Source organism: Gouania willdenowi, chromosome 21, assembly GCF_900634775.1.
Source record: "Gouania willdenowi chromosome 21, fGouWil2.1, whole genome shotgun sequence".
Classification (NCBI taxonomy): domain Eukaryota; kingdom Metazoa; phylum Chordata; class Actinopteri; order Blenniiformes; family Gobiesocidae; genus Gouania; species Gouania willdenowi.
In genome coordinates, this window is record NC_041064.1 from 26,713,594 (window position 1) to 26,837,133 (window position 123,540).

The following is a 123,540-nucleotide window of genomic DNA, read 5'->3' on the forward strand; positions in this document are numbered from 1 at the left end:
ATATAAATATCGAGTAATGGTCAATGAACATAATCAGATATAGCTGTAATTAACACCTCACACTTTAAAATTTGATGCAACCTTGAAATGGATTTTTCTTAAAGAGTAACTAAACCCACTTTTGTCAGCTGAAAACATATGTATTTGGGTATTAAGTAGTGCTGTTTATTCATCCTAGTCTCACTCTTCACATTTCAGTAAAAATATTTTCATTTTGCATATTTAGTTGTGAAATGTCAGAGTTACTGGCCTATAAGCTATTACAGTTGAATTTTGCTATTGGCTGAAACTGATTCTTTGAATTGCCTTGCGTCATCCACTTTCAACTGCTTCTATAAAGAGCAGTTCCCTTTCAGTCAATTCACTCGGTACAACACATAGTATGGGATATCACGCCCCCGCGTGGCCTACTGAAGAAAAACCTCTAATCACGCCTTTTAAGGCACATGATCTGTGATGATGTAAGCGAGGCTCCGCCTGCCTCATAAATACGCTGTCCTCACAGTCATCCTTCAGTTCTTACACTCTTCACCTCGCTAAGAACACCTCTACCGAGTGGAGCAAACAAGCTGCTGCTAGTTAGCTCTGTCTCTGCCTTGGCTACTGCCTACCCCTAGAATTAGTTTAACTGCCCCTGTTGGTGTTAGCAGCTACTGCTGCTGCCCGCGGAGCGCTAATTCTATTAACGAGTTTCAGTGTTTCATAATGAGCACGGAGGCTAAAGTAAAGAAGAAGTCTTCTGTTCGCCCCTGTCCTCAGGGGTGCGGCTTCTCCTTACACAATATGGACCAGCACGAAGCATGTCCCATCTGCCTGGGAATAGTCCACGCCATGAGAGCGTTGACACAGCCCGAGTCCTGTGCGTTTTGTCGAGGACGATGGCGTACTAGACATCGGTCTGGACGTTCATGGTTTGTCGGAGGATGAGCTGGATGCATTGTCACCTGGAGAATGTGCCGCCGCTGCTGCGCCGGTTAACCAGGATGACACGTCTTTCTACTCTCTGTGCCGCCGTGCAGCTGAGAGACTGGAAGTGGAATGGCCCTCTCCTCCCCCGGTTCAAAAACCGTCACGGTTTTAGGGATTTTTTTCTCCCTCCCGAGCCTAGGGCGGTTAAAAATAGCCTGCCCATGTTCCCGGATTTTATATCGGAGTTAACATCGACATGAAATAAACCACTGTCTACCCGCGTCACGGTGCCCGGCTATGGACAGTTTTTGGATTTGGATGGAGCGGAAAACGCTGGCTTAGTCAACCCTCCACCTATGGAGCCTTCTCTGGCTGCGTATCTGGCCCCTTCTCACAACCATCGCTTCCTTCTTAGCACTGTAGATTTTCCTCCTCGCAGCTGGATAAAATCTACAGAGCGCAGGCAGGCCCCGCTCATGCACTGAGCTCTGTCACCATGCTGCAGACCAATCAGGCTATGCGGCTGGCTGAGCTCACTTCGCTGCTTCCCCCCGACAGCTCTTTGGCTCCTCTCCTTAACGAGGTGAGGATCGCCACAGATTATATTATCCGGGTGTCCCGCTGTGCAGCGCTCTCCCTCAGCAGAGGAATGGCGTCTACCGTGGTGTCACAGAGACACCTGTGGCTGACTATCGGATGTTCCAGAGAGAGACCGGGCCGATTATTTGGACGAGCCGGTATCTCCCATGGGTTTGTTCGGGCAATCTCTTGATGCCATTCAGGCACGTTTTGAGTTGGGGAAGAAACAAGCTGAAGCCCTGCGCAGCATCATTCCCAGGCGTGACGCTAAACCCAAACAATCTGCAGGTGCACGCAAAGCCACACACCTCCTAGCAGTGGGACTGAGTGGAGAGGAACTTCAGCAGCAGGGAGACATTTCTGTCCCTATTTTGTTGCCGCTAAAAAGGCGCCGGCCAGGTTCTGTTCAGGGGCCCAATCCCAAAAGGCATTGTTCTCTCCTAACACAGTCTCCCAACCACAAACCCCCCATGCACACAAATGCACATCTGTTACCTCTGTTTATAAACCCCAGTTTGGGTGTGTTGAATGTTTCTCAGGTAACTGTAAAGTTTTGCAATGTTCGTCACTTTCTCGGTGCCCCTTTAAAGGTTCACTCTGTGCCTATTGCAAATGTGCCCATGTGGTACTCAATAAAAAGTGCATTTTGTTTAATAAAACAAAGAAAAACAAAACAAACTCCAACTCATATAAACCTGGTCGGTCAGGTGAGGCCGCTACCCCCCAGCACGCTAGAGGGCAGCAGCACTCCACCCACGGTGCTACAGGTCAGTCCGCTCGCTGCCCACCTTCTCAGGTGGCGCGCATGCGCACTCACCCCTTGAGTAGAGAGGACCGTTGCTATGGGCTACCGGTTACAGTTCCAGGTCAGACCTCCACACTTCATTTTTGTGATAAACACAGTGGTAAAGAAAGAGGCTGCAGCTGTAATGAGGGAGGAAATACACACGCTTTTGAACAAGAAAACAGTGAGAGTGGTGCCCGCTTCGGAGATGAAAAGAGGTTGGTACAGCAGTTATTTCATTATTCCGAAGAAAGGGGGGGGACTCCGTCCTACATTAGATCTGCGAGTGTTGAACAGGTATCTGTGGACGTACAGGTTCAAGATGCTAACACAGACAGCTACTGAGCGCTATCAATCTGGGGGATTGGTTTACAACTATCGATCTCACGGACTCTTATTTTCATGTGGCAATACACCCGGACCACAGGCAGTTTCTATGGTTTGCATTCGAAGGTGTAGCCTACCAATACCTTGTGCTTCCGTTCGGTTTGTCGCTCGCCCCTCGCACCTTTACCAAATGTGTCGAGGTGGCGTTAGGTCCTATACGGGAGAAAGGCGTGCGTGTCTTAGCCTATCTGGATGACTGGGCTCTGATAGCGGGTTCGAGAGAGCAGTCAGCAGCAGATCTGTCTCTTGTTCTGTCCCATATCCAAGCTCTGGGCTTTTCAGTGACCATGAAAAAGAGCTCGCTGACCCCGAGTCAGCAGTTTTCTTTCCTCGGTCTGGAGATATGCTCTCTTTTTTTTTTTTTTTTTTTCACCTTGTCTGCACATGCTGTTGAAGGTTAACACTACAAGAAGTTTAATCTTTTAACAGCAATGCATATTTTATTATTGCAATTAAATAAATGAATTTATTTCATTGCATAAATTTGACCATCACCTGCCCTCCCTAGGGAAGGGTAAATACTTTATTAAAGGGAGGATGTAAAAAAGAGAGGGCAGTGTTACACCAGGGTGAGGGGGGTGGGTGGGGGGGGGAGTTAACAGGGAGGAGGGATACAAGATAGGAAAACGAATGGGTGGGGAATAGTCAATAAGTTTCAAGTGATGTGATGTGAAATTGTGGTTGTGTATATTGTGCTTATTGTTGTGTTATCAAGCCAGTCTGGTGACCAGTGTGCGGCTTAGGAATAATGGTGGTGGCTGTGAGCAGAGGAGGAAGTGAGTGGAAGTTACATAAAACAGGTATTTGGGAACAACGTGTCTATGGTTGAGCCCAGTATGAGTGTTATCCCACAGCCCGAGGCCAGTGCGTCCATGACAAATGTGATTCCAAGAGCCGCTACTGCAAAACCCATGAGCCGCCCCCGGGCCCGATGAAGCAGTCGGGCCAGCAGAAAGAGCGAGAGATCTAGGGGCCCCCGGCGACCACCCCACGGCCAAGCAGCCCCCCGAACGCCCCCAAGGTCCCAAGCCGAGAGGCTGCCATTGCCCCCCCCATACACACCCGAAAAGCCCCCAAGGAGCCAAGGACCCAGCGCACCACGCCACCGACTCCAACCCCCAACCCCACACCCCCCCTCCACCACCCACACCCCCCCGCCCAGCCCCCCCGAGGGGAGGGCCCAGAGAGCCCCCCGCCCGAGACCCCAGCGGAGGAGCCAAAGCCCACGCCCAGCAGACGACCAGAGCCACGCCAAACGGGCAGCCGGCGGGCACCCGCCGGTGAGCCCAGAGCCAGCAGGGACCCGACTCCAGGCCAGGAGGACCCGGAACGGATGCAGCACCAGGAGCAGCCCGCCCAGGGCGAACGACCACACCCCAAGCCGCATAAGGCACCAGGGGGCCGCTGGGGGTCCCCCCGCCGGTCCCCAGGCACCCCAACCTAGCCCCCCCGGGCGCCCCAGATGCTGATGCCGCCCGCGCCACGAGCTTCAGTTCTTTAAAGCCAGGGCCCCCTCCAGAGGCCAAGCCAGACCGCCCCGCCGGGATGTGGCCCCCTAATTTGGCCCCGACACCCTGCCTCACGGGGGATTGCCCAAGCAGGGGCCGCACCAGAAGGTATGCAAGGGCGCGGCACGCGCCACCCGCCCCAGAAGACCCCCGCCAGGACCGGCCCAGCCAGCCGGTCAAGCACCCCGGGCCCCAGGAGCAACCCCAGGGACCAGGACCCCCCAAGGGCAAGCCCCCGGGCCAGGCCCCCCGGGACGCGCCCCCCACCCCAGCCCAGGTCCCGGCCACAGCCCAGCAGGACCGCACAGCCCCAGACGGCACAAGGCCAGCAGCCCAGGGCCCGCCACCCCCCGGACAGCGCAAGCCACGGGGCAGCGCCCCCCGCCGGCCCGCGAGCAACCGGCGACCCCCACCGCGGGGACGGAGGCACCCCAACGGCACACATCCAGCGCGGGACAGCAGCCCCCAGCCAAAGATGCCCCGGACCCACCCACCAGTCCGCAGATGGCAGGACATACCCACCAGGCGGCCGAAAGCAACCTCAACCACCGGAACAGCTAACGCCGCCCCCCCCAGTAAACAGCATCATCCCGAGGCGCCAAACAACCCTGCCCCAACCCCGGTGAGGACACCAGCACCCCCCCAGCACACCCACCCCCCAAACCGGCGAGGCAGGCCGCCCCGGGCCCGCACACCGCGGGGCCCGCCCCCAAGGCCACCAGGAGACAAAGCAAGCACCAAGCCACACCCAAGGGGGAGAGGCACCCCCGCGCCCCACCCGGCCGACACAGCCCGGAAAGACCCCGCAAGGAGAGACCCCGGCAAAGCCCCCCCGAGACCCACCGCCACGCCCGACCGCACCATCTTGATGTACTTTTACTCTATGCAGTGGCCCAGCCACCAACAGAGGGGCCGGGCCCCCACCGGAGAGGCCCAAATATGTGTACCAACCCACCACCCTGTTATGGTGCCTCTCCATTCCCCAATGGAGAGGCACTTCCCGATCCCCTGTGTGAATGTGTGTGTTTGGTGAATGTATGGGGTGTAATTAAAAGAAGGGGGATGGAGGGGAGCGGTGCTCCCCCTCCAGCCTCAGTGGATTTATGTGTATGTGGTGTAATAGGCCGGAGGGTGTAAATGATGATACACCCTCCGGGGGGTGGCATGTTGAGATGCGATTAAAATTGGAGGGATTAGTAGGGCAACTAGAGGTGTGAGGGCCGCCCTCACGCCGCTACATAGTAACACAGGTGGCGGCCCCCTCCACCCCCAGCCCCACCATCCAGCCCCCCAAGGGTTGGGTATCGGTGTGTGGTGCATTTTGTGAGTGAGCCAGACCAGCTGGGAGTGGGGTGAAGTGAACATGTAGGAGGCCTGTCCAGTGTGAGCCGGGCCCGTCCGCGTGGCGGGCCACGCGAGAGGGTAGATGGCGCAGACGGGCAAGTGGCACTGCGGGCCCCGGAACAGCACAGTCGGAGACCCCCCCCCACGGCACCCCCCAGACCGCGCCGGCCCCGCGGAGCACGGCGACACCCCCCATCCCCCGGCGCCCCAGGGGGCGACCCCCGCCGCCCGCCGGCCCGGAGCAACGCCACCCCGCCACCAAGGGGAGCGGCCGAGCAGGGGGGAGGCCCATGCCCGCACCAGGGCCAGCACAGGCCCACCCGGCGCCACGATACAACACTCTCCACCGGGAGGCGGCCCCGGCCCCCCCCGACGAGAGAGGACGCCATCCACCGCCAAGCAGGGCCATCCCGCCAGCCACGGACCGGCAAGCCAGAGTACCGAAGCACCCCCAGCCCGGAACCGCCCCCCCCACACCAACGGCGCCAATAGAGCCCCCCCCACGGAGGCAATCCCCGACGACCCACGCACCGGCACGAGACACCCCCCCGACGCCAGCACACCCCGAACAACAGCGGGCCCGAGGCCACCAGCCCCGCCCCGCCCAAGGCTGCGCAGCGCCGCCACGAGCCGCGGCCGGTCCCCGGGCAGATGGCCGGAGAGCTCCTCCCCGGACACGTAGCCCAAGGATCCGCCCCCGGGGCACCCCCGCCCCGGAATCGCGCCCACGGCGCCCGGTGCACCCAGCCAGCAGACCAGCCAATCCCAACGCGGATCCACCGGGCCAGGAACCACGCGCCGCGCCCCCGCACACCCGCCCAATACGACCCCCGGGGAGGCCCCATAGCACCCCCCACCCCACCCCTCTAGCCATAACGTCCACACCCCGGCCATTGCGGTCGTACAAAAAGCCCCCGAGGGGGCCCCGCCTGGCTCGTCGCGCAAGCGACATCCCTGGCAAAGGTGCGCCCCAGGGAGCCTAGCCAAGGACCCGCAAGGGCCGACGGAGCAACCCACAGCCACACCCCGCCACCCAGCAACCCAGGAGGCAATCGCCGACCCCGGGCCGCAGCCACCCCCAAAGCTACCCCCACCCCGGATCCCCCCGGACCGGAGCCAAGGACCCCACCACCCCAAGCCCCCCAATGAGACCACCCCCCAGCCAACCCACCCGGCACGGCACCGCCCGTCCCCCAGGCGGGAGCCATAGCCCCCCCACCAGTGCCCCAGGCCAACGGGAGCCCCCCAAACCCAACCCCACAGGATGGCGGGCGCAAGAGCAAAGGAGGAGGAGGGGGGGAGGACGAGACAGGGGGACAGGGAGCAAGGGGAAGGAGCGGCAGGGGAGCACGCAGGGCCCCAGCCCCAGAGACCAACCAGATGCGCATGCAAGGGGCAACGGCGCCAAATCAAACAGCCCCGGGACCCCGTGAACACCCAGAAGGAATGCACACCCGTGCTGAGGCAACAAGGCACCCCGGCAACCCACCCCAGCCATCCTGACCAAGACCACCCCAGAGGCCCAAGGCGGCCCCGGCCTACAGTTGGGCTAGTGCGTTAGTAAAGAGTGGTGCTGGCAGTCGCTTGCAGGCTAGATCATCAGGCTTTTAAAAATTTAGATTTAATGCAATTAAAAAAGGAGTCCAACGCTCCTCAAAGCACGTTATTTTTTTTTGTTTTCTGAGAGCAGACATCTTTTCCATGGAAATAAATTCTGTGAGGAGATTTTGCCATTGGTTTATGTTTAAGGATTTTTTGTCTTTCCAATTTAGTAATATTGTTTTTTTTGCTATGGCTAGTGCCGCAAGGATTGATTGTGATTGGTTTGCTGGAGGTTGAAGCATTGTCAGGTCTCCAATCAAACAAAGATTTGGAGATAAAGGAATCCTGTAGTCCAAAATGGAGGACAGTTTTTCAGTGATTAAGATCCAAAAGTGTTGAACTGGGGAGCAAAGCCATAAGGCATGTAAATAGGAATCCGCTGTATTCTGGGTGTACTGAGAGCAGATGTCTGTTGCTGAGAAGCCCATTTTATGCATTTTCTGTTGGGTAATGTGGGATCTGTGGAGGACCTTGTATTGAATTAGCTGAAGGTTTGTGTTTTTTGTCATCTTAAAAGTATTACAACAAATTTCTGCCCAGAAATCAGTGCTCGGGGTGATTGAGAGTTCGGCCTCCCACTTCGCGATTGGTAAGTAATTACAGTTAGTGTTCGAAAGCGCTCTGTATATTTTTGAGAGTTTTTTTGATTTTGTTGAGATTTTTTTCATATATATAGCCAGTTCTGGAGGTTGTAACGTAGTTAAGTCTAGTGGAGTGGTTTTCTTTATTGTCTCTGTTACTTGTAAGTACTGTAGAAAGTTACTTTTATTTATATCGAATGCTTGGGTTAGATTGTTATATGACCTGATCTTGTCATTTTCAAAAAGGTCTTGGAGATGAGTGATTCCACTCTCTTCCCATGTCTTCAGATAGAGTGGTGTTTTTTTATTTTTAAAGTCGGGGTTGTGCCAGATTGGAGACAGTATACTAGTTTTTAATTGGCCATTTGTGATGCCCAGGGCTTTCCACCATGCAGTCAGTGTGGAGGCAATTAGTGGGTTTTTAAAGCAGTTGTGATGTTTGAGGGTCGCAGTGATAAAAGGGAGATCAGATAGTTTAATGTGTTTGCAGTCTAACTGTTCTATTTCTAGCCAGGTGTTGTAGTATTCTTTTGGATTTAGCCATTCTGTTAAATATAGTATTTGGTTTGCTAAGTAATAATGCATGAAATTAGGGGCTTCTAAACCACCCTCGTCTTTGTTTTTTTGAAGGGTAGAAAGGCTTATTTTAGGTTTTTTATTTCTAGTATAGAATTTTGTAGTTGTAGAATCTAATCTTTGAAACCATTGTTTTGGTGGTTTCAGTGGTATCATTGAGAACAAGTAGTTTATTTTTGGTAAGATTTTCATTTTAACTGAGGCTATCCTGCCAAGTAGTGAGATGGGGAGATTGTTCCATCTCCGCAGATCTTCTGTGACTTTGTCCAACATCGGATCATGATTTAGTTTAATTAATTCATTTAAGTTTGGTGATATATTTAAGCCTAGATATTTAATTGTATTTGTGGTGGAGGGGTGTTGTGGATTTTGGTGTGCAGGATTCCAAGAGTTTTTTGTCAAAGGGAGGATTGATGATTTTGTCCAGTTAATGGAATAGTCTGATAATTTAGAGAAGCTGTTTATTAGATTAAATACTTCCTCTAAAGAGGATTGCGGTTCTTCCAAATAGAGTAAAATGTCATCCGCGTAAAGATTAATTTTGTGTTCTGAGATGGATGAGTGGATTCCTTTAATAACAGAGTTCTGACGTACAGCTGCTGCGAGAGGTTCAACGAATATTGCAAAAAGCAAAGGTGAGAGTGGACAGCCTTGTCTGGTTCCCCTCTGCAGTGTGAAGCTTTGGGATGTTATTTTGTTTGTGGTTACTGAGGCCTTAGGTTTATTGTACAGGGTGGAGATCCATTGTATGAATGATTCTCCGAAGCCAAATTTGCCAAGGACAGTTAGGAGGAATGACCAGTTTACTCTATCAAATGCTTTTTCTGCATCGAGTGACAAGATTATTTTTTTCTTTTTAGAGTTCTGTGCCATGTTGATCACATTAAACAGTCTTCTCACATTGTCTGTGGAGTGTCTATTTTTAATAAAACCTGTCTGGTCTTGGTGTATAATTGACTGTACTACTTTCTCTAACCTGGATGTGAGTGCTTTGGAAATAATTTTTAAGTCTGTGTTAATAAGTGAGATGGGACGATAGCTTGAGGGTAATATGGGGTTTTTGTCTGGTTTAAGTAACAATTTAATGTTCGCTGTATTCATGTGACCTCCTACATGCCCTTTATTTTTGATCTCTGTTACTACTCTGAAAAATAGTGGAGCCAGCATTGACCAGAAATGTTTAAGGAATTCAGCAGGGAACCCATCTGGACCTGGTGCTTTGCCTGTTGACATGCTATCTAAAGCATATGGAGATATGCTCTCTAACCGGCCGAGCGCGTCTGTCGGAGGGCAGGGTAGCCGTGTTTCACCGCTGCCTCGCTCAATTTCAACTGGGATGCAAACTACGTTTCCGATTGGTCCTGCAGCTTTTGGGCATGATGGCGTCTATGATTGCTGTAGTGCCGCTCGGGCTGTTAAAGATGTGCGCTTTTCAGCGCTGGTCTCGCTCACACCGGCTGTGTCCACAGCGCCACCTCCAGTGGATGTTGATAATAACTCCGTCTTGTATGATGGCTCTCCACCCTTGGAGGGATCCCAGGTTACTAAGCCAGGGCTCCCCGGTAGGGAGGGTGTGCTTTCGCAAAGTGGTGACCACAAATGCCTCCCTGATGGGATGGGGGCTCCGTGCAACGGAGCAGCAGTGAGAGGACTCTCTGGACCTCAGTGCAGAGCAGGCTTCACATAAATTATCTGGAACTGCTGGCAGCTTTTTTGGCCCTGAAGTATTTTCGCTCTGTGCTAACAGACCAACATGTTCTGATCAGGACGGACAACACTACAGTGGTCTCTTACATAAACAGGCAAGGGGGTACACAATCACTTCCCCTGCTAAAACTGACTCACTCTCTGTTGATGTGGGGCAGTGTTCATTTTCTGTCTCTGAGAGCCACTCATGTTCCAGGACGCCTGAACCTGGGGGCAGACCTTCTCTCCAGAGGGGGTCCCCTTGTGAGAGGTGGAGATTACACCCTTTGGTAGTGGCTCAGATATGGATTCGGTTTGGGAGGGCGGAGGTGGACCTATTTGCTTCCAGGGCAAACGCCCACTGCCCTCTGTTCTTTTCCATAACAGATCACAGTGCACCTCTGGGGATGGATGCGCTAGCGCACCCATGGCCCAACACACTCCTGTAATGCGTTTCCCCCAGTGGAAATGATACTGCCTGTGTTGGAGAGAGTGCGTCGTCAGGGTCTGTCCCTGAATCTGGTGGCCCCTCGGTGGCCTGCGAAATCATGGTATGCCGAGATAATCAATCTGCTTGTAGCAGAGCCGTGGCAGCTTCCTCTACGCAGGGACCTCCTTTTGCAGCCAGGGGGTGAAGTGGTTCATCCACGTCCGGAATTGTGGCAGCTACATGCCTACCTGTTGAAAGGTCAAATTTAATGGCTCAAGGTCTGCCCCCAAGTGTGGTGGCAACAATCCAGAGTGCTAGGGCATCATCCACTCGTGGCTTATATGCTTATAAATGGCGAGCATTCGAACAATGGTGTCAGGACCGAGATGTACTCCCATTTCAGTGTTCAATTGTGGAGGTTTTGACTTTTCTTCAGGAATTGTTGGATAAAGGTCTATCCTTTTCTACTATTAAAGTTTATTTGGCGGCTATATCTGCCTGCCATGTTGGTTTCAATGGAGTGACGCCGGGTGCGCATCCACTGGCCATGCGTCTTTTAAAGGGAATTCGCTGGCTGAGGCCTGTGGTGAAATCCATTATCCCCTCATGGGATTTAACTGTAGTGCTGGATGCTCTCTGTGGCCCCCCTTTGAGCCTAAGGAGTCAGCAGATATCAAATTTGTGACCTCCGCTAAGCGAGTGGGCGACCTTCATGCTTTATCAGTGCATCCTTCTTGTACCCTGTTCACTTCAGATGGTTCCAAGGTCACATTACGCCCGAATATGACGTATGTGCCTAAGATTATCCCTTCAGCTCATAGCTCTATGATTTTTGAGCTCATGAGTTTTTGCCCTCCTCCTTTTGCATCTCAGGAGCAAAGGAGGTTACATTCCTTGTGTCCTGTACGTGCTCTACGTGAATACTTAGACCGCACTAGAAGTATGCGTTTATGTGACCAGCTGTTTGTTTGTTGTGCTAATCCAGCTAAGGGTAAAGCCCTGTCTAAACAGCGGCTTTCTCACTTGATTGTGGAGGCCTACAACCCTGGCCTACAACAGCAGGGGTCTTCAGTTACCTCAGAGTGTGAGAGCACATTCGACCAGGGGCATATGTACATCGTGGGCTTTGTTTAGGGGGGTATCTTTAAGTGACATCTGTCGTGCTGCCAGTCGGTCATCACCACACACTTTTGTTCAGTTTTACTGTCTGGGTGACTTCGGTGGCCCATTCGGTTCTTTCCACTCGGTCTAGCATGCACTAGAGGTGCTGGAGGTTGGTTTCCGGTTTATAGCTGCTCTGCGGGGCGTGTATACATGTCCCATACTATATGTGTTGTACCGAGTGAATCAACTGAAAGGGAACGAAATGTTATGTCTATAACTTCTGTTCCCTGAAGGAGAGGAACGAGGTACAACACTTCGTTGCCCCGCTACACAGCTGGGCTCGGTGAAGAGCGGCTACTGAACTGAAGGATGACTGTGATGACAGCATATTTATGAGGCAGGTGGAGCCTCGCTTACATCATCACAGATCATCTGCCTTAAAAGGCGTGATTAGAGGTTTTTCTTCAGTAGGCCACGCGGGGGCCTGATATCCCATACTATATGTGTTGTACCTCGTTCCTCTCCTTCAGGGAACAGAAGTTATAGACAACATTTCAATTCTGGTCTAATCAGAGGGTTCATCAAGCTGTGTGTATTTACAGACACATCTATGCTATGTGTGTGTATTCCCATCTGTCTCTGCGTGTGCGCGGACGTGCATGTATGTTTCATCGCTATGTGCGTGAGAAGGTGGGAGACCAGCTCCTGAGTGCTGTCTGTAAGGCTGTGTGTGTCGTCATTGTGTGTGCCTGTGGTTGAAGTGACACATCTCAGCTTATTAATTTGCAATGTGCGTGTATGTGTACAGACACATCATTGTGTGTATTACCGTCTGTCTCTGCGCACAGCACAGCACTGCCTGAGTGGGCGTGTCTTACTGCTACAGCACTAACGCCCATAATCAAAGCATTTTTTTAATCTCCCTCCTAGTGGCAGCTCATCAGAAATCAGGGGTTTATTCACTTTAAATAGAAGAATATTTCATGTGTGTTTTGGGGTGGAATCTGCTTCAACTTAAAGGAGACATATCATGCATTTAAGTCCTTCCTTTTTTACATATAAATCATACAGTTGCGGTCTATATAAAGCGGAACTGCAATGCCTGGGTCTGAATTCCTCATTATTATAGCGCCACAGGCCCCTTTTCTACCCCTTTTCTGATGTGCTTCTGAGAGCAACTCGTTTTGGTGCGGTCTCTTTAAATGCAAATGAGACACCCCGCCCCCTCTCCAGGTTGCAGAGGTGACACTCGGTTCAACTCCACCCTGTTCGGCCATTTTTATAGTTTGATAGAAGAGATACGATTATTTAGCGGTGCAGAAAATGTTTATTCACGCTTTATTTACAAAATGTCAACAACGGAAGACTTGTCCATCCAGCCTTACATGTTCGAGCCAGAGTCTGACCCGGCGGAGCAAGATGAAAATGAAGATGATGAACCTGCAGAACCCTGTGAGCTAACAAGCACCGAGCTAAAGCTAGCGCCGAGCTAACGCTAGCGCCGAGCTAACGTCACGAAATGCAGTTTAATACAGTCTTTTCAGAGACAAAAACGGCAAAATGAAATGACTAATGAAAACTTTAGACTTAAATTAAATCACGTAGGCCATATCATCAAGGATCTAAAACGAGCACACAGCGCTAACATATGAAGACGGTGCAACTGCTAATGCTAACAATATTATTTACAGCTTACCGAAGTGCTCTGTTCGTCGTCCCTCAATCAGACGAAGTCTTTCAGCAAATCCTTCTTTATACTGGCGGAGGTTGCTGAAGCAGTCATCCTTGAAGTGCTTCGCACACACAAAAATGGCCTTACCCACAGATGTGGGTACATTTCCGTGAAAAATAAAACTCAACCAGGCACTTTGAAAAGGTTCTGATGCTGGGAGACGGTGTAATGAAGCGTGTGGGTTACTACATCCAACAACCGAACATTTTTGACTTATCCTCTCGTAACTTCGGCATCCTTGAGCTTGGACTACAGAATAAAAGCGAGAAATAAAAACGGATTGCTCAAAGTGTTGGGCCTGGAGTCGATGTCCTAATTTGGCAGTTCTGCTGCAAATACTGTGACGTCTGTGTTCAAAAAACGTAATAGAGAATAGAAAAATCGAAACAGATTGAAAAATATGACCAAAGCAGAATATAAAGATATCTACGGAGCACCTGAAGAGACTAATTTGAACTTTTCTGTACTTCTAAACACTCTAAATATAAACCAAAATGCATTTAAGGGCGAAAAAAGTGGATTTAGCATGATATGTCCCCTTTAAGACTGGTAAAGTGATCCCTGATTAATAGCATCCACATGACTCCAAGGATTTTTCCATCTGGAAGTTGAGTGTAAGATGGAACTCATTCTCCTCTCTTGTTGCTCTCCTGAGACTTTGGATGGTGAGTTAGCATCCTTTAGTAGGGAACGCCAAAAGAGCTCTGTTGGGAAATCCACCTGATGTTTTCTGTGTTTCAACACTCAGTCCAGCATTACATAACTGAGGCAATATGGACTTGGCAGGGAGGATTGTATTGTATTACATCTCAGACTTACACTTTGGACTGGTCACTTTTACCATTCCTCACTGATGGTGGCTGAACAGCTTCAAATATTAGGATTGTGAAAGCAAGGCACAGCAATTTACTTTTATCTGCTTCATATATACTTGAATGGGAATCTGAACTATATTTTTTTGCTAAAAGCAGAAAAAAGCAGTTGGTGACACTGGGGTTTCTAGCGACACTATTAATAATTTTATCAGGTGATGTTTCACTTTGTTGGCATGGCACAAAAAGGGTCAGTTGCAGTTGTTACCTGAACTTTTTGTTTAGTTGCACTGCTCCACCACCAAAGTTTGGATGAAAGCTATGCATTTTTCTTATCCATCTTTTGGTAAATTAAGCAGTGTAGTCAAAGTAGTCATAACTGATGATCAACAGCTGAACCAGAACTCAAGAGTACGACTGCTTGTTTCTAATGCAGGGCTCTACACAGACTTTTCCAGTGGTGGCACTGGTGCGACCAACTTTCTCCTTTGGTCGCACTAGCACAGAATTAACTTTGTAGGAAGTAAAGATTGACAGTGACTCAAAATATGATATTTGCAAAATGTTTTAATGTTTTACGTGTGTTTTTAACAGCTATTTTTAAATAACAAAATTTGGTTGGTTGAATTCGGAAAAAAATGTGGGTCCCACGTCCCAGGGTGAGACCCATAGAAAACCCCTGATTTAGGTCATCCCTGCTCTTCCTCCTCCGTGTGTGTGTGTACTCTCTCTGCCCCTCTGTCTCTCTTGTACAGGAAGCAGCTCTATGCTGCTGGCTCTCCCGAACCACCAGCCTCCTCCTCTCTCTCCTCATTTTGTCTTTTAAAATAATCGATGATGGACCGATTCATTTTAAAATAGCGAAGCTTGTTTTTATGAAGTTTGCCCGGCTTTGGTGTGGAATCGTGAATGCGCTGCGCTTGTACGCTCTCCGCTCGGCACGTTCTTTCCGCCCCCCCGCCCCAGGTCCGATAAGCGCGCCCCACATGCGCTCTGTCGCTACGGGTGCCTGTACGCCTCAAAGCTGCAAAAATTACGTCATTTGCACAGAGCCGCACGGACCTCGCAGATGCGTCAAGCATAAAACAGCCTTAACTCCCTGTTTCCTCCTTTTGGATTTTCAAAATAAGGTCACCCTACGCACTCGCACAGATGCAACCAGATGAAATTTTCACTCGCACACGCTGAAAAAATACTCGCATATGTGACCAATTTGGTCGCTGTCTCGAGCCCTGCAATGTTCAAAAAAGGAACTGTTTGAATCATTCAAGGATTTTGGCTTGGTGTTTTGATATGTGTACAGTATGCAGATGTCCTGTAAACCAGTGAGGAGTCAAATGTGTTTTGGTTAAATTAGCACATAGCAGCTGGTGAAGCAAGGTCCAAGATTAAAAGTTATGTCATCTGGTAATTTATCGGTTTGAATTGACTGATTTGGCTGCTAAAATCAAATGAAAAAAAAAGTATGCCGTTATTCTATCAATAAATATCAGGCATAATCAAAATAAGTATATACATGTTAACCTATATGGTTTAACTGTAACTTGTGGAGATATTAACCTTTTCTAATGAGTAAGGTTAAATTATCATATTATGAAAGACTATTATTATCGAGACAAAAACACTTAACATACCGCAGACCACAGGATAATCTTATAGGATTTTCTTATAAGAGTCAAGAAAATTTGGAATTTCCCATCCTTGGTGTGGAAACTAAACTATTTCCTCATGTGGATTCATCTCTTAGAGTAGTCTTGCTTCCCCTACAATTCCCAAAACACATACATTAGGCTAATTGGATTTTCTAAATTGACCTTAGGAGTGAATGGTTGTTTTTCTACATGTGGCCCTTCAACAGACTGGCATCCTATACCTGAAATATCACAGACCCAATGCAAGCTATGCACAAGCATAGTAAAGGAAGAATCATTCAAAGAAAATGGACAGATGGAAGATTCATCACTAAATCAGACAAATAATTATTTTTGGGAAAAGGCAATTGAATTGGCTTGAGATGTAGAAAATGTTACGACTTCACTGAGAACAAATGTCCCATTTGTCCAGAGTATGATAGTGCTTATTGAGATATACTAACATAACTGTAGTAAAAGAAGACTCTTCAGAGTTGACTCACCTGGTCACAGCCCGCATTCACCAGCTCCTGCAGCATCTGCCGGTTCACCTCTGCAGGGTGGCCTGACCCCGATGAAGGCCCTGACTCATTGGCAAAGGGCATGAGGGACTTACGGATTTCCCGAAGTGCGTTCTGGTAGTTGTTGAACTTCTGTGGTGGTCTGTGTTGCTGTTGTCGGCTAGCTGGGTCCTTGCCGTTCTTGCAATCGCCCCCCCGGCCCTCGGACCTGGAGCTGCTGCCATGCAGAGCCTGGCTAACCAGCTTAGCTGGCTGCTTCAGGCCTTCTTTGATCTCCTGAAGCCTCTGACGCGTGTTGCCCACATACGGGGCGGCAGGGAATGTCTTAGGCCTCATGGCCTCAGTACCCAGGGCAGACACCTACTCTACGAACACAGTCACTTGCTATTAACCCTCACTCTAAGATCCTTCTCAAACAAAAGCAAATACTACTACTCCTAGTCCTTCTCCTTTGTCCTTTATTTATGTCTCACTTGAACACCTGCTGAAGGTGAACTGATAACCAAAATAAAAGACAGACACTATAGGTCTATAGGTGTGCATGATAGGATTTTCAAGGCTGGGGTTCCAGCTTATTCCAGGATATGTAGCAGATCTTCGGTGCACGGTGAGGCCACAGCATGATAATACCAATCTGTGCCTGTGGAGAAAAAGATGGGGTTAATGTTTGCGTCAGCAGACACGCATGTAGTTAAAAAAAAGAAATCAATGTGAACATAATCAGTAATTGAATATAAAGCCAAAAGAACAAGCAATAATAAATTCAGCAGTTCTGAATATGATTACGCAGAGCATCTGCTTCTCTTAGGATGGTCCACTTTTCAAAACACCAATAATCTCTGTTAAAAAGGCATGGGTATTACCTTATTTAATTATTTTAGAGCATCTATGCGTAAGTGTATGTGTGTGTTGTAATGTTTTGTTTTTCCAGTAAAGAACCATCTGCAACATTGCACTGTATGATTGATTATTTGTGATTATGAATTAACGCTGCAGTATGTGCATTCTTTTGGTTTCATTTGGTCAAAAATCCATAACAAACTTTCAGCATTTTGTAATTGCAAGTGTTCTGAGAGGACACTGGACCTCTGCTGCTTCTGTTTGCTCTGTAATCAACGTGACGCTCTTTTACAGCCAATCAGAGATTTTTTTTCATACAAATTGCTCCATGAGCTGTTATGGGCGTTACTACTGGCTGCTTAACAATAGTTGATGCACGTTCACGTCTTGTAGGCAGTAAAAGAGCAATGGTGGATGCTCCAGCAGGAAAAGTTCCCATTGTGGCATTATGCACAATGACTTACATGGCAAAGCAAGCCAAAAAAGGAAGACTGAAGTGGAGAAGTGACTCTCACTTGTTTGTCAGCAGCTCACACTCAACCCCGCCAAGTAACATATATGCCACAATAATTTAACCAATCAGATCACTGGAAAAAATATGATTGACAGATTGGCATCCAATCAGAGACAGTAAAGGAGACGATTAAATCAATGTATTTGATAACTAGAAAAGCACTCGGAGAGCACAGATCTCCGCCAAGCAGCTCATTTCCACCCATATTTTGATCTCCACCCAATGTTGTAGTCCTACATTGATTCTATATACACAATTAGATTCATTGATAATCAAAACATATCTTTAGCATTTGAAATGACAATGATGTTATTAATTGTCAAATAGTTATTAAAATATTTCAACCTTGTTACAAATCATGCTCTGTGAGGGCCAGTTATATTTTTGTTCTTTTTCTAATAGACCCTTTGATTGTTTGTAAACATTGTGACCTATTTTGTTGGGGTGGGGTTTAGCCTGGAGGGTATAACATGACCTTACCGCTCTGCGCTTGTCGGGCAGGAAACTGTAAAAAGATGAAAAATGTTTTTTTCTATAAATTAATTGGAGTAGCAAAAGTCTTTATTGCTTGTACTTGCTCTAACTGTTTGAAACTTTTTGTTTTCACTGTCACAGAATTTGTGAAATTATGGTGCAAATATAACGCCTTAAACTCCTGACACTGCACCCCATCAGTGCACACTGCATAGCTGCGATTTTACAGGTCAGCTGCAGAGTCCTCGTGGGTTCAGGTTGGCTGTGAAACTCTGCAGGCCTGAGCTCCAAGCATCGTTAGAGCTCTGAACCTACGACACTCCCTTGTAAACAGCCATCCAACACCACCTAACAGAAGTGTCTGGAGGCACATACTCCACATTCTACCACGGCAGCGTTACTTCTTAAGGACGGATGGGATGACGCATCAAATAAATAGACACTTCTGTCAGTGGCCTCACATGCTGACCAACGTGAGACATGAAGCAATGCATTGACATTTGGTCTTTATAAAGCTTCTACCAACTTTGTGAAATTGTCATAGTTGGTTGGAATTGTGAGGCTTGAGCAGATGAGATGAAAAAAGTTGATGTTAGCGAGTTTTGTTAGTGATTTTTCATCCCAAAATGTTTTTTTACACTCTTCCTCCTAGAGATTAAAAAAAATTTTTAAACTGCTAAATCTGATATATCCTTTACAAAGTCCTGTCTCATCTGATATGTACCTGCTTATTCTGCACAGCAGAATTATTTAGCTCCATCTTTTGTTGGACCTCATTTCAAAATAAGCAACTTAAGTTGAGCAGCATTTTTTTTTTTACATGCACCAAACAAATTTTTTAACCAGTGCAAATGCAAATGGCGTATAGTATATACACATATGTATAGTATAAACAGCCTATTTGGGGTGTATACACTAATAACTTAATCAAACAAACTTTGATGAATTTGTTGTAAGTGTAGCTGGTTTAGTGTTTTGGTTGTTGAAGAGTTTAAATGGGATATTGAGTTATTCAACGACAGTTTGTGCCAAAACCCCCACCCCACTTTTTTCAAAACCAAATAAAAAAAAAAAACGAATAACCAGTGTGGTTATTGTGTTTTGCAGATAAGCAGTGTTTTTCTGTTTTGAAATTGAACATTATTAATGAAATCCTGTTCTGTTTGTGTTACTTGGATATTTACGGGGAAATTAGGGCAAGAGCTTCATGTTGTTTAAAGTATGACACACACACACAGCTGACTAGTAGACAGACTTTTTGCCCAGTACAAAAAAGGAGCAACGCATAAAGTCACATGACTAATCTACTGGTGCATTGAAATGTTTTTATGAATATACAAATAAGTCAAAACAACAATTTGGAGGTTACAACACACACTTGACTTGCACATGATATCTGTTTAAAGAAACCAGAGATGGCATTCTGGCATTTTTTTAATTCCAGCCTAGACTCATGTCAGCCAAAACCTGGGGTTAAATTACATGTTAAAACATGTAGCTCCCGCCCTAATTTTCTCATAAATATCCAAATATCACACAAACAGAACAAGATTTTGCCAGCACTATTTTAAATTAAAACAGAAAAATGCGGCACATCTGTTATTTGCATTTTTTTATATTTCCTTTTTGGTTTTAAATCAGTAAAATAAAAAAAAAAAAAAAAATACTTTATTTGGTTGATCTTTACTTTAAAAAAAAAAACAAAAAAAAAACTGAATATCCAAAGAACGAAAGATACATGAATTTTTTGCTTTGCCTGATTTAAATTAGCAGAGTATAATTTTTTATATTTTTTTTATTTTTACTGTATATCCAAAATCAAAAATTGAGTTTGGTAATAAAGTGACATCATGCAGCCATACTGCACACTTTGTTTATAATTTCATTTGGTTTCAAATAATTAAATATTCACTGAGCTGACTCATACCTGCAGATAGAATCGGACAGGCAGCTTTGTTCACTGTTTAACTGATTTAAGCACTCACAGGCATTGAAAGTGCTTAAATCAGATTCGATCTTGGCATAGAGGTGATGTCCTGCCTCCAAAATGCAGAAAAAGTTAGAAACAATCATCTTCTGTCAGGTTTCATCAAAGCCTGTTTATTGAGGTCTGTCTGCTTCTCCAAACTTGGTACTATTGATTTGTTTCAAAAAGTCTGGACAGGTGGATTCGGAGAGGATACGATTTACAATAAATAATTTAGAAAAACCGTTTAACACATTTCAATAGTCTTTCCAAAAATGAACAAATCTTAAAAGTATTTGAGTAAATCATGTGTTTCACAATATTTTCTCAGGTATTTAGCTTTTTTATGATGTTATTTTTAAAAGCTACATTTCTTGTACAACTACTGTACTTTCATTTATATATATATTACAACCATTTAAATTTAGCATTTCAGTTGTTTTTTATTTAAATATTTAACTTATAAACAGTTATTAAAATATTTTGCTGTTTTTTAATACATTTGACTTTAATAGTAAGCCTTGGGTAAGATCCAACTTGGTTATATCGAGATCCGTACGCATAGAAGAGGTTTTAATAACTGTCATTTGATTTAAAATGCTAAATTTTTTACTACACTAATTAAAACGGGCCATTCTTTGAGGCCTGGAATGAATAGGCCTTGGGCGGTCACCAAATTTTTATACCGTCAAACCTCTTCCCTAGTTTACCACGGTATATGGTATTACTGTGACTAGTTAAAAATTATGATGTAATGCTCAGACAGTGTCACCCAACTTTTGACTTGTGCCTTCACCGTTCAGTAACTGAATACCAAACACAGATCCGATTTTTTGTTTGTCCGTTCCCATTACTATTTAAAATGTGACTTGGATCAGACTCCAGTGTGAATAGTTTGTGGCTCCAATCTGACACGTATGCACATTGTCAAGTTTGTCTCAGATTTTTTGTGCAGTGGAGCCAGAGAATGAATGAGCAGGTGCAGAGGAGAATGAGGAGAAAGAAAAAGAGAGACAATTATTTTGTTTTGACGTTTTGTGGTGCCGATTCGTTTTTAAACACAGACCATTTATGATATGAACCTTATTCAAGCTTTGACCAGAACCCGACAAAGCAAAACTGAAACCTACAGGTCCAACAGACACTGACAACTAAAAATGTTTTTTTTCCTCATACAAATGACATATTTATGTTTGTTTTAGTGGTAAGCTTGCTTTTATTAAAAAACAACTGTTAATGTCAACATCAGATCAGCGTAATCCACGTATCAAATATAAGGATGATCCATAGTGCAGAAAAAGGATTGATTTATTAGTGGAATGCATGCTTGTGCTTCAAGCCTGTCTTAATTCATTCCCTCTCTGCTCTGATGAGAGCAGTCACTGACGGCAACACTTTTTTATTTTTTTTCGCAGCCAGCACTCACTCACACAGCTGTTGCTGGACATAGGATCATGTTTAGGCATTAAATAAATTATATTTGATATTTAATTCTTATCACCTAAATAAGTGCATTACATTTTTTAAATGGTATTGAAACTTTGCTATTTTATTACACTGTGGTATACGGTATTACAGTATTAAGGCCCAATCCTAGTCATGAAAAAATCAGGAACTATTTAGTATTTACTTCAAGAGTCACATTTTTGTGTGTATGTTAGCTGAAAAACAACAATTTTTTTGTGGATAACAAAAACTTTAATTTGTTTGCTCAATTTCAGTTTGAGGCCTCAAACTCAACAACTAAAACAACTAACTAGAAACATTTCTTGCTACTTATAGTTTGTGCTTAATTCATTTTATTTAATATTTTATAAAAATGAAATGTTATTTACATTAGGTGCTAAGCAAATCCAGACAGTTATGAACATTTTTAAACCATACGTTGACATGAATTTGCAGTAAAGAATGAGCAGCTACACAGACAGCCCTTCACTTCCAGCTCTCCTCTCCTTTGGCCGTTTTTTGGAAAGACACAGCTTTCACTGTTGCAGACACACACTTTTGTACTGACAAAACCATTTTATGGCTGGGTGGTGGGGTGGTTTTAGGTCATAGGGTGTCAAACTACACAAATGTTGGCCCATCTCTAAAATCTCTTGCCTCCATTCCTGTGATGCTTTAGGCGCCATGTCCAACTGATGAGCATACCACTCTACAAGTAACTACAAGTAGAATACCACACATCAATCATAGGACAGTGGATGCAGGCTGAAATAAACAAAACAATTTAGTTAGGTGGCTGATCTCTGGTGGAGTTTTAATGTTTAAAGTTGTTAGGACTGTAGAAATCCTGTAAGCTTATCACATGCTACACAGAGTAAAAACAACTGCCATTTTCCACCCTCATAATATCTCTAAAATCAGGAAAATCTTGGCTTAAAGCGGTGTTTAAAAATAATCAATGCATTTGTCATCAATCAGGATGTCCCAGCAACTTGTTAAAAAAATCTTCAGTTGTTCCGGAATGCTGCAGACAGCATATTAACAGGTACAAGCACGAGAGAGCACAATTCTCCAGAACTAGCTTCCCTTCATAGGCTTCCTGTAAAATCTAGAATAAAATTTAAATTCCTCCTGTTAGCATACAAAGCTCTTTACGATGAAGTTCCATTATATCTTAAAGTGAGTTCACACTGGGTTTGCTGCATAGTTTGCCATTGATTTAGGGTTTCTGAACAAAGTCTAGAGCGGATCAATCAGGCAAAGTCTAAGTGGATTGACCGGACTCCGAGCACTTCCAATCAAAGTTTAGAGCAATTCAAGTGGGCTCTGAACACAAACGCTCTGGGCTCAGACCCAAAACAGGAAGTGTCGAAGATGACGAAGATGCCCAGGCACAACGGCATTGCGGCTAAGGTACCAAACAAAACATCAAAACAACCAAAAGCACGGCAACTTGTTGCTGTTCCATTGCTGAATGTTGTGGAAGAACAGATAGAGAAGCTGTGAATACAAACAAAGCCAAATCAAAATGATAAAATTGTCAACTGTTTTCCGCCCATTCTGCCCTGGTTTTCGACTATACCTGTGAGAAAGCACTCTAAGACCTGTTAGTATTTTCCAGGTAGAATGAGTTCACCTTAGTCTGCATGTTTATTGGATGTTCCTCCTAACCTAACCAATCGAATGGAAGGCAGAATGTTTATGGTCTATGGTCAGAACACAAGTGTCCTCGGTATATAAAAAGCTCTTCACTTAGGACTCTTGCACTTCATCGGCATTCCCTTCTGTCATTACTGGCTATTACTTTCCAAAATTATGTCAAACATGCTTAATACAGTTAATTGAAATAAGTATTGTTATCAATTTCATACTGTACTGTAGAAAGGTGCCAAAAGCACATGCTAAAATCACACAAGATTACGTAGTGCTAGATATGACATGTCCGTTTGTTTTTGCTTCCCTCGCAAGACATTCAGCCACCTTTTTTACAGCAAAAAATATTGTGGAAATGGCTGATACCGTCTCAAAACATGCATGTATGGGTATATTCCGTGTCATAATGAATTAAGGAACAGATTTCTGTACTTGCTGTCCTAATTTCAGCCCAACTCACTACTGGATTCTGTAGGATGAGCTTCTGTCACTGTCCAGGTCTTCTCCTCCACTTTCGATTAATCTGTCTATAGTTTCATTATTAGGCAGACCAAAGTACATTAATAAAGTGTATAATGCTGTTATTTCATCCCTCTCTCGTCCTGACTCCATCTTCTCCCTCTTGGGCTGGTGTGAGGGCATGGTACCACACCTCGCTCTGAGTCCGGTTCTGCTGCAAGGTCTCTTCTTCTTAAAGGGGACACATCATGGTTTTAAATCCTTCCTTTTTTAGATATGTCATACAGTTGTGATCTATATAAAGCGGAACTGCAATGCTTGGGTCTGAATTCCTCATTATTATTGCTCCACAGGCCCCTTTTATGCCCCTTTTCTGATGTGCTTCTGAGAGCAACTCGTTTTGGTGCGGTCTCTTTAAATGCAAATGAGACACTCCATACCCCGCCCCCTCTCCAGGTTGCAGAGGTGACACTCGGTTCAACTCCACCCTGCTCGGCCATTTTTGTAGTTTGATAGAAGAGATGCGGTTATGTAGCGGTGTATAAACTTTTTATTCACACGTTATTTACAAAATGTCAACAACGGAAGACTTGTCCATCCAGCCTTACATGTTCGAGACAGAGTCGGACCCGGCAGAGCGAGATGAAAATGAAGATGATGAACCTGCAGAACCTTAACAAGTGAGCTAACACAAGCACCGAGCTAACGCTAGCGCCAAGCTAACGTCACAAAATGCATTTTAATACAGTCTTTTCGGAGACAAAAACGGCAAAATGAAATGACTAATGAAAACTTTAGACTTAAATTAAACCACGTAGGCCATATCATCAAGGATCTAAAACGAGCACACAGCGCTAACATATGAAGTCTGAAGACGGTGCAACTGCTAATGCTAACAAAACAATGACAGGGACATCTTATCATCACACTTTTTAGCGTTATTTACAGCTTACCGAAGTGCTCTGTTCGTCGTCTCCAAAGATAGAAGGAATTGAATCCTCAATCAGACAAAGTGTTTCGGTAAATCCTTCTTTATACTGGCGGATGTTGCTGAAGCAGTCATCCTTGAAGTGCTTCGCGCACACAAAAATGACCTTACCCACAGATGTGGGTACATATCCGTGAAAAATAAAACTCAACCAGGCACTTCGAAAAGGTTCTGATGCTGGGAGATGGTGTAATGAAGCGTGTGGGTTACTACATCCAGCAACCAAATATTTTGATTTATCCTCTCGTAACTTCGGCATCCTTGAGCTTGGACTACAAAATAAAAGCGAGAAATAAAAATGGCGGATTGCTCAAAATGTTGGGCCTGGAGTTGATGTCCTAATTTGGCAGTTCCGCTGCAAATACTGTGACGTCATTGTTCAAAAAACGTAATAGAGAATCGAAAAATCGAAACAGATTGAAAAATATGACCATAACAGAATATAAAGATATCAACGGAGCACCTGAAGAGACTAATTTGAACTTTTCTGTACTTCTAAACACTCTAAATATACATCAAAATGCATTTAAGGGCTAAAAAAGTGGATTTAGCATGATATGTCCCCTTTAAAGGGCGTTTTTTCCTTTCCATCATCACTGATGCTTTCTCATCTGGAAATTTGAGGGGTTTCCCATTAAAACAACTTTGTATTTAGTGCTGAGTGCTTCGAGATGACTTATTACGTATTTGGCGCAACATAAATAAAGTGAAATTGTATTAAGATGGGATGGTAAGACATCAGAGTGGCGTGCAACAATATAACTTTTTCCAGGCAAACTGATAATGGTTTACTTTGACTTCTCAATCAAATGTAGGAAAAGCAATTTGTAAAACTTTTTTTTAATCATAAAAACATAAAAATGTGTATATATTATATTAGGTTCACTCGTGATTTATAGAATTTTTAAACATAAAATGTCTTCATGTGGACTATTTTTTGTATATGTATATATTACCACATATGGACAGTACAATTTTTACCATAACAAGACAATGATCAATAAGGCACATTGGCATGGGGCTGTTTAACTGAGAGGAAAATTATTGCAATTAATGGTGTTTCTGGGGAAAAAAAAAACATCTCCTCCATATCTACTGACATCTTTTTTGACACGTTTCATATTCCATCCAAACAGCACCGGTTGAAGCACTGTAGCATTCGTTAGTGTGTGAACGCACCCTAAAATCCAACATTTACCCATCTTGTTTTTTTATTTTGGAGGTTATTCATGTATTTACTTTTTGCATTTATGTACTTTTAGCAATAGGTGACAGTTACAGGTGCATCTCAATGACCTAGGATTTAAAAGTTAATTTATTTAACTAATTAAATCCAAAAGGGAAATTTTATTTATCGTAGATCACATGAGGGTTTGTGGGCTGATCAAGCGAAGTGAATGATGCCATGCTGCTGGTGCTTTTAGCAGTGTGGGCAGGTGCTAAGGCCGTGCGTCTGTGTATGTGTGTTTGTGGAGCAAATATCTCCCCGACACGGTGTCTCAAGTCTCATGCATTGGGCGTGTGACATGCATTTCAACCTGATGTGAGTCACGTGCGCGCGGCGGAAGCGCGTGTATGTGTGTGAGCCCACGGAGGAGTACATGTACACATGTACAAACACACACACACAAATATGAAAACGATTCAAAATACACTAAATATTTAAACAAAAAAAAAATACACAAAACGACAACAGAAATGCACAAAAATATACAAAAAGGCTCCAAAAACACACAGTGACTCCAAAAAACATACATTACAGAAAAATACACCAAACAACAACAAAAATATGAAAATGACTCAAAATACACAAAACTAAATATTTATACAAAAAATGCACAAAATGACAACAGAAATGCACAAAACTACACTAAAAAAATACAAAATGACCCCAGAATCACACTACAATGGCAACAAAAAACAATAATTATACAAAAAATGCACAAAAAGATACAAAAATACACATAATGAAAGAAAAAAATATAAAAATGAGTAATAAAAACAAACATTTATCATGCACATGTCCCATAGATTTAAACCAGGGAAATTGCACACACTATTTTACTTTGCACCCACAAATAAACCCCTTTATAACACTATAGAGTACAGAATATGTACACCTCTTTGTACATCCAACCTTCAAACACATACTCATTTGGTCATAATTAACACTACTTAAGCTCCCACTATATGAATACATACTTCCAACGGGCACTGTACTAGGCTCTATAAAGCTCATCAACATAGCCAGTGCTCAGAAATGTTCTGGTAGGCAGTTGCATTGACAATGGACTTCAATAAAACAAAGTGGACCAACACAAGCAGACAACAACAACATGGCTCCTCAGCAGCTTTGATGCTGTGCTTCTCCACTCTTCCACCAGACTCTAGAACAATGATTTCTAAATCAAAAGCAAACTTTAATTTTTTCTGAAACAAGGACTTTGAACCACTGACCAAAAGTCCAGTACATTTCCGGGAATGATTTTATCCTTATGATACAAGTAAAAAATGCTTTGATCTTTAGAGTAAAACACTATATAAAAAGGAAAATGCATTTTATTTGAGTATAGATTATACTGTTGGATTATATAGTTTTCAGGCATATAAATATAAAATCAATGGTTGGAAAAACATCATTAAGTCTTGTGGTTCCCAACTACGGGTAGGGCTGAACGATTTTGGAAAATAATCTAATTGTGATTTTTTTCCCTCAATATTGTGATTTAATATGCAATTATTTTTTCAAAGGCCTCTTGTCATGTATTTTTCAATGAACACAATCAATAAATCAATCTGTTTCATAATAAACCATTTCAGATTTATTTAAACTTTAAATAAATATAAAATATGAATTTTAAAGCACAGATCACAACAATAAAGCAAACCAATCAGTGGCTTTACCTCTTCAACATATCTAACTAACTTCACGTTTCAATAAACATGTGGACTGCACTGCTTAAACACTGTGAACTTAACAGGACAGGACAAGAAATAATATCGCAAATGCAATTAATCGTTCAGCCCTAACTAGGGGTACTTGAACAAACTCAGTGGGGACAATGGGGTCAATTTAATTTCTAAAATTATAGGACACATTTTTACACGCATTTTCAACATCCATCAATAATAAATTGTGGCACAACACTTTAAAATACACCAAAAGGTGAAGTTCAAAATCTAAAACGGCCAAAACATCAGAAAAAGATGGTGGAAAAGGCTTAAATCAGTGGTGTGCCAGATGACCCTGCTTACACAAATAAACTATGTATAACATGAAGTAATAGCGTTAACACAGAAAGGATGAGGAGTACATTGGGTATAAAAGGTTGGGAACACTGGCTGTAAATGCATTCTCCATTCACATTAAGCTGTAATGACTCAGTAGTAGCACCAGGGGATGATGTTAACAGAGACATTGATGTTAAAACAGACTTTTGGTGCATTTAAAACTCCACTTTGGTCTCGAATCCATTGAAACGAGTTAGAATCGTATGTGTGAAGTTTTAGCATTGAGTTTGGAGCATCTGGAGAGAAAACAAGTTGGAAAAAGTCTGGTTTGAAACTTTCCTGGCCTTCCCAGTGTATTTCTAGCGGAGCGCATTCCTGTGCAGGAAACACTGGAGAACCAGGAATGTGAGGGCCACAAAGAACAACGTTTAACACACACACACACACACACACACACACACACACACACACACACACACACACACACACACACACACACACACACACACACACACACACACGGAGGACGTTTTCCTTTCATTAAACTCTGTGTAAATGTTTAAGAGCAACAGAACAATATAACTTTACTCACCATGTGAGGAAATTAATCCCAATAACTCCGGACTGGAACGTAAATCCTATCACAGTAGACAAAGTTTAGATTCCTGTTCTCAACAGAGCTGGACACAGAACCAGGGCAGCAGAGAAGGACCGAGCCTCCATTTTCTCAGCAGAAACAGCACAAAGTTGGACACTCACTGCATTGTTAACATTCCTCAGGTCACGTGACTGCGCCGACGCACGTCAGCAGAGAGCCGAAGATCGTCAGGTAGGAAGTCTCACTCTGTGCAATGAGTTAGTCATGTGGACCGGACCAGTAGATCCATAGTATCATAACCTATAGATAAAAACAGTTCCAACCTACTCTATTTTCTTTAGTGCAAATAAGTTAAAAAAAAATATTCTGAAAATGTTCACATTGAGACATTTTTATGTAAAATATTTGAACAATATGAAATGTACAACCAGGTCATTTCGGGGCCCTAAGTAAAATCAGTGAGAAGCCCCTGACTGCAGCCTGCAATTCGGGGCGACACTCAACTTTCGGGGTGGTGCTCAACGTTCAATAAACCAATCGCGTTCAGACTTACTCGAACCCTAACCCATATCTATTCTGTATGCCTATAGAATTATGTAACATATGAAATTATTTGTCAGGAACGATTTCTTTATTTTGAGGTTGATTATTTTTAACTGTATAAGTATCACACGGTACAATATCATGCTGCGTTGAGCTCCGCCCCGAACTGCGGACTGCAGTCAGGGGTTCTTCAAATCAGAGGCATGCGCAAATTTTTTTTTTGGTAAAACAAAAACATTTTGGTGCTTATACACCTATATTTTGTCATTCCTGTTGATTGAAACTTACACTAGATGGTTTCAAACTTCAATTTAAACTGAAAAGACAAAGAAATTCTACAATTCTTGGTTTTATTTTTTGTAACATGCAATCATTACTTGTCAATAGTCAAGTAAAATAGTAAAGTGCTTTTAAATTCAAGTAAAGCAAACAGAGAACACAGGTGAACACTCCAAATGTAAGTATTGAAAAAAAGTTAACTGAAATATTTTAATTTTACTGCAGACCAAACACACCCGAGTCATTTAGCAAACAAACACGATGTCTGTTTCGTGCATACGAAGTCAAACACCAGTGGTGGTAGAGAAGCCCACCGGCGGCCCACCGTGTTTTTGTAAAAAATGTAAAAAGTTGACAGGAATTTTGAAATTATAACTATTATGTGTTATTATAAGCTATTTATTAATTATACTTAAATGTTGAGTCTAACTAAAAGGCACAATCTTGAAATACGGTTTTAACAAAAAATAAATAATATCAATTGTTTTTACTTAAGTTAAATCCTAGTGAATCTTAAAACAAGCCATTGCTGGTCACATTGAAAAGTAAAATAAATGTACATAAATAAGAAAGTGAACACATGGCCATGGGGTAAAACCAGTGAACTCAGAGGCTTCAGTGACTGACAAGCCTACAACATGAAAGCTATTAGTTATTTCACAATAGATATTCCATTTTAGTCAGTGTACTGTATTTACATCAGATATTTGTTTCGACCAGCAGAGGGCGCTAGTAACCCAGTGGTCGGTTGGCATGCAGCTATTCTAGCAGTGAAGAAGAAATTCTACGCTAGCAGACAGAGTTAACGTGGCTGTGTACAACTCCCAGATCACCGCAGATTTACAGGAACAAAACGTTTAATGCCAGGTATCTGGAAGTGAACAATATAGTATTTTACTTAATGATTATGTCAACTTGTCATGATGTAGTTAATTTTTTTTAAACACAATTGATTTTTATTGTTTTGCATCTGTGGAAAATCTCTTGTGCTATTCAGATTTGCTGTTTTCTTTTGTGTTGTCTGTTATTGTTACCAGAGCTGTAGATAAAGATCTATGTAATAAACAAGCGCAGTCAAAGAGCACCAACCGACCAAATATCCTCTTTGCTAGATAATGATCAATTTTTCAAACTGATCCACAATAAGTATATTCATCAGCATCATCCCCAAAATCTAATCACTTGTTCCTTATCCCAATTTAGATATTTCCTAAAAATTGATTCAATATCTGCCCTTTAGTTTTTTACTAGACTGTTTAAAGACAAATACATATAATAAATAACACTGACAAAAACAGTGGAGGTAATAAACAATCTTCAAGGCGGAGGTAATAATATAAATTATGTGGTTGATGGGTTCAATAGTTTCTTTTGTTAATGTAAGCCCATAATTGGTGGAAAGATTCAACAACGTTAATCAAGCAGAGGCTGTCCCGTCTGCAGAAACCTTGATTCAATTTTGCTCGATGCAGAACATGAACAAATATATATCAACATTGTCAGTAATTGTAACGGTAAAACATTCACAGACTAAAATGGGTACACAGACTGATGGAGAATGACGATGAGTCTATAAGGTAGACTTAGTAGTTGTAATGTAATCATTTTATATATTGAAGAGGTACAGTAGTGACTAATGAATACAGTATGTCAGATTTGGTGTTGTTCCAAATGCAGAATGTGAAGGAGAGCAGGCGGGAATGTGCTCAAACATGAAGTTCATTATAAATTGAACACAAAAACAAAATATGAAGCGCAAACCAAAAATTAAATAACTGACTTACAGACTGATGGACTATTACAAAGGCAGACCTGGTAAGGGAAACATTCTGACGACAATGTACCAACTCGCACACAGTGTCCAAACAGTTCTTTAAACAGTGAGGAAGGACAAACGGTAGAGGCACGCCTGATTAAAAACAGAAGGGAGCCGAATTACTCCCACAACACATGCATACTAAGAAGGGGTGTGATGACACAAGCAGGGAATCCTAAAACTACATCACTTCCAGTTCACAGTAAATGTGTGACTCCAGATTGCAGTGACAATGGTCTGTGTGACATGTATTTCAGCAGAAAATACACACCAACATATTAACACTTCCACTGCTTTATTGAAGTGAAAACAACACGGTAGCAACTAAAAATTGGCCTCGTCCTGATCCATTACTATAGCAACTAGCTGCACTGAAGGAAGTCAGTCGCCATTTAAAACAGTTATCACTTACAACCTAATACCCCTGAGATTTCATATTGCATTCTATCACTGAAAAATATTGTCTGAACTCTTTATTTCAACCACAGGCACTAACTGCTGATTCAGAGCTACAACTGTGTTGTTCTGTTATTTCACCATCTGAGGTTTTTTCTTAGTGCTGCAGTGTTTTTGCTCCTGTTTCAAAACTCTAATTCACACTCTCCTTGAAGTAATTGCAAAGAGATAGCTCATTTCTTCTCCAACTTTATTCAAAACAAAAACTAACGTATTTACAAAGCTACAGAAATTGCTCTTTTTTTTGCCACCAAACTGCCCAATAGATGAAATCCAATTAGTTGAGGCTCTGTGATATTTGACTGTGGATCCACAGCATTTTTAACAATAGACACCTCAGTGTAGGACTGATACCAGTATGGGTATTGTCCCTATTAATAAACGTTATAATTACAATTCATAGTAAAAAATGTGTATCCAAAAAACTAAGAGCCAAGACACATCACTGTGAGCTGTACTCTCGGGTGGGATGGCCATCCCTGTACACTAGGAGGCAGTGTCATTGGTTTACTTTTATTTATAAGGCTCTTCTTGGATTACTGCCCTCTTACATCTGTACATTACTTACTAAGAGAAGCACGAACACTTATGCACTGAGATCCAATGATCAGCTGTTGCTCACAGTTCCTTTTGCCCGCACAGAGCTGGGGAAAAAAGCCTTTGCACATGCAGCTCCTTGTGCTTGGAACACACTGCAAAGAGACTGGAAGTTGACTGAATTGTTATCCTTGAATGCTTTTAAAATGAAACTGAGAGAATTTGAGACTGCCTCAGTTGTCTGTAATTGTTTTATTTGATTCTTATGTTATCCTGTCATTTTAATGTAATGTAAATGTATTTCTGTTCAGTGTTGTAACTTTGCTGCCTCTTGGCCAGGACTCCCTTGAAAAAGAGGTTTTTAATCTCAATGGGATTTTTTTTTTTCCTGGTTAAATAAAGGTTAAAAAAAAAAAAAAAAAAAGATACAAGGCAATTTGTGTAAAAAATGTTAAAAGGTAAAGGTTATTACATACAAAGTTTGGTGAAGTTGAAAAGTTCATATTAAATAAAATATCCTTCAATGAACAGGAGAGGACGTATGGATGAGTTATGTATTGTTGTCATAAGTTTCATTTTGCCTGGTAATCAAATTTATGGAGACTGAATGTGATCTCATTGCTTTATTTGCTACTGTCACCGATGACTTGGATTGAACAATCAGGAAAACAGACAAGAGTAGACAGAGACAAAAAACATTCTTCATGACTTAAAATACTTTTTGTTAAATCAAACCAACATTGAAAAAGAAAGACCATATATGATTCATATAAATTGCATCAAACTTTCTACTTTGCTCGTGGGCGAACATTTGCAGTGACATTTCAAACAACAAAAGACTTACAATACCAAATAAACCACATGTCCCTCACTGTATTGTTTTTGCTCCTTTTACACTTCACTCCTCACGCCAGTTTAGAAACTTCATCTACCTTTCTGGAAATGTGGAAAACAACTGAGGTTTTCAACAAGAAATCAACCAGACAGTTTCCTACTGTGAAAACTAAACAACCAACATGGTGTTAAGATACAATGTGACTGACAACAGCAAGATTAGAGTTAGAGTGTAAATGGCCACATGGACATGCTGCCTTTTCTTTAACTGATGAAGGATAAATCATGGAGTCAGCATCAAACTTGGAGATGAAAATCACCTGCCTGCATCAAACAAACTGCAGTCCATGACCTTAGGATTTGAACAACAAATAAAACAAACATGTTGTTCACATACACTGACTAAGAACAGCACATTTAGAATCAGGGTGTAAAGGGCTACATTGTTATACTGTGAACGTGGAGTCACTAATAGCAGGCGTTTTACTCGAGAGGAGCAGCAGAGATGCACAGGTTGTTTAAGGCACAGGCAACTTGCACAATCTTATCAAAAGTGGAGAGGTTGGATGTTCGCTCCGAGGCAGACGTAAACGGGCTCTCGATGGGTCCTGTGAGCATTGCGTACCTCTGCTTCACCATGGAGATCACCCGCTCCACGTGCCTCTGCACAATCACTGTCTCAGCGGAAGAGTCAATCAGCGAGGAATTCTCAGACGCCGCTTCTTGGCAACTGCCAGCGATTCTGAAAAGAGCACCACGGGCGGCCACAGATTCGCGGATGTCAAGGTTGCGGTTCGCCAGCACAACATCTCCTGGTAGAAGCTTGCACATGAACCCACAGCCCTCAGCCAGGCTCTTGTCGCTAACATTTCCCAAAACACCTCTGGAGACAAAGGTGACCACACCCTGCGGAGCGACACCAATGAGATACTTGAGGACGTTGTGAGTGGTTCCTGGATGAAAGCTCTGCTGAAGCTGGTTGTTTCTGGACAGCGGCTCTTCAAAAGGCACAGAGAAACAGTCTATGATGACCACACAGTCAGGGTGAGAGTTGCAAAGAGCCGCCGGCAAGTTTTTCCGGAGCTCTGCTCTTGACGGCCAGAAGACGGCGGTGGGAACCAAAGTGGAAGACATGATGTTGACCATTCGGTGCACTGTTTTTGTCACTGTCCCGACTTTTACCCCAAAGCGATATGCCAGGTCTTGGTTGCGAAGGTCGAGCCGGAGACGCATTAAAGTCAACAACAGCTGCTGGAACTTTGAGAGCTTTATGTTCTTCATCCCATCCATGTGAGGCACCAGCAGCCACATGACTGTCTCCAGGACAAAGTAGTTTGGCAGACCGGTGTAAAACTTCACTTTCTCTGCATCGTTTCTTAAAGAGTTTTCAGAGAGTGATATTTTCTCCACAGACTCCCTGAGAGCCTGATTCTCTCTCTTTAAAGCTTTAAGGACATCTTCAAAGTTCACCTGAGGTTCCGACTTGCCAGTAAACTTCCCTTTCTTAATGTCACTCACTGACTCAACATCATCGTCTTCATCAGTGCTGAGGGAAGACGACACGCTCTCCTCCACAGTGGCCTCCTGCTCCCTCTCCTCTCGTCTGCCCTGCCCCTGCAGGAACAGCAGAGCGTTGGCTGCCTCCACACGAGCCTCCTGCTTGTCTGGGATCTCTGTGGCGCCGGGCTCCTTCATCTCTGGAGATAACGGAGCTGTCGTGAAAACAGATGGAACATAATCCGGTGAACGTGGATTCTTCACCTGTTTACCTGCATGAGAACAGAAGCAAAAATAAACATTAAAGGTGCAGTATTATGCTATTTTTCACCCATCTCCATTTGTTCTAAGAACCCCAAAACAAACATCTTTTGGATTGCAAAAGAAAAAAACTACAGGATTCAGGATTGGCAAATGAAAATTACGTTTTGTTGAGATTTGTCTGCTGTCATTTATAACTGTCATCTGTTATAAAATGTTATAACTGATAACATCATCACTGTAGATCTAGGACTGATGACATCATCACTGAGTCCATCTCCTCAGGAGGTGGGGTGTAGCGTCCGAACAAATCTGACATTGAACCAAGCAGCAGCCATGTTGAAAGTCTCAGCTCTGTCTGTCCCTGAACCGCAGAGATATTTGACACACACACACACACACACACACACACACACACACACACACACACACACACACACACACACACACACACACACACACACAGCTTTATGGATAGATACTGGATTATCTATATACTGAACAAAAATATATTAACTGTCATTAACTGTAATATCAACCTGCCTTCGCTATGTTTGTTTTACCTGTGAGGTAGTTTGAGGGGGAGGAGCTCACGTTCTTATGTAGGGTAGGTGGAGTGAGAATTGTCAGGAGGGGGAGTTTCTGCATTGTGAAGTCACAACGCAGAAAAATCCAACTCATCGTTTGGAGGTTTTTACAAAATGTGGAATAACAAGGGAGGAAACAGAACTTTTTCAACTTCAGCCCTCTGAATGAGGCTAAGGGGATATATATCACTGTAGCAAAACCATTATAAAGTTAATTTTATACACCTTTAAGGTGCAGTATAAGGAACCTGAGTTTTATATCAAATTTCCACAAGAACATCAAGTCTGTATTTAGCATAGCAGTCATTTATTAGGACAATAGCTTCCAAGTAGCTACAGTTTACAAGTCATGGAAGGAAGATGTTATGCACATAATTCTGTCCAATCTGGTAATATCTGCTATTACACAGGATTCTGTGCCCATAACTATTAAGTTTTTCTAAAATAACAATGATACACAAACATCTAGACATAATTCCTTAAATATTACGTAATTAATACGTTTGATTACTTTGCAAAGAGCCAAATGACTACTGTAATTGTAATGTTGACTACTAAAGCTGACAATATACTTATGTATTTGTAAGAAATCCATTGTCTTAACTCACCGTAGACCAGAAAACTGCCAACTATGTCAACTAATATAAAATAATGTATATGAATCCACCGTGTTTGTCTATGAACGACTAAATATCAACACTAATCCACCTGAGATTAAGCGTGTCAACAGCTGCTACACAGCACTGCTATTTCTGCTATCACGCATAAAGTTGTGTACAGATTATTAGTACTTTTAGAATAAGATCAACACATTCATGATGAACTACTACCGAAATATCAATTCTACGGGTTTATCTCTCGATGCTGATACTGAACTCTCTTTAGTCACAGTAGACACTTTGACTTTTATGGGAGTCTATGAGTGTGAACGGATTAACCTGGGATGAAGTGAGTATGATCGGATCCACCTGGGATGAAGTGAGTGATCGGATCCACCTGAGATGAAGTGAGTGCTGCACAGTCGGCTGCCGTCGTTTGGCTCCCAGCCCTCCCGGTTGACGGCTGCCACCCACCGCTGCTTTCGCTCCGGGTCACGGGGGAAGCGATAAAATGATAAACTGGTTCCAGGAGTCCGTCGGTTTCTACAGCCGGACACCACGCAGGTGTGAACCATAGTAAGACACGGAGAAGGGCGGACTCACAGCGTTTGACTCCCAAAATGGCGGCCGACGAGAGGGAGGTGGAAAAAATACAGACGCGTCGACGGTCACGTTAAAAATGAATGACGTCATTACGCAGCTGCGTCAGCAACAGTGGCCAACGCGACTATTTCAATGTTTGTTTTCCATAAAAGCATTATTCTTAAATCACACCCCACATTTTATAGCCTTTTACAACTGAAACTCAGATCTAGTTGGAATAAAAATAGCATGTTATTTTGAATATTTGTAGTTGTGTTAATAAAAAAAAACCTCAAGATCCTGACGGAACATGTAAATAAATCTATTTACCATTTTTAAAAAATGATTATAAATTAAGCACTAACTCTTCAATACATAGTGCATATATCTGTCAGAAATCATGTTTTTCGTATTTAAACTTTTACATAAAAAAATCTAATCCCATTTTATGTAGTAGACTTCATTAACCGCATTTTCCCTTTCAGATATTCATATTTATTTCCCTTCATTACTTAGTTTATCTCATGCTAGTTGGGATGTCCCAATACCAGTTCCCCAGGAGTATGAGTACTGTGACACCTTGTACTGCTACGACTATTTGATGCTTTTCAGAAAAGCTTTTAGTTAACTGGATTTAAAATTTTATTATCCTTTTATGATGCTGCTCCTATGACGTAAATGCACCCATGTTTTATGTTTTTCATTTATGATGTTGCACCTGTTATATTTCTCCACTGTTCTGTACAGTACTTTGTGAATTTATCTGCAAAAAGTGCTTTATAAATAAATTACTAAATATGGCATCTATGATTCTCTAGAAAAACCAAACTACTTTAGTTGATTTATGTTTGTCTTTATTTAGAACATTAAAAATATATATATTCAAAGCTGCTTTAGTTGCTAATCCACAATTAAATTGTATAATTAATAGATACCATAGCTTATAGTCAAAGCTCAAATCTCATCTGTGGTATCAGACAACAGTAGAGAAACGTATACACATTTCTAAATCAGACCATCTGCTTTTATTCATGTCATTTGTGTAATGCATTTTCTTTATATACCAACATTGCTATTGATCTTAAACCATGTGCAGATAACAAATTATACATTGTTTAATTTAAAAATGCAAATTCCTTTCTTTCCTTTAAGTCATACACATACAGACACAAAAAAAACCCCACAAGTGACAGATTATCAGGCATTCCTCATTATAAAATAAACTACCCTTATGTTCCATATTTCCAGAGATGTTAATGTAAACTGGATTTTTACAGCAATTATTTTGAAATAGAAAAGCATCAGTGCCTTTAATGTTCATGGGGTTATTAAATACAGTTGTTCACTTCAACTGAGCCCTTTCTTATTTGCAACATCTGTAAAAAGAGCAAGTCAAAAGACACAAACATGGCTGGAATGCTTCATTGTATTGTACATCTTCTGTCAGTGGTCATAAATAGGTTGGTGACTGTAGTTATTACATATATATAATCATTAGTGTACATACAAAAGAACTAACAAATATGCACAACCTGGTGAATACAGAGGATAGCAAGAACTGTACCATCTATGTGAGGGAGTGATATTTGAGACGGTGCTTAGCCATGTGTGATCAGTTTGACCACAGACATGTTTGTGACTCCGCCCTCATGTTGGAGTCTGTTCAGCTCGGCCAGACAGAGGACGTAAATGGGTGCTTTAGCTCCGACTTTGATTATCCTCTTCAACTCTTCCATCTGAAGTTCTGTCACATTGCCTGCAGAGGAAAAACATGTTTTATTTTTTAAAGTCTTGTCTATTAACTCAGAGTTTGTGAAATAAATGCAGTTAACATCAGGGATATTTAAGTACAATTTCATTTGGGCTACATTTTAAATGATTTGGGAAAAACAATTTCCATTGACATTCAGTTTAATTAAAATGCAAATGCCATTGAAAGTTGTTTAGAAAATAGAATTAAAAAAAGCTTGATAATGGGTATGCAAGCCATAGATATTAATAACCCTTTCTCACTGTACTCGGTTCTCTTCCTCACATTCCAAAGCACCCTGTAGAACACTAATCTGTCACAGAGTCACTCAACAGACCAATAACGCACTCATTTACTTTTACAGGAAATTTCAGCAACTCAAATCAGCCCCGCCCACAGCACGGAGTGAACATGCAAACTCCACACAACAAGGTCTCAGGAAGGTGTTCTGCCTTTTTGCAGTGAGGCAGAAGTGCTAATCACGACTGCCTGAGAATGTGCCTTTATGATCAATACATACGTCAATACAAATAGTTAATTTAATTTTTAACAGAAGATAAAGATGGTGGTTTTACCAAAGAGGGTTTAAGAGGTTTCCCCAAATATTTTCTCCAGTATTAAATGTTTGTGGTAAATGTTTTTTATGCACAAAATTATTGAAAGCTTATTTTGGTCCTTAAAGTAATTTAAACAGTTAAAACTAACAATGAAACATTAATTTACAGTTAAAAAGCCTACTTCTGTATATATTTGACATTTCAGAATGCTCAAAAGATTTGCACACCCATCCATTTTCTGACAAGCTGTCTCCTTTTCAGGAGTGCTAGGGGGGGTATACGATGGACAACACACTGACAGACAACCACTCACTCTCCCATTCATTCCAACAGGCAACCTAGAGACTCCAATCAACCTAACAGTCATTTTCTGGGTGGTGTGAGGAAACCAGAGATGCAAGCATGGGGAGAACATGAAAACTCTACAGAGAAAGGAACCAAGTGTCCACTACAGGACCTTCTTGCTGGGAGGCAGACGTGGTTAGCACGTCTGCATTCCAATGCTAATGTCCGAGCATTGGAATGTTTTCAAAGCAGTTGTCATGAATACATATTTTTAAATAATGAGGTAATGTGATGTATTTTTCTTATTTTGTACAAGGAATGATTGCTGATGTTACATCATTTTCAGTACCATCTTATGTATGAAGAATAATGTTTGTTAATTCCACAACAGAAACGAGATGATCTCTGCAATTACCGGTAGGTGTGAGGGAAAAAATCATCAGTATCAACATTGGTTATCGGCCAAAAGAGCAGTAAAATATCAGCATATTGGCCAAAAATCCAATATTGTGTATCTCTAACTGGCATAGCAGAGTTCATTCCTGTACACAACAGTAGCTCACATAATACCAACAGCACACACTATTCCTTCGTAGTACTGTCCTCCCTAACCCCTTTCCCTTCGTATTTCCCCCTCACTCAGGAGTAATACTGCCTTCTCTATTTAAACATTTCCCCCTAATGAAGTCTAGCTTAGCCTTACTTGGGGAAGGCTGGTGGCAGTCACAGCTGTGCAAATTAATGAAGGTATTATTTCATTTTTTTGCATTAATAAAAGATGCATAGTTGTCAGGAAAGATTGCCCTACATGTGGTGTTCCTATGATGACAAATGTAGACATTGGGGGTGGGTGTGGGGGACATGAGTTGAGCCACTCACTGGTTAGAGTTGTGACATACAACACGAGCAGTTAGGTTTACAGGATTTGCTCAACATCCCACAGTGATGGCCCAGGTTGGATTCAAACTACTGACCCTGAGATTACAAGCCCACTTCCTAAACCATTATACCACTACTGCCCTTCAGAAGGCACACTTTAATACTACAAGAATAACCTGACACATTGAATTTAGGTACTACTGGTCTAAGTATATCGAAGCACGTACCGCTATGGCCGTCTGTGAACTTGTTGATGCTGTGGACAGCTTCGTTTAGACTGTGCAAAGTCATCTGCCTTAGGTGGTTTGGTAAACTCTGAAATTCACTTTCTGACACAATGAGCAGGTGCGGAACTCTGTTAAAAGGCCAGAAAGGGAGAAACGCATTAGGATTGGTTTAACAAACTGAAACACATTAAATATTATTGATATATATATATCAACACCAGAAAACCACCACAATTTACCCGGGTGCAGTTTCCTCTGTGAAGTTTGGTTTATCTGCTGTAGTGGACATCGCCCTCTTCAGGTGAGTCTGTGGTACAAGCTAGAAAATATAAAAAGACATTTTAACCATTTCAGTTAAAATTTGAACAATATATTTTCTATGAGTTTCTTTTAAAGGTGCAGTCTGCAACTCTTATAAAAGTGACTTTTTGTCATATTTGCTAAAGCTGTCAGTATGTAAGGACAGCTTTACATGAAACCAGTAGTTTGTGTGAAAAGAAAAACAGGCTTATTGAGTCCCTCCTGCTGCTTCTGCTGGCTTTGGCAGATTGCCAGAATGCACCGCGAATTAGCAAAAAGAACCAATCAGAGCCAGGATTGTGTTTGATGGGCTGACTGACAGCTGTTGCTCACAGTCCCCGCCCCCTTCCCTGGGCTGAAGCGCTGTCTTTTTTTACAGTGTATGGTCTGGAGGAGTAGAAGATGGAATTGGCAACTTTTCCGCTTGAAAGGTAACTACTGCTGCTTGATTTACATTATGTTTGATTTGTAATTGTTACACTAGAACTCTGTGGTTCACGTGTTGTTCATGTGTGCAAGAGCCTCCGTGTGTGCTGCTGCTGCTGAGGTTTGTGCACATAGAGAGAGAAAGAAGCGCTGCAGTAATATGCTTTTAACAGCGCATGTTATATTACTGGGATGTTGCTGTCGGACTAACGTTAGCCTGTTAGCTCCTATGAGAGAGGGACTTTGGAAAGTTTGGAAGCAGGGCAAGAGAGCAGCGGGGAGGGAGGGGGAAAGAAGGATCTGAGAGTCGCAGACTGCACCTTTAAAGGTGCCTCAGAGGAGCTAAATTGGACAACTGCTCGGATAGTGTTGTCTGAATTGCTTCACCTTTAAAGCTACAGTGCTCGACTTTCAGATTCCTCTCTCCTCCTCCCTCCCCGCTGCTCTCTTGCCCTGCCTCCAAACTTTTTAAAGTCAGTTATTTATTAACCATAACTTTATGTAACTCATAAGATGAATGAAACAAGATTCAGCAACAGTAAAAACACTTTTTTTTTAGAAAATAATTTCATTTTAAGTGAGGAAAGAAATGAATTACATACAATAACACTAATAGTGATCCACATGCACTAATATATTCCATAAAATATCAGCTCATGAACTCTGAGTCAGCAGCAATTGTACCTTTTTTTAATGTGTCTATTGTTGATGTATTCAGATTTATTTGTGTTTGCAAAGAACCTGCTTACGTTAAGTTGGGAATTGTTTTATTTATTTATAGTTTTGTATTTATTGTGATGTTGATCGTTATCGTGATAATACCAGAAATTATCGGGATTTTTTTTTTAGTCCATATCGCCCATCTCTAATGAACAGTGACACTATTTTAGTGCAACAGTTCTGTAAATGTTAACATACCAATGTAAACGAATAAGTATCTCCAATAGTGCTTTCTGTAAACAAAAAATAGGGTCTTTCTTACAGTGACATCATGATAGTGCAATATTCCTTCAACAAACAGTGACAAAATTTCTGTGAAGTCATACCTGCACATTTCAGTGAAAAAGCAGAAAAGCTTTTGAAAAAAAAAAAAAAAAAAAAAAAAAAAATCGAGACTGAGCGGGAGCATATCGATAATCGATCGTGCGGAAAAATATCGTGATATATCGCCGTATCGAGATATTGTCACTCTTATTAGAATGTGTATACAATCAATTTACAATCAGAAACTTTATGCATTGCAACCTGGCTTAACACATGATTTATTAATCCTAAGGTTGAAAACAGACAGCAGGCACGCATTGCATGCTTAAACAACCCTCATAGTGTGCACATTAAAGCTTCAATGTGAACTACAGTGACTGGATTTACTTGTTTGGTGGAATTGAGACGTACAAAGTGCTGTACTTGGGTGTCCTTGACTCACTAAGGTCAAACAAAGTCTTTACCGGCTTTGCTTAACTGAGCAGAGGTGAGAACTACTTTTTTTGTGTGGAGAAACATACCTTACAGATGTCCATCGTGACAGCGCTTAAGTCAGGCATCTCTGGTGTGCTGGGCTCCCAGTAAGTGTTCCTGATGCGTGGAGTTCCCAAACCAAACTCCTTGGTTGGTCCATCCAACTCCAGACTGCAGGCTGGAGCACAACTTCCCTTCTCGTGCTTGTTGATCCACTGGGCTTTAGTATTTGTCTGGAGGAAAATGGAACATAATATAGAAGCTACACCTACTACACAGATCTAGGGCATTGTATTATCCCTAATAGCAGGTAATGAATGGAAATTACAAAATTATATTATTTTTGAAAATTAATTTTTAACGTGCTTTCAGCTATTGGTAAAATATTAGAAGTTTATTAGCCAATGATGGCATTCATTTAAGGAAAGAAGATTAAAAGGGAACAAAACGAAAATGGCTAAACTTAAGCAAAAATGACAGAAACGAGTATATTGTGAAACGGAGTTGGGGGAATTTTGAAATGGAAACTCAGAGGCTGTACAGGTCTGAATGATGAGTTCCAGTATGCAAAGGCTAGTCCTAAACTGTAGGGTGCACTGCTGTTAAATCACGTCATCCTTCTCCACATCAAATATTTCAGGCATGTGACAGCATTATTCAGTCTACAAAATGCTTTTCAAAATATGTGTAAAACTTGACTCCGCCTCAATCACTCAAAACCGCCACAACAAGCACTATATTATGGAATCAGAACAGTATCATAATGAATGAACTCTTGCAGGTTTTTAACAAATGCACATTCTTTGTTTCACAGTTGTATTTCAGATTCACAAATTCCCACCATCTGTTTCCCAAATACACACACTCTGGTTCACAAATATATATTTGTTTTGCAGTTGTATTTCAAATTCACAAATGCACACGATCTGTTTCGCAAATATATATTTTATGCAAACTTGTAACATAAATTCTGAAATGCACACGCTCTACTTCACAAATATTATTTTGAGGCACACTTGTAATATGAATCCACAGATAATGCAAAATGCTGAATGTGCGTTTACAAACTGCTTCTGTGCTGTGAAACCTCTGTGTATTTGTGAGAGAAATGTGTGCGGTGAATTTTGAGACTGCCCTGAAGTCGCGGGTCAACGAATGTCACCATTGGCTGATAAAACTGATTGACAGATTCATCAGCCAATCAGGTGTGTTTGCTTTCAGCCAATCATATGGCTTCTTACATTTTCTCCACACTCTTGTTTGAACACTGCTATGCGCACATATCAGTAGCTCTGCAATTGGTTTAAAAGTGTGGATCTTTTATTTTAATGCTAAGTGTAGCCCTATAGTGTTTGATTAAAGGTTTTTTTTTTTAATTAAAATAGATAACTAATGGTCCAGTATTGGTTGCGCTGCCTTCTCTCGTTAAGCGCACGCACACACACGTAAAGGCTGAGAACAAATCACTGCACAACTCCACAAACAGGCCAAGTCTTACACTCAGCAGAGAACTCCCCAAAGCAGACTCCAGGAATGGCATGGCTGGTATCTGCCCGTCCTCTGCTTCAATGACGGAAAAATCCGGCACATCGCACTTCCAGGTGTGTTTGGAGCCATGGCTGTCCTGGTCAAACTTCTCACCTTCAGGTTTAAGATGCAGAGCACTCTGCAGATCCCACAAGAACACATAGAAAATCTGAGACCTGAGGTGCTTCTTCAGAGATTAGAGCCCTTATGTCATCAAAAGAAACTCCCACAATTACCTTCTCATTGCCAACCAGCCGGTTCATGTACGGCGCTTGAAACACTGGGACTTTGGGAGTGGCAGGTATGTTGTCATAGCAACAGGGAGATTGTACTCCCTCTGAGTTTTGTTCTAGTGAAGGACAATGAACTGTGTTTTTTTTAATTTTCAAACCCGGGGTGCAAAAAACGGGCGGGTCGGGGGAATCCAATTCATCAGCTGCAGAGAAACACATGATAGAAAATCAACGTGTGTAAACAGGGGTCACTTCACATATGGAGGCATTTAGACATCAGCAGTGTGTAAATGAGTGCTGAAAGCATAATTCTTTATTGCTCTTTTCAAATATTAGGTTATTAAATATTTGGTGATAAAATGTCCGAGTTCAGTGTTATTCAAACACGAGTTGCACTGCAGTCTCTGTGGGGGCGGGGCTTCATTGAATTTACATAGGCCAAAGATCCTTCATTCACATATGAAACAATTCAGCTCACTCACACCTATTGTTGTGCGGTGAGTGTTGGTCGGAGGTAGAGATGTAACGATTAATCGCAAGGCAGTTAAAAATCGATTAATAGGTATCACGGTTGATATCGATTTTCTGAAAATTGAATCGCAGTACTTTTTTTAATCCACAAGTGTAGGCGGCGGGCGGAGTCTGCTAATACTTTCTTTCTGGCCGCCTTCTACTCTTAAATATGTTAATAAATGATTCCTTACCCCTTTAGCACCGAAAGAATATCTGTAATATTACTTGAATATCTGTAAAAGTCACGTTTTTCTATTAGCTCTGTCTGCTAGCATAGCTTCTCTTCTTCACTGCAAGATACTGTATCTGCATGCCAACCGACCACTGGGTTACCAGCGCCCTCTGCTGGTCCAAACAAATATGACGTACATCAGTGCAATCACGGTTTTTTTTTTTTTTAAGTCCAATTGTTAAGGCACAAAATACATTTTCAGTTGCACTTTTAAAAGAAAAAGAACTATTATGCAGTTTTGCATTGTGTATTATAGAACCAGAATTTAAATTAATAGGCTTCATTTTCATTTGTATTATTCCTTTATTTCATTCAAGATTTATTTTTAGTTAAATTGCATTGTTTTGAATAGTTTATCAAGGAATTCTTTTGACAATGAAAAATAAAAGGAAAATAGTACAGTATTTTCTAGTTTCCCCCCCCCCAAAAAAAAATTTGTCTACAGTCCCATTTTGTAAAATAAATCGTGAGAGAATCGTATCGTGAACCCAGTATTGTGAATCGAATCGTATCGGGAGTTGAGTGAATCGTTACATCCCTAGTCGGAGGGGCCGATGGCGCACTATGGCAGCCTCGCTTCCGTCAGTCTGCCCCAGGGCAGCTGTGGCAACAATAGCAGCTTACCACCACTAAGTGTGGCGTGAAAGAATAATGTCTTCATTCTGTAAAGTGCTTTGAGTGTCTATGATAAAGCACTATATAAAATCCAATACATTATTATTATAACTAAAGAAACAAAAATAATGTTTTTTCAGTATATGGCAATTCGTTTTTTCTCCAAGCACGACTCTGCATTAACTATGTTTTCAAATGATTTAGAGCAGGTGTCCCCAACCCCCAGGCCATGGACTGATACTGGTCCATGGACCATTTGCTAGTGTGTTTTATTCTGCAAAATTCCTAGGTCCATTTTAACATTCATCACTCCTGCACTTGATTGATCTGTGCCTCTACCACAGACACACAGCTAGCCAACCACTATGCATCCTTCAAACACACTGACAGACCCAGAGTAGTCGGGCATCACAAACTACCATGTTTAATTACAACTCACTTATGATTATGGTGACGGGCATTTTTTTCAATTACAATTAAAATTACAATTATTTTTTCTCCCGTCAAAGTAAAAGATCAAATTCATATAATCACAATTACTGAGCCTTTAATAAATAAGCTCATAAAACATAACCTTCCCCTTGTGTTAGCTTTCTGTTGTCATCTCTTATGATAACGGGTCAGTTTGACCCATGTCTTAAATCAGCTGTAAAATACACTAAAAAATATTATCCATCCTTTGTTACCTTGTTAGGATTCCTAATCAATCAAAAAATATTGGTATTAATGTTTTTGGTCTGAGCCTTTTTTCTGTCTGTATACCCCTTGATTTAAATGTTTCTAAAAAAAAAAAAGGTAAAATGATCCTCAAGAGAACTGACATGAAATATTAAATATTGGTTAACTACGTATCTGTAAGCCATAGAACTGTAACATGGCTCCCAAGGTTTGCATTTAAATAAATTGTAAATTACTATTTATTCATAGAATTTCCATGGCAATTACAATTACAAAGTCAATTATCTGAACTCAAATACACAAGTACAGTGCCTGTCGAAAGTATGTATTCATATAATGGGGGCTTAAGTAAAGTTGTCAATTATGGCCAAATTAGTATGTGTTTGAAGGTTGGATGTACAAAGAGGTGTAAATACTCTGTAGTCTGTAGTGTTATAAAGGGTTTATTAGCGGGTGCATAGCGTGTGCGATTTCCCTGGTTTAATTCCATGGGACATGCGCATGATAAATGTGTTTGTTGTTTTTTTTACTCATCTTTATAATTTTTTCATTTGGTGTATTTTTCTGTAATGTTTGCTTTTAGGAGTCATGTGTATTTTTATACCTTTCTGTTGTCTTTTGTGTATTTTTTTGTATAAATATTTAGTTTTGTGTATTTTGAGTCATTTTCATATTTTTGTTGTCTTTTGGTTTTGGGGTGTGTGTGTGGAAATCCATTCTAAATTTATGTGCACCAGTCCATCCATGTGTACCTGCCGCTATTTTCAGTAGTTAGGTGTAGTGGCAGGTGTGACGTAAGTGAAGCTGCAGTAATCAGGTGACCTTCACGATGTAGCACCTTCAGAGCGTAACACTACAATCTTACATACCTGTACAAGTCTGCACGCATGTCACGTAGATAGTGAGGCGCAACTGATCGGCGTGTGTGTGAGAAACTACCTGGGACTCAAATCTTCTCCGTTGGTTCTCTCTCACACCCACGCGCTGCTGAGAAATTAACAGCTTTCAACACAGCAGCCATTGCTGTCAATAACTTCCGGGTGAGGTCTCTCCGGTCTAAACAGCGAACCGTCAAACTCGCATAAAAATAAACGTTTTGAAATGTCAACACCAAATAAGGAAAAGTAAAAATGGATGTTTCCTCAAAAAAGAAGTCCACAGGAGCTCTGACACGCACCGGAAGCGAGCTGTGTAGTGAAATAGATATCGATGGTACGCTAGCGGCTGAATAGGTTTCATTTCTGGGCCGTTCAGAAGTGCAATAAAATAAAAATAAACATTTGGAAATGACCAAATTACTCCAAAATAACGGATGCACACACTCGGGGTATTTGGAAGCCGTTGACTAAGTTTCAGGTCGAACTCATACTGCGTCGGGGAGATATTTGCTCCACACACACAGACTGTTTTTGCTTTTATAGATAGACTAGTACAGTGCCCATTGGAAGTATGCATTTATGTGGGAGCATAAGTAGAGTTGTCAATTATGGCCAAATGAGTATGTGTTTGAAGGTTGGATGTAAAAGAGGTGTACATACTCTGTAGTGTTATAAAGGGGTGCAATTTTCCTGGTTTAATTCTATGGGACATGTGCATGATAAATGTGTTTGTGGTTGGGTTTTTTTTACTCACTTTTATATTTTTTTGTTTGGTGTATTTTTCTGTAATGTGTTGTTTTTTTTCATTTAAATGTTTTTTTTTGGTTATTTGGAGTCATGAGTGTTTTTGTATCTTTCTGTTGTGTTTTTGTGCATTTTTTTTAATAATTATTGTTTTTGTTGACATTGTAGTGTGATTCTGGAGTCATTTTGTGTATTTTTTGTATAAATATTTAGTTTTGTGTATTTTGAGCCATTTTCCTATTTTGTTGTATTTTTCTGTAATGTATGTAGTTTGGAGTCATCATTATGTGTATTTTTTTTTTCTTCTTTCAGTTGTCTTTTTGTGCATTTTTGTATAATTGTTTTGTAGTGTGATTCTGGAGTCATTTTGTGTACTTTTTGTATATATATTGTTTAGTTTTTTGTTTTATTTTACTCATTTAGTATATTTTTATTATAAATAAATACCGTGTATGTTCCCGTGAAATGTTTGAGACGCTGATAACAAAACTGCATAGGCATTGTAGCGCCAATCAGAAAAACAACAAAACTGCGCAAAAAAAAATCTAAAGCTCCAAACTACATGAGTGAGTAAGTAAATTAAAGTATTATCTACAATTCGGCTGTCTTTTTTTAAAAACAAAAATCATTGTTTACCTTTGAGCCGAGTAGTCAGAGCTTAACTTCAATGCGCGGCACCACCGAGAATAGGCAGTTTTCCAGATGGAGTACTGAACGGGTTGAGTTCAATACCGACTATAGTGAAACAGCGCGTTAGTGAGCAATTACACGAACAGTTATATGGTTTAAACAATGGGAAACTTGTCGGTAAAAGACTCATCAGTGGCTGACGATTTCAAATGACTTATTCATAGCTCCCGTTTTTGAGACGCGACGACAGCATGGCAGGCACAGAGATGGAGATGGAAATTTTTATTTTTAGAGGAAGTGGACTCCGTGACCCGCGACTTAAAGGAAGTTTGGGATCACAGGGATAATTTTAAATAACCGTGAAATATTAACTTAAATAACTTTTATCAGTACAAAAACGTTTTTAATATAATTATATTTTTTTTTTAACCCAAACAAACTGCGACACAGTGACGTCATGAACCTGGAACAAAAAGTAGCAATACCGCGCTCATTATTGAGACAGCTGTAATCTTAAAATTAGCGTTTTGAGAGTTTTGCTTCACCAAATTACTCCAAAATAACAGGTGCACACACTTTGGTATTTGGAACCCGTTGACCAAGTTTCAGGTCAAACTCAACCGGGGAGATATTCGCTCCACACACACACCTTTTTTGATTTTATAGATAGATTTCAATTACGATAACAACTGCAAGAGGTTTTTTCAATCACAATTACGTCAATCAATTACATGATTGCAGCTATAATAGACCCCAACCCTGCAAACCACACATCCACAGACACTGAAGTGCCTCATGTACGTCGACAGCTGCAGGTTGTTTACATTAAACCATCAGGAAAGTTTCAGAGATGCTCCTCTTCACCATTGTGCTGAACATTCTGCTTTAATGCTCTGTAACTAGTACAAAGAGAGTTATTTGAAAGCCTAAAAGGAAGCCCCTATGCCAGTAAGCCGAGCCTGGATCAGATATCTTACCTTTTGTCTGCAAACTCTTGATCGCTGGAGGTTCAGGTGTGTCTTCAGACAGTCTGTAAATTCAGAGAACATTCATCATAGTATCTACAATTAGAAGTGAGTTAAGATGCAGTTTACAGCCATTTCACCTGGACGTAGTGAGACTTAAGAAAGATCCTAAAGTTTAGGAGTCCTCAGCCCAAATTACAAAGACAGCTCAACTGAAAGACTATTTCATGTAGCATTTACTGGTATAAATGAGAGGCTGCATATTTATTAAAAGCCACTTAAACACATGCTTGTGGAGGTCGACATGTTTGACCATCTATGACGTCGCCGTTACTGCAGAAGTTTGCCATTCACGTAACTCCAGACTGGTTTTATGCTGATTGGCTGAAAGCTTTAAATTGGCAATGCCCACATATTGAGAAATATTACATGCGTTTCAAGGCTACAAATTGATATAAATGACTCCAAAGTAATTTCTGACACATTAAGAAAAAGGTTTTAATTATTTATTATTTAGATCAACCATCTAAAGTGCATTAATGTTGCATGTCGCTTTCGATGGCGTTAAAATAAATTAAATCTTTTTTTTTTAAAACAATACAAAGAAATCTTTCTCATTGAAATATGAATCTCTCACTTGATTTTTGGCTGCAATGGAATTATAATCTATTCTTTTGTTTGAGTATTCTATTTTCTATACTAAGAGGGATGTAAAGGCAGGGTTTGAATCTAGCAGACAGTGATGTCAGTGATGAACATCCGCAATGACGCAGCCCATTTACCTACAGTAGGTCTCTCCTAGAGCAAACTTATATCATGGCGGAGTCAGCAAAAAAAAAGGACCTTTGTCCGAGGAACGGAGGAACTCCATGCAGTGACAGCTCAGCAGCAGTACACACTGTCGTCACGGTGTGTGATTGCACAACAGGCACGCACACACGCAACCCAGCGCTCCATCAGGCAGCACACACACAAAAATCCATCTATCCATCCATCTTCAGAGCCACTTTGTCGGCACGCAAACAAACACATCACACACGCATGTCCAAACTCCCTTCCTTATTACTCCCACATCATTCATTTATTTTACTTGTCCCTCTTCCTCATACTGTTCACATGGGACTATATGTGTGAAAGCACCCTTAGTGTAACTGTTGTATTAGGATTTTTCAGTGATCGGTTGCTACCGTCTTGGGAGAGCAAAGGTGCACATGTAGTTGTGGGTGGGGCAGGCGGCGGTCGGGGTGCGGAGTGTTTACGACAGTGACATAACCACAAGGAACCTTTAGGGATAGCGCTAAGCTCAAGTTACTTAGTTCTGCTTTAATTATGATCTATGTTAAAATTGATTGACCTTTTCAAAATTATATATTTTCTAAATCTAAAGTACAATAAGTATAAAGTAACTACATTTGAGATGAATTACGCTAGTTTACCAAAGGTTATGTAAAAAAGTTTTGAAAAGTAGTTTAGATCTGTTTTTTTGGTTACTGAAAGAAGTTTAAAAGATAATTTATAAGAGTTAGCATCAGTAATTTCATATTATCGTTGCATCCTTACATTGTGTGCAGGCTTCATACAGCAAAGATTTGTTAACTTCTACCATTTTTTTACCTTATTTTTTTCTGGAACAGATTCATTGTGAAGTCATTGTTCAGACACACTGTGCGCTCTGAGATACCAAAGTCGTGCATCTGTGGTGTCTGCAGCTCTTCGTCGTCCATTCGCAGAGCACATTTCGGAGTTATAATCATGGGCAGAGCAGGTGTTTGGAACGACGGCTGCAAGAGGATCAGCTCAGGCATCGGCGGGGCTTCGACACACCAATCCATTCCAGCGAACGCTCTCTTCATCCTAAGCTCAGACAAGCCAAAGTCAGACAGTTGTGGAGTACGCATCACATCATTGCCTGGCGGCTGTTCTTTTGGAGATGTGGATGTTCGATTCTCTCCATCGTCCTGATCTTCTTCTTTCTCTCTGTCAACTCTGTTGTTCTCATCCACTCCTTCCTCACATGTTTTGCCTGTGGAGTAAAGCAGAATGTGGTTTACACTTTAGACTATTCAGGGATAGGATGTATTAGAATACAAATACCTTGTTTCTGTTTTTATGCTTTTCAGATATAAAGTTTAAAAATCATATAATTTCATCCAAGCTTTTAGTGTAAGATACACACACATACGTGTGTGGAACAAGTGACTGAGCAAGAAATTCTATGTCTGTTTAAGGTGTTTGCAATGCTAAATGAACATACCGGTTTATTAACAATATTAATATACATGCTAACATGTGTACTTCTACACCTCTGCTTACAGTTACAAACGAGTAACCCAAAGCTGGTACTTACTGGGTTGTTTCTCTGTGTTGCTGGGAGCTTTGTAGCCATATTTTTCCCAGTGAGCTCTGAGCATCTGGATGTTGTGTGTGAACCGTTGCTCCATCACTCCACAGGCATTAATGAAGCTGCCCACCTCTCTTTCTTGAGTTTTCTGCTGAGCCAACTCATTCTGAACCTGCCTCTGCATTAGAACAGACAAAAGCCCTTATGTACACATCACTTTAAATGGCACTTATATTTTGTATGCTAACAATTAGCAAGCTTTACCCCTGCGTAGATATGCCTGTTGATGGAATTACCAAATTATTTAGCACTTTTGTTATCTCTTTAGTGATTTGCAATTAGTTATATACAGTATGTTAATGTGGTTGATTTGGTGGGAGAGCAAGTATGTGGGTGAATTGAACTACTACTTTTTTAAAATGTATTTTCCCCTTGTCTATTATTCCTAACCCTCTGTGTACATTTGCAAGTTTAAAAAAAAAAAAAAAAAAAAGGAATTTAAAGGCGAGTCTTAGAAATGAGTGTAGGACTTAATTTTCAGTGTACAGGTGCTGGTCATATAATTAGAATATTAGTGGTGTTGAAAAAAATCGATTCGGCAATATATCGCGATATTACATCACGCAATTCTTGAGACATTGTAACTGCACAAAGTGCGCTGAAACCTGGACATGTTGAGAAGCTTGTGTTTGTTGAATAAAATCGAAAAAGAAAGTACTAACTTTCTGTATTTATTTGTTGTTCTTGGCATATACAGTACCTCAGTTAAGCTGCACTAAACATGTTGCACTAAAGTCAAAGTTGGTTTAAAAGCCACAGGCAGATTGTATATTATTTTATTTAAAGTTGTTGGCACATGTAAAATATATTTCATACATAATATTCTCATGAAGGTGTACATATTTACAGATTAGTTGTTTTTTTTTTTAAAGATTTTTTTGGCTCTAGTGGCCTTTATATGACAGTTGCTTGACAGGAAAGGGATCAGAGAGAGCAGGGAATGACATGCAGCAAAGGGTCCCAGGCCGGGAATCGAACCTGGACCGGCTGCAGGTGAGGAACTACAGCCTCCGTTCGTGGGGCGGGCGCTCAACCCACTGAGCTAAACACCACCCCCCAGATTAGTTGTTTTTGATTTATTTCAGTAATTCCATTCAAAAAGTGAAACTTGTATATTATATTAATTCATTACACACAGACTGATATATTTCAAATGTTTATTTCTTTTCATTTTGATGATTTGATGTCTCTGAGAATTAGAATATTACTTAAGACCGATACAAAAAAATCATTTCTAGAAATGTTGGCCAACTGAAAAGTATGAACATGAAAAGTATGAGCATGTACAGCACTCAATACTTAGTTGGCGCTCCTTTTGCCTGAATGACTGCAGCAATGCGCTGACATGGAGTCGATCAGTCTGTGGCACTGCTCAGGTGTTATGAAAGCAAAAGTTGCTCTGATAGTGGCCTTCAGCTTTTCTGCATTGTTGGGTCTGACATCTTGAATCTTGCTCTTCACAATACCACATAGATTTTCTATGGGGTTAAGGTCAGGCCAGTTTTTCGGCCAATCAAGAACAGGGATACCATGGTCTTTAAACCAGGTACTGGTGGCTTTGGCACTGTGTGCAGGTGCCAAGTCCTGTTGGAAAATGAAATCTGCATCTCCATAAAGTTGGTCAGCAGCAGGAAGCATAAAGTGCTCTAAAACTTCTTGGTAGACGGCTGTGTTGACCAAGGAAACACAGTGGACCAACACCAGCACATGACATGAAACCCCAAACCATCACTGACTGTGGAAACTTTACACTTGACCTCAAGCAACATGGATTCTGTGCCTCTCCTCTCTTTCTCCAGACTCTGAGACGTTGATTTCCAAAGGACGTGCATCCAGATGTCTTCAGTATTGAACCTCTCAACAATATTCTAATTTTCTGAGATACTCAATTTGGGATTGTCCTTAGTTGTCAGTCATAATTATCAACATTAAAAGAAATAAACAATTGAAATATGTCACTGTGTGAAATGAATGTATACATTATACAAGTTTCACTCTTTGAATGGAATTACTGAAATAACTATTTTTTCATGATATTCTAATTATATGACCAGCACCTGTATAAGCATCTTATTCTGAGTGTTTTCTGTATAAACAACAGTTTGAAAATCACAACCAATTTAAAGTAAAAAAGTTATTTGTGTCAATATTGGTAGTCTCTTCACCGTATTGTGGAGGTAAGGGAAACAAAATGAATTCCAAGTACTTGTACAGTAGTCTACTGTATCGCTCTTTGTTACCTTCAGAGTCCCAGCATCACTGTTCATCTCATGGAAGACTTGCATCGCTCTTGCCGTGCTTTCTGAAATCATAAATGGCTCATTGTGAACAGAAAAAAAGACTCAGCTTTCAGGCCATCAAATGTATTTTTTAAAAATGAATAAGAAATAATGAAAAAAGAATAATAATAAAAAAGAATAATTAGAGTCTAGAAAATGATTCATTTGAACATGATTGAAAAAACAAAAGCAAAAAAAGAAAAAAAAAAAAAAAACGAATAGGAAACAATTGAAGAATAAAAAATAATAATTAGAAAGTCTAGAAAAAGATTAAATATAATTTAAAGAAAATTTGCATTTGGCAATTTCCATTCAAACCAACTACCTTGTTTACATGGGATTGAATTGTAGAAAATCCATCAAACTTTAAATCAAAGTTTATCTCCACAAAATACATCATGTAAAATTCACAAATCTATCTGCAGAGCACGTTTTCTCCAAAGAGTTATCAACTCCTATTTACTGTAATAATGATGACATGTAAAGTGGCTATTTTAAGTCTAAATTAGTGATTCTGCAGCTGGAGGAAAAGGCTTCAGACCCATTTATTTTCAATTAGTTTTCATGATGGATTAAATTTTTGGTTGAAGTGATGGCTCTATGTTGCGAGTCATAATAATAAAATGCTTACTTTTAACTTAAATGTGGTTGAATTTGTGTCCAATGACCTTATTTGAGCGTTTTCTCATTTATTAGCATTACACTTAATGTATGTGTCCCGCCGAAGTTGTGTGATTTTTTATAAGACAGAAAACGGTTTGCAAACTAATTCAACAAAACACATTTATTTTATTGGACAAAAAGAGGGTTTCTGTAAGTAACAACAGCGTAGCGGTCATTAGTTAAATCGGTAACCAGTTATACCATGACATCGCTCACTTACTGCAGTCAGCCTCGCTATTGTTGCGGTTTTCAAAGGCTTGCTGAAGCTTTGTGGTTTCAGTCTCCAGTGACACGGCCACTTTCTTCAGCTTTATGAAGAATTGCGATGTCGTATCCATGATGAGACAAACACGAACAACGTATAAAGTACTTTTTACCACGACCGGAATCAAACCATTTGATTTTGGCGGCCTGCAGTGACGCACATTCTTTTTCCGGGTTTTCCAACGAGTTTTTAAAGCGCTACTGCCACCATCTGTCCAGATAGAGCAACACAACTTTAGACCTGTGTGTTTCTCATCTCCTGTTCCTACAGTTAACCATTTATTTGATCCCTTGGATACCAGAGTTGGATTAATTTATCTTAAATAATCTAAAAACAATAATAAAATACTACAGATCTTATTCCAGAGCAATTGTTTCACATGTAATTGTATTGTGAAATTGCTGTAAAGTACATTTCCAGGCAAAAGCTTAACATGATTGGCTAATGATAAGTCTAACTTTTATCAGGAGAAAATTAAAGCCTGTTCTTTTAGAATCATTGATTGATTCTATGCTTACATAGTTTGTAAAACCTAAAAAGGACATTTACATTATGTCTATTGATTGTAATATTTTAGTCAAGGCAACCTGACTAAAACTGACTGGGAGCTCCAGTCCTAGAGTAGTCTGGGTAGGATGTGTACTGTGAAGTAGATTAGCCTACTGTATGGCTTATTAGAATATTAGAGGATGAGATGGGAGACCACTGAGAATTCCAGGTGCCACAGTGGGGGACAGTCGCTCCAGTGGTATCTGTTATTGTGTCCTTGGCAAGTCACTTCACCACATTGCCTAGTATGAATGTAGTGTGAGTGAGTCTTGGTGATGGTCGGCGGGTCTGATGGCGCACTATGGCAGCCTCGCTTCCAATAGTCTGCTCCAGGGCAGCTGTGGCTACAATAGTAGCTTACCACCATTAAGTGTGGAGTGAGAACAATGCCTTAATTCTGTAAAGCGCTTTGAGTGTCTATGATAAAGTACTTTAAAAAATCCAATGCATTATTATTATTATTCGAGGGTCCCTGACTCATGTAGATTGCTGTTAAGGCATCAAGGCAGTGGAAAGATGTGATTATATATGGTTGATCGGTTATGTCTCAACCTCCCCAGTTAAAGAAGAATTGCACCTTCTTTAGGTAATTCAAAGACTCAAGGTTTTTTTATTTGTCATTATGTGTTTAATGAAATAATGTTCCTCAAATTCCCTGTTAAGTCCTTAAAGAATAATGGTGTAAAAGAATAAAACCTTTTTTTTGGAGAAAGCACCAGTAATAATAGAATATATATACACACAAAAACAATAGAACCCCAACAGCAGCGGAATTGCGACCAACAATGTGCACGTGGGATGGAGATGGGTAGCGGGGGAAGTATGGCTACAGAGCTCCACTAGAGTTCAGTAGTCTGACAGTTTGTTGTGAATTGAACTGTGTTTGAGCCTATGATATATATATATATATATATATATATATATATATATATATAGAGTTTAACTTCCCCACCCTTTAAAGTACACTTTCCTCATGGCAAGGTTAAGGCTGCCAAAGCACAACTGCAAAATTTCAGGTGAAAAAGTTTTCTCACTCTCTAAAAAGAGACAGGATCCAGTAGCATTAAGCCCAAAGTCTCTAAACCATCATGACTGATTTCCAAATAAAAGTGGAAAAAAAAAGGTTTTTACAAGTGACTGCATGAGTCACAACAATAACAGAAAAAAACAACATGTTACAGAACCATTATTATTATAAGTTCTTTATTGTACATTCAATAATTATTTTAGCAAAAAAATAGACATGTACAGGAAAAAAATATAGTGGAACAGTTACAAAAATCACTTCAGAGTAGCTTTAGCTGATGGTTATAAAAACACTTCACACACGCACCTTTTTTTCCTAAGAAAAAAAAAAAAAAAGGAAGCGAACAATCAAATGCTAGTGTTGTGAGGCAGGCTGCCTTGGTCAAATATTTGAATTGTGCTTCAAATGCCCACGTGGTGCTTCATTGCCACAAGTAAAACAAATTTACAAAAAAACTATCTATAAATCTAAGCACCTTCTATGACTAAACACACATATAATAAAATTGTTCAAAGATAGCACAAAGTATAAAAAAAGAAGATAAACATTGATTAAGTGACGTAAAATGTTCAAGATAAACAGATACACAAGTAAAATGACTTACAGATACAGTTAGTTTGCCGGTCTTCAATAGTCATAATAATGTGTGTTTGGGTCGAGTGCATTCACATGTCTGTAGTTTGATGATCTGCCTTTGATTAGAAAACATTACAACAGTAAAGGGAATTGATAAATAGAGAGCTTAAATTACCACTGAAACAGTCCCAAAGGGCTTTTTACAATATCAGCCACCTTCATACTCGCAATTGGACACTAATGGGAACAAAGCTGCCATGCAAAGCCTTAAAGCTGCAGTATGTAGAATCATGAGATGCTTCCCCCCTCCCCTCCTGAATGAAACCTAATGAACTTAGAGACATGAAAGCCCATATCACTGACTGCTGTGAGGACAGTAAGAGGTTACAGCCACTCCTCACACACAAGCAGCTGCAGTGAGCCCAGCTGATCAGAGCAGACAGACACTCCACATCCACACTCCAATCGCGTCTGTTCTCCCCAAATTAGATTATGTTTCTCTTAGGTTTACAAGCTATTTATCCCATCTGTTATCACTTTCTCTCTCTGACTTGGTACGGGGGGGTAGACTGCCCACAGACTGAAAGTGGATCGCATGCAGTATGGTGCACATACCGAGTCAGAGGGACCTCTGCGGAGTCTGCTCCTCCTGAACACTTTTGTGCCTTTAAACTGTTTAATCTGCCATTGCAATTTCCCTATTCTCAGATCATGAACATGCATAGACTCAAGCAGCCAAAAGTATCGTCCAAAACAGCTCAAGGAGCAGTCTGTTGGTAGAAAGATCTCTGATTGGCTGAAGTCCTGGATTTCTCATCTAAGCTTATTTACAGGGCCAGGAGAAGGAGCAGAGATTCACTATCCACTCATATTGTAATCACAACATTTGGGATTACAATATGCTCAAAGATGATTATGGATTTTTGACCAAATGACGCCAAAAGTGGCAGCATTATCTACCATTGAAAATAATTTAGGGTTTAGTGTCTTGCCCAGTGTCTTCAACACATGGACGGGACTAGTCGTGGATTGAACTCCCAAACTCTCAATCAGAAGATGAACCCTACAACCTGAGTTGAAGTTGCTCCAAGTGTATAAGAGTAAAATCCTTCATAACTCACAGTTTGTCAGCAGTAATAAACAATGTGCATTTTGAAATGAGTTTATAATTGCTTCAGCAACTTGTTTGATTTACAGTCATGGTCGAAGGTATTGGCCCCCCCCGAAATGTTCCCACAAAATATACGTGTTTATTTCTTTTATGTGCATTGAAAAAAACCCACACAAAAAAATAAAATAAATAAATAAATAAAAGAGCCCAAGTTTACATAATTTTTCACAAAAAAATGGACCGGACAAAATTGTTGACACCCCTTCAAAACTGTGGATAAATCATTTTATTTCCAGCATTTGATGCTCGTTTAAACTCACCTGTAGCAAGTAACAGGTGCTGGCAATGATTAAATCACAAGCCAGTTACAATGTATAAAAGTTGACGTGTGTGTCAGAAAGAAGAGCTGAGAAATGAGAACCTAAAAAGCAAAATTGTGAAAAATATGAACAATCTCAAGGTTACAAGACCATCTCCAGAGATCTTCAAGTTCCTTTGTCAACTGTGTGTAATATCATCAAGAAGTTTATAGCCCGTGGAACTGTGGCTAACCTCCCTGGACGAGGACAGAAGAAAATTTTGACAAAACAAATGCAATGCAGGATAGTTAGAATGGTAGATAAACATCCTCAGTTACCTTCCATAAAATGAAGGCTGTCCTGTAGACTCAGGATATAAAAGTGTCAGCTTGGACCATACGTAGTCATCTGAATGAGAAGCAGCGCTGTGGCAGGAGACCAAGGAGAACCAAAAAGCCCTATCTTAGTCTCATCTGTCCACAAAACATTCTCCAGGAAGGATTGAAGCTCACCCACGTACATTTTTGCAAACTCCATTCTGGCTTTTTTTATGTCTCGTTGTCAGCAGTGGGAACAAAGGAACTTAAAGATCTCTGGAGTCTGGAGAGGGTTTTGTAACCTTGTGATTGTTCATATTTTTTGCAAATTTTGCTTCTTAAGTGCTCAGACAGTTCTGAGCTCTTTTTTCTCTTCTCCATGCTTGGTGTGAGGCACACATAAACACAACACAAAGTTTAAACTCACCTGTAGCAAGTAACCTGTGAGTTTAAACGAGCATCACATGCTTGAGACAAAATTATTTATCCACAGTATTAAAAGGGTGCCAACAATCTTATCTGGTCTGTTTCTTTAATTTTGTGTAAAATTATGTACATTTTGGCTTTTTTCTTCATTTTTGTGTTTATTCAATGCACAAGGAAATAAACACGTGTATACTACAAACACATTTCTAATTGCAACAATTCCAGGGGTGCCAATACTTTCATCCATGACTGAACGTCGACATGATTAAATACAAAGAATCGCTCTCATATGATTGCCTGACTAGCAAAGCTGATGTATTCTCCCTTAATCCATGGTGAGAATTTAAACTGGGAAAATTCTTACATTCCTCAGCAAGTCTATTGAAAATTGAAGGGTTGATTATGTCAGAGCTTGATAGCAGCTACATGCATTTCTAACAAGGATAGCAGATTAAACACACACTTAGAAGGAAAATAAACAGTAATACAATCAAACCAAACATAAAAATCCTGCAGACTGACTGCAATAAACAACCTTATCTGAGTGGTCATGACATACAGTGCAACAACACAATACAGTACATCTCAACTATTATTTTCACAACTGCTTCTTTATCTAGTCAAATGCCAGCAAAAAAGTAGAAATGTGTCAGATGACAACGCTGGTGCTGCTATGCGAGCTCCTGTCCTGCAAAATGAGAAAAATGAGGAATGAATGAACAGAAAAAAGCGCATTAAAGAGAAAGGAAAGGAACGTTCTTTAGGAGCCAAGGGCTACAAAAAGGGGGCCAGACTGTCAGTGTGTGTCCTGTCTTGGTCCAAAGAAGATAAGTCAGAAGGCCTCTGTTGTTAGTGGTATTCATGCTCCTTGTAGATGTTGTAAATATTTATTCTCTTTTTCCTGTTTGTTTGTATAGCGCTCCTCTTCAGCCTGGGAGGTTTTTGTTCAGCTGGCACAATAAAGCACTAAAAAACGTATATGCCGGCTACGGCATCATTTATACAAGCAGAACCACGTCACAGATATTTAAAATGTTCCTGTTGAACCTTAAATTCCTACCAGCTGATGTTTTGGAAAAATAATGATCTGATTAGGCCAAAAAAATAATAGTTATGCTTCCGGTTACGTGACCGACCCTATATAAAATCGCAGACCCTATTTTTTTTTTTCGTGGTCAAATCAAGTGCAGTCTCTAAAAAGCCAAATTAAGTACAACAGCAAGCTACATGCAGTAGCGCTCAAGTGACTTCACCACTCAGCAAGCCTTGGAGCGCCACCACATGGTAATGCAGGAAGTTTGACGCATCAACTTTTTGTTTGCGTTTCCAGCATGGCCATAATCAGTGCAATGGCATCAACGCTTGAAAAGGGTAAGATTCCCATTTTTGGTTTGAGAAACTCCATGACAGCATTATATTTTAGTGCTATGATATCCCCTGCTATGGCTATGAACAAAATCTGTGATGGAAAGAAGCTGAACATTCGCAGTGTTTACATGTCATGACAGACCTAGCGTTGCTATGGCCCATGCCATATGTCCTGATATGACATTGCAAGTGTTGGCGTTCAATCAATAAATGCCTTGTGTGAAACAGAAATGTGTTGTTTCTTCACGGATTATTTCTTTTAAATGCTAAAATTGCTAGCAACAAAACATTGGTTGATATCTCTGGGAAAAATTTAAGGAAAACAATTTGCGTAGCAGTAATTGCAGCAATTTTCAACATTGCGCATCTCTGTTATTTTATATATGAAAGTATTGCTAAACATGTGAATTTTTGTGTAGCAGTCACATGAAATTGCATTGCAAATTGCTATGCGATACCAAATACATTTTTCCCTGTATCTTATTTTCAAGTCTGCTATAATCTTTATAATAGGTCTTTAGTGTTGTGCATAGATCTACTTGTCATCCATAATAGCATTGGAGTGTAATATTGTTTTTGCAGTTTAATACAATATTTTGACTATATATACATGTATTCAGGACTTTTAAAGGCCAAATTTGCACAATTATCAATGTAAAAAAGTTTTTGCAAAAAAACATTTTTTTCCTACCTACCTACCCTATTTCTAACATCTACGTAATTGGAAGCACAACTATTATTTTAAAAACTAAAAACATTACATTCTGAAAATCAATCTGGCCAGCTCTCTCTCTCTCTCTCTCTCTCTCTCTCTCTCTCTCTCCTCTCTCTCTCTCTCTCTCTCTCTCTCTCTCTTCTCTCTCTCTCTCTCTCTCTCTCTCTCTCTCCTCTCTCTCTCTCTCTCTCTCTCTCTCTCTCTCTCTCTCTCTCTCTCTCTCTCTCTCTCTCTCTCTCTCTCTCTCTCTCACCATTTATTTAAAATTGGGCCCCAACATGACACGGAAACGCCTCACGTGCATGCTTTGGGACAATGTGAAGCATTAACATGCAATTTTTACCAGAAAGTGGGTGATCTAATGTCTAGAAAGTTGAAAATCTTGCATGATTTCAACATAACATCCCAATTTTGCAAGTCATCTGAAGCACATAAAATTTAAAATTAATAACAGTATGGTAGTTCCCTATATTACCACATTTGGCATGTTTGGTAAGATTTCAGGAAGGCAAACCAATACCTAACCTGCTCTTTGTATAAGTAGTTTTTCCTTCTCCACATCATTCCACTTGGGGACCACAAGCATTCCTCCTTATTGCTTCCAGCATGTTGTTTCCCTCAATTCGCTGACAAACCGTCTCTGCTCTTTATTTTCTCCATCCCTCAAAGCTCAAGTTGTATCTAAGCACTTCTCTTCAGAGTGTTTACTGACAGGGCTAATGCTGCGTTCACACCGGACGTGGCACGAAATGTTTGCGCGGCCATATTACATACAAAATTAAAGGGATGGATGCGGTAAGAGGAGAATTCTTCTCCTGTTGGCAGCACGGTTTGAACTGGGTGGCAAGAGCGTTGGCCGCAGCATGCAAGCTTCCGTTTTCTCATGACATTCGTCATTCACTTGAGTCAAAAATATTGAACTCCAGCAAATGTTTCATGTGACACGCAGGTGTAAAAAACCAATCAGAGTCCTTGTTGTCAATGACATCAGGTCATCAACACGGACACCGGTCTTTTCACCCATTTTAGCATGGAGGAGAAAAACATTGTGGAAGTGTGTTACCACACGGCGCTTTATGACACGACAAAAATTTGCGCTGCGTATGGTGTGAACGCAGCATAACACATCATTGTTATTATTTTTAGAAAGAGGAGAACAAGAGAAAGTTCTCTGATGTTGTGAATTATATGAAGGAGGCTTGAGTGTGAATCTTACTGAGAGCAGGTTGTAGTGCTTGTGGTCATTGTTTCGCCTTGCCTGGATCTCAATGGAGGAGTAGCTTGGGGGTTTCTCCGGCCACTCCTTCCCTCTTCCTGCTCTCCTCCTCCTGCTGTCGTCCTCGTCTGAGCTCCAGGAATGTCGGCGTTGGTGAGGAGGTGAGTAGCTTCTCTCTCTGCGAGCTCCTTTACTGCGTAGCTCCTCCATCAGGTCGTCCCGGCTCCGGGGCCGTGGTCTTGCTCTGCCTCCCTGCCTTCCAGTGGAGCCTCCCCTCTCGTTTCTGGATCCTCTGTGCGGTGCTCTCCTCCTCCTGTGTTCCCAGTCTAAATCATCACTGTAGTCTCTCAGGATCCCTCGTCGCGGTGGGGAGACATCTCTGTAGCCTTGTGTACCGTATCGTGTTCCGTGTTGGGAACTAGCCCCTGAGTTGTTGGTGCTTCTGCTGGACTGGTGGCTGGACATCCTGTGACTTCCTCTGGCTCCGTCCATACCAGCAGGGCCTCTGTGGGAAGAGAAGCTGGGCACACGCTGGATTATTGGAGGCAAAGTAATCACCCTCCTCTCTATCCCCCTCACCCCCATCTCATCCAGAGCGGACAGCATGCTTGGAGGTCCGGGTGTGAAAGGTACCGCTGGATGAGAAGGCTGAAGCTGTGGTGGTGGCATGTTTTGGACAGCGTGAGGAGTTGCTTGAGGCACCCCAATGTCAAGGCCTCTCACCTGATTCTCCAGGTAGTCTAACATTTGGTTGGGGCCTCGATTACTACTATTGACATGATGCAGAGGGGGAGGTGGGGGCTGCTGCTCCAGGGCCATTGGTGCCATCTGCATTGGGGCCATAGCAAAGTTCTGCTTGGTTGGGTATTCAGCAAATGAGCCTGGGGAGCAAGTGACAGTGAGATCAGTTATATGAATTTAAAAATAGTTAAAAATAGGTGACAGTTCACCTTTATTGTCATATATGTACTACAGTATGTACACAAAATGTGTGGTTTGGTTTAAACCCATCCCTGAGGAGCAGAGCAGTTAGGATTGGATTAGAGGCCACACTCAAGGTCCCACAGTGATAGCCCACAGTGGATTCCAACCAGCGACCCTCTGGTTATAAGCACAATGTCTTAAGCATTAGTCATACTTTATTCATTATTTTTGATTAGTCTAAATTTGGTCCTGCTATGTGCCCACATGGGACTGTTGAATATGGACCAAAATTCAAATTTTGCTATTTTTCTCAAAATAGAGATACACAAAATAAATCTAAATCTTTTTAATGAATTAATTCCACCAGAAAGAGGATTCTTGGTCAAAGACAGTGGTGCAAAATGCCACATAGGCAATATATAAACAGCCAGCTGCCAGGAAACAATAAACAGCACAAAGATGTTAAATCACCACGTTAGGTTTGTTAAGGACTCTCAGGCTGATGGAGACGCTTAGGTAAGGACAAATGACAAACGGAGAAGGAGCATCAGGGCAGCCTGGATAAAGTGAATGTTAGCCAGTTTTTTATAGAAGCAAACAATATACAGCATAAAGTTGCCAAATCACCATGATGGATTTGTTCAAAAACGATCCCAATCATATTCTGACTCAGAGTCCGGAATCGCTGTGATCGCTCCACAGTAGTTTGCGGTAAGAAGAAAGGATGAAGCGGTGAATCAGTCTGGTTCCAGTAAAAAGTGACCATAAAAAGCTGTAAATTGACTGATTTGCAGACGTGGGGCAGTTGAGAAGGTGATTTCATGTGGAGAAGGAAACTTATCAGTTGAGTACTCAGAATCTGAATCCCTTAAAACAAACTGGAGTATTGCAGCCCGCCTACCTGCCCAGTCTGATTGGCCGAGTCGTTTGGGGGGGACACTCATCAGCCAATAGAGTGCAGCCTATGTGACGATGCCGTCTTTGTGTAAATTTGTCTTGGAAAATGACTGCTGCCAATTAAGGATGTGCGATCTGAAGATATTAGATTGTTAAAGATTAAAACATGACAACGATTTGCCAAATCACAGAAATCGTAGAACCATCAGTAGTGCACATTTTAACCCTCGCGGTGCCTTGTCTGCACCATATTTCTGTGGCCCATACACAGCACATCCAAAGGGAAAAAGCACGTACGCTCAGCTCCCCCTCCCTCCCAGTGCACAGACACACACGGTTAGCTGAGCTGCTTCCTCAGTGTTAGCAGCAGTCTGTTAGAGGCTCAGTGCAGATGTCTGCCTGTCCTGTAAAACTCCATCAGTTCTGAGTGTTGAAGCACTAAGAGACGTTTCAGGAAACACTGCATGTATTTCTCTTCTGTAACTCTCTGTCGCTCGTCAGTAGCAAAGCGATAAGGCTCTGTAGCTGCAGCTCACGGGGCTGTTTACACTTTCTTAAAGGGACAATGTCCTGAATGTGGTTTACTTTAAAAACTACTTTCAGCAACTCAGAGCTGCCCTGAAAGAAGCAACACTACAGAATTTAATCACATTTCCTTATGAAGGAAAAAGTCAAAAGTGGCACAAAATGTTGATATTGTGCTGCTAGTGAATAATAAAAGGGCCTTTGTGGCATTTTTCTTCACTGACTTTGACCCATTATTGTTTTTCTTGTAAAACTTTTGAAATAAAAATAAATCAAATGGAGTTGATATCACCTATTGCCATTTTGAGGAAAAATATAGAGATAAGAATATTGGTCCAAAACACCCAGGCCTAATGTAACCACAGCAGTAACGTTTTATCTTGTAAAGGATATGATTGTCCAAGCTGTGTCAAATCTGGGGTTCAAAACACTGCTTAAAGCAGGATTTTATTAGTGTGTTACCTCAAAAACAAATGAAAATCACTAGACTGATATGCTGCCTTGTTATGTAGCAAGTAAGGATGTAACGATTAATCATAAGGCAGTTAAAAATCGATTCATCGGTATCACTGTTCACATCGATACTGTGAAAATTGAATCCAGTACTTTTTTTTTAAACAGCAGAGAAGTTAAGAAAGGTTGGCGGCGGGCAATGTCTGCTACTACTTTCTTTCTGGCCACCTTCTACTCTTAAACATATTCATAAATGATTCCTTACCCCTTTAGTACCGAAAGAATATCTGTAATATTACGTGAATATCTGTAAAAGTCACGTTTTTCTATTAGCTCTGTCTGCTAGCATAGCATCTCTTCTTCACTGTAAGACATCTGCATGCCAACCGACCACTGGGTTACCAGCGCCCTCTGCTGGTCCAAACAAATATCTGACATAAATACAGTGCAATGACTGTTTTTTTTTTTTTAAAGTCCAATTGTTAAGGCACAAAATACATTTTCAGTTCAGTTTTGCATTGTTTACTATAGAACCGGAATTTAAATTAATAGGCTTCTTCTTCATTTGTATTATTCCTTTATTTATTTCATTCAAGATTTATTTTTAGTTCAATTGCATTGTTTTGAATAGTTTATCAAGGGATTATTTTGACAATGAAAAATAAAAGGAAAACAGTACAGTTTTTTCTAGATTTTTCCCAAATAAAATAAAGGAATATTTTTCAGTCATCATTTGTCTACAGTCCCATTTTGTAAAATAAATCGTGAGAGAACCCAGTATCGTGAATCAAATTGTATCGGGAGTTGAGTGAATCGTTACATCCCTAGTAGCAAGTGTTGCTAAGTTAAAGTAAAGTTAAAAAGTAAAAGGACTGTGTGACTAAAATAAAATGTCAACATTTTTGTTTGATGTTAATTGTACTTGGAACCAGTTTGATAAATTTCTTACATACATTTCAAAAAATGTTTGAAAATTACCTTGCCTTAACATATCTTTTATTCCTTTTTTCCCATTCAGGGCAATGATTTTAAGTAGCTGAAATGGTTTGTTTTATAACTAATAACTAATAGTCTAAATGATCTGAATGAAAAAAATTGTGATAAAATCGTGATTTTACAAAGAAAAAAAATCATATGATTTTTTTCCCAAATCGCCCACCCTACGCCCAAGAGAGCAGTGATTACGGTATGTTCTATGGTTTGTGGTCCAGACACTTTTCTGACCTGTTGGGGCAGAAACATGCCTCTACTGCATCTATTTTTTTCTCTAAAAAACATCAACAATGGAAAGTAATGAGAGTCAGCAATGTCGGAATCTGAAGGAGAAAATGCAGCCGCCGGACTCCCTGATGAAGACATCCCATTGCAGTTTAACATCAAGGCATCTTATGATACAAGATATTGATGAACCCCTAGAAAGCAGAGTCTCACAAAATAAACCTTAAAGTAAAATCATATCATTATAGGTGGTATTGTTTGTTTTTATATTGCATTATCTCAAAACATCGCAAATGTTCCAAGGCCTTGTCTTACCTGAATACAGAATAGGAACACCCTGGGATGAGGGATTGGAGCTGATGGGGGCATAAATGGGCTGACCGTTCATCCAAGGAACCATGGCCTTCTGAGCCTCCTTTAGCATTCGGTGCTGCATCACCACTGAAATTACAGCAAACAATCAATCAACTCTATTTATCCACAAAGGGCAATTCAACTCAGTCTGCCAGTCAAGAAATTAAAAAGAAGTAAAAAAGAAACAGCCAAAAAGCAACATCAGTCAAACACAACAGAGAATCTTACAGTATGAAGAAAAAAGGTCAAAGTTTATCTCTGTTTTTGTGAGCACAAGAATCAGAACAGGTCAACCTTAGACCGGTTATCAATTACCAGTACACACACACATATATATATCTGCACAGTGGATATAAAAAAGTCTACACAACCCTGTTCAAATGCCAGGTTTTTGATATGTAAAAAAAATGACACCAAGATAAATAATTTCACAACTTTTTCTACCTTTAATGTGACCTATAATAATATAAAAATAAAAAACTTAAGATAACCTGGTTGCATAAATATGCACACCCTTAAACTAATACGTTGTTGCAGCACCTTTGGCTTTTATTACAGCACTCAGTCTTTTTGGGTAAGAGTCTATCAGTGTGGCACACTTGATTCAGGTCTGGACTCTGGCTGGGCCATTCCAAAACCTCAATCTTATTCTGGTGAAGCCATTCTTTTGTTGATTTGACTGTGTGCTTAGGGTCACTGTCGTGTTGAAAGATAAAGTTCCTCTTCATCTTCAGCTTTCTAACAGAAGGCCAAAGGTTTTGTGCCAACACTGCCTGGAATCTGGAACTGTTGATAATTCCCTCCAGTATAAGGCCCCAGTTCCAGCTGAAAAAAAACAGCCCCAAAGCATGATGTTGCCACTACCTCACTGTAGGGATGGTGTTCTTTTGGTGATGAGCAGTGTTGTTTTTGTGCCAAATATAAGTTTTGGAATTACGGCCAAAAAGTTCAACAAAATTGCAAAATGACGCCGAGCTTGGATGTTTTTCTTTGTAAGATAATGGTTCCGTCTTGCCACTCTACCTAATAGCCCAGACATATGATGAAGATGGGAGATGGTTATCACATGTACTACACAGCCAGTACTTTCCAGAAATTCATGCAGCTCCATCAATGTTGCTGTCGGCCTCTTGGCAGCCTCCCTGACCAGTTTTCTTGTCTTGTCATCACTTTTGGAGGGACGTTCTTGGCAAAGTCACTGTTGTGCCATATTTTCAGATGATGACTGTCTTTGCTGTGTTCCATGTTATATTTATTCTTTGAAAATTATTTTGTACCTTTCACCTGACTGCTATCTGTGAACAATGAGATTCCCCTGATACTTTGGAAGCTCTCTGCGGACCATGGCTTGTGCTGGAAGATGTGGCAACAAAAATGTCAGGAAAAAAGAGGCCATTAAATGGTGACACGTGTGTGCTGACTCCAATTTAACATGAGTTTGAATGTAATTGGTTAAATCCGAAGACAGCCCCGTCCCTAGTTATAAGAGGGTGTGCACACTTTAGCAACCCCATTCTCTCAGTTTTTTATTTTACTTCACATCCCTGAAAGGTTATTATATATATACAGTATATATATATATATATATATATTTATATATATATACATACATATATACACACACATATATATATATACACACACACACAGTCATTGTAATCTGTATGCACAATTTTTTTTTCCTTTTGTTGGACATTAGTTACCAATTAGTATTATTACGATCGTCAAACCCAAAGCTTTAGGAAGGCGTCTGTACCTTGATATTTCAAACTATTTTAAAGATGTTAAAAGTGGCAAATGTGGATTATGTAAAAAACAGACTAAAGTAATTTGTTCTTAACCACTTTTGCTGATGATGCACATTTTATTTGTCACAAAAAGAATTAACTTGAAATGTTTTTGTGCATTTCTGCATTCTAATCGTGTAAATGTAGACAAACAGTAGTGAGAGTACTACCTTTCTCTGGACAGCAGCAGCTCTCAGGACAACACGGACAGCGGATGTAGCAGCAGCAGTTCTGTGGGCAGCACTGACAGCAGCAGACTCCGAGAAGCATGATGAGCAAGAGAGCACCAAGGATGATTAACAGGACTGTTAACCAGTCTGATGACATAGGACAAGGAGGAAAAAATCACAATGTGTGTTTACGGGGCGACCGTGGCTCAGGTGGTAGTGGGTCGTCTTCTGATCGAGAGGTTGGGGGTTCGATCCCAGCACCTGACTATGTGTCGAAGTGTCCTTGGGCAAGACACTGAACCCTAAGTTGCTCCCAGTGGTCGACTAGCGCCTTGCATGGCAGCCCTGTCCTATTGGTGTGTGAATGTGAGAGTGATTGGGTGAATGAGCTGATGTGTAAAGCGCTTTGAGACTGCTTCAGTGTGGTGATAAAGCGCTATATAAAATCAAGTCCATTTACCATTTAACTTAAGCACAAAATGAATGAAAAATTTCAGAATGACTTACGAAACACAATGAGTTTTATTTCACGGTCTGAATCTCCTGTTGTGTCACCGGCAGCATCGATGGAGCAGAAGTAGACGCCATTATCCCACCACATGACTTCAGTGATGACCAGGTCAGCATCTACATCACAGCAGCAACAAGAAACATGTTCTTCAGACAAGAGGTTCCCAACATCTTAGTAGAGGTTGACTGATATATCAGTAGGCCGATATATCGGGCCGATGAAGCTTTTTTTCAAAGCACTTTAGAGTAGCCATTAAAGGAAAAAAGAAAGTACATACAAAACATCCATTCGGATGTATGAATATACAACAAAAAAAGTAATAATTAATAATAGCATGTGCATGGGAGAGGTAGAAGCCAATAGGCTTAGAAATAAAAAGCCAATATAATAGGATAAGGATATAACATAATAGTGCCTGATCAAATATCCTTATCCTATTATATCCTTAATAGGATTTTTGTTTTAATTGGTTGTGTACGGGTGTATTTAAAGTTCAATAAATGTTAAGAGTTACAGTATATTGGTGTATTTAATTTAATTTGTAAAATATGCATTTATATCATATGAGTTTTTCCAATTGTCTTTCATAATTAATGTGCTTTAAAAAAAAGTATATCGGCATTAGATATCGGCTGAATTATTGTTATTTTTTGAATTGGCATCTGCATCGGCCATTGAAAATCCCATATCGGTCGACCTCTACATCTTACGACTCATTTTCAGCATGTTGTTCCTTTACTTTGAAAGGTACGCTGCCTGCCTAAAAATGTCACAAGCCCTTGTTGGACCGTCTTAAGCATTAATTATGGCACAAAATCGCAGTGGCCTCATTTCTACAAGCTTTCGCAAAGTCCATTTCAAAATGTATTTCTGTACAGAGTTGCATCAATATTTTGCACCAATCTTGTATTAATGACAGGCAATTCGGACGACTACGCAAAGTCTCCTCCAGCACATCCCAAAGATTCTCAATGGGATTCAGGTCTGGACACTGTGGGGACCAATTCATGTGGGAAAATAATGTCTAATGGATTGTCATCTTGTCTGTGCCATCACAGAAGAAAAAGAAAAAAATCATTCAAGGAATAACGTGGTCATTCAGTATATTTGGCTGACCTCATTCTTTGAGCACATAATGTTGCTGAACCTAGACCTGATCAACTGCAGCAAATTCAGTTAATAGCACTGTGCCAACCATACAAGCCTGCCCCACAGGTTGGTTTAGGTAGGAACTTGGCATGATCCCTTTAGCTGCCTCATTCTTATCCTGAGGCACCCATTACTCAGGATCATTTAAGTAATCACGATCTACTTAAGGTCTTATAACCTCTTTTCTCACTTCAGCACTGTAATTTAGTGGTTATTATTTCCTGGTTCGATTCTAGGTCTGAGACAAAATGCACCAAAGCATCCAAGTGCACATCCAGCTGCTGTCTAATCAGTGCCATAGATTGCACCCACATCTCAATAAAAGCACCATCACACAATGAATTCAGCTACGTGAACAGGAAAGGATTCATTTCAATCAATGCACAAATGATCAGCGATCCACATATGTCTATGTTAAACGTAGTTCCCCGTTGGCTTCTAGAGCAGTGATTCTAAAACTTTTCAGTCCCGTACCCCTTTAGACATTTAACCTGAAGCCATGTAACCCCTCCTCCTGCACACTTAAAAAAAACACTGTACAATGTAGCCCTACGGTGAAATTTGTCCCTGAAATTTACCTATCTTGTTGATGAATAATACATAATTTAGAAACAATTATGATCTGTAAGCACACAAGCAAACATCTTACTCAGAATTATCACTAATTACTTAATTAATTGTTCAATACAACTCACTACAACTTTAATGAGAAAGTGAAGTTGAGAGGATAAACATCACTCTGCAATGTTTGGCTGAATTTTGTCTGTGTCTTAAATCACTCTTAAAGCAAAGTCTTGCTCTATATTTTGTTTTTATGTTTGTCAAAGCTGAAAATCCACTTTAACACAAGAATGTAGTGGCAAAGGCCATCAAAGTCTTGACAGCACGTTTGGCTAGCGCAGAGAAATGCAGCTTTCGTCATATTTGCCCTTTTTTTGAAGAGATTGTTTCTTTGTCAACACAAGAGGATGGTCTTACATAGGCAAATGTGTAATTTGTGGCAATGCTCCTGTCTATTTATATTCTAGTTTCCAATGCTGTCACGCTGTTTTTAATTTTTATTCAAGTCCCCCCATGACAATTTGCATACCCCACACTTTTTGGGTTCGTGAGCTACTTCTAACACAGTTGGGGTGGGAAGGTATAATTGTAAACAATTTGATTTTAATATTTACACTACTACAATTATTCAATAATTATTTAACATTTGTTTTTTTCATTCCGAAAATATGTCACGGTTGGGGAACGCTCCTGATTGGTCAACGCGCCGCGATATGCCCCAAAAGTTCAACAATCCTAACTCCAGTGTCGGCCACATAGGAGGCGCCAGACGTACGTCAAAAGCATCCGCCGTGCAAAAAGCCTCTAAATGCGGCGCACAGCGGGACCTCCGACTAGTTGTGATGATGCTGACACATGTCAAACTTCAATAGCCACTGTTTGACTGTATTGGACACAGTAGCACCAGCTCAAAATACTCCAGGCTCTAATAAGAAACCGTGGATGAATGAAGCTATTTTTAGCTTTAGGAGAAGCTGCCAGAAAATGGAACGGTTGTGGAAAACCACTAAACTCGAGGTGCATAGACTCCATCTTAAAAAAAAAGATAATGGAGCTAAATGAAATAATAAAGCACGCCCGCTCTGCTTATTTCACTAATCTTGTTTTGCGAAACAAGAGAAACCCCAAGGCCTTGTTCAACTCTATTGAAAATCTTTTTGCACCCTCACCATCCCATGTGCCTGTACACACGCAGGATGACTGTAATAATTTCTTTAACTTTTTTGTAAACAAAGTACAAAACATTAGGGTCAGTATGACTCCTCTCTTGGTTAGCTTGTGCACTGCCTCAGCCCCTGTGAGAACATGGTCCTCATTCATTCTTGTCAGCCTACAGGATGTTCAGGTTTTAGTAGGAAAGATGAAACCCTCATCAAGCACTGTATACATTGTTCCTACTTCCCTGCTCTTAAATGTTTTTGATGTTGTCGGTCCTTGGGTGGTAAAATTGATAAACCTCTCACTTTTATTTGGCTCGGTCCCCAGCTTCTTTAAACATGCGATAGTGAATCCTATTCTTAAAAAACCCAATCTTGATCCGGGAAAGCCTATAAACTACCGGCCCACATCTAAGCTTCCCTTCATGTCTAAAATCGAGGAGAAAGTGGTAGCTAAGCAGCTAATCTCATACATGGAACAGCATGATTTTTATGATAAATATCAATCTGGCTTTAGGTCAATCCACTCCACTGAAACTGCTCTTCTGAAAGTTTCCAGTCACGTGATGATGGCCGCTGACTCTTGTCATTACACAGTTTTAGTAATACTTGATCTGACAGCTGCTTTTGACACAGTAGATCATAGTATACTGGTTGATCGACTCAAATCTGAGAAAGGGTTTTCTGATGCTGTTCTCCAGTGGTTTACCTCTTGTATAAATAGAAGAACTTTTAATATTAATGATGTAATGTCTAATATGTCCAACCTGTCATGTGGAGTAGTCCAGGGCTCTGTTAGGGGGCCTGTTTTGTTTGCTCCTTTAATGACTCAGAGTTTCACTTTTTATCAAAGTTCTTAGCTTGTATATCCTGTATCAAAAACTGGTTGTCATCTAAATACCTCCAAATAAATTCAAACAAAACAGAAAATCTTGATCATCAAGCAATGTCTTTAGAGGGACAGTCGTCAACTGACTAAAAACAGTTTTTACCACCTGAGAAATATCTCAAAAGTGAGGCATCCATTATCAAAATCAGATCTTGAACTGGTCATACACGCGTTTATATCATCACGCATTGACTGTAATTCATTGTAATTCTGTTTTCACTTGTTTTAATAAGTCGACCCTAAACAGACTCCAGATCGTACAGAATGCTGCTGCCAGGCTTTTAACCGGTTCTCCCAGAACATCCCACATCACCCCGATTCTTTCTACTCTGCACTGGCTCCAAGTTAGGTTTCGAATAGAGTACAAAATCTTAGTTCTTATTTTCCGAGCGTTACATGGTCAGGCCCCTCAATATATCTCAGACTTGTTGTGCCCCTACACTTCAGAGCAAAGCCTTCAGTCTTCAGATCAGTGTCTCCTAAAGATCCCAAAAACTAAATTTAAAACCTGACCCCAGAGTCTGGAATAACCTGCACCAGTCTCTCCAGGAGATTAACTGTGTGGACACTTTGAAAAAACTGTTGAAGACTTCGCTTTTCAGAAAAATATTTAGTTAATTGGATTTTAAATGTTTTTATACTTTTATGATGCTGCTGTTATGATGCATTATTCTATTATGATGTTGCAGTTGTATTTTCATCACAGCTCTGTACCGCACTTTGTGATTTTATCTTCAAAAAGTGCTTTATAAATAAAATACTTATACTTAACTCCAATGGGTGCTCCAAACAGTATTTTCAGGTTTGTTTCTATTTCTACCACAAATACCCTAATCTCCAAATTGGATAACTTCTTCTTCTCTGCCTTTCATGCCATTATGTCAGAGGCGGAAAAAGTCCATTCATGCATTTTTGAAGAGATTGCTACTACTATATATGGTCAACTGGAGGTTTTTCTAATCACAAATGAACCTGCACATGCACAGTAGTTTATAACAGGTGGAGTTCATCAACAAATGGTTGATAGTGTGCATACTGTACGTCACTTGTTTCTAATTTTGAAAAGAAGGAATCTGCTGCTGTTTTGTGAAAACTAATGGGGATCCAAATAAAATCTAACAATTTAACAAACTAGTTTTGTGACCAAGAAAATATAATGGGACTGACTTTCTGCAGAATGACTTTCTTGCTGTGAGACCACCGCCAGTATCAACATTAAGATGGGAGCAGTCTTACTGTTTTGAATGGTGATTTTGCGGTTTCTGTAGTCTGACCCCAGGATGGGCTCATTGATGCCCCTTTTCTGAATCACTGTACGAACTGTCCGCTGTCGGTCTGGACAATCATTGGATGGATCCTGGCCAAGCTGCAGAGCCGCCTGATAGGCTGCAAAAACAGACACATAGGAGAAATATATCATTTCATAAAAGCTTTCAGTGATAATTTGATGCATTTTGAATGCAACATCTAAAAGATGCAGGATTGTGGCCCTCCAGAACCAGAACTAGCTCATCACAACAGTTTTGGTTCAGGCAATGGTGTAGTGAGTATCTAATTACTAACACTAACGGACTGAGTGTCAATTATCGCCTCAATTTTCTTGTAGTTTTTTGTTTTTCACAGTGCACTTCATGACTGAACCAGTCATTTCCACCAAGCCCACTTGCTTATTATATAAACAGTTAAAACACTGCATACCTCCACCTGGAGACTAACCTGTGGAGTAGTACTCCAGCACCGGGTCCTTACAGAAGGACTTGAACCTCCATGTGACCAGTGTGTCTTGCTGATTGGCTGACGTTGAGAAGTCACAGCGCAGAGTCACACTGCCAAACAGCATCGTCCTCCTCTCCGTCTCCGGGACAATTACATTTATGGACAGCAGCTCTGATACACGGTGGGACAAAGATAGAAAAAGCAGGTAAATATTGATGTACAACAGATGACATGAAGCATCAAATGATTTAGACTTCAAAAGAACTCTTTTGTGTTTGCTCTGGAAAGTTGAGCTTGTAAAAATCTGTCCGGACTGGTTAGTCTTTAACAGAGACACATTCTTTTCTGGGTGATTACTAGTAATAACAACAATCAGTCATTATTCACAACAAACTGACGACAGAAACCACCATTACTAAAAGAAACATACATTAGAGATGACAGTAAAAGTGATAGTGATAAAGCTCTTGAAAAAGTTTTTCAGAATAAGATTTTTTAACTGAGTAAATGTTAAAATCAACAATATACCTCAATCATTTCCCTTTCTTAGGAACATGATCTCCCACCCTTCTAATAAAGTGTGGCCCCAAAAAAAGTTTGATTGAGTAAATGTTACTTTGAACTGTTAATCGTTTTATAGTGTTAATCGTTTTATAGTGTCTCTGGTCTTTGGAGAGAGCAGACGTGTTTTCATTCGCTCCGATAACACGACCTTGGCTACAGCTGGCTACAGCTGAACAGCCTGAAAAATTGGGCCCAAGACTGAAGGAAAATGGTGAAAAAACCGCAGGGAGGCCCTTCAGAACCCAATTCGGGTTTGGAAGAGGTCAAGGAGATGATACGCGAGGGTCTACGAAACCTATCTGCCGAGATAAAGTCGTTGGAAAAGACACTGGAAAACTCACTGGAAAACCTACAAAGCGAAGCAAAGGTACTGAAAGAAAAGAATGAAAGAAATGCTGAAGAGATAAAATTGTTGAACGCCAGGGTTGAACAGCTGGAACAAAAGGAAAGAGAGAAAGATGTCATCATCACAGACCTAAAGATAAAACCCAGGAGTTACGCGAGTGACGAAGAAACAAAATCGATTGAACAACAGGTCATTGACTACCTGGAGTCGAAGGACATTGTCCTGAACCCTGACAACATCAACTCCTGCCATCTCCTGCCAAAGAAAAATGATAACAGAGCTGTAAAAAAAACCTTCACGAATATGAACTTTAAAGGAGAACTACTGAAGCAAGGAAATAAACTGATGGGAACGAAGGTGTGCATCAATGAAAACCTGACGAAACAAAATGCAAGCATTGCATGGAAGGCACGCCAAATAAAAAAAGGAGGAAAAATTGTGAGGACGTGGACAAGAAACTGCAGGATTTATATCACACCACTGGGAGAAGAGAACGGAAAACCAATCCTCATCAAAACGATGGAAGACTTGGGAAAATACGAAGGATCCACCTAAACAACAACATTACTGATGGTAATCATGGATATGGACCCAGATCTATATAAACACTGGAAACAAAACTCAGACTGTGATTTTTTTACGGAGATTGAATTAAATGTGGAAACCAAGAGTAAAAAAGGTCTGTCATTTATTCATTTCAATTGCTAGGTGGTGGGGTGATTAAGGATTACATTAAATTTAAATTCAAAGTGTTTATTGTCATATGTGCAGTTAGAAACACGTTTTCCTGTACAATGAAATTACTACCTTGCTAATGAACTAAGATATAATACAATGAAATTACTACCTTGCTTATGAACTAAGATATAATAATGTGTTTATACAAGTTAAATCTAACAGTGTAAAATACAACACTGCCAATAGAACTAACAACAGCTGGATTAACCTTGCCGTAGAGACAAAACAAGCTGCAAACTTGTGTGTCCAAAAGAGACATTCCCGAGTGGTGACATTATGGATGAAAAGGGAAAAACCTTCCTAACACCTTCGAAAGAGGAACTATTCTTGAACTGGAGGAATGCTAACAACGTCTGGCAGGGAACAAGGCCAACACAAACAACGATAGAGAGGAGGAGGAATAAAAACAAGACAACACTGACTACAGATGAGAATACACAAAAAAGGACTGTTCAGAACAACTCAAGAATGTTTGACCAGAGAGACATGTAAACCCATGTAAATTTGCGATGGTAAAACAGGGGACGGGACCCAGATAAGCAAACTGCTTCTCTCGTCTCCTTTTTCGGCATGTACAAAAAAAAAAAAAAAAGTGAATGTAACCATGTCGGAAATAAACTGAATAAATAAAAAAAATAATAAAAATATATTGAGTAAATGTAAAAATTAACAATATACCTCCACGATTTTGCTTTCTTGGGAACATATTAATCAGCCTTGTTGTGTAGGCCCAAAACACCACATGTGAAGGTGTGTTGTATCTTCCACTAAGGCCTTGTCCACACGTAGCTGGGTATTTTTATAAACGTATATACACCCTCCTCCGTTTAAAAAAAAAAATTTATTTAAAAAAAAAAATTTATTTAAAAAAAAAGATAAATAAAATATATGTATCGGGGTCCCAAATGCATCGATATAGCTTCGCACACCTGCCTAACAATCGATATAGCTTCGCACACCTGCCTAACAATGTTACAAACGCGGTCTATGTAGGAAGCCTGTCTGGTGTGAGTCTGGCAAGTCCATACAGCCCCCCCCCCCCCCCCCCCCCAAGGGGATGAAACTGAAATGAAATTCTATTGCTCTGTAACATGTGCAATGACAAATAAAGCTGATGCTGATTCTTTGCTCAGAATAAAATAAAATAATTGCATATGTAGGAAGATTGGCACCGGCAGACCCACGCGACCCTGACAAACAGGAATAAGTGGGTCTGAAAATGGATGGAATTACATAATTACAGCATGTCACTCGCACCTTAAGATCACCTGGTCTAAGTGTTATGACGTACACTTGAATGTATTAAAGAGGCCCATTCTTTATATTTTGTAACATTAGGATTTGAGTGTGTATTTGTAACTCACAACAGATATATAAATGATACAGGTCAACAACACAGATTGGGCTGTGAAGAGAAACTTAGTTGTGCTGTTTCTATTAATTTTTTTGCAGTTGAAATTTAAGTGAAATGTCACTGTATCCACATATCCCTAAATTCAGTTCCTCCTGTGAGGTAGATTGTGAAAAAAAGAAGTGAGGATCAAGCAACATATATTTATATATACTAGTACAGTGCCCGTCGGAAGTATGCATTCATGTAAGAGCATAAGGGGTATTTATTTGCGAGTGCAAAATGTGGGTGCAATTTTCCTGGTTTAATGTCATCATTGTATTTTTTTAAACTTTCAGTTGTCTTTTTGTATATTTATTGTTTTTTGTTGCCATTGTAGTGTGATTCTGGAGTCATTTAGTGTATTTTTTGTATAAATATTGTTTATTTTTTTGTTTTATTTTACTCATTTAGTACATTTTTATTATAAATACTGTCTCTCTCTCTCCATCCATCTCCTCCGTGCGTTATCTCTCGCTCGCGTCTTGCACATAATCCGCCGCAGGTTGTTAAGAGACACACAGAAGTACCACGAAAAATAAACGTTTTGCAACACCAAAGTCGCAACTCTCTCTAAACGGCTCTGTGTGAGTTCAGTATCTTCATCCCGGTGTAGTGCATGCACGCGCATCAGCCGTGTGTGTGTGTTTACATTGTAGCTGCTAGCATCTTTCTTAGCACACAGAATAATATAAGAAAGACTCACCCTTGCGCAGAACAAACAATCATAGTGGAGCCGTGTTGTGAACCCATTATTATTAATATTATTGGAATTACTGCCCGGCCGGGCCTAGCCCGAAAGGATGACGTGAGCCTGCCCTCCTGTGGACCCACCACCCGCAGAGGGATCCGTAGGGGTCGGGTGCAGAGACAACTGGGTGGCGGTCGAGGGGGGTTGCCTCGGCGACCCGGTCCGCGTCCACAGCTACTGGCTGTTGGGACATGGAACGTCACCTCGCTGGGGGGGAAGGAGCCTGAGCTTGTGCGGGAGGTTGAGAGGTACCGGCTAGATATAGTCGGGCTCACCTCCATGCACAGCTTGGGCTCTGGACCCCAACGCCTGGAAAGAGGCTGGATGTTCCATTTCTCTGGCGTTGCCCGCGGGGAGAGGCGGCGGGCTGGGGTGGGCTTGCTTATTGCCCTCCAGCTCAGCCGCCACGTGTTGGAGTTTACCCTAGTGAACGAGAGGGTCGTGTCCCTACACCTTCAGGTTGGGGACAGGTCTCTCACCGTTGTTTCGGCCAATGGGCCCAACAGCGACGCAGAGTACCCGGCCTTCTTGGAGTCCCTGGGAAGGGTACTAGATGGTGTCCCGACTGGAGACTCCATTGTTCTACTGGGGGACTTCAACGCCCACGTGGGCCGCGACAGTGAAACCTGGAAAGGGGTGATTGGGAAGAACGCCCTCCCCGATCTGAACCCGAGTGGTGTTCTGTTATTGGACTTCTGTGCTAGTTACAGTTTGTCCATAACGAAAACCATGTTCGAGCACAAGGGTGTTCATAAGTGCACGTGGCACCAGGACACTCTAGGCCGGAGGTCGATGATCGACTTTGTAGTTGTATCACCTTATCTCCGGCCGCGTGTCTCGGACACTCGGGTGAAGAGAGGGGCTGAGCTGTCAACCGACCACCACCTGGTGGTGAGCTGGATCCGTTGGCAGGAGAGGAAGCCGGTCAGACCTGGCAGGCCCAAACGTGTGGTGAGGGTCTGTTGGGAACGTCTGGTGGATCCCTCTGTTAGTGGGGTCTTCAACTCCCACCTCCGGATGAGCTTCTCCCAGATCTCAAGGGAGGTGGGAGACATGGAGTCCGAGTGGACCATGTTCTCCTCCTCCATTGTCGATGCGGCTGTTCGCAGTTGTAGCCATAAAGTCTCTGGTGCCTGTCGCGGCGGCAATCCCCAAACCCGGTGGTGGACCCCGGAAGTAAGGGATGCCGTTAAGCTGAAGAAGGAGACCTACCTGGCCCTCTTGGCTGGTAGGACTCCGGAGGCAGCTGAGAGGTACCGGCAGGCCAAGCATGCTGCAGCCGGCGCGGTCGCAGAGGCAAAAACTCGGGTCTGGCAGGAGTTCGGAGAAGCCATGGAGGAGGACTATCGGTCGGCCTCGAAGAGATTCTGGCAAACCGTTTGGCACCTCAGGAGGGGGAAGTAGTGCTTCACACCAAACAGCCTTCTACCACCTAAAGAACATCTCCAGAGTGAAAGGTTTAATGGCTCAGAAAGATCAGGAGAAACTGGTCCATGCTTTTATATCCAGCAGACTGGACTATTGTAATGGTCTTCTGACAGGAATCCCCCAAAAGAGCATCAAACAGCTACAGCTGGTTCAGAACGCTGCAGCTCGGGTCTTAACCAGAACAAAGAGGTCAGAGCACATTACTCCAGTTTTAAAGTCTTTACACTGGCTCCCAGTCAGCCTCAGAATAGACTTTAAAGTTCTGCTGCTGGTGTATAAATCTGTGAATGGGTTTGGTCCAGAATACATCAGTGACATGATAGTCAGGTATGAACCCAGCAGGTCTCTCAGATCTATGGACACAGATCAGGTAGTGGAGCCCAGAGCTCACAGTAAACATGGTGATGCTGCTTTTAGTTGTTATGCTGCAAAGAAGTGGAACAAACTGCCAGCAGAGCTGAAGTCAGCATCCAATGTGAACATTTTTAAATCAAAGTTAAAGGCACTTTTTTTCTCTACTGCATATGATTGAGAGAGAGATTTTTTGTCATGTTGTTGATGTCATGATGATTTTACTGATGATTTTAATTGATTTTACTGATGATTTTAAATGTTCTTATTGATTTTAAACAATTGAATGTTTTATCATGTAAAGCACATTGAGTTGCCTTGAGTATGAAATGCGCTATACAAATAAATTTGCCTTGCCTTGCCTTGCCTTCACCAACACTGTTTACAGTGCAGGGGGGGAGCTGCTGACCTCAACTGGGGATGTTGTCGGCCGGTGGAAGGAGTACTTTGAGGGTCTCCTAAATCCCACTGCCACGTTTTCCAATGAGGAAGCAGAGGCTGGGGACTCAGAGGCGAACTCGCCCATCACCCGGGCTGAAGTCACCGAGGTGGTTGAAAAGCTCCTCGGGGGCAGGGCTCCGGGGTGGATGAGATTTGTCCTGAGTACCTTAAGTCTCTGGATGTTGTAGGACTGTCTTTGTTGACACATCTCTGCAACATCGCATGGCAGTTGGGGACAGTGCCTCTGGATTGGCAGACCGGGGTGGTGATCCCTCTCTTTAAGAAGGGGGATCGGAGGGTGTGCTCCAATTACAGAGGGATCACACTCCTCAGCCTCCCCGGCAAGGTCTACCCCAGGGTGCTGGAGAGGAGGATCCGGACGATAGTCGAACCTCGGATTCAGGAGGAACAATGCGGTTTTCGTCCCGGTCGTGGCACACTGGACCAGCTCTATACCCTTCATCGGGTGCTCGAGGGTTCGTGGGAGTTCGCCCAACCAGTCCACATGTGCTTTGTGGATCTGGAGAAGGCGTTCGACCGTGTCCCTGTAGGGGGTGCTGCGGGAGTATGGGGTCCGGGGCCCTTTGCTAAGGGCTGTCCGTTCCCTGTATGACCGCAGCAGGAGCCTGGTTCGCATTGCCGGCAGTAAGTCAGATCTGTTTCCAGTGCATGTTGGTCTCCGCCAGGGCTGCCCTTTGTCACCGGTTCTGTTCATTACTTTTATGGACAGAATTTCTAGGTGCAGCCAGGGACCAGAGGGGGTCCGATTTGGGAACCTCAGGATTTCATCTCTGCTATTTGCAGATGATGTTGTTCTGTTGGCTTCATCAAGTCAGGACCTTCAGCGTGCACTGGGGCGGTTTGCAGCCGAGTGTGAAGCGGCCGGGATGAGGATCAGCACCTCCAAATCTGAGGCCATGGTTCTCCACCGGAAAAAGGTGGCTTCCCCTCTCTGGGTCGGTGGAGAGTCTTTACCTCAAGTGGAGGAGTTCAAGTATCTCGGGGTCTTGTTCACGAGTGAGGGTAGGATGGAGCGTGAGATCGATAGACGGATCGGTGCGGCGTCAGCAGTGATGCGGTCGCTGTATCGGACTGTTGTGGTGAAGAGGGAGCTGAGTCGGGGGGCAAAGCTCTCAATTTACCGATCGATCTGCGTTCCTATCCTCACCTATGGTAATGAGATTTGGGTATGACCGAAAGGACAAGATCGCGGATACAGGCGGCCGAAATGAGTTTTTTTCGCCGAGTGGCTGGGCGCACCCTTCGGGATAGGGTGAGAAGCTCAGTCACTCGGGAGGAGCTTGGAGTAGAGCCGCTGCTCCTTCACGTTGATAGGAGCCAGCTGAGATGGCTCGGGCATTTGTTTCGGATGCCTCCTGGTCGCCTCCCTCGGGAGGTGTTTCAGGCATGTCCTATTGGGAAGAGGCCTCGTGGTAGGCCCAGGACATGCTGGAGGGACTATGTCTCTGAGCTGGCTTGGTGTCGCCTCGGGGTCCCCCCAGAACAGCTGGAGGAGGTGTGCGTGGATCGGGAGGTCTGGGCATCTCTGCTGAGACTGCTGCCTCCGCGACCCTGCCCCGGATAAAAGCGGAAGAAAATGGATGGATGGATGGAATTACTTCAGCTTGTTACAGAAAAACTTCACAATGACGCTAAAACATTTTGCAAATATATCTCGAGTCACTGTCAATCTTTACTTCATACAAAACTACGGTACGCCAGTTAAGTCAACTATTCATCAGCATGTATGGCTATACTGTACACCCCCTTGACCAACAGAGAAAGTCGGTTACACCAGTGCCACCACTGAATAAGTTTGTGTATTGCCCTGATAATAATAATGATGATGATATGAATATAATAGTATTAGTGAAAATAGTAATAGTAATAATAGTAATGGTTATAATAATATTAATAGTAATAATAGCAATAACAAAGTAATATAATAATATCTAGTAACAATAATACGATAAAAAACAATCATAAAATATTAAATAATAAGGTAATATGATGATAATATAGCAATGCTAATAAAACAATGATAATAAAAATGATGATAATATAGCAATGCTAATAATACAAAGGGGACCTCTCACACCAGCTCCCCAAATATAGACAATTAATTAAATGTCCGACCAGAGAGGAGAAGACACTGGATCACTGTTACACCACACTAAGCTGTGCTTATCACGCCGTTTCCCGTGCTGCACTGGGCCAATCGGACCATTTGATGGTCCATCTGATTCCTTCATACAGACAGAGGCTGAAGCTCTGTAAACCTGTGGTGAAGGAATCTAAACAATGGACCAGTGAAGCAGTGGAGAAACTCCAGGAGTGTTTGGACTGGACTGACTGGGATGTTTTCAGGTCTGCGAACAGTTCTCTGGATGAGTTTACAGACGCTGTGACGTCCTACATCAGCTTCTGTGAGGACAGCTGTATTCCATCAAAGACCAGGGTGAGTTATAACAATGACAAACCCTGGTTCACAGCTAAGCTCAGAGGGCTGAGGACAGACAAAGAGGTCGCTTTCAGGAGTGGAGACAGAGCCAGGTACAGAGAGTCGAAGTACACGTTTGAAAAGGAGGTGAGAAAAGCCAAACGTTTGTACTCAGAGAAGCTACAATATCAGTTCTCTGCAAATGACTCGGCTTCTGTCTGGAGAGGGCTCAGGCAAATTACAAACTACAAGCCCAGAGCCCCTGCTGCTGCTAACGACCTCTGCCTGGCCAACAGTCTGAATGAGTTCTATTGTAGATTTGACAGACAATGGGACAGACCTGACTCCAACCCCCCTCACACCTCTGACCAGCCTCACTCCAACACCTTCACCCCCCACATCAAAGCTACAGTTTCACCCCAGCTGCCTACAGAGGCTCTCTCCCCTATCTTCCCCCCCTCCTCCCCCCCTCCTACAGAGACACCTTTCTCCATCAAAGAGAGAGATGTAAATAGACTTTTCAGGAGACAAAACCCCCGTAAGGCTTGTGGACCGGACTCTGTCTCTCCCTCTACCTTGAAGCACTGTGCTGATCAGCTGTCTCCAGTGTTCACAGACATTTTTAACACCTCACTGGAGACATGCACCGTACCAGCCTGTTTTAAGGCCTCCACCATCGTTCCTGTCCCTAAAAAGCTGAGGATCACAGGACTTAATGACTACAGACCCATCGCTCTGACATCTGTGGTCATGAAGTCCTTTGAACGCCTCATGCTCTCCCACATCAAGGACATCACCGACCCCCACCTGGACCCCCTGCAGTTTGCCTATAGATCCAACAGGTCAGTAGACGATGCTGTAAACCTGGCTCTTCACTTCATCCTCCAGCACCTGGACTCCCCAGGCTCCTACGCCAGGATCCTGTTTGTGGACTTCAGCTCTGCTTTTAATACAATAATCCCAGCTCTCCTTCAGGACAAGCTTTCCCAGCTGAACGTGCCAGACTCCACCTGCAGGTGGATCACAGACTTCCTGTCTGACAGGAAGCAGCACGTGAAGCTGGGAAAAACCATCTCTGCTCCCCGGACCATCAGCACTGGATCTCCTCAGGGCTGTGTTCTTTCTCCTCTGCTCTTCTCCCTGTACACCAACAGCTGCACCTCCTCTCACCAGTCGGTCAAACTCCTGAAGTTTGCAGACGACACGACCATCATCGGTCTCATCGCTGATGGAGACGAGTCCGACTACAGGTGGGAGACAGACCGGCTGGTGTCCTGGTGCAGCCAGAACAACCTGGAGCTCAATGCTTTAAAGACAGTGGAGATGATAGCAGACTTCAGGAAGAACCCAGCCCCCCTCACCCCCCTCACCCTGGGAGACTCTACAGTGAGCTCTGTAGAGTACTTCTGCTTCCTGGGGACCATCATCACTCAGGACCTCAAGTGGGAGCTGAACATCAGCTCCCTTATCAAAAAAGCTCAGCAGAGGATGTACTTTTTGCGGCAGCTGAAGAAGTTCAGTCTGCCAACAAAGATGATGGTGAACTTCTACAGCTCCATCATCCAGTCCATCCTCTGCTCCTCCATCACCATCTGGTACGCTGCAGCTACGGCCAAGGACAAGGCCAGACTGCAGCGTATCATCCACTCTGCAGAGAAGGTCATCGGCTGCAATCTGCCCTCTCTCCAGGACCTGTACGCCTCCAGGATTTTGAGGCGTGCAGGAAAGATTGTGGCCGACCCCTCCCACCCCGGTCATAAACTGTTTCAATCTCTCCCTTCTGGTAGGAGGTTTCGGTCCATCAGGACCAGAACCTCCAGACACAAAAACAGCTTCTTTCCCTCTGCCACCATCCACATGAACACACCCCAAGCCACCCACTGAACCCCCCCCCCCCCCCCCCCCCACCCGATCACCACCTCCACCAGCTTGATACCTGCTGCACTGTATATATATATTTATATTTATATTTATCCTATTTATCCTTTATTCTCTATCTATCCTTTATTTATCCCTCATCCTTTATATTTATCATTATTATTATTATTATTGTTGCTGGGTTGTGCTTTGTTGTTCTGTTTTTATTTCTTTTATTTCTTTTTGTTGCTTGTTTTGTGCACCAACCACCAAGTCAAATTCCTTGTACTGTCCTCAAAACTGTACATGGCAAATAAAACATTTCTGATTCTGATTCTGATTCTGATGAGAATACCAGTAACTATAATATAAAATATTAATAATTAAAAAGGAATTTCAAAATATTTATACAATAATAGTAACAATAATAATAATGGCAATAACAAAATAACAAAGAGAATCCAATAACCCAGAATATTGACTTTGTCGTTTTGGAAGAACACATGTAAGTTCTGTTGCATGGCTTTAAATTTGTGAGCTTGGAAGAACTGAGATATCTGGAAGTTAATTATTTTGGGATATACTGTATATAAATGACACATCTTCGCTTAAATAAAATAATCATAAAATCCTCCAATCAAACAAACTGGTTGCTCTTGCAGGCCAGATTTTGGAGTAACTGTTTTATTTTATCTTATCCTATCTGAGCTACGAAAGTATACAAAATAAACTTCTGGCTTCTGCAGATTCTCTTTTCCTACCAGCTTGCGCTTTTCTAGTCATTTCAGTTCTGTTCAATAGGTCTGTTCATAGGACCTGCCTTTACCTCCTTTGAATGCAGGATGTCTGTTATTGTCAAATATGAGTCAGAGCTATTAAAGTCATGGGTGTGGTCACGGTGTTTGTTTTATTATAACTAAATCACTCTGAGAGCCGAGTCCTTTAGTTACCCCATTTCAATTCTTACCACGGTTTTGACAATATTTTTGATATAAAACAAATTTAAAAGGTTAAATGAACAGAATAAACTGATTTTAAAGGTGATTTATTTTCCAGCAAACAAAAAAGAACTGTCCTGGCCAAAGATGAATCTGCATTCATTATAAACTCTCCTGGTTCAAAAACAAAAGCCTACTGTACAGTTGACTTTCTTTCCTCCAACAATCCCAAACCATGTATGGTAAATTGATTGCAGTTTCAAAATAGCCCAATAGAAGTGAATGTGAGTGTGAATGGCTGTTAGACACACGTAGTGCTCTACGGAGACGTAGAGACCCCCTCCCCGTAACCTGACGTGCTCCTCCCAAAAATCCTGACTGTGAGTCTAGGCGACGTGGAACATAAGCTCTGTGATCGGTCAGTTCTAAGGCTGGGCGATTTTGCCTAGAAAAAAATCTCAGATTTTTTAAAGAAAAATTCGAGTTTTGATTCAATTTTCGATTTTTTTTTCTTCAATGCACTTAAAAATGACTGCAGACATCAGATATATTGTCAAAAGTGCAACTTTATTGCTGTGATTGTCCACAAGAGTTAAAAGATATATAGAACAATTGCAAAATAATTGTCAACAATTTCAAGCTTTAACACAGGTTTAAGCAAAAGTGTAACAGCACACGGTAGCTTAAATTTTCAGATAAAGAAATCAGATATCCACATATTCTATAACATATAACATTACAATTAAAAAAAATAATAAACTCTTCCCTTAGCATCTCAGCATAGTGCGAATAAAACATTAAACATGCCTGTGGCACACACATAGCCTACTCAAAGGCTAAACAAATGTAAACAAAGAGGGGGCTGGCTCACATCGGAACGCAAAAAAGTCCGGAAAAACTATAGTGGGAAAAAAAGAATATGCATATATATATACATATATAAAAACATATTTTGTTTTTAATTAAAAAAAAAACTTGAATTTGCTAAATAAAAATCGTTTTTATCTACAAATTCGATTAAATCGATTTTTTGCCCAGCCCTAGTCAACTCCAAACCTCAACCCCTGACAGTGCCTTTTCCAGGCAACACCGCAATGTTTCAACGTTTTGTGGAGAGATACAAGAATGGTTTTTCTAGTGGATTGAGTCAAAGAGAGAGCCGAGATGGACAAAAAGTGCCAGAGTTTTATTATTTTCTTTCATGGCTGCAGCACGAGAAGCACCGCCAAACAGAGTCAATCACAGACAAAAGGTGTGTGTTTACTGTTAATATCACTACTAACTGCCTCATCCCTGTACCTACAGTGTGTGTGTTTCATTAACAGTAAACAATGACCTACATGCTGTGGCGGCTGCCAGAGGTGCAGACATGACGTTATGATTAAAGCGAGTTTTACACCGCTGTACCACTTCCCCACTTCCCGGGGCCGTGGACAAGGTTACCTCGCTGCGCTGTCTCCGCTTTACAGTGGGGTCAGGGCACCCTCACCCCTGGCGTGACTGGCGACTGGAGCGGTCGACGGTGCACTCGATACACTTTTATTCCTTGTTTACATGTTGCATATGTTTATAATGAAAAATTGTTTTAATGTTTGTGTTTAACAAAACACACATGGTTAGGTACAGTAATAAATCCAGAAATAATTTACATTTTAAGATGCTTAAAAACATTGTTTTCTGTGATCGGAAGATAAACAAGGGCTTTTTAAATCTCATTTGTAACAACACAGCCACAACCCCCTAACGCAGGGCTCTATGACTCTTTTGCAATGGCTCTCTATAGCTTTAAAAGAAAAAATATTAAAATAAAGAATTGTTATTTTTCTTTACAGATTTATTAATGATTAATGACATTGACCCCAAATAAAATCATGATATAACAATTTGTCAACATAAAAATAGATCACATTGTGCAATAACCTTCATACTACACCTCCTGCAACATCTCCAGACCATCAGCTTTCGTTGCACCTGTGGTTAACCTTAAGTTTTAAATCCCCGGTAAGATAACTAAATCAACTAAAAGACTGTTCTGGAAGAAGAAGAAGATTTTAATTGTGTGGAAGGTCGATTAATTTAACTGCCAATATAACGACTAAATATTCATGCTTGATACAAATACATTTACTAAAAAAAAAAAAAAACTTCTTTAAATAACATTATTCAATATAATTTCAACTACATAGAATCAAAATCAGAATTCCTTTATTAATCCCAGGGGGAAATTGCTTATGTTACAGCCACAGAACACATCACAAATAAAAGAATAAAAACTTTAACAAAGACAAAAGAAAGAATAAACAATAAATAAGTGTATAATTAAGTAAAAGACTGTTAAAAAATAGGGATCAGAAACACACACATTACAGTAGTAGAAAAAAAGTAGGATAGATAATAATAGTAATAATAATAATAATATACAAATATATACCAATATGATTCAGATATTTACAAAAAATAATACAAATATACAAATGTGATTTAGATATGTACAACAATCAAGCTGTGAAGTTACAGAGAAGCATTATACAGTTTGATGGCCACAGGCAGGAATGACTTCCTGTGGCGTTCTGTGGAGCACCGTGGTTGGATCAGCCTGGTACTGAATGTGCTTCTGTGACTGACCAGCACATCATAGAGTTGGTGGGACTCATTGACCAAGATAGATTTCACCTTGGACAGGCTCCTCCTCTCTGTCACCACTGTCAGAGAGTCCAGTTTAATCCCCACAACATCACTGGCCCTGCGGATGAGTCTGTTGAGTCTGTTGGCGTCTGTGACCCTCACCCGGGGTTTCCACTGGATAGCTGCGCTCCGCTGCGCCACGGCACCGATCCGGTATTTCACCGCTGTCCGCCGTCCGGTAATTCACACCGGTTGCGTTTTGAGTGCGCCGCGGTTCGCTCCGGTTGAACGAGTGTGACGTCACGAGACAGAGCAGCTCTCACAATATTTACATAATTGCGCGAGAACGCGGTTAAATGTAGGTGTTACAAACACAACAATAAACAGATAAACAGGTCAGTGTTCCTAACAAAGGAGAACTAGAAGGTTGGACTCTGGATTTGTTATAGACACATTTTTTTATCAACAGCCAACAGAGTCTAGATAAAACTGCACCAGTAAAACATGAACTAAATCAAAGTTGCTGCAGTTTACAGTGCAGTTACAGTATGAGAGGAAACAACATAGTGGATGTGAATTTGTTTTTACACATTATGACGTTTTGGTGATGTATTTACTTGAAATATAATCTGAAGTGTTTTATTTTGAAAAGTTACCCGATATTTTATTGCGGAGTATGTGCTTAATTTCCTGTTTAGCTTCATTTGCTCTGTGCTAATTGATGCGTTGTGCTCCGGTATCCGCCAGAAATAGAAGCCCTGCGTATATCTGGCGGAGGGCACCGGACTACCACATCTGGGAAGGAGCTGACACGCACCGCAGCGGACCCGGTGGAAATAAACACATAGACTAAAATGGAAACCTATCAGCTCCGGTGACGCGGCGGTGACGTAACGCAGCGGAGCCGCATCCAGTGGAAAATGAGGGTCAGTCTGCTCCCCCAGCAAACAACAGCCTAGAGGATTGCACTCGCCACTACTGACTCATAAAACATCCTCAGCATTTTCCTGCAGATGTTGAAGGACCTCAGCCGTCACAGAAAATAGAGGAGGCTTTGGCCCTTCCTGTAGAGGGAGTCAGTGTTCCTCCCCCAGTCCAGTTTATTGTCAATTACCACTCCCAGGTATTTGTACTCTTCCACAACGTCCACACTGCCCCTCTGGATGGAGACAAGGCTGACTGTCGTCTTGGTTCTACTCCGGTCCACAATCAGCTCCTTAATCTTTGTCACATTGAGCTGTAGATGGTTCCGCTCATTCCATGTGACAAAGCTGTCCACAGCAGCCCTGTATTCCACCTCGTCCCCCTCCCTGCTACATCCAACCACTGCAGAGTCGTCCGAGAACTTCTGGAGATGACAGGTGTCAGTGAAGTAGCTGAAGTCCGTGGTGTAGATGGTGAAGAGGAAGGGAGAGAGTACAGTCCCTTGAGGGGCCCCGGTGTTGCTGACCACTTTGTCAGACACACAGTGTCGCAGGCGTACATACTGTGGTCTGCCAGTTAAGTAGTCCACAATCCAGGACACAATGGAGGAGTCCACCTGCATATCGGTCTTCATTAAGAGGGTTTTTTTTGCCTCCGTAAGTGCTTTAATCTAAGTGAGATGAGGCAAAATGGCTCCTTTGAAAGTAAAGGTTACAGAACCCACGGCAGCCACGCAGCCAATCACATAACGATGCGTTCCCTCGATGCAGAACTACAGTTAGCCAACCTCTGTGTCACGTTGATGGCGTAGGTCCTGGCGATGAACCACATACCAGGCTTAAGTGACCCTGTGACAGATGGGTATCCTGTACACGATGAATAGATCCTCCGGCTTTCTGCTTCAAATGTTTTCAAAATTCCGTGTCAGGGTATCCCCAGTTTTATTTTATTGGCTTTCTCTAATTTAATGTAATTGCTAACATACCAAATGTCCCGAAAATCATGCAACAAAGAAATTAACTGACTTCAGTCTTTTAAATCATTGTATTTTTCTATGTTCTAGAAGGTGAAACAGGATGCTCAAATGCCGCAAAATCTTTGCGAGATCTAACGTGAAGGCGCAATCTCACGAGGTTCCATAGCACAAAACTTTGTGTTATATTTGCCAAGTTAGTGTGTTTATAACTCCTAAGAATTAGCTACACATTTCATCACCTGGGGTACTAGAGAAATTAAGATAAAAATGCGCTAAACATGGAGTGTATATTTGTTTTCCTATATATATTTCTTTTCAGAAAGTTAATTCAGTTATTTCCCTCCGAGGCCCTGGTATACGCCTGCCTTACGCCCACAGTGAGCTGGAGATCGGCACCAGTAGATCCCAAGGACCCAGAGTGTAGTAAGAAGTGTGTATAGGAAAATGGCTGAGCATGATTTAAGATGTCAAAATTCTCAGGTAAAGTAGATTCTGGTTTGTTTGTTTGTTAACTGGTTTGTTTATCGAACATGTGGCTCCTTACTGTACAGTCACAAAAAAGCAGATTATGAAAATACAACTTTCCAAATTGACTACTTACTGTAAAGCAGAGGGGCTTGTTAGTTACAAAGTCTTGAAATTGAGAACGGGACATAAAATAAGGTCAAAGTGAAAAGTTTTTTTATTTTTTCATTGTTTTTCTTTATCGTGATTTTTATCGTTATCGTGATAAACACCAGAAATTATCGGGATAACTTTTATTGTCAATATCGCCCATCCCTTGCACACATAGCAATTCGTCAACCACAAAAAAAAAAAAACAAGGGAGAATGATTAAAAAAAAACAAAAACCGAAGAATGAATGAGCAGGTGCAGAATAGGACGAGGAGTAAGAAAAAGAGACAATTATTTGTTTTGGTTTTTTGTGGTGCCGATTTGCTTTTAAACATGGTCTGGGGTTAAAAGCAGAGATAATTTATGATATGAACCTTATTCAAGCTTTGACCAAAACCCGACAAAGCAAAAGTGAAACCTACAGGTCCGACAGACGTTAGGTATTTATATCTGTGCCCAACCTGAAATAGACAATTAAAACCTATGTTTTCTTCATACAAATGACATATTTACATTTGTTTTAGTGGTAAACCTGCTTTTATTAATAAACTGTAGATGTCAACAGTAGATCAGCGCATGGGAAAACAAGCGCACGTGCCCGCGGTGCCAGAAACAGCAGTGGTTCTATTTACATAATCCACGTATCAAATATAAAAATAATCCATGTTCTTGTGCAGAAAAGAGATTGATTTAACAGCGGATGCTTGTTTCAAGCCTGTCTTAATTTGTTCCCTCTCTGCTCTGAGGACAGCACAATGACAGCTGAAGCGCAACACTTTTTTCTTTTTTTGCAGCGCAGCACGCACTCACACAGAGCTGTTGCTAGACGTAGAATTATGTTTAGGCATTAAATAAATTATATTGATATTTAATCCTTAAAACCTATATAAGTGCATTGCATTTTTATTTTTTTGCTGTTTACGGTATTGAAACTGATACCTTTGCTGGTTGACCAATGAAAATCTTGGTCGACCACGACTGCATCGACCAATAAGTCGACTAAACGACCAAAGTTGGCAGCCCTAATTGTCTCATTAAATGCTAAAGGAGAAAACAGAAAGCTAAACTCCAGAGACAAGACACCAAGACACATCTGATTGCTTTAATATGCTGACTTGTGCAACTTGTGACCTCATAGCCACACAGACTATGTATCTGTCCAAGCTCAAAGGATAATAAACACTCCGCAGGCATGATTAAACCACATAACAATTCAAACTTTGAGTGTGGCTGTGCCACTGTTTATTCTAATTTTGAGCGAAGATGAACAACAAACACTATGAATATCTGACCAGTAGCGATGTAACGATTAATCGTATGGCAGTTAAAAATCGATTCATAGGTATCACGGTTGATATCGATTTTCTGAAAATTGAATCTCAGTACTTTCTTTTAAACAGCAGAGGGCGCTGTATATCCTTCTCTTGTCCAAATGCTGAGGCGGCGGGCGGAATCTGCTACTACTTTCTTTCTGACCGCCTTCTACTCTTAAATATGTTCATAAAGGATTCCTTACCCCTTTAACACCGAAAGAATATCTGTAATATTACGTGAATATCTGTAAAAATCACGTCTTTCTATTAGCTCTGTCTGCTAGCATAGCATCTCTTCTTCACTGCACAGAATATCTGCATGGCAACCGACCACTGGGTTACAAGCGCCCTCTGCTGGTCCAAACGAATATCTGATGTAAATACAGGGCAATGACTGTTTTTTTTTTTTTTTTTTAAAGTCCAATCGTTAAGGCACAAAGTACATTTTCAGTTGCACTTTTGAAAAGAAAAAGAACTATTATGCAGTTTTGCATTGTTTTTTATAGAACCAGAATTTAAATGAATAGGCTTCTTCTTCATTTGTATTATTCCTTAATTTATTTCAGTCAAGATTTATTTTTAGTTAAATTGCATTGTTTTGAATAGTTTATCAAGGGATTATTTTGACAATGAAAAATAAAAGGAAAATAGTACAGTATTTTCTACTTTTTTTTCCCCCCAAAAAATAAAGGAATATTTTTCAATCATCATTTGTCTACAGTCCCATTTTGTAAAATAAATCGTGAAAGAATCGTATCGTGAACCCAGTATCGTGAACCCAGTATCGTGAATCGAATCGTATCAGGAGTTCAGTGAATCCTTACATCCCTACTGACCAGCAATATTCTCAGATTTTGACAATTCACAGCTTTTCACAATTAATTCTATTGTCCCCTCTAACAAGAAAATTCTATTTTTGTCTTTCGCTTTTGTTTTATTATTACTGTCTAGACTTGTAAAAGCAAGCAACTTTTTCAAGACAAAAACAGAAATAGGCTGTGTATCAGCTGACCAAAAGTTTAATACTCTCGCTAATTAAACATGAATACCCCCTTAAAAAAAAAAAAGTTTTATAAAGGCTACGTAATGGGTAACTTCACTGTTCTTGTTGATCACTTAATTTTGGCAGACTTAATGTTTCCAGGAGGCTAGTGGAAACGTTGCTCCAAGTGCTGATGGCTTCATGAAGAGCATCCACTGTCTAGAATTGATTTTTTTTTTTTTTTTCAAACTTCGCTTGCTTACCCATCCCTAAATGTAATGAATGTGATTTTGTTTTTACACATTATGACGTTTTGGTGATGTAGTTACTTGAAATATAATCTGAAGTGTTTTATTTTGAAAAGTAACCGGATGTTTTATTTTGGAGTACATGCTTAATTTACTGTTTAGCTTCATTTGCTCTGTGCTGATTGCGTCGTGCTCCGGTGTCCGCCAGCTGGGAAGGAGCAAACACGCACCGCAGTAGATCCGGTGGAAATTAACACATAGACCAGGGGTGGCCAATCCTGGTCCTCAAGAGCCACTATCCAACATGTTTTAGATGTTTCCCTCTTCCAACACACCTGATTGAAATCACCAGGATCGTTATCAGGCTTCTGCAGAGCTTGATATGAGTTAATCATTTGAATCAGGCAAGTTTGGGAAAATAAACCTCAAATACTATGTTTTTGGGGTTCTTAGAACAAATGGAGATAGGTGAAAAATAGCATAACATGGGACCTTTAAGCTTTTTCCTTGCAGATGCTATCTGATAGTAATTGGTCATCAGTCAGCACCAGCAGTAATGGCCTTAATATGGGTTAAGGATTGTCCCGTTCAGATCCTCAGGCTCAGCGTGGGGGACATTTCTTTGGGTTTACCATTTGACTTTTTGTTAGATAACCCTCAAGTTTTTTTTTAAATTTTTTATTTTTTTAAGAAATTGAAAATCACTGTCTTAGGAGAGCATGAGTGTGAATACCTGACAGAAAATTAACTTTAATCACATTTTTTCTCAGATTTTTGATTTTGAAACCTGCAGCCTTGATCGGCTAACAAAAGCATTTTTTAAGTTTAAATTCATGTTTCAATGAATTGCCCACTCTCAATGTTTTGCCTCTTGTTAGTTTATTTCTGCTGCATTTTAAAGCTTCACTTCAAACCATTTTAAAATCCAGCAGTGCAAATGACTACATCTTGCAATTTTTCAAGTTTGGTCCTAAGATTTTGATTGGAGATATATCTATGAATTGAAATTCCTTACCTATGTATGTAAAACCAAACACACGAATGTTTCCCTTTGTTTCCGTAAATTAACATTTTGAAGCAAGTTTATTATTACACGACTTTATTGATCATTTTAGATGTTTTTTTCATTTGATATCTTACTATATATGCTGCTGCTCCTGTAATTCTACTGATTGTATTAGATAAAATTGATATTTACATACAAAATCAAACAATTAGAATTGGGTCACGTGACCCTGGTCGGCCTTGCCCTGTTTACCACTGTTTATGATTAACCTGCACTGCAGACAACACTGAAGGTTTCACTGTTTGTACAGGCCGTTCCACCATGCTCTCCATACCAAACGATACACCACGTATTACGTGTTACATACTTGAGGGTAGGAAGAAAAAACCGTGTTTGTTGTGTCAACTTTAAAGCCTTACCTCTCGGCAGGTGGAACAAAAGCAGCGCCATCATGATCAGATTTCCCATCGTCGCTCTTTATCCTTCAGCGGAAAACTTCGCACTTTAACCTCCAACAATGCACAAAAGTCCAAAATGATTTAAGAAAGTGGATTTCCAAATCCTGCGCAGCATAGCAACTCGACTTTACACCTTTAAAGACACCTTAAAGAGGCAGTTTCTGTTGTTTAGAGGGACAAAATCCTTGCTTCTCCCATACGGTGAGAGTGAGATGTTAGGCTCCGCCCACCAGCAACAGGTCACAACATTGGTCCCGCCCACATTGGCAGGTGTCGGAAGAGAGAAAATAATTTGAAGTATGAAAATTAGATTTGATTAAATTCGAACAAAGTTGATTGTTTTTGTTACAAATATAGGTTTTAAACAAATACAGGAGAAATACTTTCGTAATGTTATTTCTTCTTGCTGCTGCAATAAACAATACATGTTTTGTAGATAGTCTTGTAAATTCTACCATGCCAAATTTGAATTCATATATTCATCAAAATGCTTAGCTTATTGTCAACAAACGCATTCACAAAGATGTAGACGATTTAATAACTTTAAATTTATCCCAAAGGGACTTTAGTTGAGAACATTTGCAAACAATATCACTATTTAAAAGTCCACACCAAAGCATTCTTTTAGTTACTTGCAAAAAAGATTAAAATAAAAGAACAAGATCTGAGTTCAAACAATAGTTCGTCCTGAAAAGCTGGACCAATTGAGTGTGGACCAACTTCACAGGAAACTGGAGTCGACCTTATTGTCTCCTAGCAACAGCCAAACTGAGAACAAGCAGCAGGAGGCTGAGGGTCAATGTGACGAAGAAGAGATGAGGTGAAGTTGAGCGACACAGGCACCTGTTGACAGGTATGGCATAATACGATTTGTTTGTTTTTCTGTATTTTTAACTTTAAAGTTGTATTTGCATGCTTTACATTATTAACTTCAAACAAGGCATTTTATTTACATTTCAACCCAGCAATGATCAGTCATGGATAAATTGTTAATATATTTATTTACTTATTTAATAAGCTATTCGATGCAGAAAGCAAGTCTCAATGCATTCTTACGGAAATAGGCTCCACATAATAACCTTGAAATCATGCAGACAGCAACAATATGGAATAAAATAGTAGTTTTAGAATTCGTACGTTTTTTTTCTTTGTATAGTTCCTTCTTTAGGTGTGGACATTACATCACTTTTAAGTCCTTAAACTGTGGAGAACTGCCTCACTGTGTGTGTGCGTGTGTGTGTGTTTATCCTAAGAATGTTGCATATTAAAAATTTCAAGTTCAATGAATGAAAAAAAAACAATAAATTATATGAATAAATATTCTTTGAGCCTATAGTTTAATCATAATCGTCTGTGAACATACTACAGTGTTTTATGTGCGCTTTGGTAACTGACCTGAATAGTTTTTCTCAGCCCTCTTTGATGAAAACCTGACCCTCTCATCTATAATTTAGCTTGGTAACATGAGTGGAAACTTCATATCACAATGTGACTCATATGCACCATAATTAACATCTCCCACAGTGGTTGTGAATAATACTTGCTACTTCTGTGAGTTATATTAATTTATCCTTTGACCTGAGTCACAGCACTGTTAGCCTCTTTATGATAGTTATTAATTTTTATGACAAGAAACAAAAAATAACAAGAACTTAACAACCAACATGGTAATTCCATCACGGGTTGTACAATTATGCATATCCAAACTGTATTATGTATCTACTAAATTATCATATTTGTAAGCGTACATGGCTAAAACTTGACTTTGTTTATGTATTTAAAGTTATAAAATGCTGGGAGACTTGTGTGGGACTTGGACTTTACCTTGGCTATCATACAAACTAGTCAAGGTATTAGAAATTCAAAATCATTTTGATTAAAGATTACAAATTGTACAAAGAAGATTTATGGTCACTCAAATTGTAAAAAACCTAAAATATTTACGAGTGCTATGACGTCATAATGCTCAAGAAGAAAATGTCCTCCTTTACACTCACTTATCCTCTGTGTACATTTAAAAACAGGTGAAAACATGTCAAATCAATCAGAGCATCTTCAGAGCACAAGGAAATACAACATACTTGCTTTTACAACATGCTTTTTATAATATTCACACTAATAGTAAAACAATTTAAAAAAAAATACCTTGAAGTAAAAAAAAAACCCTTTATGCACTGATGGAGTTTAAGAGTACAGCTGCTAAAACATGCTTCTAAAGCTCAATCTTGGTGCTGTAAGCTTCCACAGAGGAGGTTGTGAGTTTGAACACTGTTGGACCTTTCTCATTTGTTTTTTCTTTCACTTTTGTTCTTGTGTATTGATTAAGCAGTTTTACTTCCTTGTCAGATCTTATATTGAAAATCCATTCAGTTTGTCCCCTGTTTATGTGATGGGCTCATAGTTCCTTCTTGTGTATTGCCCCACCTGTCTTTACTGTGTGAAAGTGCAGAGAGCCTGTGTAGATCTTCCTCTCTTTTCCCTCTGTTCTATTCAAAATGCACTGTGTTAACTGGTATGACGTCATGAATTGCTACTTGTCATGGCTGTGTTTCTTAGGGTTTGTTTCTTTGTGTTATTTGGGGTTTTCCTGTTCTTTAGATCAACGTTATTATTTGCACCATGTTAGAATAATAACTCTGATAAAATGGACTTGCTTTTAAAATGTTAGTCCTGTCTGCTGCCTCCGCTCTCTGTTTAGTTACTCAATCCCCTTCCAGTTTACCAACACTTCAAACCCCTGAAATTCAGGGCATTCAAATTAAGGAGCAGTTTTTATCCACAAACTCTGAATAAATTAAACCTAAAGACAATTTCCACCAAATAAACCTTTCTTCTAATTAACTTGTCAGTAAACGCTAAGAACAGTTACTGGTCTCTAATGTTTCAAGTGTGCGAGAAGTCGTACAGCGTTAAAAAAAAAAAGAACTTCCTTTCAAAACAAAAGCAATGTATTTTTTTTTAACTTGTTTTTTAGTTCCGACTGACGTTTTGAGAATTACTGTTCCATTGTGTATTTTCAGGTGTCAGGTTTCCTGTGTCATTAGAACACAGGGCACAGAAGAGATGCATCTTTCACTGCCACCCTACTGATGTTTCGCTCATGAATAAGGTATCAAAGTAGAGTGGCAAAACTGAGCTGAGCCATACTGAACACCATTCTCGAGCTGTCTTCTGTCCTCCCACTCTTGCCCTTAGTCGTGCCTCTTTTGCTTTTCTGATGAAATTTTAAATACTAATATATGTCTGTGTGAAAACTTACTCTGTGTGAGCTTCTGCCCACAGCCCTGTCCTTCTCTCTCTCTTTCTCTGTCTCTCAGCTCTTTTAGAAGGAAATAAAATGTGGGCTCAAGATTTAACTGTGCCTAGTGATGCATCAGCACAATATTGATATCCGTAATTGAGTATCAAACATCGACCATTCCGCCAATATTATTGACTGATAAAACAGCAGGCTTTAGTTCTTTGATCAAACCATAGACATTATATACATAGATGCCTCACCACCCATAGAGAGGCGTGACTAAGTACAAGGGGTGTGCCATCTAAGGAACCTCATGATTCGATTTCATTATGATTCAGGGTGCTACGATTTGATTAATCAACGATTATTACAATATTAACGATTATCACAATTTTCGATGTATCTCCCCCCATTCAGGGTTTCTTTTTTCTTCACTTTGTGGTTATTTCATATTGTTAACAAGGTATATGTGTCAGTATCCATTGATTAAAGTAACCAAACAGATGTATCACCATTATATTTATTTATGTCAAATCACCAAATCCAACAGTAATCATATTACAAAATAAATAAATATAACAATTAAAAAATAACAAAAAAATATGCTTATACAGCTTTTCTTATCTTTTTCAGTAAAAAATAGACTTCTTAAAGAGCTACATAAGTCCCACAAAAAACTAAACATTTTGCTATACACAATCAAAGCAGCTTTAAAAAAATATACACCCTACAATATCAGCTCTCATAACACTTGTGGAGTTTGAATTTTTAAATAAAATGTGGATTGTTAAAAGAACACGATGACTATTTCTCATGTTACAAATGATAAAATCCTGTCCAGGGACTTGCCATCAATGCTGTCTCGCTATCACCATTGCTGTCATCATGCCAAGAATTTTAAATTGTGTAAGAAAATGAGCTGGTCAACATTTTCTGAATTATGTGTGCTCTGCTGTGTCAGTGTTTCAAGATGGGTCGGGTGGGTGTCCCACATTGCTGCAGAGCAGAGAGGGTGCAGTGATGTAACCTAGTCCACGGCCCCTGAAACCGGTGAAATGGAATCAGTGTGGTGCTGTAAAGCTCGAGGCCCACAAGCCACCTCTGCCGCTGGGCCCTTCCAGGCCGACGTGTCACGTCCTGAGTTTACCTCCGTACTGATATTATAACCCTAACCTAACCCTCACCCTAACCCTTACCCAATCCAATAAACAAATAAAACATGTGTTCGTTCACTTTGAAAACAAAAATAAATTGTCCTTATTTTTAGCGAAAATTCGTTTTCCGGTAGTGCGCATGTGCATTTATGCGCATATACAATCTCAGTACAAGGTAAACTCAGTCCTTCACACGCGGTGCACCGACGTGGGGGAAATGCACGCAACGCGGGCCAGCAAGGGAAAAGGAAACACTGGGCCAACTTTGAAATCATAGGATACAGCACTTGATTCTTTCAAACTCCATCATTATCCGGATGGGTGATTCTTCCGCTCGGTACCTAGCTTCACCTTGTCTATTTCTTCTGGTGTGTGGGCGGCAAACAAAAGACGTTAACTTTCATTCCGCGAGCAGCGATTGCGTTCCTATCATTTAGTTATTATGAAAAACAATACATTTTTTAAATGTATGAATAAACATTGAATCGTCTCGTGTTGAATCATGATTTAATCAAATAATCGATGTATTGGCAGTTGACACACTTCTTCTTAGTATCGCCATCTTGTGTGTGTGGAGCAGCCAATAGGAGTGCTTGTAAATCTTTGGACAATGCATGCACTACAGAGTTCTAGTGTAACATTTACAAATCAAACATAATGTAAATCAAGCAGCAGTAAATACCTTTGAAGCAGAAAAGTCACCAATTCCATGTTCTACTCCTCCAGACCATACACTGTAAAAAAGACGGTGCTCCAGCCCGGAAAGGGGCGGGGCCTGTGAGCAACAGCTGTCAGACAGTCCATCAAACACAATCCTGACTCTGATTGGTTCGTAATGCTTTTAATTTAATTGTAATTGTTATTTTACAATTTTTAAGGTTAATAAAAGATATTATAAGTCTGTATTTATCATTAATGCAACTCCTAATGTGTACTTTTGTAGGAGATCAATGTAAGAAGAGTGAATCTCTATCCACGCAAAATGTTTGTTGGAACTTCAATGGAAAATAGTCCCGCTTTACTTGTGCCAGTCATCAGTCTTGACAGCCAATCAGAAGGCCTTGATTCGTCTCTTCCGTGCTGGGTGCCACGGGCACAGCATGACCTTGCTCAGAGGGTGGCAGAGTTACGTCAGTTACAGGAGCGCCATGTCACTGAGACTGAAGCTGTAAAACGTGGCATAGAGCGAGCTATCTTGGGTTGCCGCAGAGAGGAGCGCCGCCTGCTGGAGAGGGTGGAGCAGGACCATCGTGACACTCAACAGCGACTGGAGCAAGTTCAGAAGGAGAACTTGGCAGCAGCCAGAGTCAGCATGGGTCTGTTAGACCAGAGGCTATGCAAACTGGTTCAGCTTCAGCAGCAAGTCCAAGAGGCGGCTCCATTAGTTTTAAATGATAGCAGTGCAAACCAAAATTTACTTCTCAAAGAAGTGGCAGAATTCCTACAACCATGGGAAATATCTGTTTCCCTTAAAAAAGTCAATTTCAAGCCTAGCCCTCAACCCAATGCGGTAGTTTTTGGAGAGATCCATGTGCAAGAACAAAGCCTATCGCTACATGTTGGGGGTTGTGGACGTCAAGGTCAGATGTGTTCTCTCCATTCTCAGGCAATGAAGCTGGGAGATACAACAAATAAATGTTCTGGAAGAAAGCCAAAATCCAAAGATCAAGACTGGACTTCACCAGCAGGCAGGGTGATTAAAAAAATCAGCCTCTCTAACCAAAGTGATTTAGAGTTAGAGGAAGAGCAGACAATGTCTTCTGCAAAGATATCTCAATGGCTTCCAAAGTGTCAACAGCCTGATTGGGAGTCATGCCAGGAAGACAAGGTTGATACAGCATATCTTCAGCAGCAAGGAAAAGACAAATATATGGCTGTCTCTACAAATCTGAAGGACATGGATAATAAAAGCAGAGACCCAGCGTACATAATGAGCAGTGATGAGTTGCACTGCTGTCCCAGAAATCCAAGGAAAATGTTAGGCATGGCCGGCAGGAAGCCATCACCATCCCCCGAGCGAAGAAGAGACCGTGTAAAGCTTGGTTACTCCTTGAGTTTGGACAGACAGGAGAGCGATAAAAGAAAGATTATTCAAGAATCTTCAACAGACAACAGATTTCTGAGGTATGGCAGCACTCCCCATACCTGTCCAAGGTTGGCACAAAGACAGTCTCAAGCTAGCCAAAGCTGCCTAGATCTTACCTCCACGGGGCGTTCTCACTCTCGTCTTAGCCAGTCTTCTGACGAACATTCTTTGGGTACACAGGGGGACTCGGGTCGTGCACCATCGCCAGCAGACAGCCTCGACTCGAGCTATACTTTCATTGTCAGCCCATCTCATCATGAGTACAGCATAAATCGGGGGTCTTTGAGCTACAGTTGTCGTCTATCAAGGTCTGCGGTTGATTTGACACATAAGACGTATCCGTTAATCACTGCAGGATCTAATGGACATGGAGAGTGGAAGAGCACCAATATCAACAGCAGGTCAAGAACTACATCACCACCCAACAGAAAAGGACCAAGAGTAGCTGACACAAAAAAATACAAAGCTTATAACACTTTACCACAAAGGAAAGCCACCGCAGCTGAAGTGGTGAAGTCTGCCATTTGTAGCTCTGCAAAAGAGACAAAAGAGGCTCGGGAAGAAAGAGGAGAGCCGGCATTGGTAGTGTTAGAAGAGGAGGATGACCTGTCATTTACAGATTTCAGCACACCAGGTGTCCATCTTATCAGTCAGTTTGGGAAACAGGGTTCAGGCAGGTCAGATCTTACCCTGCCCAGTGGAATCCACGCCATGTCACAGGGCCAGATGTTTATAGTGGACTGTGGTAATGCACGCATTCAGGTATGTAGAGTGGTTTCACTGTGTTTCACTATGTTACCCTGGAGAATAAAATTGTCCATTTTATAACTTTTTAACAGGTGACTGATCCTCAAGGAAACATCCTCCAGCAGATAACTTCTCCAAATGCTGAAGGACCAGCCAGACGATGTCGAAACTACTTTGACATAGCCGTCAATGCTAAAGGTCTAATTGCACTAAGCTGTGCAGCAGAGAGAGCCTTACTTGTGTTCAGCCGCCATGGACGTCTGCTTCAGACCTTTGGAGGTTCTGGACTCAGCTCTGTTAAAGATGAACTGGAAGCTCCAAGAGGTGTAACTGTAACTAGGCTGGATGAGTTCCTGGTTGCGGACATTAGGAAAGGTACCTTGATTGCTTTAAAGCTTGACCACAAGACCGGTTCTCGCCTTGAGCGCACAGTGGTGACAGGATTCCATCGACCGTACTTAGTGGCAGCATGCTTAAGCTCAGGCATGATGGCTGTGTCTGAAAGGGGAAACGAAACAGGTCTTGAGCCTTGCGTCAAAGTGCTGGACCCAGGCTGGAACACAGTCAAAGTTTTAGGTGTTTGTGCTGCATTGGGACCGGTCCTCTCCTGCCCCTGGGGCATCTGCATAGATGCAGATGGTAATGTTCTGGTTGCAGACTGGGGAGAACAACACAGAATTCTGCTATATCCACCTCAGGGAGTTGGTTGGTCCATTGTGAACCAGGGCTTAAGTAGCCCACGTGGTCTAACTCTGCTACCAGAGGGTCAACTTGTAGTATCAGACAGCATGCACCACTGCATTAAGATCTACCAATACAAAGCACCTCAGGACTAGAGGTATCACTTTTACATACATATTTTGCAACTCATTAACAAAGTATTCCATGGGAGCTTTTTCATTTGTTCGTTTTTAATTTTCTACAGAATTAATACAGCTGACTAAAGTCCACTACGAGGTTGCCATTTGGTGAGGTCTAGTTCTAGTTCATTTATTTATTTATTTATTGGAGGATATGCCCCTTGAGATGGAACATCTCGTTTTCGAGGGGGTCCTCAACTTACATAATATTCATAATATGTCGTGAGATGTCTCACTATGGGATGCACTCCCATCTGCAGCCCAGAAGCATTTTTCTCAATCTGCCAATCCTGATTGGCTGGTAAAACACGTTCATCCACCAGGGACACTCCCGCCTCCTATAAGAGGAAGAAGCGGACTGGCACAGCTCATTCAAACACCTTTTCTCACTCTCAAGCACATCTTGCGTCTTCTACCAGCTTAACTGTCCACTGACATATTTTTTTCCAGCCTCCGTCGATGGGTGCTGATAGAACAGATGCACTTGCATTATGGACCACACCAAGTCAAAAAGAAGCCAGTGCTTACCTTTCCTCCGCTTGGTCGGCGCTGTTCTCGTTTGACACCCCTCCACGGTCTCGAACCTCCGGACATTTGCATACCAGTCGACGGCTCAGCTCCAACACTGCCCCCAACCTTCCTGACAATCAGGCGCACGTTGGCTCACCTTGCGGGCACTCACACTCCAGTGGACCTCCCAGCTCCATGCTCGACACCACATCACGGTTCAGAGCTTCCAAACGCCAGCACAACAGCTGTCGTCTTGAGCCCAGCGCTACCCTCGACGCTTCCGGTGGTCCGGTGCACATTGGTCCTCCTTGCAGACGTTCACACTCCAGTGGACGGCCGATCTCTACACTTAATGCCACACCGCGGTATTCAAGCTTCCAGACGCCAGCACACCAGCTGTCCTCTTGAGCTCAACACTGTCCTCGACGTCCTTCGATGCTCCAGTGCTTGTTGGCCCGCATCCCGGCTAGCACACCTGCTAGCCACCATGTGGTAGCATTGAGCTATCCACCTTTTCTCACTGCCTGCCTCCTCACGGCATCCCCGCCGCAGCGAGAGAAGAGACGGGCATCCTCACGGACACCATGGTGACACATGGTCCCAGCTGGGGCTCCCAGCTTGAACATCAGTATTTCTTAACTGCTCTGGCTTCAGGATAATCAATCATACTTTGAATGCAAGCAATGGCCCAAATTTAGTTGAATATATATATTTTATTATTTTTTTTTCATTTATCAATTAAAAAAACTTTTTAATCATGGCCTGAAAAACTAAAAATACACTGTTATTAAAAACAATTAAAAATCTTAGCATCTTAGGGGCCTAAAGTTATAGAATTATACATAATACCACTGTTTGGGGTAGTGTGGGATGTGTTTTGGGTTTATTTATTAGGATTGTATGTAAGTCTGGTTAAATTGTTACAGTCTAGTTAGAGCATTGGTTTTACAGTAGCTTGTGTTGGTCTTGTTTTCTTGGCTATTTTGTAGTTGTTGGATGATACCTTGGGTTCACAATATATGATACACAATATTGGGTTCACAAGATTGATATGATGCAACATTTGAAAAAGAAAAAAGACAAAAAAAGATCACTTATTAATTTATTCAATATTATCACATTCATTCAAATTAAATTACATTTGACTTTGAATGCTGTGTGAGCTTTCAAAGTTTCAAACTGAATGTGAAAAATGAATTAAACACTAAGATGAGACTTTTACTTTTTCAAGTGTAAAACTTTAGCTGTGTTTTTTTTTTGTATATTAAAGGACTTTGGCTTGAACAACACTGCTGTCTACTGTCTATCCTTTCTTAACCTCCTCTAGAACACCTAATCATCTCTGCACTTTTTCTTGGCTTTGTATCGGAGCTTTAGAAATCCAGGAGTGTTACAGACAGAGTGCTCCATTAGCTGTTTTGGGGCATTACTACTGGCTGCCCATGTCCTCTGCAGCAAAGTGCAATGATGGACATTTCAGCAGGAGAAGTCCATATTGCAGTGTTAGACACAAAGGTTATACAACAAATCAAGTGGAAAAAAGAAGACCGACGTGAAAAAGCAACAGTCTAAAGTCCCAAACTCGATCGAACGAACCGACTCAAAGCGGATGTCCATGACTATGTAGGGTCCATCCTACGTACTAGTGTCAGAGGGAGAGTGATAACAGACAGAATAAATTGTATTTAAACCTAAGAGAAGCACATCTAAGGTGGAGAGAACATGCACAGTTCATTTGCAGTCTGAATGTGTGAGTGGTGGTTGTTACTCTGCTCTGAGTGGCAGCTGCGCTCGGTAAGTACAGAGTGATACGTGCATTCATGTCAGAGTGTCAGTCGAAAACACCAGAAAACTCTCCAATAACAGAAGATAAAGTCCCTACATTTGTCACTAGTCTCTAATGAGAAAAAAGTAGCTGAGCTTCACATTGTGTGCATTCACGAGAATGCTGGTGAATTCGAAAGAACAGGGAGGGGAGAGGGGGAGCGTGTTTGATCCATACAAGTCTCATGATTCTACATACTGCAGCTTTAATGCACAACTATGAATGATATAAGTTTAAGGCTGTATCATCTTGATTTGGCTTGATTTGTGTTTACAGTGCACATTTAGATCCGTTTCAATCAGTCTCTGATGCAGATTCATGAGCTATTTGCATGGGATGCCATCACAGGAGTAGAGACTTTGCTGGGTGGTTAGTTGTTTTGTGTGCTGCAGTAGCCGTTTTTCCTGCCCACCCACAATGTTGTGTGCTCAACATCATCTTTGGCACTTCCGGTGCACCTGAATCCCCCTAGCCTTCGGTTGGAAACGCTCTGAGTCTAGTCAAATCAGATACTATAATTTGCCTGCCTCATCCATTCTCCACTCCATTTGCAAGATCACATCGGCCCAAACACGTTAGACTTTCTGAAGCGTTCTAGGATTTGTCGGTGTGAATGCACCCTCGTACAGCTTCTGTAATTAGTTTTTTCTAAAACTCTCAAGTGATGGTTTTACACTTGTTTGGCAACTAGCACTGAACTGGCAACAGACAAAATAAATAAAGTTCAAATAAATTAAACCAGGTTTGTCAGTTTATTTTAAAAAGTGGAGGTGACAATTACTATTAGTAAAAGTGACTTTTGAGAAGTGCTTGGGACAACAACTATAATTGGTTTTACTTTAAAATGCATCTGCAACACTTATTTCATGTTTCATGTGATTGTCATGTATTGGAATAAAACAGCTTGGACAACCCCTTTAATGATTCCCACCCAGGGGCGCTGCCAGGGTTTTTGGGCCCCATGAAAAGAAATCCTACTGGGTCCCAGGCCGGTGGGAAATTTTGATAGTGTTTAACTTAAAACTATGATATTTTTGACTATCATTCGTTTGTAGGGGAAACACTGAAAATAGAATTAAGTTATTTAGATTAAATTATTTGCTTTATATTCCAAAATAATTTTTTTGGGGGCGATTTCAGTAGAAAGTGAAACATTTCAGTTCCATTTTTGGGGATTTTCTGGCTATATTTTGTGTTTTCAGGCTTTAGGGGTTCAAATTGTTCTAAAATAAATACAGACAACCAGCTTGTTTAAAATTTCAGAATAATTTCTATTTTTTTCTCCCTAATAATTGATTAATTTAACACAGCTGCTCACCTCTTTCCTCAGGGGGTACTTGGGCTTGTTCAGGTGGGCCACTGTCAAGGTCATATATCTGGTCATCATTCTAAAAATACATGACAAGACATGGGCAGCAAGATATGAAAATCTATAGTGATGATATTGTTGCAATATTTTGCTCAATTTCAACACAGTCTGTTCAACCCCATTATTTGTGTCAAAACAAGAATTTAAAAAATAAGGACCAGAAGAACTAGGCAACAAAATGGCTAAAATGGAAATCCTATATTACAATAATGGTTATTTTAGTAATTATGCAATATACTATGCAGTCCTACATAATTAAATCTACAATGGCAATTTAATAAATTGATTAAGCTCAGCATAGTTAACAGATTTTAACTCCAGAGTTTCCTCAACAAAAACAAAACAACGAAAAATTAACAGTAGCAATGCTATTGACATGAAATGTGTTTAACATTTTGCTGTTTTTTGTTACTTGGACAGACCTAGGAATACAACTGATATTATTTCACCTACCATCACCAAGGTCACACAATAAGTTCATAATATAAAAAAAAAAATCTCTTCCTCATCCTCCGTGGGCGGTCTCTTTTTTCCTCCAAGCTCGGGTCCTCTACCAGAGGCCTGGGAGCTTGAGGGTTCTGCGCAGTATCTTTGCTGTTCCTAGAACTGCACTTTTCTGGACCGAGATGTCTGATGTATTTCCTGGGATCTGCTGGAGCCACTCCTCCAGTTTGGGGGTCACTGCCCCGAGTGCCCCAATGACCACGGGCACCACTGATGCCTTCACCCTCCAGGTTTTCTCCAACTCTTCTCTGAGCCCCTGGTATTTCTCTTGTTTCTCGTGTTCCTTTTTCCTGATGTTGAAGTTGCTTGGTATTGCTATGTCGACCACAACGGCTTTCCTCTGCTCTTTGTCCACCACCACAATGTCTGGTTGGTTCGCCATTACCATTCTGTCTGTCTGTATCTGGAAGTCCCACAGGATCTTGGCTCGGTCATTCTCTACCACCTTTGGAGGTGTTTCCCACTCTGACCTTGGGGTTTCCAGCCCATACTCTGCACAGATGTTCCTGTACACTATACCAGTCACTTGGTTATGGCGCTCCATGTAAGCTTTCCCTGGCAGCATCATACACCCTGCAGTTACGTGCTGGATTGTCTCATTGGCCTCTTTGCACAGTCTACACCTGGGGTCTTGTCTGGTGTGATAGATCTGGGCCTCTATTGCTCTGGTGCTCAAAGCCTGCTCCTGTGCAGCCATGATGAGTGCCTCTGTGCTGTCCTTTCGTCTGGCTCTGTCTAGCCATTGGTAGGATTTCTTGATATCTGCCACTTCAGTTATGTTTCGGTGGTACATCCCGTGTAGGGGCTTGTCCTTCCATGATGGAACCTCCAGCCCCTCATCTTCTGTTCCCCATTGTCTGAGACATTCACTGAGCACGTCATCTGTTGGAGCCTTGTCCTTGATGTACTTATGGATCTTGGATGTTTCATCCTGGATAGTGGCTCTCACACTCACTAGTCCTCGTCCTCCTTCCTTCCGGCTAGCGTACAGTCTCAGAGTGCTGGATTTGGGGTGGAACCCTCCGTGCATGGTTAGGAGCTTTTGCGTCTTAACATCTGTGGTCTGTATCTCATCCTTTATATACTGTATATATATATATATATGAGTGCTTGTGAATATACACAAGCTAGCTGATATATGATTGGATAAAAACTGTACCATAATATACATCACTGGAAGCAGCACATCCAATAGGTTGCTTTCACGTGATGTCACGTTGCTGCATTGCAAAATTCAGATGGTAGACAGGAAGTGAAGTAGCTTGAGAATCTGTCGTCTGAAATTATCAAAATGCCCATGTTTTGTGTAGATTATGGCTGCTCCAATTGTTCTAACCAAGAAAAGAAAAAGAGATTGTATAGAATATCGAAGGTTGTCATTGACAAAGGTGAGAAATGTAAAAAGCTCACAGATCAACGCCATAAAAAGTGGATTTTAAACCTACGTTTACGGTCGGGAGGAACAGAGTCTGCTAATGCCTGTGTCTGTAGCAACCACTTCTTTCTTTCACCCCGATACTCTGTGCACAGTAAAAGCTGAACACCCAATTACTATTTCATTACGACATAAAGTACTGTTCAGTAGTAGTATATATGTATGTGACAAACAACCCTCTTGTATCCCTGACCTTCAAGCTACTGTCGTCGTTCAAATGTTTTCACGCTTTGAGTATGACAGTCACGCAATTTGACGCATTCTCACACCACACTTGACATTTCTCACGCTTATATTTCCCCATTCAATACTCTATTTTTTTTTTCATGATAATGAATTTTGGTTTACGCGGTTTACCGTAGCTCGAGTAACTCTGATTGACTGACCAAGATAACCAATCCATGTCTCCTTGTGCCTAAATCTAACCAACCACGGAAGGCATCACACAATAATGAACCAATCAGAAGCAACGTAAGGCGGGTCTTGACAAACTGTCTGTAGACACCTCACACAGCACGCACCGACTCGTCGACATGCTTTCAGAAAGAAAGTGTGTACTAGAAGTCAGACGCCGTCTGAGCTGGTATGTAATTACCCAATTTTGTTCACTGTTTATGTTTGTGTGTGTGTGACAGGTGTTAGGTAGGTGCACTAATTAAGAACACTACAAATAGTGACCTGCAGGAGGAACACAGGTATTCCAGCTACTGGGTTGTGGAATGTGGCAGGTGCTCTAATCAAGACTGCTGCAAATGGTGACCTGTAGGAAGAACACAGGTTGTTCAGCCATTGGTATGAGGACAGTGGAATAGGGCAGGTGCACACCTTATTCCACATGAGCATGCAGAAGGTGCAGGAAAAGCTGGTAGGAAATTCTGTTTGGTGTGTATATGGTATGTTGTGTTGGTGTCTAGCACATGGCATTTACATCTTTATTATTTCAGATGTGCTTCCCTGCTTGTTCTCTGTTTGAGTGGAATACAGCTGGTTGTTGGTAGACTACCGACGGACCAGGTATTTTAAAGTTGGTTTGTAGTTCATCTTTTATTGATATGTTTTAATGTTTTTTGTATTAAAGTGTTTTTTATGGTTATTAATGTTTTCTTTGCAGAGCATCGGGGTCCATACGCTGCTCTTGCTGAGAATAATTTGTTTGTTTTGTTTATTAGTGAGGCTTTGTTTCCTTTGTTCTAGTCCGCCCTGACACATGAGCCGGTCAGGGGCAAATAGCTGGGTTTTGCCCGTGGGGCGGGCTAGCTCCTATTTTTTTCTTCTCTTTATTCATTTTTTGTTTTGCGTTTTATTTGAACTTGTGCTCCCCCCTGTAAGCTCTCAGTCAGGTATTCAGGTGGGGCCTTAAGGGTGTAAGTGTGCCGTGCATATTCACATGTGTAAACTCTTTGAGAGGAATATTTGAATTGCAGTGTGTAATTGTTGTGAAACCATATCCCCCCCAATCCTGTTACCGTAATTGAGAGTTGAACTGGGAGTCTGGTATGGTGAGGCTTATTAATCTTTATGAACTGGTTTTAATAATAAAGATTCTATCTCCCTACCTATTTGACTGCTTCTTTTGTATTGCTAAAACCTTAAGCGGGTGTAACGTGTGCGTTATAGTGTTAGTTTACTCGTCTGAAAAACTAATCCCCCCCTCTCAGTGAACAGACACACACAGTCAGCTGTGTTAACGACTGTCTGTCAGAGGCTCAGTGCAGATGTCTGTCTGTCCTGTAAAACTCTATCAGTTCTAAGTGTTAAAGCACTGAGAGATGTTTGATTATACACTGCACGTGTTTCTCTTCTCTAACCAACTCTCTGTTTCTCCTCAGCAGAGATCTGCTACTGCAGCTACGGGGCTGTTTCCACATTCTTAAAGAGACAGTGCCCCGAATGTGATTTACTTTAAAAATGACTTTCAGCAACTCAGAGCTGCCCTGAAAAAAGCAACACTACATATTTTAATCACATTTAAGCCTTAATGTAGGAAAAAGTTAAAAGTGACACGTTATTTTGCTGCGAGCGATTAATAAAAGGGTCTTTGTGGCTCCACTGACTTTGACCCATTATTGTTTTTCTTGTCAAACTATTGATAAAAAATAAATGGTTTATATCACCTATTGCCATTTTGAGGAAAAATATAGAGATATTAATATTGGTCCATATCACCCAGGCCTAATGTAACCAAAGCAGTAACGTTTTATCTTGTAGAGGATATTATTGTCTAAACTGTGAAATGAGGCGTTCAAACACTGCTTAAAGTAAGATTTTATTAATATGAGTGTTACCTCAATAACAAATAGAAATCACTAGACTGATCTGCTGCCTTGTTATGTAACAAGTGATGCTAATGCTCATGCTATACCATTTTATTTAAAGTAAAAAGACTGTGTGATTATAAGAACATGTCATCCTTTTTGTTTGATGTTAATTGTACTTGGAACCAGTTTAATGAATTGCTTACATACAATTTTAAAATGATTTGAAAATTACCTTGTCTTAAAATATCTTTTATTCCTTTTTTCCATTTAGGGCGATGATTTTAAATAAGTAAATTGGTTTCTTTTATTAGTAAATAACTTTAAAATAGTCTAAATGATTGAATGAAAAAAATTGTATTGTGATCATGATTTTACAAAGAATAAATCATGATATGATTTTTTTTTTTTTTTTTCCCCCCCCCATATCGCCCACTCCTGTGTGTTTGTCTGTGCTAGACATTAACTTAAATTAATTGAAACTCTTATTCAGCTACTGCAGTGTTATGAACACTGCTAGTAGCTGAATTGCACTCGTAGGTTATATCAGCATAAATACATAGTAAATGAAACAAATGCCTTGTCTAATCTAATGTTCATTTGAACTGTTCTTACTTGATTATTTTTGTATGTAATAGTGTCTTTCTATGGACCTTGAGTCTGCTTCTAAGACATTCATTCAATCAAAAATCACTGGATGTTTTAATGTTTTTTTTACATGATTTGCTTTTTAATAATCTCCTTTCTGTTGCAGACAAGGAGAGCTGAGGTTAAGGTAGCACTGTCTTGGGCCACAGTGTTTTAAGTGAGAGCCCTCTGCCTCTGTCATCAAGGCATCAAAATCTGCAACAAACACCTACAACATGAAACATGTCTCCATCTAAATGATGGAGAGTTGGTTGAAATGATATATTGACAAATAAATGTATTTTGTCAAAATTCTTGTTAGTTTTCATTTCTAAATTCTGGTTCATTAAAACTAGCATTAAGAGGCCACAGTGCAGGAAGAACCACTGGCATGGAGGTGAGGACATCAATCTTAAGGTATAAATCAATGTTAAAACAGGCCAAAGCCATGTTAAAAAAGGACACTTTCTTTTTTCGCCGGAAGGCATCATGTCACTAAAGTCTCACTCTTGTCATTTTCTGAAACTTGGCAGCCTTGCCGTTACTGCTAGCTGCTAGCATTTCAACACATAAAATAACATAAGAACAAAACTCAACCTGGCGAAGACCAAACGATAATCATCGTGGAGCAGTTTGGTACTGAGGTTGTGGACCCACCTGCTCAAAAAAACATTTTCTAGGCTTTCTTCTGCTGTTTGGTGCAGTGTTTTTAAATGAACAAAAATGTGTCCCCCGCAGTTTTCTTAAGAGTGCCCCACCGCCCACCCCATTGAATTTTGTCTGGCGCCGACACTGGAAAATTCTTCGAGTAGTCAAGAGGTAAGAGAAAACATCACAGCCTAATAAATAATTGTCCATTGCACAATAACACATGCTTTAAATTTAAGGTCAACTGACCTGAACCCAGTCAAGATTATAAAAGTGGGTCAAGAATATAAACAAACTGGCATTCCTGCTTCTAGACTAGACACTTAAGTGTGCCAACAAATCTGAAGAGTCTTAAGAGAGGACATGTTTAGATATCATACCTTCCTTTGAGACGTGTTACATTGGAGCCACTTTAGATTGCCACTGGCTGTTTAAACAATATTTGTGAGCCACTTTTTTCACTTAAGCATTTCATCATTTTTTTTTTCAAACAACATTTAAGAAATAAAAAATGTAGTTTGAGCAAAATGCTTTTTTTTGTTTCCATCTTAATGTGAAATTATTTTCTTCTTACCTTTAACTGTGCATCCCTGTGCTGACATGACATTCATATAGCATTACATATGTTTTCCAATACTCTGTTTTTGCTGTCTGTAATACCACTACTGACACTCTGAAATATTGTTTTTTTTTTTCTAGTATTTGATTTGATTCTATGCTTATCAGCTTTGTATGATCGCGTGGGATTCAACATAATCACTTTTGGGTAAGAACAGATTTGGACATTAAGAACAATTGATACATCTGGAGTTGATTTTTCTTATTGTTTTTCTATTGAAAAAAGGGAGAAAATATAATATAATTTTAGGAGACTATTGCTGTGTGAGGCTTAATGTCTATGATGACGTGTGTTGCTTTGAGCAGTGGAGATTCATTCTCTGTAAAGACGAACCACGCTTCTTGATTTGAAAATCTGTTGACAATCAAATATGCAGTCTGGGGAGACAGATGCTCACCTTTTGTCGCGGAAAGAATGAAAAAACAACATTGAAATAACTGTTTTCCTTTTTTCCTTAACCATCTCAACAATTCAGACTTTAATTCAACATTCTCTCACATGTGCTCTGAAATGCTAGAGTGAGTTTCTGGATGTCTTTAAATTAAAATCCCTCTTATCATCTGCCCTGTGTAAAACAAAGTAATAATGGAAATTTTTGTCAACAAGGATGTGTACATGGACTTTAATCAGTATTGGTAAGACCATTAAAAAATGTTTTTTCAATAGAGCTCATGCACACGCATCATGAGTTCCTTAGTACCAGTAAAAAGAGCTCTTAATAGTTTATCATACCAGTATGAGACACCGTCTTCTTGTTCCATGTTCCATTATGAAAACAGATTAATGCACATAGGATGGATGAGTCCGTTTGGTATCAAGAACTGGACTTTCCTGCACACAGGCCTGAGAGCCATGCCTTCTCATCCAAGAGCAGTGTCTGATCTCACAAATGTGCTTCTGAAAGAACAGCCACAGCTTTCCTAAAAGAGTTGAATCTATTAAAGTGGATTGATTTGACATCATGATAAACTCCATAGATTAAGAATGAAAGAATGCAATGTTAGTGAAGTTTCAATGCAAGTGACAGCAGAGTGAAAATGGTAAGTTAGTGTGTGTCTTACTGCAGATATACTGGTAAATTGTAACTATCACAAGCAGAAAACAACAAGAACTGATGAAAGGGGTCTAAGGTTGAACGCCCACCATCGGTTGCTAAGTGAAGAGCAACATTAGGATTTTGTTTGCATTCAAAACTAATTTTCTGCATGTCTTATGTAGTTGTGCCATCCTCTCTGCCGATCAAACTCCCACTCGCTGTCCTCCAGCTGCTAATCATCGGTTCAGAGCAATGTTCCTCATGTTGGCTTCACAGCTTGTAGATGTGTGATGTCTGCCTTGCAGAGTTAGGCATTTAATCTCTTCTATAAAATGAATTACATACTGTGTTTTAGACATTGTGTTATTTTGAATACTATTCTCCTATTGAAAGGTTATTGAGAGTCATCCACTCACACTGGAAAGGTCAGTTGGCCTATAGAAACTTAGAAGTCAACAAAGCTAAACCTTGTTTGTGTGAGTTTGACGTGTTTTATGCTTTCCACAATCAATTTTTCTTGATGGAAAGGATCCGTATCTCCAGATCTGCGTTATGGATGGACATAACGAACCTGAAGTCAATTGAACAACATTATCAGTCGACACTATTCAATAGCGTTCAAGACCACACTATCCGAGACCAGAATGCACTGAGACCAAGATAAGACCAAGACTTTCGGGAGCTGAGACCGAGTCAAGACCAAGACCATAAACATTTTTTTTTCAATTTAAATAAATAAATAAATAAACAAAATGATGACAAGGTTCGACAGTTAAGTAACATTCTGTCTTTAATTTTAGTTTATTTTAAATACATTTGACAGACAAAAAAGGTGCCTGCAAAAAATTTACTAAAATATTAAAACTACTACTGCTACTGATAAATTCACATTTATTCTACATATTTGAAACCAAGATTTTTATGTCAGCTGAATGTACAGCAAGTGTTTAAAAGCATTTCTGCCAAGAAATAATGATTCTTGATTCTGATTCTTTGAGTTGTGCAGGTCAACAGGTCACAGATTTCACAAAATAATTTTTTTGTTTGAAAAAGCCTTTACACAGGTTATTTTTTATTAATTCACTTAGTTGATATAGTTTAATTTGGTTGCTGTAATGTAACTTAGATATTCAATTAACAAAGGTTTGCAACTGTAACTGTAAAAGTGAAACTTTCTGAAATAAAACTACAAACAAGTTGTCATCAGTCTAAAAAACAAAGAGCTACAGGTAGATGTGAAACTAAATAAAACAAACTCAAACCCTGGAACAGTCATGTGACAAATTAATCAATAGTTCTTGTTGAAAATAATTATTATTATTCTGGATACAGTAGAAACAGAAACTATAAAAAATAATTATATTGTGAACCTGTTTATATTGTCGGGAACATATTATATAATAAATGTAATTGGAGTCTAAAGACACAAAAAACACCACTTTAAAAAGAAAATAGACTAATATAAGACCTCTTTACAGTTATTTGAGTCATTCTGGGTTTGTGCGATTTGCGTTGATGACGTGCTGGTGACGACATAATCCAAGATGGCGGCGGCTCGGACTACAGCCGATACTATTTAATAAAAGCCTTAAAAGACATGGATATAATGAAAAAAGTGGATGGACGGAGGCATAAACATGCTGACTGTCACACAGACACACATGGACTTATTAAACACACATGGACCTCGGTAAACGGAACAGGCTTCACCGGGCGGCTGGCACTAGGACCCAGAGGCGGAGTAAGTGAGTCTCCTGTACTGCATTCACAGGCTGTAATATCATCAGTTCATAATTTTACCTGTTGTTAGAGCTACTGTCTTTACCAGGGAGATAATATTTATTCATGGTGATTGTTTTCAAGGTTTACTAGGATTTTTATTCACGATTAGTTCCTATCTCCTTTGACACCGTAGCCAGACACACACACACACACACACACACACACACACACACACACACACACACACACACACACACACACACACACACACACACACACACACACACACACGAGTGTGTCACAGACGTCACTCAGTCACATTAAGGAAGGTTGCGGTCATTATACAGGGTGGATTAAAGAATGAATAAAATATTGTTTTATCCCGTTCTTCTCTGTGTTATTATCACATTATAAAAAAGTTTAAAAATTGCAGGAATTAGTGCTGGTCTTGAACGGTCTTGAGAGAAAATCCTGAGTCCGGGCAGCCTGAGTCCAAGACAAGACCAAGTCAAAATGCTTCCGAGACGAGACCCAGACCTTTAAAATTTGGTCTCAAGACCAAGACCGGTCTCAACTACCACAACACTACTACTCAAGACTGAAGAAAACTCTGGTTTCCTGAAGAGACTGTCAGCCTAAAAACACCTTTCGTGTTTTAACCAAAAGATGTGGAGATAGGAACAATAAGCAGTGCCTCATACAAATGGAGTCAGTTTATTTCTAATCTATATATATATAGAGAGCATATGGTAATACTTCGTCTTTGAATTCCTACTTTCTGATTCAGAAAGTGGGAATTCAAAGACGAAGATCCCTTTCTTCAGAGTTGGTTGAGAGATATTAAAACATTTAGTTTATCTAGTACTTGATGTAAACTAAAGTGTCCCCACTGAAGTGTATTAATGAAATCTTGTATGTTGAATGTTTGAGAATATCTCATTTCAGGTTCTCTGAGTGCTTGTGTATTTATTAATACATGTATTTCTTCTTGGAAAAGTGTATTCATTTTGTGTGTTGTACTTTGTTGCATTATTTACTTTTTGTTGGTAAGGCTTCTCAGCATGTTGGTGCTCTCTTCGTTCTGAGTGCAGCTTGCAGCAGGACTACAGCCCGAGGACAAAGGCCAGTGAAGCAGCAGCTCACATCACCAAAAAAGAAAACCATGCTCTGTTTGTCCATTTCTCTGCTCGGTGGAAGTAGACCTATTCACTTTCTGCACTCCAATAATACTATGTCCCCTCAATAATATCTACTGTAAATAACAGTTCTTGTGGTAAATATCATAGCTGTACTTGCAATCATTGCCACTAGATGCTGCTAAAAGACATTTTATCTGAATGTACCTTTTGAGGAATATTGAGTGTTATTCAAGAATATTGTAATTTGGGGAAGATTTGAAGAAAACCCCACTTAAGCTAGGTTGAATATTTGTTTTCTATGTTCAATAATCCATATATTGCAAATGTCTATAGTGATTGAACACATTCTTTCTATTTAGATGTAATCAGAAAAACTATTGTAATATTCCATAGAGAAAAAAGGAGTACCTTTATGTGCCATATATGAAACACTTTTTTAATAATGTAAATCAGTGATAGTAGTTGCATAAATTCTTATTTTATGTTGGTTTTTTATTAAAAAAGATTTTTATTAAAAAAAGTTACTTTTAAAGTCAGGTCAGTCAGGCCAGTCAGCCCTGTCTCCATCCAGGGGGTCAGTGTGGACGTTGTGGAGGAGTACAAATACCTGGGAGTGGTAATTGACAATAAACTGGACTGGGGGAGGAACACTGACTCCCTCTACAGGAAGGGCCAAAGCCGCCTCTATTTTATACTGAGACGGCTGAGGTCCTTCAACATCTGCAGGAAAATGCTGAGGATGTTTTATGAGTCAGTAGTGGCGAGTGCAATCCTCTAGGCTGTTGTTTGCTGGGGGACTAGACTGAGGGTCACAGACGCCAACAGACTCATCCGCAGGGCCAGTGACGTTGTGGGGATTAAACTGGACTCTCTGACAGTGGTGACAGAGAGGAGGAGCCTGTCCAAGGTGAAATCTATCTTGGTCAATGAGTCCCACCAACTCTATGATGTGCTGGTCAGTCACAGAAGCACATTCAGCACCAGGCTGATCCAACCACGGTGCTCCACAGAACGCCACAGGAAATCATTCCTGCCTGTGGCCATCAAACTGTATAATGCTTCTCTGTAACTTCACAGCTTGATTGTTGTACATATCTACTGTAAATCACATTTGTGTATTTGTATTTTTTTTTGTAAATATCTGAATCATATTGGTATATATTTGTATATTATTATTATTATTATTATCATTACTATTATTATCTATCCTACTTTTTTTCTACTACTGTAATGTGTGTGTTTCTGATCCCTATTTTTTAACAGTCTTTTACTTAATTATACACTTATTTATTGTTTATTCTTTCTTTTGTCTTTGTTAAAGTTTTTATTCTTTTATTTGTGATGTGTTCTGTGGCTGTAACATAAGCAATTTCCCCCTGGGATGAATAAAGGAATTCTGATTCCGATTCTGATTATGTTGCATTTACTTGAGAGTAATTGCAAAAATTAGAGAAGTTTGGTCATATGTGCCAAGCACAACTTGGATGTGAATGACTACAAAATTAGTCATTTTTAAAGATTAAATCAAAGCATATTCAAGCCATCCATAGCTTTTACATTTTTAGGTTAAAACAACTAATTTTCATGATATTTTACATCCCAGAGTTTAACAAAGTGTCGTGATCTGGGTATAGAGATGTTTCATTTAGTCCCTGATTGATAATCCTCTTTATCTGCTCACATTTCTCCTGATTTGTGTACTTGGTTATAGTCCCTCCATTTATATTGTACCCCCTGTCTGGTCAGTGAGTGACTGTGGTGGCGTGCATGTGTAGTTCTCCTTCCCTTTCCCTTTGTATACTTACAGGTGAAGTCCATCTCCCTGATTACCCTCACATTTTGAGGAGTTCTTTTTTTTTTCTTTGATATTTTTTTATTGAAGAATGCAAGATCCACCACTTTTCAGCATTCACATTATAACACTCATCAACATCTCGGAAAACAAAAATGTAAAAGAATGTGAAAGAGATTAGAGGAAATAAACATTGGTATCCTCAATCTTCAATATTACATATATACATGTAGACATACACATACAGTACATAAATGCAACTTAACATATGTACACATATATATGCAAGGTTTTTTATTTTTTAAATGCAAAATCCTTCCCTCCCACTCCCACCCCATGGTCCCTAAGGGAGCTACATTTCTTTATAAAATTGGATTAGTGTATATATTAGAAAGAAGAAGAAAAAAATAAATAAATAAAATAAATAAATAAAATAAAATAAATGAAAAATAAATAAATATTACAATAATAATTAAACAAAGTTAATGAAAAGAAGAGAGAAAGAATAATAATAATAATAATAATAATAATAGAGGATTTCAAAATTAGAAATTGTTCAGTCTGCTGGTAATGTCTGTAACGAGTTGAAATAGGAAAGGAAGGGCTGCCACTTTCGATAAAAACATTCTGTATTGCCCTTAAGGTCCTCTCTGATTTTTTCCAGTTTTAAGAAAAACATAACATCCCGAAGCCATTGAGAGATAGGCGGAACTGCACTACCCTTCCAATGTAGCAAAAGCCTCCGTCTTGCTAAAAGTGAAGTAAAAGCTATCACCGATAGCTGGTCATGAGTAAGGTGACTATGTTCCTTAGGTGTGCCAAATATAGCTATAAAGGGACATTTTATTATGCTCACACCTAATATTTTGGATATAGTCTCAAAATAATTCTGCCAGAAATTAGTCAGCTTTGAACATTGGTAAAACATGTGGCTCAAATTACAGGGAGACAATTGGCATTTGTCACATCTATCTTCCACAGTAGAAAACATTCTAGACAGTTTAGCCTTAGAAAAATGAACCCTGTTTAGTACTTTGTACTGTATAAGCCCAAGGCGAGCACAGATTGTGCTTTTGTGGGTTCCTCTGACGGCCCTTTGCCAACATTGGTCTGAAAATTTTACATCCAGTTCTCGCTCCCAGACCTCCCGCACCTTTACACCGGGATCCTCCTCAAATGACAAAAGATGACAATAGATCTTTGAAATTAGTGACTTCTGTCCGAGATCTAGCTCCAGGAGGTCTTCCCATGGCTGTTTAGGAGGTAGTAATGGAAAATTAGGAAAAATCGAAATGGCACAATGTCTTACTTGAAAAAAGCGGAACTGATGGGTTGCAGGTAGTTCAAAGTCACCAGAAAGACCTGCGTAGCTGTAAAAAACACCATCTTTATAGAGATCACGAAAGCATCTAATCCCTTTATTGTGCCACTGTAAAGCAACATTATCCATATATGATGCAGTGAATAAATGATTTTTAATTAAGGGAGCTTTAGGAGAAGGTGATAAAAATTTAAAATGACTCCTAAACTGATACCAGATTCGAAGGGTGGATCTCACAATTAAGTTTCCCGTGAAGCCAGAGGGGTCAAGGGGCAGAGAAGATGCAAGTAGAGCATCAAGAGAAGACAAACTACAAGATTGTCTTTCAAGTATGCACCATAAAACACCAGGAAACTCAATCCAGTATATTATCTTTTGGATGTGTGCCGACCAGTAATATAATTGAAAGTTGGGCAAAGCAAGGCCTCCGTTAAACCTACATCTGTGTAACAGAGACTTTCGAATCCTTGGAGCCTTTTTATTCCATAGAAAGGTTGAAACAATACTTTCAATATCTTTAAAGAACTTTTTTGGTAAATAGAGTGGGATACATTGAAATAGGAAAAGCAATCTTGGCAATACATTCATCTTTATCGTGTTAATCCGTCCAATAAGGGATAATGGTAAACTATTCCATCTCTCCAAATCTAATTTAAGCTGAGTAATTAAGGGCGAAAAATTGGCCAAAAATAGAGAGGATATAGTACGTGTAATATTTATCCTCAGATACTTAAAGCCACTGGAATTAATTTTAAAAGGAATGTCCATCTGCAGCAGCTCCAACGCCGGGTCATTTATTGGGTAACAGACACTTTTAAGGATATTAATTTTATATCCCGAAAAGGACCCAAATGTTTGCAAGATTGTTTGAATATAAGGAATATTTTTTATCGGGTCACTTACATATAATAATAAATCATCGGCAAACAGTGACAATTTAAATTCCTTATTTTCTCGAGTGACTCCTTGATACAAGGTAGATGTTCTGAACATAACTGACAAAGGCTCTATCACCAAGGCAAAGAGCAGAGGCGACAGGGGACAACCCTGTCTGGTTCCTCGAAATAACTTAAAATAATCTGAACAAATGTTATTTGTACGAACACTAGCCTGTGGATTGGTATATAAAAGGCGAATCCAAGATATGAATGTCTTTCCAAAACCAAATTTTTCCAGTGTAGCAAAAAGGTATGGCCATTCAATGCGATCAAACGCTTTCTCCGCATCTAATGAAATGACCACTTCTGGAATAGCAGCAGATTTACTTGAGTATATAATGTTGAAAAGTGTTCTTACATTGAAAAAAAGTTGGCGTCCTTTTATAAAACCGGTTTGTTCCTCTGATATTAAATTGGGAAGAATCTTTTCAAGTCGTCGTGCTAGAATTTTCGCCAGAATCTTTGCATCCACATTTAGCAAAGATATAGGTCTATAGGAGGAACATTGTGTAGGATCCTTGCTGCTCTTTAGGAGTACAGTTATGGATGCCTGGGTTAATGTTTCTGGTAGAAAACCTCTCTCTAAAGATTCGTTATACATCGAAATAAGGAAAGGAGCCAACTTATCCTTAAATTTTTTAAAGAATTCCACCGAGAAACCATCCGGACCTGGGGCTTTATTATTCTGCATGGATTTGATAGCTATTATGACTTCCTCCAAGGTCAACGGAGAGTCAAGTTCCTCTATAGCCCCCGCATCCAAGGTAGGAATTCCCACGTTCCTGAGAAATGATGTAAATTCAGTGATATCAGTTGAACATTCTGAGCTGTAAAGAAAAGAGTAAAACATTTTAAATGCATCATTAATTTTGTTTGAGTCACAGTGCATTGAACCCGAAGAGTCCTCAATCTGAGGGATGATGCGGGAAGCCGCCTGTCGCCTCAACTGATGCGCTAGGAGTCTACTTGCTTTATCCCCATGTTCGCAATACATGCTGCGAGAACGCAGCAATAGCCGTTCTGCATCACTCGTAGTGATGAGGTCCAATTCAGTTTGAAACTCCAGCCTCTGTTTATGTAGACTAGGAGTTGGGTCCAAGGCAATTTGACGGTCTATGTTGAGTATGTTTGAGGTAAGTCCCTCTATCTTAGATTTTCGTATCTTATTTGCATTGGCCGAGAAGGAAATTATCTGTCCCCTAAGAAATGCTTTAAGTGTTTCCCAGAGCAGTGAATATGAAGTACAGCTGGGCTGGTTCGTGGCTATGAAATCTTCTATTGAGGTTGATATAAATTTAACAAATTTGTTGTCGAATAATAAAGTAGGATTGAATCTCCAGGGTGAAGAAAATCGAGGGCAAACTTCAAACTGGATGTCTATACTAATCGGCGCATGATCAGAAATAATTATTGCATGATATTCTGTTGAGGTTATTTTTGAAACAAAGGCACTATCAGTGAAAAAATAATCTATACGAGAAAAAGATTTGTGCACATGAGAATAGAAAGAAAATTCCTTTGCTTGTGGGTGACAGAACCTCCAAGGGTCCACATATCCGTTTTTAGCCATGAATTCAGAAACTACTTTAGACATAGAGGATTGGATAAAAGTACGGGGATTGGATCGATCTAAGATTGGGTCAATAACACAATTGAGATCTCCCCCAAAAATCAGCAGATGATTATTCAGGGAGGGAATGTTTTCAAACAACATTTGCATAAATCCAGGGTTGTCAAAGTTCGGAGCATATACATTTACTAGTACTACTCGCTGTTGTTGTAATGTACCTACAACAATCAAATATCTTCCATTTAAATCAGATTTTGTCATGGTATGCGAAAATTGAATAATTTTGTTAATGAATATGGAGACCCCTCTGGCCTTAGAGGAAAAAACGGAATGAAAAACGTGCCCAGCCCAGGAGCACGAGAGCCTGTCACGATCTTTGTTTTGAAGATGCGTTTCCTGTAAAAATGCAATGTCTGTATTTAGACGTTTCAGGTGAGAATATACCTTTGATCTTTTAACAGGATTTCCCAACCCCTTAACATTCCAGCTCACAAATCTAAGGCTATGAGGATGTTTAGAGCTGTTGAGTGGAGTATTAGCCATCAAAACTGTTTAAGAAATACAAACACAAATACTCCTCCAAAAAGATAAAAAAAAAAAAAAAAAAAAAAAAAAAAAAAAAAAAAAAAGGAAATGTGCCCCTTCAAACCTATCAAACCCTAACTTTCCCCTAGAGTACACATTTTCATCCCCAAACGATGAAAACAGTGTATGAACTCCAATAGGAGTTATTCCTTCCAGGTAATGCTTACGGCTGTGTAGCTCCATCCAAAAAACCAGGGCATCGAGCCCCTGCAGAACTAGGTAGTATAACAAACATCTCGGTGATTTTAATTTAATTTTATCTTATTTTTAGTCACATTTCAAAAGCAAAGTAAAATCACTAACATACTTTTTAATTTTTTATTTATTATAATCTTCCCTTTCCTGTTCCCTCATCCCAGTGTAAATGGTTTAAAAGCGAGCAACTGAAAAATACCACTTT

The 123,540-nt window shown here is 40.7% G+C and overlaps 6 protein-coding genes and 1 long non-coding RNA gene across 10 annotated transcripts in view; 3 read left to right on the forward strand and 4 right to left on the reverse strand.

Moving 5' to 3' along the window:
* lats2 (large tumor suppressor kinase 2) overlaps positions 1-28,534 on the reverse strand; it is a 49,624-nt gene extending 21,090 nt beyond the window's left edge. Inside the window, exons 1-2 of the mRNA XM_028435844.1 lie at positions 28,350-28,534; positions 16,169-16,826 (exon numbers count right to left, since the gene is read on the reverse strand). Of these exons, the coding sequence (XP_028291645.1) occupies positions 16,169-16,522 (354 nt within the window). The 5' untranslated portion in view covers positions 16,523-16,826; positions 28,350-28,534. The remainder of the gene's footprint in view (positions 1-16,168; positions 16,827-28,349) is intronic.
* Positions 28,535-32,743: 4,209 nt separating this feature from the next.
* LOC114454923 (uncharacterized) lies at positions 32,744-36,421 on the reverse strand. 4 transcript variants are annotated; one of them, XM_028435854.1, is made up of 2 exons: positions 36,162-36,421; positions 32,744-34,532 (listed from the first exon to the last, which is right to left on the reverse strand). In XM_028435854.1, the coding sequence occupies exons 1-2, from the start codon at positions 36,337-36,339 to the stop codon at positions 33,304-33,306; spliced, it is 1,407 nt and encodes a 468-aa protein (XP_028291655.1). In that variant the 5' UTR covers positions 36,340-36,421; the 3' UTR covers positions 32,744-33,303. The 4 variants fall into 4 exon arrangements, with proteins under 4 accessions (XP_028291655.1, XP_028291658.1, XP_028291657.1 ...); XM_028435857.1 differs by lacking the exon at positions 36,162-36,421 and adding an exon at positions 34,743-34,931; XM_028435856.1 differs by lacking the exon at positions 36,162-36,421 and adding an exon at positions 34,743-34,931 and having other exon boundaries at positions 32,744-34,589.
* Positions 36,422-37,585: 1,164 nt separating this feature from the next.
* ska3 (spindle and kinetochore associated complex subunit 3) lies at positions 37,586-54,997 on the reverse strand. Its single transcript, XM_028435852.1, has 11 exons — positions 54,807-54,997; positions 53,885-53,946; positions 51,591-51,762; positions 50,858-51,266; positions 49,256-49,308; positions 43,992-44,191; positions 43,727-43,894; positions 42,276-42,461; positions 40,284-40,363; positions 40,045-40,172; positions 37,586-38,102 (listed from the first exon to the last, which is right to left on the reverse strand). Exons 1-11 carry the CDS (start codon positions 54,922-54,924, stop codon positions 37,945-37,947), a joined length of 1,734 nt encoding a protein of 577 aa, XP_028291653.1. The 5' UTR covers positions 54,925-54,997; the 3' UTR covers positions 37,586-37,944.
* A 1,654-nt stretch (positions 54,998-56,651) lies between these two features.
* ildr1b (immunoglobulin-like domain containing receptor 1b) lies at positions 56,652-95,376 on the reverse strand. The gene is made up of 8 exons (XM_028436898.1): positions 95,119-95,376; positions 74,767-74,937; positions 74,287-74,436; positions 69,291-69,410; positions 68,784-68,930; positions 66,788-66,913; positions 62,456-63,336; positions 56,652-59,844 (listed from the first exon to the last, which is right to left on the reverse strand). The coding sequence occupies exons 1-8, from the start codon at positions 95,165-95,167 to the stop codon at positions 59,806-59,808; spliced, it is 1,683 nt and encodes a 560-aa protein (XP_028292699.1). The 5' UTR covers positions 95,168-95,376; the 3' UTR covers positions 56,652-59,805.
* Positions 95,377-95,919: 543 nt separating this feature from the next.
* LOC114454701 (uncharacterized) lies at positions 95,920-100,318 on the forward strand. Its single transcript, XR_003672608.1, has 3 exons — positions 95,920-96,010; positions 98,178-98,266; positions 100,279-100,318. It is a non-coding gene; the product is annotated as an uncharacterized LOC114454701 (long non-coding RNA).
* A 23-nt stretch (positions 100,319-100,341) lies between these two features.
* Positions 100,342-102,485, forward strand: LOC114455691 (uncharacterized). The gene is made up of 3 exons (XM_028437071.1): positions 100,342-100,380; positions 100,496-102,383; positions 102,478-102,485. Exons 2-3 carry the CDS (start codon positions 100,535-100,537, stop codon positions 102,483-102,485), a joined length of 1,857 nt encoding a protein of 618 aa, XP_028292872.1. The 5' UTR covers positions 100,342-100,380; positions 100,496-100,534.
* A 147-nt stretch (positions 102,486-102,632) lies between these two features.
* Positions 102,633-104,432, forward strand: LOC114455526 (NHL-repeat-containing protein 4-like). Its single transcript, XM_028436841.1, has one exon. It carries the CDS (start codon positions 102,871-102,873, stop codon positions 103,219-103,221), a length of 351 nt encoding a protein of 116 aa, XP_028292642.1. The 5' UTR covers positions 102,633-102,870; the 3' UTR covers positions 103,222-104,432.
* Positions 104,433-123,540: the final 19,108 nt, after the last annotated feature.

Bases quoted from the DNA above. Each gene is read 5' to 3' on its own strand.
- LOC114454923 (XM_028435853.1), bottom strand. From the start codon at position 36,339: ATGGTTCACACCTGCGTGGTGTCCGGCTGTAGAAACCGACGGACTCCT. The intron at 34,590-36,161 runs GTGGATCCGATC...GTTCTCATGCAG, and splicing joins CAGCACTCACTTCATCTCAG to GTAAACAGGTGAAGAATCCA.
- ska3 (XM_028435852.1), bottom strand. From the start codon at position 54,924: ATGGATACGACATCGCAATTCTTCATAAAGCTGAAGAAAGTGGCCGTG. The intron at 51,763-53,884 runs GTAACAAAGAGC...GTTCTAATGCAG, and splicing joins GTGATGCTGGGACTCTGAAG to AGGCAGGTTCAGAATGAGTT. The intron at 38,103-40,044 runs GTACGTGCTTCG...TTTCCTCTGCAG, and splicing joins GTTCACAGACGGCCATAGCG to GCAATGTGACAGAACTTCAG.
- ildr1b (XM_028436898.1), bottom strand. From the start codon at position 95,167: ATGGGAAATCTGATCATGATGGCGCTGCTTTTGTTCCACCTGCCGAGA. The intron at 68,931-69,290 runs GTAAGTCATTCT...CTATGTCATCAG, and splicing joins AATAAAACTCATTGTGTTTC to ACTGGTTAACAGTCCTGTTA. The intron at 66,914-68,783 runs GTAGTACTCTCA...CTGTAATTTCAG, and splicing joins CTGCTGCTGTCCAGAGAAAG to TGGTGATGCAGCACCGAATG.
- LOC114455691 (XM_028437071.1), top strand. From the start codon at position 100,535: ATGTTTGTTGGAACTTCAATGGAAAATAGTCCCGCTTTACTTGTGCCA.
- LOC114455526 (XM_028436841.1), top strand. From the start codon at position 102,871: ATGATGGCTGTGTCTGAAAGGGGAAACGAAACAGGTCTTGAGCCTTGC.